The following is a 144179-nucleotide window of genomic DNA, read 5'->3' as shown; positions in this document are numbered from 1 at the left end:
CAGCCTTCCTACTTCCAGGCTGCTGCCCAAGCAACCTAGGGGGCTCTTCATCCTCATCCAAATTTTTCCCGCACTTCACATGCCTCCACCTTAGGATTCCATGAGTCGGCTTTAGTCGCCCTCCAATGCCGGTGGTTTTCCCAACCTCCTTCCCAACCCAGCCACAGAGGCACATGTGGCATCCCCTGTGACCCCATCTGCTTCCTCACTACTCAGTAGGCTTCACAAGGGCAGGGCTGCTGGTGCCCCATCCCAACTAGTTCCTTAAGTCAGGAACAGTATCTTATCCATCTCTGTGTCCCTCTCAGTTCCTGGACTTGCTGGCTGAACATGGCTTCCTCAGGAGAAACCAATAGGAAATGAGAACAAATAAACCAGGCCTGAACCAGGTGGAAGATGCTGAGGCCATGAACACGGAGGCTGCTGGGAGGAGCTGCGGCAGCCAACAGAGCGGGACCATGCAGTGATCTGGTGGAAAAGACTGCAGGGAAGCTCAGTTTTTGCTCTCCCTGGGCCCTGCCCTGCCCCATCACCACCGGCAACAGCCTGCCCCTGTGTTAACCCTTTCACAGGTGCTTCATCAAGGTTTAATGCAAACCACCTTCCCAATAAAAGGAAATTATCCACACCACTTCCTGTCTCGCTGAAAGGACTGCTGTACGTCAGCTGACGTCTGGAGTCTGCCTTCTGGGTACCAGTACCACTTTCCAAAAGAAACATCGAGTGGCCTTGAGTAAGTCCGAGAAAATTTAGGATGTACTCTGAGCTAAGAGGGCTTCCCTGGTGGCTCAGACAGTAAAGAATCTGCTTGCAATGTGGGAGACCCTGGTTTGATCCCGGAGTCAGGAAGATCCCCTGGAGATGGGAATGGCTACCCACTCTAGTATTCTTGTCTGGAGAATTCCATGGACAGAGGGGCCTGGCAGGTTATAGTCAGGGGCTCACAAAGAGTCGGACACACTGAAAGGTGGTAGGTAGGCCCAAATGTTCCCTCAGACATGGTACTGATCTGAGAATGGATCCAAAGTCATGGAAGTTTTGGCATTTGAGTTCAGGCCTATAAAGTGTATAGAAAGTGGAAAATGGGGTATGGGGGTTGGGCCCTATGTGAATATTTAAGGACCACTAACTAGTTTATTTTGGGGGGCTCCAAAATCACTGCAGATGGTGACTGCAGCCATGAAATTAAAAGACGCTTACTCCTTGGAAGGAAAGTTATGACCAACCTAGATAGCATATTCAAAAGCAGAGACATTACTTTGCCAACAAAGGTCTGTCTAGTCAAGGCTATGGTTTTTCCAGTTGTCATGTATGGATGTGAGAGTTGCACTGTGAAGAAAGCTGAGCGCCGAAGAATTGATGCTTTTGAACTGTGGTGTTGGAGAAGACTCTTGAGAGTCCCTTGGACTGCAAGGAGATCCAACCAGTCCATTCTAAAGGAGATCAGCCCTGGGATTTCTTTGGAAGGAATGATGCTAAAGCTGGAACTCCAGTACTTTGTCCACCTCATGCGAAGAGTTGACTCATTGGAAAAGACTCTGATGCTGGGAGGGATTGGGGGCAGGAGGAAGAGGGGACGACAGAGGATGAGATGGCTGGATGGCATCACCGACTCGATGGACATGAGTTTGAGTGAACTCCAGGAGTTGGTGATGGACAGGGAGGCCTGGCATGCTGCAATTCATGGGGTCGCAAAGGGTCGGACATGACTGAGTGACTGAACTGAACTGAACTGAACTAGTTGTTTGGGCTTCCCTGGTGGCTCAGAGGGTAAAGAGTCTGCCTGCAATGCGGGAGACTCGGGTTCAATCCCTGGGTCAGGAAGATCCCCTGGAGAAGGAAATGGCAACCCACTCCAGTACTCTTGCCTAGAAAATCTCATGGACAGAGAAGCCTGGTAGGCTACAGTCCATGGGGTCGCTAGATCTTGAATGAAATTTGAGGCCTCCAGGCTCAGCTTCCTCACCCTCAGTGATGTCGATAACCACTGTCTCCACCTGAGGCCATTGTGAGGGGCAGATAGGAGAAAGGCTGTGGAGGTGATCTGTACAACATTGTGAAAATGTGTGAGCATGTGCCAAGCTCACCCACAATATGCCCTTATAGACTCTTTCAGGCAGGAAGGCCTCAAAGTGCTTTTAACCTTGGCATTCTTAGTCAAGTGATGAAGGATTTCTGTGTATGTGCAGAGCATCTGTAACTTCCATCTGAGGTTCAAAGAGGTCTTTAACTCCCAAAGGGTTAAGAACTTCTGATCATACATTCCCATCATTTTAAGGGATGTAGCAAGCAGGGAAACTGAGGCTTAAAGCCTCAAGCCAAGATCTTCAGATAGCTGATGAGAACTTTGAGTGTTAATGCAGTGCCTCTCCTTTTAATGAGCAAAAGCCCTGAGTCAGAGGAAAGAATTTCAAATGATGGTCTATAAGGCCATAAACTGACTGGGTAGAAAAGGTATTTCTTTGACCTCTCTTTGCTCCCCTGAACTCATGGGGTCCTGAGTCTGGTCCATAACTCAGAATAGTCCAGGCTTCCTTACCTGGAACTCAGTGCAACCCTCCCCTGTCCCCCAAAAAGTTTACTCTAGGGACAGAGCCCAAGTTCATCCCACCCCAGACCTTGATTGTTGCCTTAGTCACAAACCATACAAGCCTTGACCTGCTGTGCTTTCACTTCAAAGACTCAAATAAGTATGTAAAACTGTAGAGAGAAGAAAGAAAAATAACAACTTGACTAATGAAATCAAGATGTAAAGCAAGGGGGCCAGAGTAAGCTATGGACACATTTAAAAGGATGAACTTGTATAGACAAATGTCAGATCCAGAACTGGAGAGCAGAAAATTAACAGCTTAGATAAAGGGCACTGAAAAAAGTGAATTAACATCCACCCTTAGATGTTAGGGCTTTTTAATTGATGGTAACAGAGAAGGAAGGCTGCTCACAAAAGCTAATGTGATTGTAGATTGCATTAATAGAAGTGTTAAGTGTGGAACAAAGGAGTGATTGTCTTCCTCTACACTGCCCTCATCAGTCCATATCAGCAGTGCTGTTCTCAGTTTCACCCTGAACTTGAAGAAAACCAGTGATAAACTGGTCTCCTGAAGGACTTCTGGAGAAGAGTTTGAGGAGGGTGAAGGGATGCAGACACCAGAACATCCTTGCATCCACTGAAGGAACTGCGGATGAGTAGCCAGAAGAAGAGATGTGAAGAATCTGCAAGCACTTTCTTAATATATGTCAAGGGCTAACTTGGGATAAAGAAAGCAGCCTTACTCATGCGGTCTCCAAGGTCCAAACCAGTGTGCAGAAGCTATGGGGTCACATATTTCAGTTCATCACCAAAGACAGCATGTCAGAATCAGAATGGACAAACTTATAAGGTAGTAAGCTCCCCATCACTGAGAGTGTTCAAATAGAAACTGAGCAACTACTTGGTAAGGATGCTGGAGAACAGGGTCCTACACCAGGTAGAGTATTGAGCTGGATGACAGCTGGTGTCCTGTTCATCCCCAAGAGGTTAGGATTCTAAGGCTGGGTGTCAGAGCAATGACATGAGAGCCATCTACCAAGACAATAGTGTCTGCACTCCCAGCAAGTGGCGTTCTGCACTGCCCTCCCAGTGGGTGTTTGCCCATCCCCTTGATATGTGTGAGAGAGAGATCCACTCCCTGGACTAACTTACCAAAGGCAAAGTGTCACTTCTGGTTATGAGCCATGCAGTACTCAGCTTCTATGCTCAGAATGCTTCAAAATGGTACTGTCACCCAAGTATTAAAGATTAAATTAAAGTGCCTATAACCTGGCGAGCCCAGGGCAGCCTCTCAAGTTTCCCCATCTATAAATGAGGGTGTGGGCCAAGGTGCCTTCTGAGGACACATCTAAGACCTCTCTGAGTTTGTACTCCCCAGCTGGGGAGGGGCATCAAACCAGGCCCCGGAAGGGCCCAGGGCCAGGGGAGGTACCTTGTGATTTGGGAGGAGGAAGCACAAGATAATTCCTTATAGGAACAGAGGCACTGTTGTTTAAAACAGACCACACTCAGCTTGACAAATATTGCAAGAATTTGCAGATTTTCCCCTCATAAAAGCCTCCTGTCTGCAGAGCCCACCCCAGCACCACATGCAGTAGGCTCCTACTTGCCAGCACGTGTTGCAGCTGACACTGAGTGCTCCTAAGGACCTCTGGGGAGCCCACTCCAAACCCAGCTGCAGAGCTTCCGGGGAGGGAGGGACTGCAGGAGCAGGGCTGGACACCGGGCAGGCCCTTAGATTTCCAGTAAGGGTGGCCTGCGTCTATGGCAGCCCGAGGCGCTCGGGAGCCCAGCACACAGCAGCCTAATAGCCCACGCTGCCCTGCGCCGCTTGGTAGCCGTGACAAATGCCAGTTAAAGTCCCACAAAGCTACCTTAATTACACCTTCCTCCTCCAAGCAGCCAAACACATTCTAAGTCACTGCAGCGACCAGCCCCTGTCCTTGGAGGGGGCCCAGGCTGGCATCTGCCACGGGTCCGGGGAATTCACTGAGCCCACAGTACACAGAAGGACGGACAGACAGCTCACCTGGGCACTCTGACGTGGTCCCTCCCCAGGAGAAGTGCTCGGACCCAGAGCTCTGGCTCTGGGTCGCCTTAGCAAGAACTGCCTATATGACTCATGGGCAAACACATAATTAGCCTCGAAGCCCTGGGCTTTGTTGGCTGGTGGGTTGGGACTTTGGGGTTTAATACCATCATTCACATTCCCTAAACACGAGCTTCCATGGGAGGAGACGCTTTCTTATTTCAATGCCACGGAGCAAAGATTTTGGAAAGAGCCTCGGAGATGGATGAGCTACCCAGTCTTGACTCTAAGCTGGAGTGTAAGTTTAGGTGAATTCTCCAGACCTCAGTTTCCCCTCCTGTAAAGACTCCCAGGGCCCCTGGGCAGCTCTGATATCCTCCCGCAGACAGAATGGAGATTTGGCCTGAAGCCCCGCCGTTCCCACCGCCCCCTACAGGCTGCATTGACCCACCAGCACAGTCACCTTCTCACTGAGGCTTGAGGACCTCATATCCATCTTTTCAGGCCCACCATGTTTCAGAAGTTTTCCAGGCAGGGCAATCCCGCTTGTTAACTGGTGCATTTTCACATGGCCAATAGCCATTTCATGGATTGGGGAGCTCAGAGGTGGCCTTTGAGAGGCCACCTCCTAGCCCATCTGGGGAAACTGAGCCCCAGACAGGAGATCTCTCTCCCTGGCCTGTGTCCTTCCCCCAGAGAGGCCTCCCAAAACGTGGCTTCGTGTGCACTGAATGGTGCCCCATTCACCAAGGGAGCTGTATTGTCTCTCCCTCACTCAGCCAGTGTCAGCCTCGGTCCAGTTGCTCCTCTGTACATGGTCCACTGGATCTGAAGTCACTAACAGGCTCACTGCATCCTAACCTCCCATCTCACTGATATGAGGTAACCACCCCCCACCCCCATCAGTATACAAACACTGTCTGGAAGTACCTGGGAAGTGTGTTTAACAGAACCAACCTCATGGCATCACATCAATGAGGATTACATGTAAAGCACTTAGACTCACTCTTGGCCCCAAATGAGTACCTACTAAATGTTACTTACAATTATTGTTCATCCACCTGTTGAGTAAAATCGGAATCTCTGGAGGCTCCACCCACAGAGCTCCTGACCCTGAGGTCTGGGATGAGTGGGTGCCCAGGATTCTGCACATTTAACAAATCCCCCAAGTGATCCTGATACAGGGGTCCACAGCCCTTACCACCACTTGAGACCTAGGTCAGCTGGGACCCCACACTCCTGATATATGTTATTTACTGCCAAGCAGTAAAGAGAGACTCAACCCTGGATGGGGGGAGCTAAAGGTCAGGCCACAGACCTGGTCCAGCCCCCTCTGTCGCTATTTCCTTCAGTGGTCCTTTCTCCATCCCTGTCATAAATCTGGGGTCTGAACTGAGTTGAATCCAGCAGTGGAGGCTGTTTCCAGGAGCAGCACTTAGAGGGCAGGGCATCAAAGGTTCCAGCGTCCTCTGAGCCCATCTGATCTAACCATCTGGTCAATGTGTAGAGAGGAAAACAAAGGTACCCAGAGGAATGAGGGGTCTTGCCTAAGGTCACATAATCAATGGAAGACTCCAGACACCCAGATCAGGGCTCTATCTAACCATAATGCTTGGTGACCCCCTGAACCTTAACATGAGGCTTTAGGATCTCATCAACCACATGTCTGGCAGCACCTGGAAGCAGAAAGAGGTGGCTTCTCTCTCTCCATCTTAAAATGATCTCAGGTTTATCTACAGTCCACCCTCTAGCTGCCCAGCATGATTATTCAAGGTCAAGTGCCTCTCCCAACTCCCAGGCTGCATGGTCTGAGAGATGTTCTTCCTCAAGTCTGCCCTGATGCTTATGTTCACTCAGTTTCACCTGAGTGCCCTGGAGGAGTGCAGGGAAGGAACCAGAGGGATTGATCCCATCATCTCAATACATAGCCCCGTTCAGGACTTTACCCCCAAACACATCCTGGAACCCCAAAGGAAGAGTGGCCACATCCTCATCCCCCACCTGGTTCAATCATTGACCCCATCTCTCATGGCCCACCAAAGTCAATATACAGTTCATTTGTTTAAAGAAGAAAATGAGAAAGAAAAAGCCAGTCCTTTCCAGCCACAGGGTTAGGGGAGGTAGGGCTTCCTAAAGAGGCCAGAGCAGGGCTGTAATTAGGTTGGCAGAAGCAGCAGGAGATACTGACAAACTTGCCAGCAGACCAAAGAGATACTCCTACTTGGGGCTTTTATTTTAAAAGCCTTGGGCTACAGCCCCCTTCTCAGGGTAACACCTGGGGGGCCCAACTTTGATAAAATGGATCAGCCCCTCCTCAAAGGATCTTGAAAGAAGTTTCTAAATCCCATGTTCCCAAAGCCCATGGAGGCAGTGAAACCAGAAGCAGGAGTCAGTCTTTGGTGGTCAGGACTCAGCGAAGCAAATTGCCATGTGTGATCACCGCCCCAGGAGCGTGCGCTGGCAGGACAGAGTTAGAACAGTTTCTGCCCCAGCTCTCCTGACTTCTCCCCATCTGGATCTACTTCCACCCACACCCCACACCCCCTTCCATTTGCTGAGCAAGCCAAGTAGTGTCTCCAGCCCTGGGAGAGCCTTCCATGTCCTGACTTTCCGCAGGGTCTGTTCAGAACCCTTCCCCTTGGCCCTGACCTCTCTCACATACTTGTCTCCTCCCCACAGAGCCTGCCTGGCTGACTCAAGACCACAGGCAAATACAACGGTCTGGCCCTGAATGTACCCCAGATGTTCAGTCAAGGCAGAGTGTAAGAAGTGACAGCCATTAGAGAAGTTCTAAATTATGGAGCCAGTGGTGCCCACACTGGTTGAGATACGGTGATATAATCCTAAAGGAGAAGCCAGAGCATTTCAGATGGGCATCTAGCACCTTCAGTCTGAGTGATGTGTCATCCAAGAGAGAGTCCCAGCCCACTCAGAGGTCACGCATTTGGCCCCGGAAGTAGACTGGCACTCTCACACTCAGCATGGCTGGGAAACTCTAGTAAAGTTCTGGTTTTCCACAGTTGGTTCCTTGGCCCCACTTCTGTCTCTGTGTGTGAGAGAGAAGCTGGTAAAGGTACAACAGTCACAGTCTTAAATGCAAACCACCCTCATCACAAATTCATCTTCAGCTCTGACTCTCTCCGCCCAAAGCCATTAGCGGCCAAGGCAAGAGGGGAAAGTGGCCTAAGCCACACACAAACGTAGCATCCGGAAAAACTCTGAATCCGCAGCGGAATTCCAAACTGGAATCCAAACCAGACATCAGAACATCTGCTGAAGCTGCTTTTGTAGCAACTGTGAGTCAGTCTATGAAAAGAGGACAGTTCTTGCTTGGGGAGCCCCCAGCAATCCCTGAGAGACCCAAATTCACCATGGACCACTGGTGGCCACCATACTATGTGCTGAAGAAGAGGACCTGGGTTTGAATCATCTGAAACTTAAAAAAGAGAAAACTCTTCTCCCGATGGAGCTAGTATCCTGAAAGAGGTACACTTGATGGTAAACTGGTGTGATAATTTAGTCAACTTTCCATGTGTCTTGCCAATCTAAAACATCGTCTCAGCATCTCAGGTCGACATCAGGGATGGGTAGGACCAGTGGAGCCAGAGGCGGGTCAGGGATCAGGAGAGGCGGGCTGTGGCCCCAGGCGCCTGGGCAGCAGGGAGGCGCGTTCTGAGAGCTTCCTCAGGCACCGCGCCAGCCCGGCCTCTTCTGGACTCTCTTCCCCGGGGGAGCGGGGTCAGCAGAAAGAGAGGGGGAGGGCAACCGGGTCCTTCCAGTCCGGTAGGAAGGAAGGAGGAGGCAGGAGGCCGACCCGCCTACTTACCAGCAGCTCGGCGCCCGCCCGCCTGCTTGCCGTCGACCAGAGGGAGCCGGAGAGGAGGACGTGGGGCGGCTCAAGTCTGCAGCATGAGTGCGGCTCCCAGGTCCTCCGCGTATTTAAGGGCTGCCTGGCGTGAGTCACCGCCAGGGGCAGTGTCGGCGCGGTGGCAGGGAGGGGCGCGCGCCACTGCAGCGCCCGACGTGCGAGGACAGCCGTGCGGCATCCCCCGGGGAGGCAAGCCTGCGGCGCTCAGGGGAAGGGGTTTCCTTCTGCCAGATTTTGTGCTATTTTTTTGGCCCGGGAGCCCGGGTGGGAAGGGAGCGTTGTTTGTTTTTTGAACACGTTTTCCTCTTGTCTGTTTTTCTCCAGTGTTTCTTTTGGACTCTCAATGGCATTGGCTGCTGCGGTTCTAAGAAAGGGCTGTGGCTCTAGAAAAAGCATCTGTCTTTTCCGTTTAAACCTTGTGTTCAAAAGTAATTTCAAGTTTACAAAACATTTTCAAGAATAATACAAGGAACCCTCTTATTTGCTTAACCCAGTTGACCCTGTGCTAACATTTTGGGAAAATTCTGAGGCAAGTTACCCCCAGGGTGTCACTCTTAAAAACAGTGTTTCAATTCCCTTCTGACATCATCCTCTGTTCCCTCACTGCCCCTTGCAGAAGTGGGTGCACAGGGCAGTCAGCGGACCTGTCAGAGTGAGGGTCTCCCTATGCCCCACATCTCTGCATTGAAGTCATCAACCTGCTGCCCCAGTGGGAGGGTAAGAAACCATTTCTGTGCATAGCATCACCAAGAGGGCCTGGGAAGGGAAGAAAGAAGTCATAGTTGGAGGGGTGGGGAGGCTGTTAAGCCCCAGCTTCTCCAAGGTGGAGCCTCAACAAGGTATGAGCCATGCTGGACTAAGCCACCTGGCCTCTTCGGCTCAAGTTACCCTCGCAGCCAAGTGGGGAGAGTGATATTTACACACAGTGCCTCATGGGATGCTGAGAGTCTTAATTAATGTTTGCACTGTGCTTTGAGATCTATGATGAAAGGAAAACATAAAAGTGCGTAGTGTTATTATTGAAATAGTCATTTGGGTGGCTTGTCATGGTCAAGCCCTTCAACCTGAATCATGCTGCATTCCTCCTCACCATGGCCCCATGATTCAGAGCCAGAAACAAAAAGTCCCCAGTCCATAAGTCATACTGGCCCAAGAGGGGCAGGCAGAACTTGGAGGGGATCCCCACACAGCTCCCAGCTGTCCTCTTCAGCCACCAGCCTCCCTTCCAAATAATAGTCCACGTGGAGAACTCCCCCCAACCCCTTACTCCCCTGGAACCTCCACAGCCCCAAATTTGAGTCTTCAACTGCCTTTCCTTAGAACCTATAAGGATAAGAATATTCCCTCTTTACTTTCTTTCCTCCCTTCCCAGTGCTGACACCCAGCTGCCCTGTGCTAAGCCCCGTCCTGGGAGCTGTTGGACAACACAGGGATGAATCAGAAACATTTCCTGCCATTCAGTGAGCCCCTATTGTGAACCAGAACGCGCACAGGCACCTTATTGCATTTATGCATTACTTTGTCTACACTGGGTTTCACAGCTTCACCACTATTGCCATTTGGGATCAGAGGATTCTTTGTCATGGGAGCTGTCCTATGTATTGTAGGATGCTTAGTCATCCCTGACCTCTACCTGGGGCTTCCTGGGTGGTGCTAGTGGTAAAGAACCTGCCTGCCAATGCAGGAGTTGTTGGAAACTCTGGTTTGATCCCTGGGTCAGGAAGATCCCCTGGAGTAGGGCATGGCCACCCATTCCAGTATTCTTGCCCAGAGAATCCCATGGACAGAGGAACCTGGTGGGTTACAGTCCATTGGGTCTCAAAGAGTCACACATGACTGAAGCAACTTTGCATGCATGCGTGCAAGACCTCTGCCCACTAGATACCAGAAACATCCCTCCCAAGTTGTGACAACCAAAAATGTCTCTACCCAGTGCCAAATGTCCCCTAGGAAGTCAATACAGACATACTCGTGTGCATACACATAGACGTGGCCAAGAACCAATGATTACCAAACAAGCCTGTGAGTGGGAGCAATTGCCCGCATTTTACAGAGAGAAAAACTGAGGCCCTGGGCAGTTAACTAATTTCCCCAAGGCCACCTACTAAGTGGCGAATCTGAAATTCAAACCTTAGATTCTTTGTTGTATGCTATTTCCACCACATTGTATGCTTGGATACACATAATACTATATAGACAGAAGTGTGACTGTGTGGTGATTGGTGCAGAGTAAGGATTCGAAGGGGAGGCCCCTGACAGAAGGTAGAGGCTTCTCTGGGATAAGGTTGGTACCTCTGGGTGCATTTGAAGGGATAGGACTTGAGTTTCATGTAAAAAGTGGCCTAAAAAGATGAGCAAAGGGAATTCCTTGATGGCCCAGTGGTTAGGACTCGGTGCTTTCACTGCTTTGGCCCAGGTTCAATCCCTTCTTGGGGAACTAAGATCCCACAAGCCTCACGGTGGGGCAAAAATAATAGATAAATAATTTTGTAATTAAAAATAGAAAGATGAGTTGTATCTGGAAATGCAGAGACAATTAAGGGAAATCCTGGAATCAGAGCAAGAAGGAGAGAGAGCTCACAGTCAGACACAGCATGAGCCCAAGGTGCGTGACGGCCCCACAGGGAGGCCTGGGGCGCCTTTCCGAGGGGTGAGATGCCCCTCTGCAGGCAGTAGGGAGCCCCCAGGGGTTTCAGAGGAGGGGACTGGCACAGTCCCAGCCACACTGCTAGAGCTGTAGTACAGCAGGGTTCCCAGGTTTCACGGAGGACCCATGGGTGCTCACAGAGAAAGCAGTTTCCAGAGCACTTCTAGCATTTTCTCTGTCCTTATGACCAGCCCTAGGTTTCAGTACAGTAACTGGGCTGTGCAGGGAGGACTGTTTCCCACATTAACAGTGTCTATGGGCAACAGTTGCACACAACCATATATAAAATAGAGAAACATCAAGGGCCTACTGTATAGCACAGGGAACTAAATTCAGTATCTTGTAATAACCTATAATAGAAAAGAATTGAGAAAAAAGAATATGTAAGATCCCCTGGAGAAGAGATAGGCTATCCCCTCCAGTATTCTTGGGCTTCCATGGCGGCTCAGCTGGTAAAGAATCCACCTGCAGTGCGAGAGACCTGGGTTCAATCCCTGGGTTGGGAAGAGCCCCTGGAGAAGGAAACTGCTACCCACTCTAGTATTCTAGCCTGGAGAATTCCACAGACTGTATAATCCATGGGGTTGCAAAGAGTCGGACATGACCGAGCGACTTTCACTTCACATACATATAACCGAATCACTTTGCTATACAATTGAAAGTAACACAATATTGTAAATCAACTATACTTCAATTTTTAAAAAAAAGAGTGATGTGGGGATTTAGCTACAGGACGTCTGGGTTTCTGCTCACTGAGCCCGTCTTTTTCATGGGGAGGCATATTCTCCGCTACAGGGAAAGCCAAATGATCCAAGCCAATCCCCAGAAGTGAGATCTATTACTGGTGAAAGTAAAAGCCTGATTCACTCCCCGCAGGCTCTGTAAACTCCAGAGCTCACTTTCCAGCCCCCTTGGGAGAACCAGAAGGGCCAGGTTGTCTCAGAGTCTCAGGGAACTCTGCACTCCCACTCACACATGTTTCTCTAATTTGGGGAACAAGCACAGAACCCAGGGAACTGGGGGCCATGTGATCTAGCCTCCCCCCTGGGGAGGAAGCCCCTCCACCTCCACCTCAAGAGATGAAGTTATAACTCTGCTTGGTCTGCTTCCAGGGTGGGGAGGTCATTACCACACATTGAAGTCTCCTGGTAGTTGGGCAGAATAAAAAACATGGAGACACTTAGGCATGGGACAGATGTGTGTGGTCTTATGCACTTTTATGGGACTATAAATTGGCAGAGCAGTAGGTACCAAAATTCAAAATGTGTAAATCCATTTACCAGCATCAATCGATGCTACATACACAGATGGGAAAATGTGTGTGTTCAAGATGGGTCCATGCAGCATTGTTGGCAATAATAGATCATTGTAAACAATGCAGATGTCCATCCATAAGACAATGATTCCATGCATCATCAAACCCCTGCTGCTGCTGCTAAGTCACTTCAGTCATGTCCGACTCTGTGCGACCCCATAGATGGCAGCCCACCAGGCTCCCCCGTCCCTGAGATTCTCCAGGCAAGACCACTGGAGTGGGTTGCCATTTCCTTCTCCAATGCATGAAAGTGAAAAGTGAAAGTGAAGTCGCTCAGTTGTACCAAGCAGCTAATTTAAAAGATGGGATTCATCTCTGTTTGCTAAGAAAAATATATATATGATGTTTTCAGCAGACTAATATACAGTGTGTTAGTTGCTCAGTCATGCCTGACTCTTTGCACCCCATGGAATAGCCCTGCCAGGCTATTCTGTCCATGGAATTCTCAGTGGATTCCCTGAGAATTCCAAACTTCAGTGGATGTTCCCAACCCAGGGATAGAACCCGGGTCTCCTGCATTTCAGGCAGATTCTTTAGCATCTGAGCCACCAGGGAAGTTCCTGATTGCACTAATTGGTTTTAGGAAAACACTCTGTTGATCACAATCACTCAAAAAGTCAGATGGTACAAAACTTCAGTTTTTCCACTGCATGGCTCTTCAGTGCCTATGGGGTCAGCCTGGCACGGGCATCCAGGGCCTGTCCCCCTACTTCTGTCCTTTCCCAGGTGGCCCTGTTCAGCCCTCACCTGTTCTTCCCTTCCCAGTGGCCCAGCTGTCTTGGAGGCAGAGAAGGCCATGGCCCCTGAGTTCCAGATGCATGGTTGTGGTTCCAAGCTCATTCCCACAGCCCTGGCTTCTCTCTGAAGGAGGAATTTTAGTTTTTTCCTCAGAGCAGTGAATCCCAAAGACAGGCATCGCTTTTGCTCACCTGGACAGCCTTTCATAACAGGACTGGGATGCAGCCACCACCTGTCTCTGATCACTTACTCCATTTTATAAAAAACCAACACATACAAGGAGAAACAACAGAGGACAGTGCAGGTGAGAGAAAATTTCAACCAGCTATACATCTGTATTTGTGTGTAAATTAATACATATTAATACATACATACATATATATTAATACATATGTTAATACATACTTTGTCTATATCTCATATATAAACACATAGAAAAAGATCTAGAAGGATACATATAAAATTGCTACAGTAGTGGGGAGCAGGGAGCAATAATGGAGGATTTTTTTTATAACTGTGTATTGTTTTATGTTTCTCTTAAGAAAATACACAGATGAACTTAATTCTAAAAGAGAAAGGACTCACGAACACAGAAAACAAACTTATGACTACCAAAGAGGAAAAGGAGGTGAAGGGAGGGATAAATTAGGAGGCTGAGACTAATATATGCACACTAATATGTGTAAAATAGATAACCAACAAGGACCAACTGTAGAGCACAGAGGACTGTACATCAGTACTTAAACAATATTGTAAATCAACTATACTACAATTTTAAATTTTTAAATGAACACACATTCTTGAATTGCATCTAATTGATCATTAGAATGACTATTTTAAAAGATAAAAATAAAATTCTATTTTTTAATGTTTCATTTTATTGCATTGAGACCTATCTCCCTGGGCCCTCTACCAATGGTTCTCTCCCCCTCTTCAGGCCCCATCATGCCCGCTGTCACCCATGGGCCAACCCCTGGGATGCTTGGGGCCCGTGAGCAGGCTCACCCCTTTCCAGAGCCCCCTCCTTTCCTACCCCTTTGGACACATCATACAGTCACTTCCCTCCACCATCCTGGTTGCTCAGCTTGGAGCCCCAGCATTCACTCAGCAAACTGAGTGCTCAGTGAAAAGCAGGTCTGGCCAGGGGCCCGCATACAGAAATGAATTTGTCTGAAAGGGACTCACACACGTGAACAGTCAAGCATAAGGCCTGTGTGAGGTGGGGCCACACAAGGGAGCTGCCCAGCCTGCCTGAGCTGCAGGAGGAAGGCTTCCCCTAGGAGATGACTCTTGGTCTAAGTCTGGTAGGATGGGCAGGCCTTTGGGCACTCTGAGAAGAACAAATAGCATTTGCAAAGGCACGCAGGCACCAAAGACCATGGCGTATCCAAGTTGTAGCAAATAAACCACAGGCAAGGTGTGTGTGAGGGTTCTGTAGCAGCACCGTCTAGGGAAGAAAGCAGAGTGTGCCGTGTGAAGGGTCCCACCAGCTGGACTCATTCTGCAGGCAGTGGAGGGCCATGGAAGGGTTTAGTCAAGGAGAGATTTATCAGCTTGGGGTCAAGCAGTGGTTTTCAACCAAGAGTGATTTTGCCACCCTGCCCTCCCGGGGACATTTGGCAATGACTACAGACATTTTTGGTTGTCACAACTTGGAGAATGCAAGTAGCATCTAGTGAGTACAGGTCAGAGATGTTGCTAAACATCTTCCCAGACATGAGACAGTACCCCTACAACAAAGAATTATCCAGGCTGAGATGTCAAGAGTGCTGAGGTTGAGAATCACTGATACAGAGGATGGACAGTTCTGGCAGCAGTACAGAAGATGGATTGCATGGGAGGAGGGGGTAGGGGTATGGAGACAGGAAAACAATTACAGCAATAGCTCAGATGGGAGACGGTGAAAGCCTGAGCTAAGACAAGGCAAGGACTGAAAGAGAAACCTGAATCAAACATTATATTAGGAGTTAAACTGGTAAAATGTAGTGATGGATTGGTTATGGTGGTTAAGTGAGAGCTGTTACTATATGGATAAGATGACAACAAAGTGAGCCCCAAAAAGCAAGAGTTTAAATGAGTGCTTATTTTCCATCTAGAGCTGGAATGGTGCTGCATCAGGTACTGGGTTCCCATCTATCTGATTGAGATGGAATTCCCATCTCAATCCATGGTTGCCATCTCATATCCAAAATAGCTGCTCCAGCTCCAGCCTTCACGTTCATATTCCAGCCAAAGGAAAAGCAAGGAAAGAGGAAGCGAAGGACTCAGTCCTTTTCTTTACAGAAATGGCCTAGAGGCTATACATACCACTTCTGATCACATTCCATCAGTCAGAACTTAGTTGCGTGGCTGCCGCCATGTATAAAAGCAAAGCTCTTATACCTATGGAAGTAGGGGTGAGCAGCCTCTGAAGAACTCGCAGCAGTCCATGCCACAGGTGATGAAAGAGAAAAAAATCATGAAGGAAAACGGGCAGGTGTTCAGCTTGGGTGACTGAGTGGGTGGTGGGTTCTGTTAAGAGGAGGAAACACAGGGAAGGGCATGTGGGGAGATGGCAGAGTCACTTGGACAGACTGTATTTGAGCCCTATGGGACCACAGTGTAGACTGTCTAGCAGAGTCCAAGATCAGGGTCTGAGCTCAGAGGAAGGGTCTGGGTGGGGATGGAGATGTGAGGAACTATCAATAAGGACACTGTCCAAAAAAGGTGCTGGATGTGGAGTCCAAGAACCCCAGCCATTCAAGCAGGCTCTACACATAGAGGATGAGAGGGAGAGGCCACCTGTGACCCCCTGAGATCGCATGTCGAAGCATGTGCTGTGCAGGAGCACTTTTCTAGGGAGACAGCTTGCAGCTGGCATCAGATTCTCAGGGGTCTGGGTGCAGAGTAAGAAGGTAAGAAGGGGTTCAGAAAGGCAGTCTGGGGCTCCCCAATATTATCGAGGCAGGCAGAGGAAGAGGAGCCCAGCAGAGGGACCAGAAAGCAGTAAGGAAGGTAGTAGTGCTGAGCAGAAGGATGGAGAATTAAGATGGGGATGGCAGTTGACAGGTGGGGCCTATAGACATGGCATTAGTGTACAGGACCAGAACAGATGTAGGAGACGGGGTCCTGGGGGGAAGGATGGGAGAAACGGCCCATCCTGGAGGGGACACGGGGCTTCTGGGATGACAGAGGATTAAATGTGTCAGAGTTGAGTGCAAATGTCCAGCAGAGAGAGTGGGATTGTGAAGAGAGAGAGAGAGGGCAAATTATATCTTCTTCTTGAAACCAGTTCCTGATACCAGCTTCAGGTGTGGTCCACCAGGGACCACAGATGCACTCTTTTCTTGCTGCCACAGAAAAGGGCTCAGACTGCTGGAGTGTCTTCCACCTCTGCCTGTCTTATCTGACTGGGTCCTTGAAAAGTTAGTCGCCTCTCCAAGCCTCCTTGTCTCCGTGTGTGAACTCAGATGAGAAGAAAAATCATGGGTGAAATACCCAGCTCAATCCTGATCACAGAAGGTGCTCAGTGCTTGGGAGGGCCCGTCTCTCCTCCCCATCCTCCCTTTCTTACAGGACAGCTGCTTTTTACTTCTCAGGGAAAGGACAGTCTTGAAGAAAATGACTTTATAATCTTCCTACTTATCCCAAAGTATCAGGATTTGGGCCATTTAAAGGATTGTACACCAGCCTCATAAAGGAAGAATGAAATGCTTAAAATACACAGAGTAGGACAAACAAATTAATGGGACAAACAAACAGAAAGTCACCTTATTTTTCTTCCATCATAGTTTATTACAGGTTCTTGAATATAGTTCCCTGTACTACATAGTAGGTCCTTACTACTACTACTACTAAGTCGCTTCAGTCGTGTCCGACTCTTAGCGACCCCATGGACTGCAGCCTACCAGGCTCCTCCATCCATGGGATTTTCCAGGCAACAGTACTGGAGTGGGGTGCTATTGCCTTCTCCGAGTAGGTCCTTACTGTTTATCTATTCTATATATAGTAATGTGTATCTGTTAATTCCAAACTCCTAGTTTATCTCTCCCCACTCTTTCCTCTTTGGTAACCCTAAATTTGTTTTCTATTTCTGTAAGTCTGATTCTGTTGTGTAAATCCGTTCATTTGTTTCATTTTCTAAGATTCATATGTAAGTTATTCATAGGGTATTTGTCTCTCTGTCTGACTTACTTCACTTAGTATGATAATCTCTAGATCCATTCATGTTGCTGCAAATGGCATATTTCATTCTGTTTTCTGGCTGAGTAATATTCCATTATATATATAACATCTTCTTTATCCATTCCTCTGTTGGTGGACATTTAAGTTGCTCCCACATATTGGCTGTTGTAAAGAATCCAGGTGTGAACTTAGGGGTACATGCATCTTTTCCAATCAGAGTTTTGTCCAGATATATGCCTGTGGGATTTCTGGATCATATGGTAACTCTATTTTTAGTTTTTAAAGGACCCTCCATACTGTTCTCCATAGTGGCTGCACCAATGTACATTCTCACCAACAGTGTAGGAGGGTTCTGAAAGTTACCTTAAAATCCTCGGTGACAACTCCTAGACTCATCTCCTTCCATAACTGGTTATTAGTGGTAGTTCTCCAAGTGTCATGAGATGGTTCTTTATCCTCGCGTTCTGTTCCTGATGATGATGATGTGTTTAGAGTTATGAGTGTCCCAAGGAGGCTGTTTGGTCAGAGGCTGTCAAGCCTGGAAGCAGTGGGTGGAGGAGAGAGGATTTCACATGTGAAAAAGCAATCTTAAAAACAAACAACCCAATTAAAACATAGGCAAAGGACTTGAGTAGATATTTCTCCAGGAAGATACACAACTGGCCAACAAGCACATGAGTAGATGCTCAACATCACTAGTCATCAGAGAATTGCAAACCAAAACCATATGTATCACTTCACACTCATCAGGATGTCTGCTATCCCCAAAATAGAACCTAGTAAATGTTGAAGAGGATGTGGGGAAATTGGAGCCTTTGTGTGTTTCTGGTGGGAATGAAAAATGGTCCAACTGTTGTATATAAAAACATGGTGGCTTCTCAAAAATTGAACAAAGCAAGGCCCTGTACTTAGTACTCTGTAGTAAACAATATAGGAAAAGGATCTGAAAAAGAATAGATATATCTATTTGAATAACTGAATCACTTTGCTGAACACCAGAAACTGATACATTGTAAATCAACTGTACTACAATATAAAATAAAATTAAACACAGCATTATTGTATGACCCAGCAATTTCTCACACACACACACACACACACACACACGTATATGTTGTTGTTTAGTCACTAAGTTGTGTCCTACTCTTTGTGACCCCATGAACTGTAGCCCTCCAGGCTCCTCTGTCCACAGGATTTCTCAAGCAAGAATACTGGAGTAGGCTGCCATTTCCTTCTCCAGGGGGATCTTCCCAACCAGGGATCGGACCCAGGTCTGCTGCATGTCTCCTGTATCACAGGGAGATTCTTTACTGCTAAGCCTGGGAAGCCAAATTTGGAAAACTCAGCAGTGGCCACAGGACTGGAAAAGGTCAGTTATTCTGATCCCAAAAAAAGGAATGCCAAAGAATGCTCAAACTACCGCACAATTGCACTCATCTCACACGCTAGTAAAGTAATGCTCAAAATTCTCCAAGCCAGGATTCAGCAATATGTGAACCGTGAACTTCCTGATGTTCAAGCTGGTTTTAGAAAAGGCAGAGGAACCAGAGATCAAATTGCCAACATCTGCTGGATCATGGAAAAAGCAAGAAAGTTCCAGAAAAACATCTATTTCTGCTTTCTTGACTATGCCAAAGCCTTTGACTGTGTGGATCACAATAAACTGTGGGAAATTCTGAAAGAGCTGGGAATACCAGACCACCTGACCTGCCTCTTGAGAAATCTGTATGCAGGTCAGGAAGCAACAGTTAGAACTGGACATGGAACAACAGACTGGTTCTAAATAGGAAAAGGAGTTCGTCAAGGCTGCATATTGTCATCCTGCTTATTTAACTTCTATGCAGAGTACATCATGAGAAATGCTGGGCTGGATGAAGCACAAGCTGGAATCAAGATTGCTGGGAGAAATATCAATAACCTCAGATATGCAGATGACACCACCCTTATGGCAGAAAGTGAAGAGGAACTAGAAAGCCTCTTGATGAAAGTGAAAATGGAGAGTGAAAAAGTGGGCTTAAAGCTCAACATTCAGAAAACGAAGATCATGGCATCCGGTCCCATCACTTCATGGGAAATAGATGGGGAAACAGTGGAAACAATGGCAGACTTTATTTTTCTGGGCTCCAAAATCACTGCAGATGGTGACTGCAGCCGTGAAATTAAAAGACGCTTACTCCTTGGAAGAAAAGTTATGACCCACCTAAATAGCATATTCAAAAGCAGAGACATTACTTTGCCAACAAAGGTCCGTCTAGTCAAGGCTATGGTTTTTCCAGTGGTCATGTATGGATGTGAGAGTTGGACTGTGAAGAAGGCTGAGCGCCGAAGAATTGATGCTTTTGAACTGTGGTGTTGGAGAAGACTCTTGAGAGTCCCTTGGACTGCAAGGAGATCCAATCAGTCCATTTTGAAGGAGATCAGCCCTGGGTATTCTTTGGAAGGAATGATGCTAAAGCTGAAACTCCAGTACTTTGGCCACCTCATGCGAAGAGTTGACTCATTGGAAAAGACTCTGATGCTGGGAGGGATTGGGAGCAGGAGGAGAAGGGGACGACAGAGGATGAGATGGCTGGATGGCATCACTGACTCGATGGGTGTGAGTCTGAGTGAACTCCGGGAGTTGGTGATGGACAGGGAGGCCTGGCGTGCTGCGATTCATGGGGTCACAAAGAGTCGGACACAACTGAGCGACTGAACTGAACTGAACTGGGAAACCTATATATATTTATCCAAATGACTTGAAAGGTTGGTTCTATGACCTGTCCACATTGGGTGAACCAGGAACCAGATCATTTAGACTGGGTCTCTGTGTTTATCTTTTTCAAAAAGGCCTCGTTTTTAATTGCATAGGAAAACATTTTACCAGTTAAACAAGGATCTTCAACTCTGTCCCACATAATTCGATATGAGAATTGCTTTTTTTGTGTTGTAAAATACATATAACATAAAACTTAGCATTTTAACCATTTTTAGGGGTACAGTTCAGTGGCATTAAGCATATTCATATTATTGTGCAACCATCATCACGATCCATCTCTAAAGTTTTGAATTGCCCCAAACTGAGACTCTGCACCCATGAAGCACTGGCTCCCCATGCCTCCCTCTCTTAACCCCTGGCAACCACCATTCTACTTTCTACCTTAATGAATGTGAATGCTTAGGCACTTCATATAAGCTGTGTCATACAGCATTTGTCCTTTTGGACATTTGGGTTGCTTCTCCCTTTTGGTTATTATGAATAATGCTGCAATTAACATGGGTGTACACTTATCTTTCAAGTCATTTAGAGATACGCATGGCAAAAAGTGAAGAGGAACTTAAGAGCCTCTTGATGAACATGAAAGAGGAGAGTGAAAATGCTGGCTCTTAACTCGGCATTCAAAAAACTAAAATCATGGCATCGCTTCACGGCAAATAGATGGAAAAAAATGAAACAGTGACAGACTTTATTTTCTTGAGCTCCAAAATCAATGAGGATGATGACCTGAGAAATGAAATTAAAAGACTCTTGCTCCTTGAAAGATATCTATAACAGACCTAGACAGCATATTGAAAAGCAGAGACATCATTTTGCTGACAAAGGTCCATCTAGACAAAGGTCCATCTAGTCAAAGCTATGGTTTTTCCAGTAGTCATGTATGGATGTGAGATTTGGGCCATAAAGAAGGCTGAAAGCCAAAGAATTGATGCTTTTGAACCGTGGTATTGGAGAAGACTCTTGAGAGTCCCTTGGACTGCTAGGAGATCCAACCAGTCAATTATAAAGGAAATCAACCCTGAATATTCATTGGAAGGACTGATGCTGAAGCTGAAGCTCCAATACTTTGGCCACCTGATGCAAAGAGCCAACTCATTGGAAAAGCCCCTGATGCTGGGAAAGATTGAAGGCAGAAGGAGAAGGAGACAACAGAGGATAAGATGGTTGGATGGCATCATTGACTCAATGGACACGAGTTTGAACAAGCTCTGGAAGATGGTGAGAGACAGAGAAGCCTGGTGTGCTGCAGTCCATGGGGTTACAAAGAGTCAAACATGACTTAGTGACTGAACAACAACAACTATATATATATATCTCATATATATATAGATATATATATCTCATATGTATATAGATATATATATCTCATATATATATATGAGATACATATATGTATATAATATATATGTGTGAACAATTCTCATACTGAATTATACTGGACAGAATTGAAGATTATTGTTTAACTGGTGAGATATTTTTCTATGCAATTAAAATTAGGCCTTTCTGAAAACATTATCAAAGATAAATATAGAGACTAAGGCAGCTGGTTCCTGGTTCAGATGGACGTGGACAGGTCATAGAACGCACCCTTCTGCTCTGGCCGGAACTCAGCTCACTTCACCCAGCAGACATGTCTGAGCCTTTGAGAGAGACTGGCCTGCCTCTGGGTGACGAGCATATGAGCCATCTTTCCCTCCCCTATAATTTTTTGTCTTCTGTAATTTTTCCACATTTTCTGTAATTGATTTGATGATTTTTACATTGAAGAAAACATTCCTTAAATTCCCCATATTTTAAAGACCCCATCCTCCATGCCTGCCCCTATGATCGAGGGCTCAGTATTTCTCAGGAGGGACCTCCATTGCTCAGGACCAGCCCTCGAGTGAAACTCTCTTTTGCTAAGTGAGTCATGCAGGTAGGACCACAGGGATAGGTTAGGCTCACAGTCCAGATGAACAGGCCTCCCAGCAAACCTTCGTGGCCATCAGCTGAGCTCCTGGTAGGCACTTGTAGAAGACAAACTGTCTGCAGAGACAAACTGGAATGACCTTCAAGGCCGCATCCTGAGAGGTCAGTCTCAGGGGCCTGAGACACATAAACAGCCACCATAAATCATCCCAAACCAAAACAGCTCCTGACCTCATGCAAGCAGAATGTCCGGAAAGGACAGAAGAGGGCAAGGTTCCCCAGCCAAGACTGATCAAGGAAGCCAAGGTGGGGAGGTTGCAGGCTTCAGAGAGTGAATGGGGTTCTGAAAGGGTTTGAGGTGGATGAAGAAGCATTCCAGACAAGGGCCACGGGGTGATCAAAAGCAGGAAAGGGTACTGTTTGAAGGGTGCTGGTTGTCAATCGTGAAGCCCTTGTATGTCCAGCTGAGAGATTTGGGCTTCATTAGCTGACTGCAAACCAGGAGGGTGATTGGTGGTGGCCATGGTTTCATTTACTTTATCAGGAGACTAGCCCACCTGGACCATGAGGCCTCAGAGTCTGTTTTGTTGTCCTGGCAGCCTCAAGTCATGCCAGGAGGACAGTGTGAGCCTAACCAGTAGCTGTCTCAGAATCTACAGACTGACTCCAGCAAGCCTGCCAAATGTCTTTTTAAACATTGCTTTTCAAAGAGCCCCATCCTCCATTTCCCTCAAAGCGATTCAGGGAGTTTTAAAATAGTTAACAGACAGGAGTGGGAAGGGGACAGAGCTAGAAGAAGGGAAAAGTTCTCTTTGGCCTAAAGCAATTTATTTGAGTTACATTTAATTGCACATTTTAATGTGAGACTTCCAAATTTTATGCCATAATAAAACAGAGAAGCCTTTGAAATGATTATACTAGCAAGTTCCTGGTCCTCATGGCTAGAACAGCTTCCAGCGCGTCACCACACCTAATTAAAGGTCAGAGATGAGCGAGGGGAGGGCAGCTGTGTTTTCCTTAATTATGACACGAATGAACAGGTCTGTTTTGAATGCCCTACATGACTGAAGTTTACACAAAAACACAGGGGCACGTGGGCTCTGAGGAGCTCTATTCTTTTCCTGGTTCCCACTTTGAGAAACTTGCCTGGCTCATCACTCCCACTACAAATGCCTCTCTGTGTACAACCCAAAAAGGAGCAAGAAGATGCTTTTAGCTAGACCAACATGTTTAAGACAGTCAGGGACAGCCAGGAGCCCAGAATCTGGACCTTAGTAAGTCCTGTTCCCTTTTGGGTATCAGTTTTCCCATCCATAAAGTGGGGACATTATGTGAGCTAACTATTTATAACAGTCTGTTTTTCTGTGAAAAAATCATAAATTTTCATCCAATTCCATCTGATAAAGGAGAAGAAAGAAAGGAGGGAGGGAGGAGAGAAGGGATAGAAGGAGGTGGGGAATTTTTGTTCATATTTGCATTTGCCTTGACTCCTTTCAGGCTTCCCTAGTGGCCCATATGGTAAAGAATCTGCCTGTAAAATAGGAGATCTGGTTTCAATCCCTGGGTCGGGAAGATCCCCTGGAGAAGGGATTATTGGCTACTCACTGCAGTATTCTTGCCCAGAGAATTTCATGGACAAAGGAGACTGGCAGGCTACAACCCATGGAGTTGCAGAGAGCTGGACATGATTGAGTGGTTAACACCTTAATTTTGACTAATTTCAGACCCTTTTGACTCCATACTGTGCACCACATACATCAGTTCCCAGACTCGACAGCTTCCAGCTTAATTTATTATTGTTGTTGTTTATTATATATAAATGGTAAACAAGATCAGAGAAGGCCTTCTCTCACCACAGGTGCATAGAGGGAACCAGGCTCCTTCTAGACTTGGCTGGGGAAGTGGAGGCTCTTGAAGGATGGGAGTCCGCTGGGCTGGGTCTGGATAAGTCCCAGACCCAGATTTTTTCACAGAATAACAGACTGTCATAAATAGTTAGCTCTTCAGAGGTTTCATCGCACTTGGAGCCTTCAGCGACTCAGTTCCATAGTAGGACCTAAAAAGAGCATTTCAAATTGCAGCCCCTTCAGATGGCTTGCCTGAGCTGAGGCCTCTGTAATTCTGCTCCTGTTTGCTTCAAAAAACTCCCAACTTGTGTTTTTAGGCCATCTATTCAATCCTGTACCTTGAAAGGTCATGACACCTACTGTTCAGAAACAGAGACACTTTCATAGCAAGGTTCCCATTTCTCCTTTTAAGGACTTGTGCAAAAAGGAAATAAATCTATAAACTTTTCCAAATAAAATCAGTATCAGACAGAATTGGGGTTTCTTCTTTCATTCAAACAATTGCTTATACATGTGTTATTCTCCAGAACAATTTCTGTCACTTAAAAGTGGTCAGGGTCCTCACAATACTACCCACCCAAACCATATGCTTTTGGGGAGGTGTTGGGGGGAAGCCAAGATCTGGAAAGGACCCTAGACCTCATCTAGTTTAAATCTACACTCTTCTAGAAAAGGAAACTGAATTCCAGAGAAGTCTTGGTCAGAGATTGAGATTAGAGTCCTGCATTTTCTATTATACAGAGTGAAGTAAGCCAGAAAGAAAAACACCAATACAATATACTAACGCATATATATGGAATTTAGAAAGATGGTAACAATAACCCTGTATATGAGACAGCAAAAGAGACACTGATGTATAGAACAGTCTTTTGGACTCTGTGGGAGAGGGAGAGGGTGGGATGATTTGGGAGAATGGCATTGAAACATGTATAATATCATATATGAAACGAGTCGCCAGTCCAGGTTCGATGCACGATACTGGATGCTTGGGGCTGGTGCAATGGGATGACCCAGAGGGATGGAATGGGGAGGGAGGAGGGAGGAGGGTTCAGGATGGGGAACACATGTATACCTGTGGCAGATTCATTTTCATATATGGCAAAACTAATACAATATTGTAAAGTTAAAAAATAAAATAAAATTAAAAAAAAATCCTCAAATCAAACAAATAATAGAGGGGAAAAAAAAACTGCCTTCTGGTCAGCTTTTGCATAAGAAATAAGGCAAATGAACAAGCTGCTGCTCTTCATTAATGACGCTGTGGTTACTGCTCGGAGGGGAAAACAAGGGTAAATGACGGTAGTGACTGGTTCCATTGTCAGAGCCATCACCCGAGTCCTTGGAATGACAGGCTGTCTTCTCTGGCATCAGTCATTTCCCTGGTGACAAATTAAGGGACATAACTAAGCTTTGCTCCTGACAGCAGAGGATTTTGAAGACAGAAGTGCAGTGCTGGAGCTTATTACAGCTGGAACCTAGAAGGAAGTGGCAAGTGGTTAACAGGCTGAGTGGAGACCCAGGTGACAAGTGACAAGGAGGAGAGAGCTGATGTCAGAGCTGGTGTCAGGACTGAACAAGGATTCCCCCTGGCTTTCTTCTGCTCTGATCATCCATCCCTCCTGGGAAGCCTTTCCTCACGTCTAGGATGGAGTCACGGTCCTCAGGACTAGTGACTTCGGGTGGACCAGCTTCCCAGTCATCTGAGAACTGTGTATTTATCCAGACACTCATTCATCTTTTTGCATATTTACTCTCATCCCTTCCAGTTCCAGAATGGATTTGAGGTAGCTCAAATAAAAGGTCTGTATAGTCATGACGTCCATCTAGTCAAAGCTATGGTTTTTCCAGTAGTCATGTATGGATGTGAGAATTGGACCATAAAGGCTGAGCACCGAAGAATTGATGCTTTCAGACTGTGATGCTGGAGAAGACTTGAGAGTCCATTGGACAGCAAGGAGATCAAACCAGCCAATCCTAAAGGAAATCAACCCTGAATTTTCACTGAATGGACTGATGCTGAAGCTGAAGCTCCAATACTTTGGCCACTAGATGTGATGAGCTGACTCTTTGGAAAAGACCCTGATTCTGGGAAAGATTGAGGGCAGGAGAAGAAGGGGATGACAGAGGATGAGATGGTTGGATGGCATCACTGACTCGATGGACATGAGTTTGAGCAAACTCTGGGAGATGGTGAAGGACAGGGAAGCCTGAGGTGTTGCAATCCACGGGGCCACAGTCAGACATGACTGAGCGACTGAACAACAACAAAATAAAATGTAACAAAACATTTATAAACAAAACCTAAGTTAAAAGGAAGAAGGAAAGAAGGAGGAAAAGCAAAAGTGAAGGACTAAAAGGGATTCTGAAGGAGACTCAAAGTGGACACTTCAAACTTCATTTTGTGATCATTCATCCAGTGGCACACATGTGATTCATGTACTTTTCTGTATGGGTTTATGGGTGGAAATTTAAAAAACCGGTTCGCAGCTCTCTACACTGCTTGCTTGTCTCAGGGACATCTTCTAGGGGGCCTGGGGGAGTGCCTGAACCACTTCCCATGTCTTCTCTTTCCAGCAACTTGCCCTAAACATTGCTCTACTCACCTGAGATTTGAAAGAACATCATGTGGCCATGAGGCTAACTCTGCTGTCTAGGCCAAGTGTCAAAGTACAGGGCTTCTCCCCAGAAATCCAGACCCACCCATGCTGGAGCTGACCTCTTGTAAAATCTAAGTGTTTTTGAAAGGGAGAGTCTTTAAAAGCCCCCAAAAGGACCACCTGGTTAATCTGAGCAGAAGCAGGTATTCCTCAGGAAGAAACAAAGATGTGGGAACTGGTTTTCCACTGGGTGTTTAAGTGACATCCCATAACTCGCTCTATAAGCCACGTCCAAAGGGCAGGGCTCTGATTAAGAGGCTGGCACTGCAGGCCCATCAGACCCGTCAGACTCCTCAGTGCGGGAGGGCTGTGGGGGTATAGCCCAAGCAGGGATCTCCATGGCCCCACTGGCTCCCTCCTCTGCCCAGACCACTCTGGTTCCCTGCTGCCTCAGCCTTGGTGACAACTCAGGCGTCCCAGGGAGGCAGAGAAGAGCCTTGAGTTCACTGAAACTCACTGAGAGCTGGGGCTTGTAGTGGTCTGACATTGACAGCAAATTTCTCAATTTGCAGTTGAGGGGACTGAGATCACAGAGAAGGAGAACTGGCTGAGGGCACTGCAGTGAGGGGCGTGGCCAAGAAGGAGTCCACACGCAGTCTTTGTCTCGTTCTGTCTCTCTGTCTCTGTCTTGCTCTTTCTCTCTTTCCAGGAAGCATCTGACTCAACGTGTCTAAGCCCAGTAGCCCCAGTTGACCTAACATGCCTCCCCCGATGCTACCAATGAGAGCCCAGCCACCGGGAGGCCCTGCCTTACTGTCCCAGTTGACCTCCCAGATGTGGTCATTCCTCACAGAGAACTCTGCTGCTTACAAAACACTTCCTCACCCAGGTCTCACCATGATTGTTCCAAGAACACCTGTGTCCAGCCATCGGTGGGGGGAGAGAGCAGGGCCAGGATCACCCAGAGAACTCTTGCCATTACACTAGGATGAGCGAGATTCCAGGACTGCCAGAGGGTGGCAGGGACGAGGCGGCAGGCAGCTGCTGCAGGACAGGCAGGCTCTATTCCCAGTTAGCAGGGAGCCCTGGGCCCAGCCACAGCGCCAACTGAACCCAGGGCTCAGAGGGGACCTCGCCAGGTGGCCTCCAACCAGGAGTCATGAGAACAACGCTAAAATGTGCTTCTGCAAAGGTGGTAGGAATGCATATGGGGACAGAGACACTTGGACAGACTCAGACTCTGTAGTTGCTTAAGTATTAGGAAGGAGATGAGACACTCAACTATTCAAGGGCAGCCTAGGGTGGGGAGACAAGTGGCAGGGATGTGTCTTTGAAAGGACAGAGGCAGACGGACAAAGGAGGGAAGTGTTTTTTTCAGGGTCTAGACTCTGGGCTCCGGTAGCATCAGAGTGGGAGGGGCCTTCTGATTCAGACCCCTACTTTACCAGTGGGGACACTAAGGCCCAGGGAAGGGAAAGAAGGCATTCACAGTCACACAGCTGGTCAGTATCAGAGTGAGGATCTGATCCCTGGGTGGCAGAGTGGAGGAGCTGGGGGAGTGGGTATCTAGAGGAAGGGCACAGGAAGTGAGGAGAAAAGCAAACACACATTTTGGCCAGGGGCCAGCCCTCAAAGGACTGTGGGAACCTAGGACTGAGCTTTTCCAAAGCAATCTGGAATATAAACCCCTGGGAGGCCCTGCTGGCCAGTGACAGGCCTCCTCCCCGAAAAGAGCAAGCTGCAAAAATCCTGCTATTGGGACAGCAGGCTTTATGTCTGAGGACGGGACTGACCCCAGGGCATTAGGCACCGACACCAACACAGTGTCAGCAAATCGCTCTTCCTTTTTGTTCAAAGCAGCTTAACAAGGCCATGGCCAGTGTCTCCAGAGGCCAGAGTCTGGGCAGTGGGTTACACCCGTATTTGACCAGGTCAACCTGGGGCAAGGTAGAGTAATCACAGGCCATATGAGGGAGAAGGGATCTTAAAGGGCATGATCCAGCCTCACACCTGTCTCCATCAAACACTGGAATTCCTTCCATCTCCGGGTGGCTCAGCTGCAGCTTGAGCAGCTCACAGAGACAGCTCATGCCCCCACATGACGGCCACTCCAATCCTTGGGCCAAACGTCTCCCCCACCACCCACCGTGTGTTCCCTGCCAAGTGGTCCTCCTTCTGTCCCTTGGGACCAGAGGGGAGAGGGAACAAGTCCCTCTCCCTTCCCCATAGCAACCCTGAACTGGTTAAACACAGTGATGTATGTGTGATCAGTGGTGTCCAATTCTTTTCGACCCCATGGACTGTAGCCCGCCAGGCTCCTCTGTCCATGGGATTCTCCAGGCAAGAATACTGGAGTGGGTTGCCGTGCCCTCCTCCAGGGGATCTTCCCGACCCAGGGATCAAACCCCAGTCTCTTGTGTCTCCTACATTGGCAAGTGGATTCTTTACCATGAGTGCCACCCGGGAAGCCCTGAACACAGAGATCAGCCCCCCAAATCCTCTCCTATCCAGACTAAACACCCCTGCTTCTCTCAACCAGTTTCCTTATACCTGGGTTCCAGTCTTTCACCAGCTCCCCCTCCCACCCTTCGCCCTAATCATTTTCTACTACACTGCCTCCACTAGATTAATTACTAATCCTGGTTCCACATAACATTCAAGGTGAAGGCCAACATCTCAAATCACCCTCCTAGAGACCTAAGGAGGCAGCTTATCCACAGGCCCCTTCTCCTTCCTGCCATCTCTCCTCTAAGCTTCAGAGGCACACACACAAAGGCCACAATTTCTCAGAGAACAGTTACGTGAACCTGTGCTCATAATTACATGCGTGGTAAATCCTGATTTTCCAAAACCTTAAAAAGGAAGAATATTTAATTCTTTAAAAGGCAGGACATCTGTGTGGCAGCTGACCTCTGTCAGGTCTGATTCTGGAGTTCAAATTAGGTAAGGAATATTCATTTAGGAGAGCAAGCTCTGAGCACCTATTAGACCCAGGAGCACCATGGTAGAAGGCTACTTAATATATAGCTTTTATTCCAAGAAGCCCAGTTAAGGAGATCCGTACATGTAGAATTACAGTAAACATTGCTAGATGCTGTGATCGAGGCATGGAAATGGGAAAAGCTAGTTTCCTATTGCTGTAATAATGAATGACCACCAACCCAACATGTGTCTCCCTGGTGTAAAATCAAGGTGTCAGCCGGGTTGGGCTCCTTCAGGAGGTACCAGAAGAGGACCCACATCCTTGCCTCTTCCAGCTGCTATCGGCTGCCTGCACTCCTTGCCTCACAGCCCCCGTCTCCATCTTCAAAGCCAATAGCATTGTCGTCGAATCTTCAATTCTTTCTCCAGCTTCTGCCTCCCTTCACTTATGAGAACCCTTGTGATTGGGTTCACCTGGATAATCTTCTCAACTCAAGATCCTAAATCTAATCACTTCTGCAAAACCCCTTTTGCCTTGTAAGGTAAACTATTTATACATGCATAGGTTTGGGGACTAAAACCTGGACATCTTTGGTGGCCATTATTTTGGCCATTATGTTCCACAGGGAATAACTAATTGCTTGTGGGAATAGATTCTTTAAGGCATTGTAGTTGTATGCAGGAGGCTTCCAGGTGGTGCTGGTGGTAAAGAACATGCCTGCCAATGCTGGAGACATGAGGCCAATAACTCATTAGAACACTAGCATTCCCAAAGCTGGGTGGGCTGCAGGGTTTCACTGCAGTCCTCTCCTCTACCTCTGCCCTACAAATTAACTGAAAAGAATTTAAACTGAGGCTGACTTTGACCTTGAGTTTGAAGGGGGCAAAAACACAGAAATACTGACATTTTCTGTTTCTCTTTTGATGTCACTGAGGATCTGAATTGCTAGGGGTTTGGAGCCAGGAAAGAGGCCCAGCTTTCTGCCTTCTGTCAAGGCAGAGACAGCCCCTAGCTCTGTCAACCCCCAGCTCTCCGGGGTTCTACTGGGGTTCAGTCTGGCAGCCCCCGCTATGGTGGTCGAGGGGAATGTGGGTGCTCTGGGCTGCAGGGCCTGTGGAGGGAGGCCAGGACCATGGGAAAGGCTTGTGTCCCTGTTGTCCCTTTGCATCCTCTGCTGTGTTTTTCAATGCTGGGTCTTCTTTGTGTTGAGCAGGACTGTTCTGGGTTATGCTCTGAGATGTGGAGGCCGTGGATGAAAAACCACCCTGCCCTCATGGTGTGCTGTCAACAAGGAGACCATTCCCTGCTGAACAGAACTCTGGTTTACAATGCACTTTTACACCCATGATCATCTTAGACTCGATTTTTTTTTTGGCTACATGCGACATGTGGGATCATAGTTTCCCGACCAGGGATCGAAACTACTCACCCAACAGTGGAGCTTTAACCAGTTGACTTTAACCAGAGTCCCTTTCTTTGACTCTGATAATACCCCCAAAGTCAGTCAGGGAAGTCAGTCAGTGGCATTGCTGAGACCCACAGCTGAGACCAAACCTCTGCCACTCCCACCGCACAACAGTGCCTCCCGTGGGCTCTTGAAGGTGACTGCTGGGTTGAGGCCATCCTTGCAGCCACTGACAGAACTTCCTTTCTCTTGTTTCCTTCTCCTCTCAACTACCTCTCTCCCACTCTTTTTTCTTCCCTATTCCTTTCTCTTTATCTCTCTTCTTTCCTCCTTCTCAGCAACCAAAGCCCCCCAGATAACTCTCAGCTCTCAGGGAGCCCCCAGTAGGCTTAAGGGACTAGAACTCCTAGGTCAGGATGTCTACAACCACAAAAGAATGTCCTCCTGATGCTTGCCTCCCATAATCATCATGTCCTGGGTTGAGCGGGTGACCTGTCCATACCAGGAGAAGCACTGGGGGCTTGGAATAGTCTAGGCCAGAAGCCAGGACACCAGAGCTCACAGACAGCTCTGCCAGTCATAACCTTAGGTACATTACTGCTCCACTCTGGACCTCAGTCTTCTCATCAATAAAGTGGGACAATAACAACTACCTCTCAGGGCAGTTTGAGGGTTAGGAAAATTGGTTTCATGGTATTAAGCATGTATTAGATGTTTAATAAAGCTTGGTTGAATGAGGCAGATGCTGGAACACAGAATCCTCCCAAGCAGTGGACTTGAAAATATCAATATCTGTGCTGGGGTAATAAAAGTCAAGAAGCACCTGGAAGCATCAACAGAGAGGTGGAAGGGGATGGACGAAGAGTGTCATTGGGGAGGGGCTGTTTATTTGTTTCTCCCTGCTGGGGGCATTTCACGCTCCCTGTACTCTGGATCCAGCCACTGAATTCAATTAATGCTTGTCTCTTTATGATGGTGAGGAAATCATGTTGTAACATTCCAGATGCCTAATGAGGGTGTGTGCAACGACTGGGCAGTGAGTCTCGGAATCTCCCTGCCTTCGACACGCCCTGGTAGTAATGGTGATTTTTAAAAGCTGGGAAGCCCAGAGTGACTTCTCCCAAAACAGACTTGGTCAATCCCAATGTCAGTAGAGATTCAAAGTCCAACTTGCAGTCATTCCAGAAAGAGAAGCCAATTACAACACGCTGGGAGGAGAGGGGATTGGAAACTTGGAGAAAAGAAATGGATGGACTTGCAGTTACACATGCAAATTGATTGTCCCCATTTATCTCCTCTCCCTCCAGGGACCCCACTTAGATAGTAGTAAAGGAACTGAAATGATAAACCCACTACATCACAGGGAATGGAAAAAGATTATCAATGGAGTAGAGATTTCAGCACATTTATGGAACTAACAGAGCTCCAGAGAGGTTTGAAAAGTGATTATACTGGGAACAATGCAGGACAGTTTTCAGGCTTCCCTGATAGCTCAGTTGGTAAAGAATTCTCGTGCAATGTGGGAGACCTGGGTTCAAACCTTGGGTTGGGAAGATCCCCTGGAGAAGGGAAAATCTACCCACTCCAGTATTCTGGCCTGGAGATTCCATGGACTACAGTCCATGGGGTCACAAAGAGTCGGATACCACTGAGTGACTTTCACTCATTCAATGCAGGACAGGTGGGTGTGAGATATGGGATTAAAATCCAGGGGGCTGTTTGAAACTATATGGGACAGTTGCCTCTGCTTCCGTCCCTAGGAAAACAAACAAATTAGTTTTTAAAATTACATTGTGCTAGAGAAAACAACCCTCCACAAATATTCTGGCCTGTCGAGATCCCCAGGATAATACTCAGCCTGCTACTCCAGAACCCTTAACATGAAGCTTGCCCATGTGCACAAAGCTCTCAGAGTCGGTGATTTTTATTGCCTCACTTTTCAAATGTGAGCTAATAACCAAGCACTTAAGGGAAGCAAATAACAACAACAAATCCCAGAGAAAATAGATACAGCTCAGAAAGGAAGCCTTTAAAACCTCAAAATTTTGGATAACCAACAAGGACCTACTGTACACGTGGAACTCTGTTCATGTGGCAGCCTGGATGGGAGGGGGAGTTTGGGGGAATGAACACATGTATATGTATGGCTGAGTCGCTTCACCATTTACCTGAATCTATCACAACACTGTTTGTCAATTGGCAATCAGTTCAGCTCAGTTCTGTCGATCAGTCGTGTCCAACTCTTTGCGACCCCATGAATCGCAGCACGCCAGGCCTCCCTGTCCATCACCATCTCCCAGAGTTTACTCAGAGTCACGTCCATCGAGTCAGTGATGCCATCCAGCCATCTCATCCTCTGTCATCCACTTCTCCTCCTGCCCCCAATCCCTCCCAGCATCAGAGACTTTTCCAATGAGTCAACTCTTAGCATGAGGTGGACAAAGTACTGGAGTTTCAGCTTTAGCATCATTCTTTCCAAAGAAATCCCAGGGCTGATCTCCTTCAGAATGGACTGGTTGGATCTCCTTGCAGTCCAAGGGACTCTCAAGAGTCTTCTCCAACACCACAGTTCAAAAGCATCAATTCTTCAGCGCTCAGCTTTCTTCACAGTGCAACTCTCACATCCATACATGACCACTGGAAGAACCATAGCCTTGACTAGACGGACCTTTGTTGGCAAAGTAATGTCTCCGCTTTTCAATATGCTATCTAGGTTGGTAATAACTTTTCTTCCAAGGAGTAAGCGTCTTTTAATTTCATGGCTGCAGTCACCATCTGCAGTGATTCTGGAGCCCAAAACAATAAAGTCTGACACTGTTTCCACTGTTTCCACATCTATTTCCCATGAAGTGATGGGACCAGATGCCATGATCTTCGTTTTCTGAATGTTGAACTTTAAGCCAACTTTTTCACTCTCCACTTTCACTTTCATCAAGAGGCTTTTTAAAAAGTTTAAAAAAAAACTAGGAAATTTTAAATTCTATTATCCTAAGAGAAATCCAAGAGATTGCATCAATAAAACAAAAGTCTATGAGTGCTAAATTGCTTCAGTCCTGGTGGCTCAGTGGTAAAGAATCCACCTGCCAGTGGAGAAGACACAGGTTTGATCCCTGGTCCAGGAAGATCCCACATGCCGTGGATGAACTAAGCCCATGCACCACAACTATTGAATCTGTGCTCTAGAGCCCCGGCTCCACGACAAGAGAAGCCACTGCAATGAGAGAAGCCCGAGCACCATAACAAAAAGTAGCCCCTGATCTCTGCAACTCGGGAAAAGCTCACACAGCGACAAAGACCCGGAACAGCCACATAAATAAGATTATTTTTTAAGAAAGTCAGATAGTGAAAAAAGATACTTGCAAAGAATATAATTTACAGAACATTAGTGTCCAGGATATGTAGAGAGTTCTTACAAATTAGTAATAATGAAAAGACAAAATGTCCCATCGTGAACTGGTTGATGTATATGCACAGATAATTCAAAGAAGGATCAAAACACTCAATAAACATTTAAAAATAAGTTCAAGTTCACTAGTTATCAGGGAAATATAAAATAGCTATGAGATATCATTTCATACTTTTCAGATTGACATAAATCTAAAATTTTGATGTTATCAAGAGTTGGTGAAATTGTAGAGTAATGGGGCATAAAAAGAAAAGAAAAACACTGGGAGTGAATGTCCATCAACAAGAGAACAGATAAGTTGTGGTATATTCATTCACTATTATGTAGCTATTAAAATGAACTCGAGCCAAATACTTCATGTGGATAAATCTCAAAAATGTGAGCCCAGGAAAAAATTTGAATACTACATGCAAAGTAGCATTTATATACAATCTTGAAAATAGGCAAAGGATTCCACTTGCTTAGAGAGTTGTGGGCACAAGTAGTAAGAGTATAAAAAGACACCTAGGGATGTGAAAGATTCAATTTATTAATGTGGTTACCTCTAAGGAAAGGAATGAGAACAGGGGAAAGACGGAGACAGAGCCTTAAAATTTATCTGTTGCATTTTATTTGGTTAAAACAATATTTGAAGCAAATAAAGCAAAGTATAAAGATTTGACACAGCTGGTTAACGTGTCCAAAGACATTCTCCACACGTTTCTGAATGTTTGAAGATAATGACCAGGAATTTGGAGGAGATGTTTTAGTTGAAGGGGACACCAAAATGTAAACATTTTGTTTTATTTGCTATTTTTATTTGCTTCTTTATCCTTCTGCTTAGAAGACTGCCTGGTACAGAGGAGGTAGTCAATAAACAATTGCTGAATAAACACGTGTGCGCAAAGGCATTGAGACGCGATAGAACATGCTGTGTTCTAAGAGAGCAAATCACAGTAATAGCCAACTTCTGCTGCTGCTACTGCTAAGTCGCTTCAGTCGTGTCCGACTCTGTGCGACCCCATAGACGGCATCTCACCAGGCTTCCCCAACCCTGGGATTCTCCAGGCAAGAACATTGGAGTGGGTTGCCATTTCCTTCTCCAGTGCATGAAAGTGAAAAGTGAAAGTGAAGTCGCTCAGTCGTGTCTGACTCTTAGCGACCCCATGGACTGCAGCCCACCAGGCTCCTCTGTCCATGGGATTTTCCAGGCAAGAGTACTGGAGTGGGGTGCCATTGCCTTCTCCGAATAGCCAACTTCTATCAAGCCCCATATGCAGTGGCCTGGATTATTTCATCCTTGCAAGAAAGCATGGCGGTTAGGACTAGAGTCCATAGTCCATCAAAAAAAAAAAGTCTGAGTTTTATGCTGTAGGTAGTTTCAAAGTGTGGAGGAGTGGAAATAAATAAGGAGGCACACACATACACACACTCCCCTAGAGTGCAAGGTGAGCGGGCCAGATGGGGTGGGGAGCATGCCCAATGCCTGACAGCCTGAGAGGGGGCACACAGAAGGGGACACTTTTAGTCTGCCAGGAAGACTTCACCAGGAGGAGACATCTGAACCTGACCTTGAAAATGAAGTGCACCTACAAATGCCAGGAACCCCTAGCTCTTCCTGTTCCATATCCAGTGGTTGTTGTTGGGGGATCTATTTCTCTGGACCCTGAGCACGGAGCCTGACTGCACAGGGCTGAGACCACTCACAAGTGAAGACAGACTAACTTGAATGTAAGCACCCATTCCAGGATGTTTGGTCTCACCTTTAAATACAACAGAGGAAAAAAGAAAAAAAAAAAAAAACAAACTACCAGCTCAAAGCTCTTTTAAAATTATGACAGCAGTAATAATTGCTTGCCCTTTAATAATAAGAGCTACCATTTATTGAGCATTTACTGTATGCAGGGCACTGGGCTAAGTCATCAGAAGCTTGTCTTTAGTTCTTACAACAACTATAAGAGGCAGGTACTATTTATTCCTTTCCAGGGATGAGGAAACCAAGGCTTGGAGATTTCAGGGGTGTTGCCCACAGACCTATGCAGTTAGTAGGTGGAGCTGGGATCCCAACCCACCAGTTTCTGACTCTTCTCCAGCCCATGCTTTAACCACTGCTTCTCCCAAGCAGACACCCAATTAAAGAAAGGAGGGTTTTACTGCCTTCAATTGGAATAAATGAGAACGTGATCCGAGCATAATAAACTAGAACCCAAGCTCATCATTACATTCATGAACACCTGTCACTGTCAGGTGTCCCGTAAATGCTTGTGAAATGAGGTAGCGTTTAGTTCCAGGAAATGAAACCCAGTGTCAAAATGACAGACTTCACCCTTGTGGGACTCCAGTAGGAACTCACAGATCATGTGAACAAGCAGAGCAGGGCTCCTCGGGCACGCAGCAGCCGGGGACAGTCGAGATCAACAGCATCTCCCAGCAGCACACTGAGAGCCCCTGGAACGTCCCACCCTCCCTGATGCCCGCCCTTCTCCAGCTCCTGGGCACTCAGCCCGCACCGCGCTGGGTACCGAGCTCTTAGAGAGAGGGCTGGGTTGTCTCTCTCTCAGCCCATCATCAGTCACACAAGCCTATCCACACTCTTGCGTGGATGGAGTTCAGCGCTTTCCCCCAAATCCGACAGGTCAGACATATGTAAAGTGAGAAAAAACGGGACGAAAAGAACTGTGAAATAGTTCTGCTTTTCAGATAAAGGGAAAGAGAGCAACCCATCTTCTCCCCTAGGAAAAGCCACCATCGCCGGATCCCACGCATTCTATTTATTCATTTCGCAAACATTTGCAGACATCTACCAGGTGCTGGAGGCAGGCCCTGGCCTGGAGCTGGCTGTCTCCTTTGCACCCAACTCTCAGTTCACAGTTCAGAGACCGCTTTCGTCACCCCACCCACCGACCCCTGACTGTGGGCACAGGGAGGAGCCGTCGCAGTCCGCGCTGCCAGGAGCACACTGTGAGTAGGCAGACAGGCACAACAGACAGTCACGGTTTACCACTGTAAATGGTACGGGGGCTCAGAAGGAGAGGGGTCACTGAACGGGGAGGAGAGAAGGAGGGAAGGAGATGGCAGAGGAGGAAGGGAGAGGAAGATAGCGTCAGCGGGTCTGGGCTCTCTCCGGAGCCGCGTCCGCAAATACTCCGGTCACGTTTTAATTAATTGCAAGGTTTTCTCACCGCCTCAAACCAGAGCTCTGTGATTAATTTCCGAAAGAGCCTGCCGAGTTTAATCATCGCAAACACAATGATCCCGGTAATTAGGGCCTGAGCAGCTAAAAGCAGAAAATAAAGACCCCAGAACAGGCTATGGTCCTGACTTTGGCCCTCAGCCACCGGCCGGGTCCACGACTCGGAGCGCGGGCAGCCGAGGTCGCCGGCCTTCAGGGTCCAGAGCAGTCGGCCGGCGTGCGGCCCGGGCCCGTGACACCGCGGGGGCTCGGCTCGACCCACGAGGCCCACGTGCCGCCGCAGCCACGCCAGGAAGGGCCCCAGGCCACAGTCGCAGCGCCAGGGATTGTGTCCCAGCAGGACCCCCGCCAGCCGGGGCAGAGCTTCAAATGCGTCGCCCGGCAGAGTCTCCAGCTGGTTGTGGTCGAGCTGGACCTCCTCCAGGCTGCTGAGGTTGCGGAAGAGAGCGCTGGGTAAGGCGCGCAGCCGATTGCTGCGCAGCGACACGTGGCGCAGCCTGCCGAGGCCGCGGAGCAGGCTGGCGGGGAGGGAGGCCAGGCTTGTGGAGCTCAGGGCGAGCACCTGCAGCTCGCCGAGGCCTCGGAAGGCGTCCTCAGGGAGCGCGCTCAGCCTCGGGCTCAGCGACACCTCCAGGACGCGCAGGCCAGTGAGGTTGCGGAAGGCGGCGGCCGGCAGGGTGCGCAGCTGGGTGCTTTTCAGCCTCAGCTCCCGCAGGCCGCCTATCTCCCCGAAGAGCACCTTGGGGAGTTCCTCCAGCGGGTTCTCAGACAGGGTCAGGAAGGTCAGATTGTGCGAATGAAGAAAGAGGGCGGAGGGCAGGAACTCGAGGCGGTTTTCGGAAAGGGTCAAGGAGCTCAGGCTTCGCAGCCGATCGAAAGCTCCGGGGACGATGGAACGGAGGTGATTGGTGTGGAGCTGCAGCTCCGTCAGGGCGCGCAGGCTGTCCAACAGCCCCGACCCCAGAGAGGCCAGCCGGTTTGAGTGGAGCAGAAGCTTCTGAAGCTTAACCTGGACCCCAAAAAACCCCTCGGGCAGGTGGGTCAAATTGTTTCCCGATAAATCCAACAATTTAAGGTTCCCCAGGTGTGCGAAGAGGCTAGCAGGCAGGAAAGCGAGTTGGTTTTGGTTCAGAAAGAGCTCCTGCAGGTGAACCAGTTTCTGAAACAGGTTTTGGTCAAGGCTCTTTAGTTCATTGCCGTCCAGAAACAACTGTTTCAGGAGCACCAGGTTATCCAACAGTGCGCTTGGGAGATGAGTGATCTTGTTGCGCGATAACCTCAGGGTTTTAAGTTTTATAGTGTCGTTGAACGTGCCCGGGGCAATGGCGGAAACGTGGCTGTCGGACAGCAACAGGCGCTGCAGGACGGTCATGCCACTGAAGCTGTTGTTCTGCAAGGTGCCGCGGCCCATTTGGAAGAGCAAGATGTGCGTGAGGTTGGTGGGCAGGCCGAGCGCGGCGATGCCGGCCACCGTGCCGCGCGAGCACTGCGCGGAGTCGCGGAAGGAGCACCTGCAGGTGGGTGGGCAGGAAAAGGGCTGCGCGCGCAGGAGCCAGAGCGCTGCGCATAGCAGAGCGCTCCTCAGCATGTCTGAAACGGCGTCCGCGGCAGATCTGTGGGCTACAAGCAAAAGGGCAAACGCTCGTAATCCTGCATGATCCTTTCACCCGGATTATCACTGACTTTAAATGTTACCCGGATCCACGCTACGTCTCCCTCTTAGCAGTGCTGATTTTTCCTGGGTGGTGAAAAGACATTCATTTTGCACTCCGAGGTCTCATCCTCTTGTTTCACTGATTTTCCACTCTTCATTCAAATCGGTAAAATTAAAGCATTTGCAAGCTATGGAAAAGGTAATAATACCTTTAAATCTTTACATAGCAAGAACTAAAGTAATCTTTCTCACAATCAAGCTTGGAGGTATCACAGAGCAGTGCCCATTGTGAAAATAACCCTGCTCTTGACTTTATTATTATTAATTTTTTGGATTCACCTTAAAAATTTTCTTTAATTATTTATAATTTAGCCAGGGGTGCCTATGACCTACAGCCCTGAAGGGAACAGCAAAGTCTGTTAAAACAGCAGCAACCACTGCCTGATTCTTTTAATCACTATCACACTGTATCTGCAGTGCCTTCTTACTCCACTAACACAGGAACGGCTCAAAATAATGAATAGTCTCAGCTACACTGAGACAAGTAGGTTAACAGTACTTCATCACGTTATGCCACACACTGGTCTCAGCACTGTATTTAAATTAATGCATTTACTCCTTACAGTAACCCTGTGAAAGTGAAAGTCACTCAGTCATGTCTGACTCTTTGCCACCGTAGCAGGCCAGGCTCCCCTGTGCATGGAATTCTCCCAGCAAGAATACTGGAGTGGATAGCCGGTCCCTTCTCCAGGGGATCTTCCCGACCCAGGGCTCCAACACAGATCTCCCGCATTGCAGGCGGACTCACTGCAGTCTGAGCCATGTGAGTTGGGTTATCCGCAATTAAAGGATGATGCAACTGAAGGCACAGAAAGGGTAAGTAACTTAACCAGGGTCACAGAGCTAGAATTTGAAAGTATTTCTGATTGTGCCATAAATAAGGAACTATTACTTCTAACATGCTAAATTAAAAATTAGTACTCAAGGCACTGAATTATCCGTGAAATACACACAATAATACTAATCTGCCAAAACAATGTTTCCCACGTGTAATTTCAAATAAACTGCATCTTGTACTAAATTTCACTTATTTGCACAGACTAGCCAAGCCGTCCAGTTACCCACACTTAATTTTTAGAATATTTGGCCTTACCTGAAATGGTGCTGCACCCCAAAGCAACTGAATGGTTTAGAGCTTTGCATGTGATTTGGCACTTTCCAAAGGAAGAGAGGAGTATCTTTGCATCCTGAAGATAAAGACTTTCCCAGAACAAAAGTCATGGTAAGAGCCCTATCGCAGAGGGCATATTCTGGTTTTTTAATGACAAATAAATGACAACTATCTTCAAACTTGGAAAGAGACTGTATGTAACCCAAGTCCTGCTGCCAAAGCCGAAAGATGAGCAGGAGGGGTGCAGTTTCTTCATAAATGGCACAGTATGACCTGGTGATGTGTGTCTAGTGTCACACAGAAGAATCATTGCAGCAGCCATATATCCCTGGTTGGTCTACACTTCCTTGGGACGTTCCTTTATCTGCTACTTCACTACAAGTCTACTCAGGTTCCCCTCTGCCCCTTTTAAGAACAATAAGGTTAAGGACACTCTCAAGTGCTCCACTCATTTTTTAAAAGTATTTTCAAGTATGTTCCCTAATGGCCTTGCTGGGTTGAGGGTGTCCACATGTTCAACTGAACATAGGAATGTCCAACTGCTTTGCAAAGTAGTTGTACCAATATATGTTGTCACGTACCATGTATGACAGGTCCTGTACTTCATCTCTGCCAATGCCTTGACATTTTTTTTTTTAACTTTAATTTTTGCCATTCATATGAAAGAGTTGTGTGGTTTTAGTTTTTCATTTTCCTACTGAACAACGAACTTGAGCATTTTTCACATTTTTAAGGGCCAATCTTCTGAGAAATTTGGGTTCTTCTGACCATTTTTCTATATGGAAAGATATGTCTTTTAAAAAGTAAATTGTAGGCATTCTTTATATATTGTGAATATTAATCCTTTGTGGATTATAAGTGTTTGTTGCAGATATCTTCATCTAATATGTGCTTTGCCTTTTCACCTCCTTTATGTCTTTTACTGAACAGAAGCCTTAATATAGGCAGTTATTAATATTTATGATTTGTTTTTTGTGTCTATCAAAATAATTCCTCTTCTCGCAAACCAAAAAACTTCTCCTATAATAACTCACTACACTTTAGAATATTGTCCTTTGCATTTAGGTCTTTATTGCACCTAGAATTGATTTTTGTGTATGATGTAAGAACAATGTTTTTTCCAATAGATGAGTTGTTCTCTATATATATCCTTTCTTCCCTCAGAGCTACAATGTCAGCACTGTCACAGATCACCATGGATGAATGTGTGGTCTGTGTTCTTGGCTACTTGATAATCCCTGTGCCAACACCACACTGAAATATAAAGCCTGAAAATATCCAGCATTTTATCAAGTGTGAAGTAGTAGACATTCTCATACATTGGTGGGAATATAAATAGTAGCAAACTTTGGGAAGGGAAACTTAATTGTATCAGCCAAATTTTAAATATACATATTCTTTGTCCAGTAGTTCCATTACTAAAAATACACACTATGGAAATGCTCATTAAGACATCTACACAAAAATTTATTTGCAGGATTGTAATAGAAAAAAGGAGATCCAACCAATCCATCCTAAAGGAGCTTAGTCCTGGGTTCATTGGAAGGACTGATGCTGAAGCTGAAACTCCAATACTTTGGCCACCTCATGCAAAGAGTTGATTCATTGGAAAAGACCCTGATGCTGGGAGGGATTGGGGGCAGAGGACAACAGAGGATAAGATGGCTGGATGGCATCACCGACTCGATGGACTTGAGTTTGGGTAAACTCCAGGAGTTCGTGATGGACAGGGAGGCCTGGCGATTCATTGGGTCACAAAGAGTCGGACACGACTGAGTGACTGAACTGAACTGAATAGGAAAAAAAAAAAGCCTAAATGGCCATCAATAGGGAAGTAGTCATTTAAATTATAGTACATCCATGCAATAGGATGCCTTGCAGACTTTGAACAGATTTGAGCTGCAACTACTGATATAACTTTCTAAAATACACTGAATGACATAAAACAAGGGCTGTGTAGCATGTAACAATGGGGTTCTACACAAATGTGTAGGATTTTTAAAAACATGAGCATATATATATTTTTTCTAGAATACACCCAAGAAACTTTAGTATTCACCCTTTGAGAGAAACTAGGGAAAAGGCGACTTCCTTACATACCTGTGAGGTTGAAATTTTATCAAATGTGCTTAATGTCACTGTTAAAATTTTTTTAGTGCAAATATAATTTGGAAGGGAAAATGGCATTATTTAAGAAAAAAAGGAAAGAACATAGGTATTTTAAGATACTGGGAAAAGCCAGCGGCTGAAATGCAAAAGAATAAACATTAACTTCTGGAATTATTGACTGGAGTGGTGCTACAGAAATGGTTTTTCTTTTATCCTGGTTGGGAAAAAAAAAAGTCCCCCAAACCGACACTGGCAGGTGTAACAGAAAAGGAACTGAAATCTATTCAGCCTTTGATGTAGCCAAATGCAGGCAAAGCCCATTAAATGCTAAACTGACTGAAATTACCTTCTAAGGCATATAGTCCTAAACCACAGGGAAAGCCACTCCCTATGCCAGGTGTTGTGGGAGGCCTGTCTTCCCACTCAAATCAAGGGAAGCAACTCCAGAGCTCAAACCAGCTCCCCAGCAGGAAGTCTGTCATGCACATACATGGCCATGCCAAGTAAGAGGCCCCTTGCCCATCAAATGCCAGGATCCAGCCCTGGAAGAGGTGCTGTGGATCAAAGTACAGCTTCGAGTCAAACTCAGGAGAAGCTTCCTTGGCCTATTGCCCCAGGAAGATTTCCAAGAATTATCTCCAAGTTTTATTTTGAAGAGAGGACATTACAATCACCCAAGGAGGGAACACGGGGCACAGAAGTTGCAGACAGTAGAGGAACACTGAGTTCATTCAATGGACAAACTGATGAGCTACTGAGAACTTTGAGCACTGAAGTAATGACACCAGTGTTTCCAGTCCTTTGGATTTTGAATCCATGAAACAAGTCAGGAACCTGCTGTCCTAAGTGGCAGCTTCTGGATCAAAGTCACAGAACCCTGGCTTACAGGGTTTGGCCATTCAAAAGCAGGTTATCCACTGGAATGAGATATGCTTTTCTTCCTCCATGGAGGGGAAGATTCCAAGGCCAGGGCACTGCAGGGATCTCTCTGTGCTTGGAGAGTAACCACAACCCCAACTTGGCATGGGGACAATCTCATTCAAACTCCTAGGACTCCCTCTGTCCTCTCCTGCAGTATACACGTGGAATTGATGGAGGGGGAAGAGGATGGAGAGACAAGCACAACTGTACTACCACCAGCAGGCTGTGGTGCAAGGGACAGGATCAACCCACACTGAAGGGAAGGAACTTGGGCTCAAACTAGGTCTTAAACCATATAACCATCCACACAGCTCACAGCAGACACAGAGCTCCTGCAGAACCTATGATACAAGGAAAGCCCTCCCACCCAAACAGAAGGCCAGGTACAGTCTGCCCTCTCTGGGATTCCTATGGTCAGTAGTTAGTTCCAAGTTTTCCCACTCCATGGAGTGCTCTTTTCACATTCATGGGTGCCACTTCACCTCAAGTGTACCATGGCTTACATGGCATTAGCTTTTAGTTTGATCTTCCTAACTATTAATAAATTCTGAGTCCCTAGTCTTCTATTTCACCATTCCCCTCAGATCTCCTGATACTAACATTTGGCTCTACAATGCATCTGACTGATGGGTTACCATGGGCTGGTCACAGACATGTGACATGTAAAGCTGCATTGTTTTCTTGAAAAATTCAAAGTTAAAAAAAAGAAAAAGGAGAAATATTAAGCAGGAAAATAAATCCAGAGTGGGCAGTATTCATGTAACTGAAGAACAAACAGATGTATATAAAGACACAGAAAAAAAGAAATGTTATATCATTCATTTAAATCTTTATTTTGATCAGCTTCAATCAAAAAAAAAATTCATAAGGTTATTTACAGTGCTGAATGTACAATTTGAATGTATGCCTTTTTGACATCAGGGTACCATTCTTGAGCAGCAATACAATTTTAAAAATATAAAGATGCAGTATCATTTCTGATATAAAGTTACTTAAAAAAATCCAAAGTCTTAGGGAATTCACAAATCATAACAGAAAGTAACTATTAATTTAATGTGCACATAATTACCAAATCTTAATGCATTAAAAATATGTGTAAATGCCCACAGACTGTACAAAAATTAACATTTTGTTAAAAGTTCCCAACCACCTCCCACCACAAATATACAAAAGTCTATTTTCAGATATGTCAAAACTGCATGCGTGAAATCTTAGAATGTTTTCTAAAGCTGGAATTCTGCTCTTCTCTGGACACTGCCATTTTGGGAACAGAGTACATAAATGGTGATATAATTTTCCATGCCTTTGAAACTGTGCAGTTACTTTCTTAAACATGGGAAACAAAATAAATAGTAAAAACTGCGACAGTTTTATTTAAATGCAAGTAGAATTTGGAAAGCTTTCCAATGTAGGGATTACAAAACTAATATAAAAAGTTTTTATTTTATTGTTGGCTTAGCCACTTTTTATTCAAGCATTATCTGCAGCATCGCTTTACAGCAGTTGGTGCTAAAAGTTACAAAACATATAGTTACCACTATTTATATTTGAGGGAGGGGAAAAAAAAAACTTTAAACAACCCTGAGGGAGACACACATTAAAAATCTTGTTATTTATTTAAAAAGTTAAAAAGTTACATATTATTTAACAATTACTTTTCTGGACATTTCTGTCCTTTAAGTATATGCATAAATAAAATTTAAATCAGCAATATTTATTAATCTTAATACATCAAAATAATATATGTACAGATTTTAAAATTTAGATCTGTATACACTCAAATAATTTAATGTGAAATTCAGAATCAAAATTACTATGTAATGGTGACCTACAGAGAGAGGAGGACTCTATCTATGGCACTGAGCAGGACCCGCACCTGGACTCACAGACATTCTTCAAATCACATTCTGGAAGCCATCCAATAACCACCTGATCTACCCACCCTGTCTATATTCAAATCTAACCTCCTACAAATGCTTTGTCTACCTACCTAAAAACCTCATTCCTCTGAAAACAATATGGGAAGATGTGATATAAAACCCTTATAAAATCTAAAAGTTAAAAAAGGGGGGAGGGTGTCAAAAATATAGCTCTTTTATGATCATGCTCTTAAGGATGTTAAATACAATCTAATAACTGGATTTTAAGCTGCTACTTAGCAATTAATTATATGCTTCAGTATTTAAATCAAAGGATACACTCATATGTATTGAAAGTGAATTAAATGTGGAAATTATAAAATGATTAAAAGAGTAACTATAGAAAAAAGTGCTAATTCACAGCTCAAGAGGTCTAAGATGCATAGCTTCATAGAATCATTCATGGAACAACTGTTCTTATCATCTAATGTGTATTAACATAGTATCATACTTTTTGATGGAAAACTTCGATTATATTTTTGTAAGAATCATCAGTGGCCATAGCAGTAACAGTGATCCTGAGTGTAACTTACATTTTTCTACAGTTACCAAACATCATCAGGTCTCTGCAGCATAAAAAATGAGAACCATGTGGTTCTACCGTTCTGGGTAACATGTGATCAAATTGGTAAATATGTATCAGGAAGATAATGATCAGCTAGAAGCAGAAAGCACAAGCATGCTACTGGTCAAGGAAGAACAGAGGATAAGATCATACAGTCTTAGTAGTTTAGTAGCTACTTTACAGCAGTATCAGTTTTCCTGTTTATCAGAACTCGGCTTTGCCAAACTACTGGATCTTACCTATAAAGACATTTTTAAATCACCTTAATTTTGTTTAGAATTTAAACGCTAACCAGGAAAAACAGAAAGGTGAAAAACATGTTCCACATTTCTTTTGGCTCAATGAATGTTTTTTTTTTTTTTTAACTTCATTTTTTTTCTCCCAGAAATTTCCACAACCCAATATGTTCATTTGCAAACACTCAATCCAAAATAGGTACGCTCTGACCTGTGGCGCCACCTAATGGCATAAAACAAACTCACCAGGTTCATGCTGGTTTGAAAAAAAGCAGTCATTCAAAGCCGCTCATTTTATAAGCCTCATTATTGACAGGAGAGACCTACATCAAACCTTTAAAATTTTAAGAGGGAAAATTCTAACTCCAAAACTAAAACACAAAAAACCAAAAGACAATTATCCTATGTCTTTAGGTAATAAGAGACGTAAATGAAAATAAAAAGGCATTTAAAATAATATAAAACCTGAGAGGGGGTAAAAAACAGGTATGAAGGGATATTAGAAAGACAGATCTACATCTACTGCCAAAAGAAATAAGCTTTCTTCCTACTGAAAAATATTTAAACATATAACTAAAGCAAATGACACTACTGACACCAGACGTAGCCCAAGATGCACTTAATAGCTTTGAGGGACATCTCAAGAAGGCAGTGAAGCACCTTGCTGATAGGAAAATAAAACCCAGGCAGTCTGTACAGAAAATATACAACCATAAATGGAAATTACCTGAGTTGTTCTATAAGCAACACCCTAAACTCACTCCTAACTCTAGGCTATCAAAGGGAACTGGTGTATGTATACAAAGTTTTCTTTGGGAGAAATACTGAAATCAAATGAAAACAGGCTTTTTACCTATTTTCATTGGAGGCTAATTAACACCCATTTTATTTATCAATCACAAATTTAGGGACTGTATATAAATGATGATTTTTTCTAAAAAGGGGGCTGTGAAAATAAAGGCATAAACTAATAAGTCTTAGAAAATAATATCTAAACACCTTTCAGATACCAACTTTCTTCTCTACCCTATAGAGTATCACTGGAGGGTAACAAGGAAGCAAGTTCTGGAAATATAATATTTAGAGTTACTGAATGAAGGTATAGGACTTTATAGATAATTATTTAGCTGGCAGGCCAATTTCTTTTTGTTTTTGTTTAAAAAAAAAAGCTCTCAATCAGCTACTCTATTGGAAGGGGTACAAACTGAAAGGGTGCCATTCTGACACACAGGATCAGATAAAGTCCTACATTTACACTCTCCTCAATACTGCTACTAGATTACCACTGAGACCGATTCACTGCTAGGTTATGGTGATGATCTGACATGACCCATTGTCCTTTACTAAAGCTTTAGCTTCTGTGGTTGTTTGAGGTTTTGGTGGCCATTCCGGGTCAACCAAGAGCTCCTGAGCCAGATACATGTACTTGGCCTTTGGCATCTTCTTCCTACAGTTCAGGGCCCAAGACAAGCAGCATTTCTCCCACCAATCCAGCGACTCCTAAGAACATAAGCAAAAAAAAGGTACACCCAGTAAATTAAGAGCTGCTGTTTTTAACAATTTTGTTAAAGCATAGTTCATCAGCACAGAAAAATAAGAGGAAATGACTTCTGAGCACAAGAAATCATGAAAAAAAAAAATGCTTCAAAAAGTCAGCTTTCAATTAATTAGGAACATTATTTTTTTTAAGAGTATAGTTTTAAAATTATCTATGTAATTTACTTCATTTTATTTAGTTCTATGTTCCTATCTCCTCTTGTATGCATACACATTTAAAAAATAACTTGTATACCTGGAGGCTATGATTCCATTACATAAAACATCTAATGTATTGAGAATAACTTTAAACTATTCAGAAAGAGAAAAAACTGTTAATATTATATGAAAGCCCCAACTATCTTTTGGTGCTATTGCTTCTAGCAACTTAACCACCTGATCATTTTTGGAAGAAAATGGTGTAAAGATACCACTGCTACTGTTAGTATCAGCTTTCAAAGTATTATTTAAATATTGTTAGGTCAAAATCAGAGCTTAGATCATGTTTAATGTCTATCACTTCTTTTAAAACCACATTCTCATTAACATAAAAAAACAAATTTATTTTATAACGATGGTTTCCCCTTGGTGCTCCACAACTGGAAAGAGAGGTATAAAGCAAGTACTATTTCTTAGTAATATTTCACTATAAAAAGCTCTGCTGTCACAGAAATCCTTCTGATCAATCCTAATGTTTTCACTGAATGTGATCTTAGATAGTTCTTGGAGAACAAGAAAGCAGAGTTCCTGGTTACTGTACAAAAAATGTAAATTCAATACAGGTCCTAAGAATTTGCCTTAACTGAAACTGGAAATAAAACCAAATGACTATACTGAGATCTGTAGTTACTTTCATCTCTGAAGAACAGTCAATCCTTAAATTACTTTGACTGTTTCTTCTACAAAGAAAATTGAAACCCTAGGTTGTTTTGTTTTGCCATCAACATATAACCCAGGCTTCAACCAGGTGTAATCTCAACTGCAGTAAAGATGACCCTTGAGCAACATGGGTTTGAACCTGCACAGGTCCACTTACACGTGGATTTTTTTCAGTAAACAGTACAATACCACATGATCCATGATTGGGTGAATCTGAAGGTACGGAGGGACCCCATTATCTGAGGGTTCTTAATTATAAATTATATAAATCTTGGCAGATTTTTGGCTGCAGGGAGGGTCAGCGATCCTAATCCTTGCCATATTCAAGGATCACCTGTAATCTCACAGAATGGAAACACAACGTAACTGACAAAGACATTCTAATGTTAACTCTCAAAACACCTTCATGATGGAGAAAGACAAATTTGATGTAACACAGATCCTGAAACATAGGTTTCTCACTTGGCCAATGGAGAACAGCAAAAATACTTTAAAATGAAAACCTTTTTAAAATTTCTTCATACTTTTACTCGGTAGGTCTCCAGGACCTACTACTCTCTCTCTCCCTTCAAAACTGGGGATGGGCACGCGGCACAGCGCGTGCAGGAACGTAAGACACCACGAAAGAAGTGAACGCCGCTCAGTTGTGTCTGGCTCTTTGCAACCCCATGAAATGTACAGACACCATAACGACGTGCTTTTAAAGGCCTTCTAGTTTACTCTTGTTGACAAAACACAGTAAGCTGCACCATTACCAAGCGTTTAAAGGCAAAAACTGTGACCTGTCACAAGTAAGCTATACTGAATTAGTGGTGGGGTGGGTGAGTGGGGATACAGATTTGAGGGTTATTTATCTAGTAGCCTCTATATAATAGCTAAAAAGTTATTATCACCTTAAAGGAAATCCACAGGAGAACATCTGCCTTAGAATACAGAAGAGACTAGACAGAGGATTCTTCAGGTGATCAAAGAATAATTCCTTTCCAGTACAGGCACATGCACGACATACCTTAATATTTAATCTAAAATTATGGTTCACCACTTGGACCTATCTTTTCCCCAAGATTTGTTCAAATTCTTCAATCTAACTACAGAAAAAAAAAATCACTGTTCCTAAATCAATGTGAAAGCTGTCACTTTTTACTTTATAGCAAATGACATGGTTAAAGGGCGAATGGTGAAGGAAGGTGACTTTAAAAAAAAGAAGAGAGGGGGACCAGAAACATATAGGCATTGTTGCCCAGATGAGCCAGCTAGGCTGAAAGCAATGCATAACAGGCTGAATTAATAAAGTCACAGTCAGGTGTATTCAAATATAAGATACACACACACACACAAATTAAATTAAATCCATCATTCCCCACCAGTAAAGAAAGGCAAGCAATAACATTTTAAACAAATTCCATTGCAAACAGAATCACAACTGCATAGTATTCTTTTTAAAGTGTATGTTTTTTTAAAAAAATCCCCATGTCCCTATTAAAAGCAGCATACACTTGTTATAATAAATTAAGTCCCATGGAACACTAGGGATCCCCCCTCCCCATTAGATTCATATTTTGTTCTTGAACCTTCACCTCCCCTGAACATTATACACAAAAATACACCATAAGCAAGCACAGACTTGTTAGTTTACAAACACAAGCATACCACAAACATCCTCAAACAATGGAATTCATTGGTAGAGAAAATAAAAGGTGCTACAGGCATGCCAAAATGAGAACTAAATCAAGGGAGAGACGACGGTGGCAAGAGGACAAAGGCAAGCACTGTGCAAGGACAGGGAAGAGCTGCATCACGGGGCTAAGAGTGTGCACCAGGCCCCCCTAAACATCAAGGCCAAGTCCCTGAAGCAGAACACAGGAGCCCCAGTAACAGGATCCTGTGACTTGCTGCTGAAAGGAATGGTTAAATAACCAAGTGTATCCCTGAGAGAAATGGAAAATAGCTACTGCAGCCCAGCAGAGAAACCACAAAGAACTTTCAAAAAGTTAAAATTCTTCTGCTTTTTAGAAGACCAGTCCAAGCTGTTCATTACAGAACCCCAATGGTTACTCCTAGCAGTGTCTTTTAGGAAATGTTTTCAGGGGTAGAAAGTAAAATATAAAGCTATGCTACAGGGAAAATGTTGTAATGGTACTGTGGTATTCATATAAGTCTTTTTTCATACCAATCCTGAATATAAAACAAAGACAATCAGAATTAACATTCTATCTAAATAAGCTTGAATAATATCCTAAGTGGCATAAAGACATCTGGATTTTTTTCCCTCTAAAAGGAAAACAAAATCAGGACAAATTCTCAGGCATATCAAAATACCTGATATTAATGACTTTAGTTTTACATCCAACACTAAGCAGCCTCGGTTTAACAGACACAGGATACACACAAACGCTTCTTTAAAAGAGAACATGCAGCACAGATCTCAAACACAGGGAAAAGTTGCATAGTAAGCCACAGGTGATGGGGTCCTCCACTGAACACTCCTCATTCAGCAGATGAAGGGTGGAGCTCAGGCATTTTGTGAATGTCCTTGCTTGAAAATCACTGCCATTTCAACAATCTTTTTTCCTTTCTCTACTTTTTCTTTTTGGTCAGAGAATAAGTATTAATATCTGGGGCCACTAAAGATCATTGTAGGAAAAAAAATAGTTACATAAAAGTTTTAACTTTGATTATTTACAAATGGTTTATTTAACCATTTGATTCAATTTGATTCAATGGACATTTACTGAGGCCACTGAGCGTTAATAAGAAAAAAACTTATTAATATTTTATTAATAATAAAAAATATGGGAAATAAATGACTATTATATAAAAACATTACCTGTATCTAAATTAGGTTAGCTGCATAAATGTTCAGTGGGCAAAAACAAAACAAAACAAAAAAAAAAAACAACCCATATCTAAGACATCTACTATTAAATAAAATGACACCTAAAAGTTTATTTGGTTTTTCAAGAATTTTCAGGCCTCTGAAGTCTTTCCTGGACCCAGATAAAACTGAATTTGAATTCCAGTTCTAACACCATTTCCTCATCTGTGAAGACAGGGGTATCTTTAATCTCTCTATCCTAATCTCTTAGGTGATTGTAACAATTAGAGAGAATTTATACAAAGTACCTCCCAGTGTCTACCATAAAAAGTAGGTATTGAAACAGCAGCTATTGCTTGTCTCCATTTTGTCACTTGATTGTTATGTTACTTTGCATCTCTATGGCCCCATAAAGCGAGGCAGTGTGGCATACTGGAAAAGACATTCCTCTTGAAATTGGAAACCCTGGCTTCAACTCCCAGCTCTGCCACTCTCATAAACTGCATAACCATGGCATGCTGACTGAATGCTCTTTATGTATTAACCGAAGTTAGAAATACCTTAAGATTGGAAGGGGGTGTGTGTGTGTGTGTGTGTGTGTGTGTGTGTGTTTGTGTGTGGCGGGGGGTGTAATTATTCCTGACTGAATCTTACAGTAATCTGACTAACTGATCGGTCTCCAAGGGTCACAAATACGAACGGTGAGAGTCAACTACAAACGGAAGTGTTAGAAGATGAAAGCACAGCATTCTGTGCTAAGAGTTTCTAAGAACTCTCTTTACTAAAGCCAGTACTTTTAAAAATGCTTCCTTAAATCATGACCATAGATAATGAAGACCAAAATCCTTGTCTACTCAGTGATGCTCAGAACTGGTAAACATGTGGGCCTGGTGGAGCTGCCTGCTCTAGACCACTCTTCTGCCTTCACTATCCCCCACAGCACTTCAGAGGTACAGCTTCACATGAGAGGCACAGACTCCTAAAAACAATGAGGACACATACGTACTTATAAACTTTTAGAAAACAGATATAACAAATGATAGAATTTTCTGCCACTTAATTTTGATTGAAAAGTGAGGAGGGCTTTCCAATTCAAATGGTTTAAAGGAGCTTTATGATACCCACTTTTGACTTAATCAGGGTATAGTTCCTCTTCAGAATCTGCATTTCCTGTTTAGATTAATTGTCAGAGATCTCTTTGGAAAAACTAAAAACTCAACAGAAATGTTTTCCTGGGCCAAGGCTTTGACAGTACAGACATTTTATTTGAGGACTGATGGTATGACCCAGACTTAACCCTCTGAAGTAATGCAGTGAGGTAACCAGGACAGAGGAGGTCTTGCTCAGGACTTGAGTCTCTAATACAGCTCTGGTCACACTACTGGGGACAACTGAGTACTACACTGCATTGAGAAAAAGAAGTGAAAGCAGATTCCAGAATTATCACTTCATTACAAAACTATCCCTACTCATCATCGAGCATGAGAAGAGGAAATGGTGCTCTATAGGACCTCTTATAAACTGATCCTGTGATACTATGCTAGGCATCAAGCCTAATGAATTACTACAGCAAAGCTCAGAACACAGCTGCTCAGGTAAAAGAAGGCTAAAAATAAGTGAGTGACCCACGCCAGGGAATCCTCTTGAATTCGGAAAGCGTCTGTGTGGCTTGGGATGAGAGAAAGGTTTAGAACTCATGTGTATAAACTGTACCTAAAAATAGCAATGGGCAAAATGAGGGAGTGAGGCTTTATGTTGTCAAGTTCTCTGCACTCAGTAAGCTGGCTCAGTGCTGTGATTCAATGGTACTGGTTTAAAAAATAAGACTAACCTATATTTTCTGTCAAGAATTTCAACATCCTAATACCAAAAAAAAAATTGGTTCTATTCTGTTTCTCTTTCCTTTTTACCACAAAAACAGTAAAAAGTCCTAAACCATGGTTTGCATAAAAATGAGCACTCTCTCTGAAAATTTTTCTGAATGATGAGAGATTGGGGAAACCCAAAATTAAGATATAGTAACTAACAAAGAATCAGAAATAATTCCTCAAAATTTTGACTTCTGAACACTGATCCATGAAGAAACAATCTCCATTTCATAACTTTATTTACATCCATCTCATTTAGCTTCTAATGGGACTCTCTATAAAAACCAGAAACAAAATTAAAGCCAGACAGAAATGAGAAAATTAATTCTTACCAGTGAGGACAAGACCTTCGCATACTGACATGAAAGAGATCGGAATGGAAAAGAGATTTTGAAATTTCTGAAGTCCTAAAACATCTGTAACAACTGCTTGCCATGAATTTTCTAGGATGTCTTTACAAAAAAATGAAATACCAGGCACAGAGGGAAAGGTTGAGCAACACACAACAGAATACCATCCTACACATCCTACACAATGCAGAGTACACAAGTGATGTGAAGAATTGAGTAAGGCTGATTTCCAACCTGTGGTGGCTGTGTGGTGGTGAAGCGATATTCTCCTTGTTTGTCTCGACTGAACACAACTTTCCAAAGGACCATGTCAAGGAAGAAATTCTGAGAGACAGTCCAGTGAGTTAAGCATTAAAAACAACTACATCATTCTTTATTAATGCACACGTTTAAAAAAGCTCTCACAATGCAGAAACATTAGTGAAAAACATGATTTGGTTTTCACACAGAATTTCAGTTAATATTGAAAAAGGATAAAGAATACAACAGGACTTTTGTAACAAATATAAATCATAACAAAATTCTTGGTAAAATGGGGTCTCTAAATTTTCCACAAAATATGGCTTTTATATGAATCCTCAGGCCCTTCTCATATTAAAATAATGCTCTGTAATATGAATTATTTTTTGTAACAATGAATTATTTATATTTAAATATACCTATGTGAGCATGATGAAAAGTAATTCTTTTGATAGTGAGCAAGAATAAATCAATGGAGATTAGAAAGGATTCCCCAGAAATCTGTTTTTTTTAAATATTTTATCTTAAATAACATTAACATGAAAAGATAAACTATAGAAAAAGGAAAGCTTTTAATATACATTATCTTAGATGTGCTTTCCATAAAATAGCAAAAATACATTAAATTGGGCAACCTAAAAAGATTAGTACCATATTACCAGGCCACCACTATGGCCCCAATTTTAATACAAAGTCATTTTTTGGAAAGATAACAAATTAAACATAATTTCTAAGTCTAGAACTATTATCTCTAAAGTATACATATTTTCCACAAATACCTAATTTTAATTCAAAAGCTTACTCTATGAAACCCTTAACTTAAAAAAATCACAACTGGAACTTCCCTGGTGGTCCAGTGGTTAAGAATCTGTCTGCCAATGCAGAGGACACAAGTTCAGTCCCCGGTCTGAGAAGACGTAACCCATGCGCCTCAACTACTGAAGACTGCAAGTTCTAGAACCTGTGCTCTGGAGCAAGAGAAGCCATCACAATCAGAAGCAAATGCAGCACGACCAGAGAAAGCCCATGTGCAACGATAAAGACCCAGCAGAGCCACAAATAAATTTTTTTAAAAAATCACAACGGTATCTCCTTCTTCATTTGATATACTTCTACTCTAAGAGTGAATTATAACAGTAGTTCTGAGAAGAGACCAAATTTTATTAATAAGCATCAAATGAGAACTTACTATCTCCTTTTAGAAAAGCTGACCTAAAGGCAATCCTAGAGAATAACCAGATGGTATACAATGGATCAAAGAGTACTTAAGACCTCTTTCTTCTAGGGAAACTTAAAAGTAAATACCAAGGGAGAAGTTCCAGCAATTGAGTAAGTTTATAACAGTCATTATTTTATATTTTCAGTAAACTCTCTTACTATTCATGTTTACTATACTTCATGGAGACAGGCCTGTCTGTCCCTCTCCTCCCTTGAATGTGAGGCTTTACTGTACATCACAGGACTCGGGTGGTACTCTTAGCTCATGGCCTCGGTTTACCAGTTTATGGGCCACCAGAGCACCAATCTTCTCTCAATCACTAATTTTTTATTTTTAACTGCTTATTTATGATGGTACCTAAGTCATATCTCTCTTTTTTGGGGGCCACACTGCATGGCTTGCAGGATCCTAGTTCCTCGACTAGGGATCAAACCTGTGTCCTCCACAGTAAAGGCATGGAGTCCTAATCACTGGACCACTAGGGAATTCCCTCGTATCTCTTAATATGACTATTATTAGCTCATAGAAAAAGTGAGAAGGGAAGGCTAAATGAATTTAACTAGAGTGAAACAAACTCTCTGTGGATCTGCATAATGTTACCTATCCTTTTCCTGCATTACCATTAAATCACCAAAAATCACAAAGCAGCAAGGTAGCCATTTGATTATGTGAAGTGATTACTTACCTCTACTGCGATTGAAACAACGGCATTGACAAGAACGATGATGAGCATAGTTATACGCCACTGATACGGTACACACACTATCTGTAAGACAAAAGTTAATATAGTAATGTAGCTGATATAATAACATTATATCATAATTTCCAAATTTATTTAATACCTCTTATATACCAAACACTTTCACGTATACTATCTACTCAATCCTCAACAACGCCACAAGGCAGATACTACATCCACTTTTCAGATGATAAAATGTAAAGTGCAGTAACTAAATGTTTAAAATATGCATTAAACAGCTGAACTTAAAGAGACAATTCCTATTCAAATTCAAAAGCCCATACTGTACTAGATTATGAATTCTAACATGTCCCTCGTTTTTAAAAAAATCCTATCTTTAAACAATGAAGTAGACACTGATCTAACAATGAGGTAATACTCAAACTCTATACTGTTTAAAGCAAATTCATAAAAAAGAACTACCAGTTCAGTTCAGTCGCTCAGTCATGTTTGACTGTGACCCCACGGATTGCAGTACACCAGGCTTCCCTGTCCATCACCAACTCTAGGAGCTTGCTCAAACTCATGCCCACTGACTCGCTGATGCCATCCAACCATCTCACCCTCTGTCATCCCCTTCTCCTCCTGCCTTCAATCCTTCCTACCATCAGGGTCTTTTCTAAGGAGTCAGTTCTTCACATCAAGTGGCCAAAATATTGGAGCTTCAGTTTCAGTCCTTCCAATGAACATTCAGGACTGATTTGCTTTAGGATCGACTGATTCGATCTCCTTCCTGTCCTAGGGACTCTCAAGAGTCTTCTCCAACACCACAGTTCAAAAGCATCAATTCTTCAGCACTCAGCTCTCTTTATGATCCAACTCTGACATCCATACATGACTACTGGAAAAACCATAGCTTTAGACAGACCTTTCTCGGTAACCAAGTAGTATCTCTGCTTTTTAACATGCTGTCTAGGTTTGTCATAGCTTTTCTTCCAAGAAGCAAGTGTCTTTTAATTTCATGGCTGCAGTCACCATCTGCACTGACTTTGGAGCCCAAGAAAATAAAATCTCTCACTGTTTCCATCGTTTCCCTATCTATTTGCCAGGAAGTGATGGGACCAAATGCCATGATCTTCGGTTTTTGAATGCTGAGTTTTAAGCCAGCTTTTTCACTCTCCTCTTTCACTTTCATCAAGAGGCTCTTTAGTTCCTCTTCGCTTTCTCACATAAGGGTGGTGTCATCTGCATACCTGAGGTTATTGATATTTCTCCCTGCAATCTTGATTCCGGCTTGTGCTTCATCCAGCCTGGCATTTCAAATGATGTACTCTGCATGTAAGTTAAAGAAGCAGGGTGACAATATACAGCCTTGACATATTCCTTTCCTGATTGGAACCAGTCTGTTGTTCCATGTCTGGTTCTAACTGTTGCTTCTTGACCTGCATACAGATTTCTCAGCAGACAGGTAAGGTGTTATGGTATTCCCATCTCTTTAAGAATTTTCCACAGTTTGTTGTGATCCACAGTCTAAGGCTTTGGTGTTGTCAATAAAGCACAAGTAGATGTTTTTCTGGAATTCTCTTGCTTTTTCTATGCTCCAACAGAATTTGGCAATTTGACCTCTGGTTCCTCTGCCTTTTCTAAATCCAGCTTGAACATCTGGAAGTTCTTGTTTCATGTACTGTTGAAGCCTGGCTTGGAGAATTTTGAGCATTACTTTACTGGCATGTGAGATGAATGCAATTATGCGGTAGTTTGAACATTCTTTGGCATTGCCTTTCTTTGGGACTGGAATGAAAATTGATCTTTTCCAGTCCTGTGGCCACTGCTGAGTTTTCCAAATTTGCTGGCATATTGACTGCAGCACTTTCACAGTATCATCTTTTAAGGTCTGAAATAGCTCAACTGGAATTCCATCACCTCCACTAGCTTTGTTTATAGTGATACTTCCTGAGACCCACCTGACATCACATTCCAGGATGTTGGTTGTAGGTGAATGATCACACCATTGTGGTTATCTTGGTCATCAAGATCTTTTTTGTATAGTTCTTCTGTGTGTTCTTGCCACCTCTTCTTAATCTCTTCTGCTTCTGTTAGGTCCATACCATTTCTGTCCTTTATTAGCCCATCTTTGCATGAAATGTTCCCTGGGTATCTCTAATTTTCTTGAAGAGATCTCTAGTCTTTTCCATTCTATTGCTTTCCTCTGTTTCTTTGCATGGATTGATGAGGAAGGCTTCCTTATCTCTCCTTGCTATTGTTTGGAATTCTGCATTCAGATAGACTTATCTTTCCTTTTGTCTTTTGCCTTTCACTTCTCTTCTTTTCTCAGCTATTTGTAAGGCCTTCAGACAACTGTTTTGCCTTTTTGCATTTCTTTTTCTTGGGGATGGTTTTGACCACTGCCTCCTGTACAGTGGCACGAAGTTTTTCAGGCAGTCTATCAGATCTAATCCCTTGAATCTATTTGTCACTTCCACTGTATAATTGTAAGGAATTTGATTTAGGTCATACCTGAATGATCTAGTGGTTTTCCCTACTTTCTTCAATTTAGGTTTGAATTTGGCAATAAGGAGTTCATGACCTGAACCGCAGTCAGCTCCCCCGTCTTGTTTTTGCTGACTGTATAGAGCTTCTCCATCTTTGGCTGCAAAGAATATACTCAATCTGATTTTTGGTATTGATGTCCATGTGTAGAGTTGTCGCTTGTGTTGTTGGAAGAGGGTATCTGCAATGACCAGTCTGTTCTCTTGGCAAAACTCTGTTAGCCTCTGCCCTACTTCATTTTGTACTCCAAGGCCAAACTTATCTGTTACTCCAGGTATCTCTTGACTTCCTTCTTTTGCATTCCAGTCCCCTATGATGAAAAGGACATCTTTTTTTGGTGTTAGTTCTAGAAGGTCTTGTATGTCTTCAAAGAACCATTTAACTTCAGTTTCTTCAGCATTGGCGGTTGGGGCATGGACTTGGATTATTCTGATACTAAATGGTTTGCCTTGGAAACGAACAGAGATCATTCTGTCACTTTCGAGATTGCACTAAGTACTGAATTTTGGACTCTTCTGTTGACTATGAAGGCTACTCTAGTTCTTCTAAGGGATTCTTGCCCACAGTAGTAGATATAATGGTCAAATGAATTAAATTCACCCATTCCGGTCCATTTTAGTTCACTGATTCCTAAAATGTCGATGTTCACTCTTGCCATCTCCTGTTTAACCACTTCCAATTTACCTTGATTCATGGACCTAACATTCCAGGTTCCTGTGCAATATTGCTCCTTTATAGCATAGGACTTTACTTCCATCACCAGTCACATCCACAACTGGACGTTGTTTTTGCCTTGGCTCCGTCTCTTCATTCTTTCTGGAGCTATTTCTCTACTCTTCTCCAGTAGCATACTGGGCACCTACTGACCTGGGGAGTTCATCTTTCAGTATCATATCTTTTTGCCTTTTCATACTGTTCATGGGGTTCTCAAGGCAAGAATACCAAAGTGTTTTGCCATTCCCTCTCCAGTGGAGCACAGTTTGTCAGTAAGACTATAAACTGCCAAATTCTCCCGAGTCCAGTAATACAATGTTTATAAAAATTCAGATTCTAGATATCCTTGCCATCCTTTGACCAAGAAATTCTACTACTGACGTTAACTTCTAAATATGTCTTTCTTAATGAAGTATGCAAGAATCTGCAAATACAGCACTGTTTATAATAGCAAAACAATGGAGACAACCTAAATATCCATTAAAGGAATTAGTTAAAATATAGAAAAGTTAATGAAATAAAGCTCATCCATAAAGTTCATATAAGTTTTATATCCAAACCTGTCACTAACATCAAGAAAAGAAAACTAAGTCTGATTTCACTCATGCAACCAAAAGCAAAAATTTCGAAGAAAATCTTAATAAACTAAATTGAGCAGATATAAAAAAGAATGCATCATGACCCAATTGGTGTTATTCTACAAATGCAGTACTGGTTCAACATCTGAATATCAGTCAACTGTAATTCACCACATTCTCCTGGGAGAAACACTATGTGATCATTTCAACAGCTGTAGAACAAGCATTAGATAAAATTAAATATTTATGTCACCAACACCATAGAAGTAAGCTTCCTCAACCTGGTAAAATGTATACCAGAAACCTACAGCCCTTAATATATCCAATGGTGAAATACTAGAAACGCTCCCCATAGAGATAAGGACATTACTATCACACCAACATTCATGTTGTTAACAGACATGAAAAATACACAGAAGACATAAGGATTAAAATGTGATAAAAAAAAAAAAAAAGAGTCACTATTTATAGATGATAAGTGTCTAAAACAAAATCCAAGAGAATCTAAAAATCCAAGAATAAAGTCTGACAAAGCTGATAGATGTGAGATGAATGTCCAAATAAATGCACTGATTCACCAGCATAAAAGGATCACACAATGTAATTTTAAACAGATACGTATCAGAGGAACAAACCTCGTTAATACTACAGGAATAAATCTAATAAAAACTTGTATAAAAACCTTTAGAGAAAAAGATATTCTGAAGAAGTAAGAGAGAGCCTCCCCCTCAATTTTTGATAAACCCAGTGTAATTCTAATAAAAAATCCAAAAGGGCTTTTCCTGGTACTTGACAAACACACTTAAAATTTATATGGAGGAGAAAAAGCTCAGGAATAGCCAAAAAGATCACCATAAACAACAACGTGAGGTGAGGATACGGCTCCTACCCATCCATGTATCAAAATTACTTATAAAGTCACATGACATTTTTGTACCCATTAGACAAATGTTGGCAATGATGTGGAACAAAAGCTCTCATACAGTGGTACAAACACTTTGGAAAACAACTGGGACTTTAGAAACGTAAAGAGGGCATGCTCAAAATTATACTAGAATACACTAGAAGAAAGAAACACAGTCAGTTTAGTCTCTTCCCCCAGTAACATAAGAGCAATGGAGGGGGATAAACCTTAAGCCCTAGCAATCACCCAGCACTCTCATCTGTGTAAAAATAATGTGTCATCTTCCCCTACTATCTTATTAACCACTGCAATCCCAGATCCTATCATTTTTCAGACAACCAGTAATAACTGATGTGCTTAAGCCTTACCTGAAGAACCTGGTCAATAGAGTCAACTGGATGCAACATGATGAATAATATGAAAGCATACAACATAATCACAGATACAACAAAAAAATCTGGAAAAGAAAGGAAAACAATTAAATTAGGGAGTTCAAGTAAAAAGGCATATATTAACAACTGGTATAGTGTCAATCCTAAATTTGATTTGAATACTTCTACTTAGGTGGATGAAGTATATAAAATGTGTGCTATATGATCTTTCCTAGAATATGATAGATCATACAGGCCCAAAGGATTTATTTATGTAATGTGAAAATAATCAGCATTTATAAAAAAAATAAGGGATGGACCTTTATGGACATGTATTTGTACTTATCACAGATAGCCACTTTATAAGATAATCAAGCCAATCTATAATTCACAAACAGGAGACCAGACTGTTTACGGCAAAATGAGATTATCATTTAAAACTATATGCAAAGACAATTATTGTTGATTGTAAAAATGCTGATAGCATTTATCATCAGTATTAGTTATAATCCTAAATAGAGGCATTCTAAGTTGAATGTAAGTATATTTCTATATCTATACTTACATTTCTATACTCAATATACTTAAGTGAATCCCACTTTTTCATTAATCTCCTCCATGAAACTATTTCCACAGAAAACACTAGCCAAAACCTAGGAATTGCTTGATCTGCTACTTTAAGGGTGGGCTAATCCTGTGGCTTGCTGTTGTAGGAAGAGACGGTAAATTCCATCCATCAGCACTCTGTATCACTTTCCTAACTCAAAAACAAAAAACTCTCTGCTCATGACGCTTTTGTTAACTGTACATACATACTTTCACATGCACATAAAAGCACACCCTTATATAACAAGCTATGAGGGGGGCTCAGAGATAATCTCAGTTATATTGATAGATTCCAACTTTTTCCTCCGTTTTTCCTTGGTCTGGAATATTTATTTCTAAGTTCCTATTTGAAGTCAGCTTCAAACTCAAACTTTACTATGACCACATATAATCAAAACCTTATTGTGAAGCCTTCAGATTGAGTAAAGAAGTTTAATATCCTATTTACAGACTGTAAATGGGGGGGAGGGGTTCAATATTTCTAAATGTGGGAGACATTTGTAAATATGAAATTTGTTACTATGTCAGTTGAAAACTATAGGCCAACTGTTATTATTCTATAGAAACAATACTGTTTTATATATATATTTGTTGCTGTATATATATTAATATACATTTATTGTTCTAGCAGCTTAGGCTGAAAGTTGTGTTACCAATCATGCCATAAGTGAGGAATCATTTCACTACAAGCCTCTGACCAACAGGGTGAAAAATTTGGAACCCATTTAAGATAAAAGAAGGGGCACATAGGCAAAACACTCTCTGACATACATCACAGCAGGATCCTCTATGACCCACTTCCCAGAATATTGGAAATAAAAGCAAAAATAAACAAATGGGACCTAATTAACCTTAAAAGCTTCTGCACATCAAAGGAAACTATTAGCAAGGTGAAAAGACAGCCTTCAGAATGGGAGAAGATAATAGCAAATGAAGCAACTGACAAACAACTAATCCCGAGAATATACAAGCAACTCCTACAGCTCAACTCCAGAAAAATAAATGACCCAATCAAAAAATGGGCCAAAGAACTAAACAGACATTTCTCCAAAGAAGACATAAAGATGGCTAACAAACACATGAAAAGATGCTCAACATCACTCATTATCAGAGAAATGCAAATCAAAACCACTATGAGGTACCATTTCACACCAGTCAGAATGGCTGCGATCCAAAAGTCTACAAGCAATAAATGCTGGAGAGGGTGTGGAGAAAAGGGAACCCTCTTACACTGTTGGTGGGAATGCAAACTAGTACAGCCACTATGGAGAACAGTGTGGAGATTCCTTAAAAAACTGGAAATAGAACTGCTTTATGATCCAGCAATCCCACTGCTGGGCATACACACTGAGGAAACCAGAAGGGAAAGAGACACGTGTACCCCAATGTTCATCGCAGCACTGTTTCTAATAGCCAGGACATGGAAGCAACCTAGATGTCCATCAGCAGATGAATGGATAAGAAAGCTATGGTACATACACAATGGAGTATTACTCAGCCATTAAAAAGAATACATTTGAATCATTTCTAATGAGGTGGATGAAACTGGAGCCTATTATACAGAGTGAAGTAAGCCAGAAAGAAAAACACCAATACAGTATACTAACGCATATATATGGAATTTAGAAAGATGGTAACAGTAACCCTGTGTACAAGACAGCAAAAGAGACACTGATGTATATAACAGTCTTATGGACTCTGTGGGAGAGGGAGAAGGTGGGAAGATTTGGGAGAATGGCATTGAAACATGTAAAATATCATGTATGAAACGAGTCGCCAGTCCAGGTTCGATGCACGATACTGGATGCTTGGGGCTGGTGCACTGGGACGACCCAGAGGGATGGTATGGGGAGGGAGGAGGGAGGAGGGTTCAGGATGGGGAACACATGTATACCTGTGGCAGATTCATTTTGATATTTGGCAAAACTAATACAATTATGTAAAGTTTAAAAATAAAATTAAAAAAATAATCCAAAAAAAATTAAATTAAATTAAATTTAAATAAATAAATAAATAAAAGAAGGAATTTTTTCTAGATTTTTTTTTTTTTTTTTTTTTACCAAACTTCTACTAAATTGCAAACAGGAAATTCAACATTCTATTCAATAAATGTAGCAACAAAAGTAATACATGTTACACAGCCATTCAAATATTTATATAGTTAATTAAAGAAAAAGTGTTTGGAAAGTTGCGAGCTGGGAGTACATGAACATACACAAAAACACACAAAGACTAAATCAGAAAGAGGACGGGGGGGGGGGGGGGGAGTCCAAATATAAATGCCATAGAGAGACACAGACAGAAAATGTTTTGTTTCAATGAAGTAACAACCTATACTGAATGTTTTCCAAATCCTACTGCATTTTTACAATGATAAGCAAAAACAGATTTTCAATCTAGTTCTCACACATTACCAGGAGAAAAAACAATTTTTTTTTACTCAAGCTGAAAAACTTCTTACATCTACCTCAACAATATTCTCAAATTCTCATCTGTCTTTCTCCTATAACCACTACCTTTGATCACACCTCTAAAAATCTGCCAAGATTTCCATCTGAAGGAGAAAATAAATAATTGAATCCTTCCTTTGTTTAGCCAGGGGAGAAAAAGAGGTCCCAGCCTTGGCGTCACAGAATTGTTCTTAATACCAGTTCCTTTTTTTGGAATATGGCATCAAAATAAGGCACCATAAAGGATTTCCTTCATATTTACCTTAGTAAGTAACTCAAAAACAAAAACCTATCTAGAGTAAATAGATCCAAAATACTTGTCTATGGCTCTGACATATACCTCTTGCTCCTTCTTCAAAAATACCAACCAGGATTGTCTGACTTATAACCACAAACTTCAAGTCTTTTTATTCCTAATCCTTCCTTCCTTACCCAGTTACTTGTCTTTACAAGGTCACCTTATCCTTCAGAGCCTCTAGGTATCTGCTCCAAGCAATTCAGGCAAGGAAAAACCACACAGGCCTGAACAGGAGAGACACTGGCAAGTCAGTAATAATGCCTTCAAAAACTGAAAAAGAACCTGGATTTCACAAACAGTAAATTATAGGGATCCAATTTTTTAAAGTGTAGCAAAAATTGAAGCCAGATCCCAAGAAATCACATCTAGTTAAGAGAGAGTGTTAGAACTACATCCGTGTCATCACGGTCCTTGAAATGACAGCATAGTCAAGCACGAAAATATAACTAGGCTGAACTAACATCAAAAATAGGTAACCAGACTGAAATTAGGTTTTACTTAGAATCAAACTGAACCACTAGAAGTGAGCAAAAAACTCTATAAAGCCTTACATGCCTAATATTGAGGTTAATTCTTGAAAAAAAAACCACCTCAAGATAGACTGAATATATTATACTGTTTAGATATCTAGAACAGCAAGTAGCAGACCCCAGTGAAGACCGGTTTTCTGTATTCTAGAAAAGGAAAGGCGAATGTCCACTCTAGGAAAGCCTTAACCTTTCCCCTACTCTTCTCCATCCATATTTACACTTTACATTGTATATCACTTTATAGAGTAATACTTTATTTCTGTCATTTCTTACTTTCTTCTCTACTTTTCTTTCTTTACTTACCAGTATCAACTACATTCCAAGATCAGGGGACTTCAATCACAGACAGACAGACAAGATGTGAAAATCAGCAGAGTATGTATTAATATATATTGACTTTCCTGTTTCTATTATATTTTCCAGGAGGCATGTTTTATGACAGTATGCACTTCCATGACTACTGACAGAAACGCACAAGCTGGTAACAGTAAGGACAAAGGTTTTGTGTCTGTATTTCTACTAAAATATCATTTTTAACATACATTTAAAAAAAAAGTATGGCCATCAACAATTGAGTTTATTTAAATCAATTTGAAGTTAAATGGAAATACAAAAATATTTAAGCCTTTAATTTTTTTTGAAATTTCCCATAATAATATAAAAGATGCATTTGAAAACAGGCATCTAATATCTAATAGGGTGGACTTACTTAGATCTCTAAAATGAACTTTCCTGGTGTGACTGTCTTGCTTATTACCAACTAGTTTTGCTCTTTGATAGATGTTTTAGCTGCCCTTGGGCATGCTCAGTATTTCCTTGAAATTTTAAGATCAGATCAGATCAGATCAGTCGCTCAGTCGTATCCAACTCTGTGCGACCCCATGAATCGCAGCACGCCAGGCCTCCCTGTCCATCACCAACTCCCGGAGTTCACTCAGACTCACACCCATCGAGTCAGTGATGCCATCCAGCCATCTCATCCTCTGTCGTCCCCTTCTCCTCCTGCCCCCAATCCCTCCCAGCATCAGAGTCTTTTCCAATGAGTCAACTCTTTGCATGAGGTGGCCAAAGTACTGGAGTTTCAGCTTTAGCATCATTCCTTCCAAAGAAATCCCAGGGCTGATCTCCTTCAGAATGGACTGGTTGGATCTCCTTGCAGTCCAGGGGACTCTCAAGAGTCTTCTCCAATACCACAGTTCAAAGGCATCAGTTCTTCGGCGCTCAGCCTTCTTCACAGTCCAACTCTCACATCCATACATGATCACAGGAAAAACCATAGCCTTGACTAGACAGACCGTTGTTGGCAAAGTAATGTCTCTGCTTTCGAATATGCTATCTAGGTTGGTCATAACTTTCCTTCCAAGGAGTAAGCGTCTTTTAATTTCATGGCTGCAGTCACCATCTGCAGTGATTTTGGAGCCCAGAAAAATAAAGTCTGACACTGTTTCCACTGTTTCCCATCTATTTCCCATGAAGTGATAGGACCGGATGCCATGATCTTCATTTTCTGAATGTTGAGCTTTAAGCCAACTTTTTCACTCTCCACTTTCACTTTCATCAAGAGGCTTTTTTAGTTCCTCTTCACTTTCTGCCATAATTTTAAGATACCCAACTAAATATAAAATGTATCAACCTTAAGTTTGACAAATTCATCTTATAACAACGTAACTTTAGTTATGAAGTTCTCTTAAAAAGTACAACCTTCTATGCAAGGCCTTTTGTCCCCAGTGGTTTTAATATGATTTTCAGTAATACAGTCTTCATTTGCTAGATAAGAAATATAAGGTCATTTTTTAAGGAAAAAAGTAAAAACAAATTTCAATTATTATTGGCATTTAAATTTTTGAACAGTCTTACCTGCTTAAAATATAAAGTAATAAACCTGCCCTAAGAACCAGAGGGAAGAAGTAAAAACTAAATAAGAAAACATATGTGAATATGCTTTGTAAACGCTACATGAGATGGAGATGTGCACAGTAATCCCTCCTATGAGACACCAAAAGCTGCGACCCAACACTGAGCCAACCAGAACACTGGGACTTCCTTACAGCAAGAGAATAATCACTATTCACCCCAAGATACTGCAAAAGTCTAAAGTCCTATACGAAAAAAAAAAAAAATTAACGTTGTTTGATATATTAATTACTGCAGTTTCAATTTCTTAAAACCAGCGACTTACATAAGGTGAATAATTTTTTTCCCCCCAAAACCCTAACTGTGATCAATCAAAATGCTGTCTTTTACAGCCACAGGCAAACAAGTTTTCATAGGCACAAGCCTCCATTCTACTGGCCCCTTCTGCGGCAGATGCAAAGGTGACAGAAATGGAGAACTCCAGGTGAATACTGGCTGAAACGGTGTCAAAAATGAGAAAAGAGCTGGTACTGTGCAGACCACCCAGATGGAAAGTATAATATCCACTGTTCCAAGTGAGGAGCCTCTGTTCTTGCTTCTAATTCTAACTTTCCAATGGGCTGTAAAAATAAAAGTTGGAGCCAGAGGAATAGGATGTGAAAACCAGGAATGTTTAGAACTGCTGACTTTAATTTTAAACCTAGGGTGGCAGCTATCACGAGAATAAAACTAAGACCGTAAACATCTAAATCACTAGGTTCATTCTATTTGTGAAGATCTACTTATTTTGAAAGGACAGCTTTAACTCTACTCCTGCATTACTTTTGAAGAAGGGAAGCAAGATGGAAATCACAGTAAATGCCAGACTTACAATTCTTGTAGCAAGGTTGCCTGAAGGGTTTTCCTTTTGAAAAGGCAATTGCCACTATGAGGTACTGAAAACTGGAGATAAAAAATACTGTGGTATTTTCATAATTTTCTATGTTATGTTTATCAGGATTGGTTTCATCATTCACATGTGAAGAATTCCCATCTAGGCTTCCTGTTGTATTAAAAGCACTACAACACACAAAAAAACCCTTGTATTAGTAAACACAGTATCTACGTCCCAAAGGAAACCAATTTTTCTTTCTAGTCACATTCCAGTCAATTTAAAAAAATTAGAAGAAACTTCATTAATTAATAAGCCCCTCTTATTTTTAATAAACCCTTTCCCCACTCTTTTAATTTGCGGAGTACTTCTAGCACGGGGCTTCCCCAGTGGCACTAGTGGTGAAGAATCCAGCAGCCAATGCAGAAGCAGGTTTGATCCCTGGGTTAGGAAGATCCTCTTGAGGATCAAGTGGCAACCCACTCCAATATTCTTGCCTGGAGAATTTATGGACAGAGAGCTTGGCAGGCTACAGTCCACAGGGTCCCAAAGAGTTGGACACAACTGAGTGACTGACCATGCACTTTCAGCATAGTAAAGGTAAAGAGACTTTATGTTTATCTATGTGTAATTAATTTTAAAAATGTTATAATTTGTGAACTGGAAAACATTCAGCTCATAAACAAATAAAAGATCCCCTTAATACTTTTACTCAAATTTTTTAAGTTTCAAAATGTCATTTCCCAAAGTGAGGACAGAGAAGTTAGACACATAAATACTCTGAGTTTAGAAGAGACCCTAGTAATTAATTTCACTTTTCTCATTTTACACATAAGGAAAGCAAGGCTCAGTAGCAACTTAAGAAACTGGTCCATCTGGGTCATGATTATTAGGACCTGGCCTGACCACCTTCCTACAGATAAAGTCAAATGCAATTCAAATTATTTAAATGTGTAATCAAGCTGCATGCAATTTTTACATAAATCTAAACATATTTTTACATGCATATACATTGCTGTTGTTGTTCAGTCGTTCTAAGTCATGTCTGACTCTTTGCAACCCCATACACTCTACACATTTTTTTTTAATGGATTGACCAACTTACTATGAATATGGATGTGATTCTTTATACCAAGTCTGTTGCTTGACCCAAAAGAAACCCAAAGACTGAAATCCAATGGAAATGATAATCTGAGACAAAACGGAGAAGAGAAGGGCTCCAGATATAAGACCTGAAGGTGGTCTTTGTGCCACAAGTTCCTTCCAGGCTGGATTTAAACTCACTACATTGAGAAGAAAGAGAGGAAAGGTTTGTATCTAAATTAATTTGTCATTATAAAATACATAATCAGATTCATTTAGGAACTTAGAAAAACTATTTTTCTCTAACAAATCTTTAACATGAAAAATCTCCAAAAACCAAGCCAGATGCCATACATGTTTAAGTAATCTGTAAAAGTGAACAATTTAAGCTTTTTTAAGAAATGGCTCAGGAGTACTTTTTACTCTACTAAAATTCAAAGGAAACACTAGTACAAGTAAAAAGCATACTAAATAGAAGCACATATCATCACCACCCTTATATGTTTAACTAAGAATTTATTTCTGAATCTTTAATTGTAAAGCTACAGTTAAAATAATACATATTTCTTCCTCTTAAGGAGACATTAACAAAGGTTTGGAACTATATAAACATAACAATAACATTAAAAAAAGACTTTGATCACTTATTAAGGTGGTGGCTGCCAAGTTTCTCCACCGTAATATTTCTATTTTTCTCTTTGCAATTAATAAGTAATTTGTAGAAAGATGCTAAGACTGTGTAAAAAATCCTGTTACTTATTGACTTCCATTCACTAGTTTCAGCATTCACTAAAGACTGTCAAATTCAGTGGTTCACAACCAAAGTAAGTATGACCCCTAGAGAACATTTCACAATGTCTGGAGATATTTTTGGATGTCACAAATGGGAGAGTGCTACTGGCATCGAGTGAGTAGAGGTCAGAGATACTGGTAAGCAACCTGAAACACAAAACAGTACCCCCACAACAAAAAATTATTCTAAAATGTCAATAAGACCAGGGTCTTTCCACTGTATAAGCCAATCATTCCTTCTATATTGTTAGTTAGCATTTTACTATAAGGAAGAGCTTTCCCTTCTCTCACAATTACTTATTTATTTCCAGTAATATGGACTTGTGAATTTTCATACCATTAAACAGATCATATCTCATTACCATCATTATTTATTTTGATGTTAACATCACCAATACTGAAACAAACCAACACCTTGTCTCCTTATATGATGTACTCAGGAGGACACAGCATCACTTCTTTGATATTCCTGCCAAGAATGCATAGCCTGAGTCTAATAAGAATACATCAGACAAACCCATATAACTGATTATCTTCTTTCAAAAATGTCAACATCAAGAAGTCCCCCCCCACCAAAAGGCTGAACGTAGTATTCTGAATTAAAGATGATAAAATAGATATGATAACTAAATGAAGTTTGTGAGCTTGGACTAGATCCTGGGCCAAGAGACTAGGGGGAAAAATGGGTATAAGGGTTATTTTTGGGACACATGACAAGACTTGAACACAGGTATGAATTAGGTAATACTGTATCAATGTTAAATTTCTCGGTATTTATAACTGTGTTTAGCTGGATAAGAGAATGAGTTTGGGGCAATATATACTAACGCATTCAGTGGCAAAAGGGCAGGATAATGTGAACATATTCTCAAATATTTCAGAAAAAAATGGAGAAAGAATAAAAAAAAAAATGTGGCAAAATATAAACAATCAGAAATAAAAGAACCTTACATAGAAAACAGAAAGATGTGCACTGTGTTATAATTGTTCATGTAAATTTACCAAAGTTTAATAAGCCACATCAGAATTTCCTATGCTTTAAAAACAGTAATAAAACAAAATACTTACTTGTAAATACTACTACCAAAATGATTGCCAGATCAATGAAGAGAAACTGGAAGTCTCCCAGGTTACTTAAGATCTACAGAAGGGATTTTTTTTTTAAATAGTTAGCGTTCAGGAACTATTCTTATAGTACCATTTTTATACTATTTTCCCCCTGATTTTATTAGCTTTTTCCTCCTTGGTTTTAATTTTTCTCCCCAATAATGACAACTTCAAAATAACACTTGGCCTGCTTAAAAATTAAACAAATTTGCTTTTAAATTAGTGAAACAGAAGATATTTACAATTTAATATATTAGTATAAAAGGTAGCTTCTAAAAATCCATTCAATAAAAACCTTTAAAAAGTTTTTTGGCAAAAAGAAAGCACAGACTTCTACCCATTCAACATTCTTGAAAACTAGTATCTTGAAGCTTTCTTAATATCCAACACCATCCCTCTTGATATTTTCCACATATGGTAAAAAGGGATAGTTTCACAAAGACTCCTTGGCATCTCACCAATGTTCACTCAGAGAAAAATCTAGTGAGATCACTTCAACCACAAAATCCATGGCATACCTAGGGACATCACTTGTTTACACAAGTCCTAAAAGTACAGCTGAAACATCTTCTCTCATTCTGGCCTTTTCTTATAAATGTATAGCAAAGTTAACTGCAATTCTAAAATATGTCACAGCTTGACATTTTGAAGAGTTCTGAAAAAAAAAATGTCCAATCTGTGCTAAAGGCAAAAAAAGAATATAGGTATCTTTTATTCACAAGGCTGAAGCCACAGCTGCTGGCCTTAAAGAAAATGTTGTTCCAGATTAACGAGATTTTCAATTTGCTACTCAAAATTCAGTAAACTATAGGAAAATTTATAGGTGCTAAGTTATTTAAGTTTCACAATTAATGAATATATTCAAACTGAAACATATATGCCCAATATTTTTAATTTAAATGTCTTAACACTAAGTACCATCTCTGTTGGCAATGTCAGTACTCACAGAATACAGCAGAGTAACACTGAAGTACTGTATAATGCTGTACAAAGCCATAAATTTAAACACACAGAAGGAAGTCATTAAAGCTGCACGGCCTTCCCTGTGAAAACAAATGTTGGCATGTGAATAGAAGTATTCTAAATGCCTCCTCCAAACCACAATTATATCTTGAGAGATAAATCAACATTCAAGTTACAACAATGCACTTTTTGCAAAAAAGAACTAAGCCAAAGCAGAACTAGAAGAAATGAGGAGTTAGCAATCAATCTGTTGCTAAAGCATTACAGATCAAGTACACTAACACACCATTAAAAGAAATTCATATTACTTTCTATGACCTTTTTTTCTGTATTAATAGAGCAAGATTTCTAATGTATACTACCTGATAAGGTTTGGCACACAGGAAATACTAGGAGTTTTGGAGGTAAAGGGAGATGCCACTGAAGCCTCGAGCTCTGATAAGGAAATGCCTCCATGTGCCCTCTTCAGAGCCTAATGGATTAAAGAAGAAAATTCTTTTGAGTCCTGGGTACTTGACTTAGCCAGAGAAAGAACTGTAAATCACAAAGTCTATACTTACACCACAATCATTTGCACCGTCACCGCACATCCCAACATAGTAACTAAGAAACAAAAATTATGTTAAGATTTTTATTAATTTCTTAAAATACACAACTTTTAATTTCAGATTTCCTCCAGTATGGTACTAGGAAGAGTTAACAAACTAAGATTCCCCTAGTGCTAACTAATGAATCATTTTCATTATAATGACCACAGGCATGTTACTCTGCAAATAGCACCAGCCTACAACTCAAATGACTTGGGTCACTGTTCTACTTCTATCACATGGACATCTCAATTGCCTAATCTTTAGCACAAAGGACTCAGACCAGCCTAGTCTTTAGTACTTACTTTTAAGGCTATCAGTAAAGATTTCTCCTTTGAAAACTTGAAAACATCATTACTTACTAAAACTGCAACATTACTTCTATCAAGCTGAGTAAATGAACTCTACCTCATGGATATCACCTAGAAGAGGAATGGTAGATAGGTACTTTAAATAAATAAGCACTTGTTGGTTGCTTAGTCACTAAGTCATGTCCAACTCTTCTGGGACCCCATGGACTATAGCCCACCAGGCTCCTCTGTCCATGGAATTGTCCAAGCAAGAATACTAGAGTGGGTTGCCATTTCCTCCTCCAGGGGATCTTCCCGACCCAGGGAGAGAACCTCGGTCTTCTGCTTTGGAGGCAGATTCTTTACCACTGAGCCACCAGGAAGTCTCTTTTAAAGAGGTTTACCTGTCTTAGAGTTGACACATTTATATACATGAAATATTAGTTACTTTTCTAGTTTTGAAAACAAAACTACAATTCATAAATATTAAAAAACAAAAACAGGAAAATCCCTGGAAGTTCTGTGATTAGGTTTCAGAGCTTCCACTGCAGGGAACACGGGTTGGATCCCCAGTCGGGGAACTAAGATCTTGCATGCCGTGCAGTGTGGCCAACAAAACAGAACAAAAACAAGACCCACCAATACTTACTCTACATTTTGCAATGCTTCTATTAACTGGGTCTTCTGATCAGGTGCCATACGAGCAAACACAGTGCCATGCAGCATCAACTGGAAAAAACATGAATTTCTTTAACATACTGTTTGCCATATATTCATATGAAAACATACATACCCAAATCACTAACCTTAGGAACAAGGTCTTGAAAATGCTCCAGAATCACTGAAAATGATTTTCCATTCATTGCAAAGTGATAACGAGTCACCTGAAGATCCTCTAAGTTATCATGGACCAATTTAATTGGAATAGCCTGTGTATAAGATATCCAGAACAGTATTTAGGCAGCCAGATCAAGTAAAAGAATCCTATTTTGAATATATTTGACCCAAAACTAAATTTTTGCATTTGATGTTTTATATAAAATGCTGTGTTAAACATTTATTGAATGTTAAAGAAAATTCAATTTTAAGATAATCCATCTATATTGTTTATTGTTTATTTAAAGAATAACACTTAAGGAAGTCTAAATATCAGCTTCAATTTGAAATGATCCATGAGCCAAATATTATGGACCATCTGCACCATTTACTACTACTTTTAAAATAAAATAAATACTTGAGATTCTTATAGTATAAAACTGTGCTTCTCAACTTTGGCTAAAAACATCAAAACTTAAACACTGAGATACTCCATCTGGCCCCATTCTAGTGAATCCAAGTCTCTGAGGAGAGGGCTCAGGCTTCTGTTTTTGTTAATTTTTTGTTTTGTTGAGTTTTAATGTGCCACTTTTTATTATTTCAGAATAAATTAAAACAAGCTAGCTTCAAAAAAGAAAACTCTACTTGACATTACCTCCGGGTCAATTGCTGATGAATCATTACTCTGTGTTATGGTGTCTGCATAATGCCAATTTATCTTGGCAACTTTCCCATCCTTTGGAGGTAATGCTTCAGCAATAATAACTTTATCCTGAGGTAGTATCATTCCACAGTCTCTGGCTACAGAGACGGCAGTCAACATGTTGTCACCTAATTTTCAAAACATTGAAAATACATTAACGTTAAAATGAAAATATAAATGTATTAAACAACAAGTATTTACTGAGAATCTACTACAGTCCCTATAAGTGGGCTGGGCAAAATGAAGTTAATGTATAGTCCTTACTCTTGGAATTTAAAAGTTATCTTGGAGTTAAAAGTTAATCAGGACATACATATATCAAAGGAAGCCTCAAATCAAAAGAAGATAGATACTAAATAGTCAGAACATTCTCACCCACAACTGTTAAAGTCAAATACATTCTCAACCTTTGTGAGTCATGCACTAGGGGTACCCATTCAGTGCTTGGCACAGTGCTCAATAAATATTGTTGAAATAACCAAGGAGTGACTGGTAATCTATACAAGAATATGAGCACGACATAAAGAAAAAAGTGAATTACAAAGGCAAGATTACACACACACATACACACACAAAAACAACAAAAACAAAAAAAAGCAAAGTAACAAGTATACAATCTTTATAAAACATAAAGAGAAGCAAGACAGACAACTTCTCAGTCATGAGAGGAAAGTATTAAAGACACTGGTAAAGATAAGATCAAGGGGGAAAATACAAATGTACAGGAGAAGCAGGCAAAGGTTTGGGGAGCCCACTGCTACCAGAACAGAGGTACTATTGTGTCCTCTTCCCTTAATCCCACCCACTGTTTCCAAGCATGTCTTCCTGTGACCTGACAGATCCTCTTGGGACACACCATATTCTGTCATGGCAAGACAACAAGGACAAGCGATACAGACAGAGAGAGCTTTGAAGCAAAGTCACTAGAACCAAGAATTGCTGGGACGCTAATAAATTTGGTTACTTAAGCTATCTGGTATCAGATGGACCTCAGAGTTTCTAAACATAAAAACATACACAAATCTTCTCTATAAGTCTCTTACTGAACACATAAACTTATAAAGTGAATGCCTTAAATCTGATTCTTTGCTAAGAAAGAAAACTTCAGAGCTGCCACAATTTCATACAGCTAAGAAATGGTAATTATCTAATATTATCAACAGTGTTAACACCAAGAGAATCCTTTGAATGCAGTAGTCAAGAAAGAAACCAAAAAATGGCTCTTTTCACTATTACACATTCAAACAATAATACATGTACTATTCTATATATAAAAATATAATTCTAACCAATCATTTCCCATGTATCTGGTGGCACAGTTCTAAAAATTATAGACAATCCCAAAATAAGTCAATCATATTCTTAATCCTCAAAAATCTTATATTCTAGTAGAGAAAACAAATCTACAAATAACTAACACAAGCAAAGGAAAATAACTGCTATAAGAAACATGATTAAAGAGAGATAACAAAAAAGAGCACAGCTAAATATTTATAGTATGTCCTTCACTAGTTTATTATACTTATTATAAACACATCTAAAGGATTTCCAAAGTGTATTGTGAAGTTGTCCTCTATCTTAGAAAAGTATTCAGAGCTGAAACAGGGCAACATAGGATGAAGCTACTCTATGATAAATCTAATTACTTGACTTATAAGATAATAATGCAGTATTAGATGGAATTATGTAGTAGCAAGGAGGCTTTTATAATGCACTGATCATTCCTTAATATTGGATAACGTGAACTCTAAGTATCACACTCAATTTTTTTGTGTGTCCTTTTATAAAGTCTAACCTGTGACCATGACAGTGCGAATGTTGGCTTTATGCAAATCTTGAAGTACTGCAGGGGTTTCTCGCTTTAATTTGTTCTGCATTATTATTAATCCCATAAAATCCATGTTGTTCTCAATGGCATCTCTGCAGAAAAAGAAATTTTAACGTAATGATTTAGTCAAGAGAACAAGCATTTGTTCACTTTGTTGACAATGCAATTTAAAATAGCCATCACTTATAAATTAAAAACATTTTATATGCTGAATAAATGTATAAGTTTGTGAGTTCAACCTCAAAAAATTTAAATCTGAAAAAGTAATTCCCAAGAAATACATTCTGAAATTAAATTTTGCCCTTTGAAACATGGGTATATAAAGATTCTTAGGAAATGTGTATCTTTGTAATAAGACACAGAACTCTTCCAGTACTAAGGAATATTCATCTTGTATCCTACCTACAAAATGAATGAACATAAAATATATCTATTCCTTACTGTCCTCCCACACAACATACCTTAATTTAAATGTTAAGAGAAAAGGAAAAAACTGTACCACAGGCACATTCAACAGTTATACTGAATTCACTATCAAGTCTTTGGGGAATTTTATAAAACTCTTGATCAAAATCTTAATCTTGGAAGTACGATGCAAAAACTATTAGCAGTCCAACAATGAGATCTATTCAGAACCCAGAGATGGGTCTTCTACAATGTTAATTTTCAGTAGTTATCAAGATGCTGTTCCTTCAAAGAGGTGATTATCTACTATGCACCAAGTACTACACAAGTCACTGGAAAGTCAAAGATGAAAAGCCATGATCTCTACTCTCAACTTCCCTGTAGCTCACACAGTAAAGAATCCTCCTGCAATGTAGACCTGGGTTCAATCCCTGGGTTGGGAGGATCCTCTAGAGAAGGCAATGACAACCCACTCCAGTATTCTTGCTTGGAGAATCCCCTGGACAAAGGAGCCTGGCAGGCTACAGTCCATGGGGTCACAAGGAGACAGACAGAACTGAGTGACTAACACTATTACTCTTCCTCCTCTCAAGACCCTTTTGTGGGGAAACAGACATGCAAGCAAAGAGATCACACAAAAATAATATGTGCTTCAGTACTCTAATGGAGAAGTCTGTTCAGCGATAGCAGCATTCTTAAACTAAACCTATCGAAATCCTATTACAGAAATACTCTCTTCAATGGAGAAAGCAGGGCTTGAAATTAGGGACCAAAATTTCAGACTTGGATTAACCAAGTGATTTTTCTACACAAAATTAAACTATAAGGGTGCTTAAGTAAACAGCAACTAAGTCTAAACACCTTTAAAATTATATAATTTATACAATGGGTGGTAAAGATATTAGAGAATAATTAGAAAACTTTATACAAATGATACTGCTGGAGGTAACAGGAGAAATAAGTCTTGAAACTTGAAAATGCATTTCAAAGCACAAAGCTGTGCCAATGTGAAACTACTGGGTCAAAGCTCTGTAACCATTTTCCGGTACTGGTTTCTGCCTGCAGTCGGTTTCCCAACTCTTCTATGAATGATACCAGTCATAGAAATCTTGCCCTCTAATTAATGAAGAGTACAATAATCAATTCAAGATACACAGGTTCAAGCTATAAGAAAAATGCCAAAACCTGTTCCCACAGGTAGAATGGAAACACAGAGAAGATCTTGATTGAAAGATGAGGAAGGGAAGCAGAGAGAGAGAAGAGTTGATAGGGAGGGTAGGGTATCCTGGGCAGATGGAATAGTTGGTCCAAGGCTGGAAGGTTGTCTGAAAGACAGGCTCAAGAACTAGAGGCAACTCAATTCTCAGTCTTTAAGGTCTGGGAGGAGGAGTGGCAAAAGGCAAAGCTATAAAGAAAGGCAACTCTAATGTACCCTTCGTAGGAATTAGGATACAGTATTTTACATGTGTGGCTCCTAATCACAAATATGCCTCAAACCATTTGATTACTGCTGCTTTTGTCATGCCCCTTCTTAGGCCAAATCCCCCCCAATATTCTGTTTTAATGGGTAGAATTCCTAAAGTTGCTTTTCCTTTCAGTTATTATTTAGCTATCCACTCTACTCCCTTAATTTTCATCCAGAAAAATGGAATTGCACTATAAACACTGCACTTCGCTTTTCATTTAATGAGCTCAGAATAATTAAAAGAAGTATTAATGCTTCATAATTTAACCATTATCATATTTATGATATTTACACTATTTTAACTTGAATCTTATCTAACATAGACATATTTCTTTCGGCTGAATTCCTTGGACTGTACATGCTGGGTCAAACTGCATAAGTAAATTTAGATTTTAATAGGTATTATGCAAGTTCTTTATGAATTTACAATAGTTCAGCAGCAGTATTTTTGTTAAAATTTTCTCAAGCCTTTGCTAACACTTGATATCATCAATCTTTTGAATTTTGTAAACTTTAAGAAAAAACTCTGGTTGTGGTTTAATTCTGTAGTTCCCCCAAAACTGAAGTGTCTCATCATTTTCATGTGTTCAGTGGCCACTTATATGCCCTTTTCTGATAATTATCTGAATCATTTACCCTTTTTTAAAAATTAAGTATGTGTTTCGTTGTTTCTTTCCTGATTTATATTCTTGATCAAGAACTCCTCTGAAAGGTGATGGGGAGCCATTTATTATAAGAATTCCAGGTAGAAGACTGATATTAGATTTGAATATTAAAGACCTCTCGGTGGACAGAGTGTGGTACACAGATTAGACAAAAGAAAAAGTGGAGAAAAGAGCTAAGTCCCTGAATTAGAGACAATGACAGTGGGGATGTGAAAAGAAAAGTCTATTTGATAGGCAGAATTAGCAGGAGAGCCAATAAATCTTTCCTTCTGCTTTGAAATGCTAGGTACAGCATGAAATATTCCTAACCAAAAGTGTTATTTTCAAAAGATCAGACTAGATCAGTTTTACTCTAACAGGACAATCCTTGAATGTGAAACACAGCTGTAACTGGAGGTAAATGTGATGTTGGTAATGGCCATCTGACCTTTGGCGGTGAGGGTGGAAGGTGTATTTATTGTGACTCATGATACTCTGGTCAAATGAGCACTTGGTTTCAACTACTAGGCAAAAGCAAGTACGGGTGACCCTTGAATAACATGAGTTTGAACTGTGTGGGTCCACTTACACATGGATTTTTTTTCAATAAATACTATTAGTACAAGATCCACAGTTGAATCTGCATGGCAGGTCCAGGACCCAATCCCCTATAGATACCAAGGAATAACTGTAGATCATTGGAAAATAAACTTCTGTAGAAGTATGTTTACCAAAAACATAATTATATTCCTCGAACATGCCCAACACATAGCAGGCACTCAATAAACATTTAAAAAGTAAATTAAAAATAGTTCCAGGGAGTTATACTTTTATCTCAATTGCCTAAAACATTGAATTATGCTATATATTTGCACATATCCAATAATCATTTACTTAATAAATAATAAATTGAATATAAATGATTGCACAAGACTTTCATAAACATAAATGATGCCTTACTGGAAAAACTGTAGGCAAAACCATTCATCAACGTTTACCTGCCAACATTCTGCACTTTGTGCCATGTCAGTTTTGACTCCAATTTTCTGTGTGCAAGAGCAATCACACGGAAGCCCTGTTTGGTATAATCTTCCAAAACTTTTTCAAAATCAACAGGAACTTTTAAAAAAGAGAAAATGGAGGTCATTGTTAGAACTGTGATTACCAGCTTACACAAATATCAGAATTTCACTCAAAGCCTTGTGCTTCCTTACCTGTTTCAGGCTTACAAAGACCAGCAATGACTTCTGGTGCCCCTTTCATGTAGGCATCCATCTTTCTGTCCCCGAGCACCCTGGCCACCACACACATTCGTTGCAAAGCAGAGGAGAATGGGAACTGGCGAACAATTCCTATCTCATAAACAGCCTACGGAATTTCAAAAGATGCACAAACCATTCATTATTTTTCAAAGAATTAAAATAGATATACCAGTATATTGACTATACCTCAATTAAAAAAAATTTTTTTTAAGATATACTTAGGTAATGAGTAAACATTCTTCACTTACTGGAAGTTCAAACAGCTCCTAAAAAAAAAAACAAGACAAAAAGAATAAAGTAAAAGTACAGATTAAGTCAATTAACACACTCAAGTGAAAAAAAAATTTAACTGCGTATCCTCAAAAAATTATTTGGAAAACAACACAGAATTTTTAATATTTCAAAGTCAGGTTTTAAGATTGCTTCTCTACTAGCTCCCATTTCTTAAAAAAGAAAAGTTTATTCTTGAGTATTTTAAAACACTCTGCTATTCTAGGAATATTAACGTATTAAGTTCTTAAATGAACTAAGAGGTATATATTCAAAAACTAACCTAAAAATAAAGGCTTCCACGTATTCTTTTTATTAAATCCTAGGAATACAGATGCAAACTAAAAGTCTTAACCACCATGTATCTAAATCACAAGGCTCTAAGCTGTTTGGTAAGTAGGAATGCAAGAACAGCACTGAGAATTAAATCTCAATGTTTTACATGGAATGCCTCCAACACGCCAGGCGTAGTTTCTGATAAATGCAGTAAAGATATTCATATCTGCATTAGAGTTTTAAAAAGGACATGTGATTCCATCTTCCAGCAGTATTGTAAAACGAGGAGAAAATGTGAGCACCGGAAGTATTATCAAGCAGTTCCATACCATTTCTTGGCTTCCTGCAGTTGCAGATTCAGGAAGCAGCTGTTTTGGAGGACGAACCACAGTTGGCATAATTCGATTATGAAGTGCTGTTTCCTCTTCAGTTGCTTCTTCCAGAATCTGAAAGGAAAACAATCAACACATTGATTCATGAAACTCATAAATTCAACTCACTGGTTCCATTTTAAAATAAAACATTATGGCTATCTTCAGTTAAGGTTTTTTGGGTTTTTTTTTTTTTTAAGTAAAACAAAATATAAATAAAGCTAGTTTTAAAGTCCTAGTAACCTGTGGGAGAGGGGAGGCAGAGGTTAGTAAAGAAATAGAGAAAAACTTCTAATATTGTTCCTATAACCAATTAAGTCTAGAGACTAGTTCTGTAAAATACAGAAGATCCCTGCAGTTTCAAAACTTTTTAGTCTATCATCCAGAGATTCCTTGCTAACAGAAGAGGATTCAATATATGCAGAGCTCAGATATGTTTAGTAGAACCACTGGGTCAGGACCTCACTGAGGTAGGAATCATAAATTTAGATTTCCAGCTTGTTGTTATTGTTTAGTCACTAAGTCATGTCCAACTCTTTTGCAACCTGATGGACTGTAGGCCCGCCAGGCTCCTGTCATGGGATTTCCCAGGCAAGAATACAGGAGTGGGTTGCCATTTCCTTCTCCAGGGGACCTTCCTGACCCAGAGATTGAACCTGCGTCTCCTGCATTGGCAGGTGGGTTCTTTATCACTGAGCCACCAGGGAAGCCCAGTTTTCCCAGTCTGAACACATCTAATTAAAGCACAATTATCCTAGCTCCTTGAAATTTAATATTAAACTATTTTTGGTGGAAAATTCAATAAAAAAACATATATTGCATACACATATATGAATAAGAAACTAATTTCACTCTGTAAGTGAAGGAATCATGAGTGGGAAAATGATGGGGAAGAGAGCTATGCTGAATTAGCCAATTTTACACAATTCTTAAGAAACATTTTAACACCTCTGAAATTATGCATCTTACATGGTATTAATCACTTTAAATAACAGCAGTGCCTAGTTATGTAAAAACATTCCATAGATACTCTGTGGTAAGATCAGCTATCAAAGCATCTCAGAGTCAAAAAAGCATGCTATTTACTATACAAACTGACTTACTAAGCCCACTTTTTAAGGGTCACATACAGAGCAATAAATCTACCAAAATCAGCTGGAGAAAAGCTTTAGAAAACATCAAGATGAATCAACTATACTTTGTTTTACTCTTTATAAAAGAAGTGGGCCTCTTTTAAGGAATTAAAGTTGATGAGTATTTACTGTGGGCTTTCAGAAGATGGCAGAGAACTTTGTCACTCATCCCCCCTACCCCCACCTGTCAAAATATTAACCAAACACACAGGAAAAGAAATAACACTGTAAAAGTAAACAGAGTAGAACTGAAATACAATGATGGACACAGCAATAAGGAAACAGTAGCCCAGGATAAACATAAAGGACATAGAGGAGAGGTGGGATCAAACTTATTAGTCAGAATAGCTTATCAAAGCAAAAGAAAAAAAAAAGTCACAGAGGTCATACCTATAGAGAGATAAACTACATCCCTGAGAGGAGGAAGGGCTGCTAAAATGAGGGGCAGTATTCCAGGGTACTGCTTGTGCAAGCACTGTGGGAGAGAGTGGGAAAGCAACCAAAAGACTACTACTTCTCTCCTGAACTCAAGGCCTGCTGATGGGGCCCCAATACAACAGGCTCCCCCAGGCAGCCTTCCCATTCAGGGAAGACCCTTCCCAGGAAACCAACATACCAACATACTTCTCAGGACCAACATACACATGGAAAAGGATAAAAACCTTGCTGCAGCACCTACCCAGAGCATCAAATCAAACCTTCACTCTCAAATATGAAAGTAGGATGAAGAAATATACTGAAAATCAACAAGAAGATGTCCATGACACCTCAATTTTTTTAAAAAGTATAAAGGAGAAGATTAAGTATAGGAAGGGGGAAAAAACTGAACCTAGAGAATATGAAAAATTCAGAAGCAAGAAGGAACTTTAAATACAAACTAATACCTGTAAAACAAGAACTGGATGCTGGAAAATACTAACAACCAGAGCAAGCACTCAGAAATTAAAATAATCAATGACAAAACAAAGAAGTGAACAAACAGAAACCTCTGTGAGCATGTGTGTGTAGACATGTGTGTGTTGAGAAAGAGAGAGAAAGGACACAGGAAGTAGAATGTGGGGACTGAAGACACATGACCACTCTATACTTTTTCCCTATGGCCAACAAACTGAGTCACTTAGATCACCTTACTGCTTAGACCTACTGCCTCAAGATACTGATCCCGCGTTCTCCTGTAAACATAAAATAGGGCCCTGAGCAGGTCCTCTATTAAAGGTCTTCCTCTATTAAAGGTTGTTTGAATGAGTCAATTAAACTAAAACAGAATTTCTACACAACTGTAAATATCTCTCCGGTGACACACCTTTAGAAATTACATAGTTCCTTATATGAGACAGACCAAAATCAAAACAAATTAAAGAAATAATTCTTCTGCAAGTTAATTTTTACTATTTTCCTGAAGTTAACTGTACTTTAAAACACTGAACTTACCCATCCGATGGCTTCAAACATTTTCAAATCAAGTGGATCTCCAGAAAGCACTCCTTCAATTTTTGTAAGTGAATGACAAGTAGCCATACAAGCAACAAACTGAGACTTTACCAACATCTCACTGCAAACCTTTTCTTCTGGCAAAAGAAAACTATACAGAAAATGCACTGAATTAGATTCATAAACCCCAAGACTGAAGAGAGTAGTTTAACAGAACTTTTCAGGTTTTATTATTTTAAAAGTAGAAATAAAATGTTTGCATTTATGTACATATTGCATGTATTCATTTCATTATAGATTTTGACATTCAAAAACATTTTCTTCCATGAAAATTATTATACATGAGTAAAATATAGTATTATCTTAGATTCTAAATAACTAGACCAGACATACCAGTACAGAAAATACTACATACTAAATAATAATTAAAACTCTTGCTTATGGACAAATGGGAAATTAGAACACACAAAAACTCTTTTGCAAAAACATAAAATGACTGTGTAACACACTACCTTTCAAATATAAAACTGAGCTTGTAAGAAAGAAAGGTAAAATTTTAAGTGCCAAAAACAGCGAAAGGACAACCAAAAGGGTGTGACCTTAAACAGATGCTGTGACTACGGGGGAGAAGGAAGAAGGGAGGGGAGCCTTAAGTACCCTTAAGGCCTTGGGTTTTAATAACCACACAAGAACAAGAGACAAAGCCCTGGCCACATACAAAGTAGGAAGTTGGAACTGAGGGAATCCCTCTCACCAAGACGCTCTTGAAGAACTACAACCTTGGAAAAAGAAAAGATTCACCCATAGATTCAAATACGTAAGAATAAGCTTATCTCTTTCCCCTCACCCAAAGTTCAAGAAAATAATTAATATTTATGTAATATTTACTATGTACTGGGCACTATTCAAAGAACTTTAAATCTATTTGCCTCATCTCATCCTATACCACAGAAAGGTGTTTATTATCACCATTTTATAGATGAGGAAACTGAAGCAGAAGGGTTTAAGCCACTTGCCAAGCCACAGCACACAGGTGGCAAAGCAAGGGTTCAAACACAAGAGGTCTGGTGTCAGGGCCTGAACTCTAAACCATTAAGCTGCTCAGGATGGGATCTGGGTTTGAATATATATGCTACTGTCCAGTCCAGAAATCCCCAAGTTATAAAAGTAACATTAACGTTTGCCTGGTACCACTGACACTACTTTTGGCCAAGAAAGGTCAAAACTCTCAGGAGAGGCACTCCCACAACACAGCTACAAAGGAGTCTCACAAAAAAATTCCGCTAAGGATGCATCCATAATTTAAAAATGAACCAGGAAATAATTCTCACGACTCAACAGACACAACAAAGACAGAATTAGAATCCCATAAACTGGAGATAATAGAATGGTGATCTGAAAGAATGCAAAGAAGGCATTTTAAAATTATAGACTTCGGAAAAGAACAAGACACCATGGTGGGGAAAGGAGAAAGCCAGATTTGGAAAAAACCAAATGAAATTTATTATCCAGGATATGGTTAGGATTCCCAGATGGAGAGAAAGAATGGGGAGAAAGCCACAATGGGAATAAAAAGAAGCTGCACACTTTCCAGAATTTATGAAAAGAATGAATCTTTGGAATCAAGAAGCAAAATTAGTCCCACACAAACAAACAAAAAGATCATGGTGAAACTGCAGAAATCAAGCATAGAGAAGTATTTTTTAAACAACAAAGGAGAAAAAAAATTACTAAAGAAGACTAAGACATCTACAAACATGGCAATTTAATCCACAGGAATGGGATATAAGAAACAATGGTTACCAAAGCCATCCATCAACCTAGGTACATCTTAGCATGTAGACTGTATACAAAACCAAAATCATAAAAATCATAAAATGCTATACAACAAATGCATACAAAAAGGGAGGTAAAAGTAGTCTACAGTCCATAGGTTTTATGGAGTTAGAAACTAATAAAGACACCCATAGGGTCTTCCCTGGCGGTCCAGGCTTAAGATTTCATTTTTCAATGCAGGAGGTATAGGTTCGATCCCTGTTCAGGAAGCTAAGAGCCAACATGCCTTGTGGCCAAAAAACTAAAACTTAGAACAGAAGCAATAAAATCTTAAAAAAAAAACAAAAACCTTCATAGACTTTAGACTCTAAATATGAATATTAGTAACTTACGGGCAAGTAATAAAGATTAGGATGTATAAATTCTGAAAAAATGAGAGAAATATGAAAACTGTGTGGGAACTGGGGTAAGAGAGTCAGTGGTAGAAATAATTTCAAATATATCTGAAATCACAATAAATGTGAACACAATGGCAGAGAAAGAGTGAAAAGAGATGGAAAAAAAAGATACATAGGTATATATTAGGCAAGAGCAAACTGGTATGTAAGCACACAAATATTCGATGAAACAGAATTAAAAGCAACAGGCCCCTCCATTCCAATTGTAATTTCTTTCTCTTTTCTACTCACAGTGCTTCTGCTACCTTAACTATAATGTTAATTTGTAGTGGAGAGAGTAGATACCCTTGTGATTTTAGCATATAAACACTGCTAGTGTTTCCCCAGTTAAGTGCTGGATTTGGGGAGATGTATATAAATACATATACATACATATACAAATATAAATACATATACATACACATAATTATGTTAAGGGGGAAACCATATATTTCTCTTCTGCTGAATTCCTTTAATAAAGAATGGGTATTGAATTGTGTCACATGGTTCTCTGGGATCTCTGAAAATGATGATATAATTTTTCTCCTTAGATTCACAATGTTAGATTATATTAATGATTTGAATGATATTGAATTAACTCTACATATGATTGGAATAAACTCTACATAATCATGGAAAAAAAAAAAAAAAGCAACAGGCCTCATTAGGGATAAGTAAGTTCACAATGTGATATGCTATTTACCAAGATGTGCCAACTCTGACAATACATGAACCAAACAACAGTCTCTCAAACTGTATAAACCAAAATCCCATACTTTCAAGAGAGGAAAAAAAAAACCAGCAAAAACACAACTATAGTAGTAAAACTTCTAAGCATCAAAAGATAGCAATAAAGTAAAAAAAAATATGAGACAGGAGAAATATTTTCATAACGCATAGTACTGAAAAAGATTATCACCCAGAAAATACAAAGGACTTCTAGTAAATGAATAAGATAAAGACAAACAACATCATTAAAAAAAAAAAAATCAGGATATAAACTGACAATACACAGAATGCCAAATAATCCTCCTTCCAAAAATTTGAAAAAATGTTCAGCTTTATAAGTAATGAAGAAACTCCGAACAAAGCCACAATGAAATAACATTTCATAGCTATTCATTTGGGAAAATTAGAAGTCTGGCAAAACCAAGTTTGGCAAGGATGCAGGGCAACAGGATCACCCATACACTGAGGGAGAGTGAGTTTGCACCATCACTTAGAGAGTAAGCAGAAGGTACCTACTAGAGCTGTGGCCATACATGTGCTGTATGATCCAGTACTGAAACTGTGAAGAAACTGGTTTACTCAAACTCAACCACATACTCACAGGAGTTGTAACCCTAAGAATTTTAATTGCAACACGGTTTATGAGTATGGAAGAAAAAATGGAAAAAAACTGAAACTGCCCTTGGGCTGAAGAACAAATATTACGGTTTAGTCACACAATGGCATACTAAACAATAGTTAAGATTAATAATTTGGATCTATACATATCAACATGCAGGAATCTTGGAAACAATGTTATGAGGCCAAAAGGCGGCAAAAACACATACAGTACATATCAGTCGTATATACTTATTTATGGACAGATCTTGTTTATGGGTAGATACACAGGAAGTAAACTATGCAAGGATAACAACACAACTTCAAAACAATAGCAAGGATAGACAAAGGGATAGGTAAGACTTCAGCAGTATCTGTAATGTTTTAAATCTTTTTAAATCTTTTTGCTTCAGAGATCTGAAACAAACATGGCAAAATGTCAACTGTTTAATCTCAGCAGTGGGTACAGAGCTGTCTGTCGTATTACTTTCTATAAGTCTGAATGTTTCATATATTAATATATTTATTAGAAATAAACTAATAAAAGACCCTGATGCTGGGAAAGATTGAGGGGAGGAGGAAACGGGGACAACAGAGGATGAAATAGTTGGATGGCATCATTAACTCAACGCACAAGAGTTTGAGCAAACTCCGGGAGACAGTGAAGGACAGGGGAGCCTGGCATGCTGCAGTTCATGGGGTCAAAAAAAGTCAGACATGACTGAGTGACTCAGCAACAACAACAATAAATGGTCAAGTCTAGCCAATAATTACCGTGCATTTTCCACTCGTTGAATCCCCCAAAGATCTAAACCATCTTCAGTAAGGGTTCCAGTCTTAAAAAAAAAAAAAAAAAGCAACATTTACAAAATCATGAAAAACTATGCTATGTCTACGTAATAGAGTGCTATACAGACATAAAAGGGGGAAGGAGATGAGTAAGATCTGTGTGTGTGTGCTAACAGAGAATAACTTTCAGGACAAAATTGAGGAAAAGGGTGCAGAACACTCCCTTGGTACAGTTCCTCTATGTGGGTGGGGTGGAGGGAGATATGTACAGAAATGTATACTCATGTGCTTTTGTTATTAAACAGTCAAACAATGCACCACTCAACCTATCACAATAGATGCCAACACAGGAGGGAGAGATTAGGGTACATGGAGCCAAAACAGGGAAGAAGAACAAAGTTAAATGACATCAAGAAGTGTAATCAGCCAAATTCAGGAAATAAATAACCTGGGTTCTCCAATAAGATGACTGGAAAAGAAGGGCAAGAAAAACGATGATTACGGATTAACTGCAATCGTTGCGATCTGTATTTGGATTACAACTGAAAACACAGACTGTAAAGCAGGGAAACCTGAATATGTACTGGATATTAGGTAATACAGAGGCTGTTAATTCTGTTAAGTGTAGCAGTAAGCAGTGATAATGGTATTGTGTTTTTAAAACATTGTTTTATCTTCTAGAGCTACATACTGAAGTATATGGATAAAGCAATATAATGTCTAATGCTGCCACCTTCAAAATGAGGGGACAATAAAGTTAAGACTGACAAAATGCTGGTTAACTGTTTAAGTAGGATAATGGGTAAATGAGGGTTTATTTCACTTGCATCTTTTTTTCCACTTCTGGGTCTGCTTAAAAACTTTTTAAACATTTCCAAAAAAGATCAAACATAAAAAAAATTTTCTGAACAGACTAATTTAATATGAAACAGTCATTAAGTCACGACCTTCTTTTTTTCTTAACAAAATACACCTCACTTTTTTTTTCTTGATAATAAAGATGATACACAAAAATCAAATGTGTATCATATCAGTTACCCAGAAGAACCTGGTCAAGATTTAGTTCTCTGAACTTTCAGAAAAACTGATCCCACGTGAGGAAAGGAGAACCCTCTGTATTTCAAACAAGTAAAAAAATCTGTCATTTTCACATGAAATTATATAATCAGTGTCCTTTGTAATTTTATAACACATTCAATAAAATCATAGAGCAAACACTAAATGTATATACTTCATAGCAATAACATTCCAGAAAACATTATCTATATGAAGTCTATTCTGTTAAAAACATGAAAGAGCAAATAAATTTAACTACTACTACAAGGTATAATTCTAGAAGAAATGGTTAATTGCAGATTTGGGCAAATAAGCAATATCCAGAGTAATAAAAATTTTTAAAAATGAAAAAATAATATAAAAATGATACAGGTGCCAAATAAATTTTAAAAAAGGAAAATAGAAAAACATTTCTTTTAAAATGTGTGCAAATTAGTTGATAAAGAACACAGAAACCATTAATCTAAATACTTTAGCTTTACAAAACTACAAAGTGACCTTTAAGAATGATGAAACTGAACCAACCTTGTCAAAGCAAACAAGATTCAGCTGTCCACAGATGTTGATCCTTTGGGGACTGATACAGAAAATACCCACTTTCTTCAGTCTTCTTTGGGCATACACAATGCCAGCGGTCATTGCAGCAGGAAGTGCAGGCGGCACAGTAATTGTAATGATATCAAGAGACTCGATAATTATATCCCCAACTTCAACCTACAGTTAACATAAAAATAAATGTCAGACCCCCTAATATTAAAATTTATTAATCCAATCAGTATTTCTTTAATTTTATATATTTTTTAAGCACATATATATTCATCTATTAATTATTTATAATTTTTTTTCCCCTTTAGAGATGCTGCAAAATAGAAAGCTCAATGAATCATCAGCGGGCTGTAAAATGAGAGCTATTATTTTTTTTAATTCCTACTTTAATAGTCCCATATACTTCATACACTACATACTTCAAAGTAAACATTTTTAGATATTGACTCTTACTACTATCAGCGTCTTTACAAGGGATAGAAAAAGAAATCTGACAAGGTCCCTTAGAAATATCTTCAATTCAGTAATCACCAATAATTTTAATGCTGTATATACCAGAGGTTAAAAAAAGAAAAAAGAATAAAGCTTTTGGTGAGTATGTGATCACTCCTCCCTTAAGTCACAAGAAAGCAAATAAAAGACCATCTAAACCTGATAAAAACTTTCTGCTATGATGGTGATGTTCTACATCTGTACTTTCTAACATAATAGCTACAAGTCTCATATGGCTCTACGTTAAATTAATTTAAATTAGGATTTCAATTTTCCAGTCTCGCTAGACACATCTCAAATCCTCAATAGCCACGTGATAATTAAAAATCAAACTCTATTAAGGGTTTCCCACGTACATACCTCATTTAAAATGTTATTGATAATAGTGTAGATAAACCCAATTGCAGCCACACCCACTAGACACAGTAGAAATAAGTAGGCATCTCTGTAGAGTTTAAAATCAGTTGGTTTGGGATACAATATGGAGCGAACAAGCTGTCCTTTGGAAGTACTAAATCCTTTTTTTAAAAAAAAAGTAAAGAAGAAAATGATTCTATAGTAACTCTATATGAAAATGATAATTATCTTTCAAAATAGAATCTCTTTTTAAATATGCAATAAGCATCAAATGTGCTAAACCATGCAAGAAAAGATTATTTTCTACCTGTTCTAACTACTATGGCTTTGACAAGTTCTCCAGTGTAGAAACGAGTCTGAATAACAGTTGTCCCACAAAACAAAGTATGTCGTCTATGTGTTTCTGGACTATATACTTCATCTCTCGTTCCTTTCATGTCCACTGAAGGATTTGGCAAATTAGTTTTTGTCACTGGAACACTTTCTCCTTTTAAAAAAAAATTCATAAATTAAAGCATAGAAATCAGTATCAAACATACAAGTTTTGAGTTGTTACATTTACTAAATGTTAAATACTGTTGACAACAGTTATTAAAAGTTCTCAAATGTGAATAATACAGCTTAATCAATCAGCCTTTTGTCTTCCAATTTCCTTACCCAGAAATAGCAAATCTTGTCTTCCACAGTATTTCTCGAAAGTCATCTGTGACTCAAAGGTAATGACTTGGAAATAATTACATCAAGTTTCATAAGAAGACAAGGTTGTTGTCATCACCACAGCACCTGTTCTGTGATCACCACAGCACCCCTGAGAACTAACTTGGGAAGCACTCTGCAACCCCAAGAACACACAACATGTGAAGATCCAGTCCTATCCGCCCTCACCTCCAAACTACCCCCCAACACACACACACACACACACACACACACACACACACACACACACACACGAAGAGAACAGACATCTGAGCAAAGAGGAGTACGGTAATCCTCTAATAGTAACAAACAGACAAATCATTTTACTGCTACAATGTTATGCTCTGTAGCATCCACGCTTCTTGTGTCAAGGGCAACAAGTGTGCAGGGATGTTTATGTGCATGAGTGTGTTTTAAGACAGACTCTTAATAGTTAAAAAATGTATTATATAAGAATCACTTTCTTGCCAGATTGACTATGACAGTTTAAAAAGTCATATGATAAAAAGGTATAAAGCTCTACCTCTAGATTCTGAATTTCCAAAGGGAAGTTATTTTGAAGTCTATTTCTCCCCAATTTAACAAAAATATCAACTCTTTTATTCCTACATTTTGCACATCAAAGTGAACAGCAATAAATATGCTGTGGGTAAAGAACTTTTTTCCTAGTCCCTTCCTATAAAGCATTTCCTCCTGTCAGAAGAATTAACAGAAGCTGCACAAGAGATGTAAGCACCAGCATTATACTTTAGTATTACAGCTGAGTATAATGCAGGATTTGGTTCCCTCAAAAAAAAAAAAAAAAAAAAGAAAACTTCAATATCTATTACATGACATCTGTGAGTAAAGGATACAAACTGCATAGTTAATGCTGATACAAGCTTAATCAGTAACTACTTAGTCCTAATATCATTATAAGCAACTCAGCTGGTTTTTACTCATTTAATTTAGTTTACCTGTTAACATGCTTTCATTTACAATACAAGTACCATTAATAAGCACTGCATCACAAGGCATGACCATCCCATTTAATGGAATGACCATGACATCTCCCGGCACAAGGTCTGTAGAGAAGATCTCTTCTATTTCTGAATTTAAGAAAAGAAAAACAAATAAAGGTCTGAAAAGAGTATTCTTTAACTTGTAATAAAAATACAACAAACTAAAGATCTATCCAAAGGTCACCTGATCTCAGTAAGACATTAAAAATATACTGGAGTTAAATAAAATTCCAATAGATGAAGAGTACTGACAGACAAAATTATTATTCCTTAAGCTAACAGAGCACAGCGTCTATAATGTGTCAGCTAGTGTGTCCCAGGATAGTACACCAAGCGCACACAGGTAATGCCAAGTCCCCTCTAAGCTAAGAGATGGGGGATTTCAACACTCATTTCAACAGTGGATGGTCAATCTTAGCTATCAGCCCTGTGAGCTAAACGGGCAGTAAGTCCACCCAGGACACCCCCCTGCAACAGGTACATAACCTCAGATTTCTATAATCCCTTGGAAACAGAGAAAAGCACTGAAATTTTAGCACTTTCTTTTCTAACAGCACTCTTTTCCTTATGGCTACTATTTATAATCCATATTGTTTCATGGTCTTCTCAATATTCCTAAAATAGTTCCAAAATATCTTAGACATTATTTCAAATAAATGTATAAAATAAAACTATCATATATAGTTCATTATTTCCTTAGAAATTTATGTATTATATTCAAGTTAGTTAAACACTTCTTTCAAGATCTTCACAAGTAAAAGGTGGCCTTATATTTGGGCATTCTTTCTTCCCCTACCCCTAGATTTTATTAAACTATGCTTAGAAGAGACTTACACTACTAGTTTTTAAGCAAAGATGGATGAGGAGAAAACTACTGTTTGTGATGTTGGCCCTTAGGACAAATATTCTTTTCTTTCTTAAAAAAAAAAAAAAAAAAAAAAGGTATAAGTAGTTTACTAAGCTAAGAGCAAAGAATTCTAAAGTTATTTAGCATGTATTAAGTATAATACTCTTCATTTCTTAATATGATCCTTTATTTTAAAAACTTGACTCAATACCCTCATGCCACTTGAAATTCTAACCCTTAGGTATATGGGGAAACTAAGTATCAATAATCTGTTGGACTACTGAGGGGGTAAGGAAGAAATACATTGAGAGATGCCCAGCATCTTTGGCAGTGGCAGAGTGGGAAGGGGAGAACACCAATAAACCATACATCTTAAGACTGCAGCTAGGAAAGGTGATATTATCAGCTAAAGCAGCAAGTGACCAAGAAGCACAAAGAAGAAAACAACTTGCTAGGCTAACTTGGGTTCACACTTGGATGTGGGATACCAAGTTGAAGAGAATGCACACTGATTTGGTTTTCCTGATAAATCAAAGAGGCTGCGGTCTCCGAGACCCATGATGCTGAGTTGCCTCCCCTGTATCCTTAACCTCTTCCATATCTCACTGGACAAACCAATGTGTCCAAAACATTATCCTTCCCTACAATTCTGCTTCTCCTCCAGTGTTCCCTATTTAATTAAATGACACCAATAACCATCCCCCGCCAGCCTGACACCACTCTATCAACAAATCTTGTTCAATGCCCACATTTAAGTATCTTTCAAAGCCATCTCTCCACCCTCCATCTCCACAACCCTCACGCTGATTCATTTCATGCCTTCAATATTACTTCCTTCTAAGTAAGTCTGAACATGGCAATCGGAAGAATTTTTTCAAATAGGCAAATATGATCATATCACTTTCCTGCTTAAAACCCTTGAATGTCTTTCCACTGCCTTTTGGGAGAGTCCAAATTCCTTCACAAGCCTTAAAAGACTGTCTACCCTCTAAATGCTGCATCTGCCACACTGAATTTCTTTCAGTTATTGCAATGAACAAACTCTCTTTAATTTCCAGGCCTTTGGGCACTAGAATCCTCTTATTTCCCTCTCTCAGTGCAGTTCAGTTGCTCAGTCGTGTCTGACTCTTTGCAACCCCAGGAATCAGAGCACGCCAGGCCTCCCTGTCCATCACCAACTCCCAGAGTTCATTCAAACTCATGTCCATTGAGTCGGTGATGCCATCCAGCCATCTCATCCTCTGTCGTCCCCTTCTCCTCCTGCCCCCAATCCCTCCTAGCATCAGAGTCTTTTCCAATGAGTCAACTCTTCGCATCAGGTGGCCAAAGTACTGGAGTTTCAGCTTTAGCATCATTCCTTCCAAAGAATACCCAGGACCGATCTCCTTTAGAATGGACTGGTTGGATCTCCTTACAGTCCAAAGGACTCTCAAGAGTCTTCTCCAACACCACAGTTCAAAAGCATCAATTCTTCGGCACTCAGCTTTCTTCACAGTCCAACTCTCACATCAACCCTGCCTTATCACTTTCTCACCTATACTTTATCTGGCTAATTCAATCACTTACGACCCAGAGGGATGGTACAGGGAGGGGGGAGGGAGGAGGGAAGAGGGAGGAGGGAGGAGGGTTCAGGATGGGGAACACGTGTATACCTGTGGCAGATTCATGTTGATATATGGCAAAACCAATACAATATTGTAAAGTTAAAAAATAAAACAAAATTAAAAAATAAAAAATAAATAAAATAAAAAAATATATATATATACCTGTTCAAAGCAGCCATCCTATATTAGAAGGATGTCTATATAGAGGACACCTATATTAAATGAGCTCTAATATATAAGTTCCCTGAACTCTATCATTTATCACACTTCATTGTTCTGTTTTTCATCTGTCTTTCCAACTAGACTGAAGTTCAATGATGCAAGGACTATGCCTATCCTGAGAGCCTAGTATAGTGGCTGTCACATTACAGAAAAAAAAATTTCACATAAATGAATGAACCTGATACAGACACATGACTATAAATCCAAACACACGTTTTTGTTTCTTATGGAACTACGTGTATATGCATAATATACTGGGCTTGCTTCACACATTAGTGCACAGTGGATATTTTTTTCTATTTACTTTTCTAAGAGTAAACTGAAGTACTTACCTTCATTTACTCTGCAAACTGAAACTCTCACAGTACTGTGAGCCGCCACCATGTCATGTAACATAATATATTGCTGAATCAGAGGAAAAAAATTTTGAATTCATTAATATAAACTCACTCTTCAATGTATTAGAAAGCAAGGGTAATATAAAATAAGCTAAGCTAATATATAGTGGTAAAGAACCCGCCTGCAATGCAGGAGATGCAGGACTCGGGTTCGATACCTGGGTCAGGAACATCCCTTGGAGGAGGAAATGGCAACCCACTCCAGTATACTTGCCTAGATGATCCCATGGACAGAAGTCTGGTGGGCTACTGTCCATGGGGCACAAAGAGTCAGACATGACTGAAGTGACTTAGCACACAAGCTAATATAATAAACACATATTACTCTACCTTTAAAAAGGTCAAGACCAAAAGATTCAAAGATCATTCAATGTGTCAGCCCCAAACAAAAGAAGAAGCACTTTAACAAGACAGCCCTAAAAACAGGAGATTCAGCCCTCCAGTATTCCAGTCTAAGATAAGCAACTAGAGACCCCTACAGTCCCAAAGCAATCAAGTGATACTCTGACTTTAAAAAGCATCTGCCTTCCCCCACTTCAAAAAGAGGGCAAAGGAGTACATATTCACATAACTAAAAGAAAAACTGTATCAAGAACGTGCTTTATACCAAATATCATTCCGCACATCTTATGTGTTATTACAAAGTACAAATACAGTTGTGAAAACCATAATAAATTGGACTCACCTTTCTAATGGCATACAGGGAGCTTATAATTGATACTACAGACATAATCACAATGGCTATAGCATAGTAATAGTATTCATCTGTGCTCCAGAGTATAACACTAAACAACTGGAAAATGTAAAATGGGTTGAGAACCTAAAAAACAAAATTTTTAAGTCAAATTGAATGAGATATTTAAAACCATACAGATTTAAGAAATAACTAACACGATATTAATAGGATAAGCTCTATAGTACCCTAGGGCAACATGTAACTAACTACCCAAAGAGTAGAGCAAGATACTACCTTTTTAGAAAAGAATCATTAAACTACTAGAATTTGACTAAATAAGCTTAACTGAAATTGGGAGCATCCAGTTAGATTAATACCAAATCCAAATACAGATTCAGCTAGTAACAGCTAAAATGTGTGAATTTAGCTGTTCTTCACTTTGCCTTAGGAACAAAGCACATTTACTTTCAATAATTACTGTGCTGCAAAAGAGTACAAAACGTTTAACCAAATGGAACAAACATTTACTTATTATGAACCTGAAACACTAGGTAGAAGTCAAAAGTTCACTGAAGTCCAAAGAGAAGACAAATATGAGCTAAGTTACACTGCTTTGCTTTCTCTGAAGAAATAAGGATTAAAACCTGAATGGGAAAAAAAAAAGATAAGGTGTCCTGCTAAACACAAGAAGCAGAAAAGACCTACAAAAATAAAACCCAAAACAATTAGTGACAGAATCACCCATAGTGATAATTACCTTAAATATAAATGGATTAAATGCACCAACCAAAAAACATAGGCTGGCTGGGTGGATGAAAACATGTGCATGTGTGCACTTCCACACTTATTATTTTAGTGACTTAAAAAAAAAAATTTGAATGAGGTTTGAAATTTCTAATCCAATTCTGAGACTATAAAGAAATATTAAAAAAAAAAAACCCAGGAAATTAACATGTGATACAGTATTATTAACAAAAGCACAGATTTTGTTCAAATTTCACAAAATTTTATGCTACTGTCCATTCTTTTGTTTTCATACCTTATTCAAGACTCCACATTGTATTCAGTTGCATTGAGCAGCTTCAGTTGCATGCAACAAATTCTGATAAATTCTCTTTTCATTTTTATTCTATTACAAATATTTTCTAATTTTCCTTGTTATGGCTTCTTACACACACCCATCATTTAAACATGGATATTCAATTTCCAAATACATGAGACCTTTAAAGTATCTTTGATATTAATTTCTCATTTAAATCCTTTCTTCTCTGCAATCACCTTCTGAATTTTTTCAGTCTTTTGACTTTATTGAGGCTTTTAATGGCTTAGTCAAAGATCTCTAATGGTAAATATCACATAGCACTTGAAAGTATGTGTGTTATTTTCAAGTATATTTTGATATTGATTTCTAACATAATTCCACAGTGATAAAGAGAACAGACTGTGTGATTTCAATACCTTTAGACCATGAAATTTTTCCACCTTGTTTTATGTCCCTGGATATGTTCCAGTGTCTTCTGGTTTATAGTCTATGGGAACTTGTATAGAATTTGTATCCTGCTGTTATGTGAAAATTATATAAATCTTAATTATTACTATGTTGAATTGGTTCATACTGCTTTTTAGGTCTACTACATCCTTCTACTTTTCTGTCTATTTATTCTATTAATTTTTGAGAGTTTGATATTAAAACTCCAATTAAAAACCTTAGTTTACTTAAAAAAATCATTGTAATGTATAGTGGAACTACATGTAACTTTCTTCTGCATTTTCCAAGTCTCCTGTAAATGTGTTATCATACTTTCATAATCTAAAAAAAATTTTAAAGATGTTTGCATCTGATTTGGCCAATAAAAAACCAATTGGCAGGTTTACTTCAAAAAAAAAAAAAAAAAAAAAAAAAGGAGTCCTGCTAAAGGACTTTGACTACCCAAATTTTATAGTATTTTTATCAATTTCATTAATAATCTCCAATATCTTAAAACTGATGTTTCTGTACTTTTCAAAGCACTTTTACATACATAATCCTATTTTACTTCAAAATCAAATGAGGCCATTAAAGGATTTACTACAATTTTACCAATACAAGAGCAGCAGGGAGAAAGGTCTTCTAATGATCAGAGCTAGTTACTGATGGAGTCATGTTACAATCCAGTCTTTCTAATTCCAACTCCTTACATGTTGCTGTGCTCTAAAGCTCCATTACACAGCTACTCTCAAGAAATGATGGAAGGCAACCTAACTTCTACTCAAAGTATTGACCCAGTACAGCTAATTCTGATCTTTAGCCCAAAATCAGAAAGAAGACTGGAGAGCCTAACTCTCCTAGGCAAAGCCACTTACTCTCTTTCTTTACATGCCACAACCCTTTACTTACACCTCCTCTGTGGCTCTTAGAGACTGAAGTCACTACAGTAACTACCGACATGCATTCCCCCTAGGCTAAAGTGCAAGTTCCTCACTGTCACTCATCATGTTATGTTTTTATTCCAAACATCTGGCATGATGCCTAGTCACTAAGAGTGTACCACATGAAGAAAACATGATAAATTATTTTTAAAATTGGGGGGTGGGGGGGGGGGAGACAGAGGTACACATCTGCAAAATAGGGCACGGTTTAGATGCACAACTTCCTGAGAATAAGAAAAAAATCTACAGACAAGAAAAAGTAATCATGCCCCCAAATGACTGATCTACTAGAGAAAGATCTTTCTGACCTTCCAAGTAAAAAAATAAGCAAAGAGAAGTTAGGAAACGAAAAAACAAGAATATCTTCTTATTACTTAAATCCTGGCTCTTTTCAATTGACAAACCTATTGATCACAAATGTTAAGACAGGTACAATTGTCTTACCTCCTTAACCAGGAGCTTAAAAACTGAAGGCACTTTCACAGCAATTTCATTTACTCCATAAAGCAATTTTCTATAACAGGAAAATATAATAACAATAATATTACATTATACTGTATTATAACAGTACAATTTACGGAAGGCACTGCATTAGATAAGGCTCAAAACACCAACTGCTCCTAAATTCTGGAACTTAGACATTCGTTTTTCTAAACAGTTGTCTTCTACAATTTAAATTCTCTATCTACAGTATTTAAATCAACATAGTCAATATTGGATAACTACACTGTTATTATTTTATCCTTTTTGTGACAAGTACCTCTCCCACTAATCTACAATAAACCATATCAGCAAAAGATCTTCTTTTCCACCCATAAACACAATACAGCTCAACAATTCTGAACTGCAATTAATTTTTTCAAGAGACTACATAAGTAATTTGAGGTGTCCTATACTATTTTTCTAATAAGAATACTGCCCTAAAAACGTTTATTTCAAAACAGCATACATTTGGAGCCTTTTTTTTAATGCTTAAGAAAAGTTGCTTAAAACCTTCCACTTAAATTCCTTATAATAGTACTTTCTAGATGATAAAATTCTCATGTTTTATGAAGCAGAAGTCTGAATGAATTAATTTATATTGCAACCCTACAGGAGTACAAGAAAATTCCTAATTTAATTTGAAAACGGCATTGTATTTACAATACATAATACACTGGTATACTTTTATACCTTAGCAAAGAATAACACTATAAAAAAGATATTGTCTCCCAATTTACAAATTTTCATTTTAGTGAATCTGAGCTCATGCTTACAATTCCCAATATTTCAGTAAATCGAAGATGCTATCAATTGTAAGACATTCCATGATTTTATGTACTATCAAGAAAGATTAAAATGCTGTCAAGTAAAGGGTGACACTTCACCCACTATATGACACACTCTCCTTTTTGAGATGTTAAAATATAGGAAAGTGTGCACCTTAGAAATGATGAAATACAGTATATTTTCAGGGATATTCACTTCAAAATCGGCTTCAACACTTTTATAATTCTTAAACTGAAGAGTCTCACCCAAATAAAATATCAATAAGCTGTCAATTACTATGTTATAATATTTAAATAATTGTTAACATTACAACTATATGGTAAAAGGGTAAACTATATATACTACTTTATTTCGGAATTTTGATAATAGATCTAACTTTAGTTGGATAAAGATTACCTGTAGGCATGCATCCCCTTTGTCAGTCCTGCACTATGCTTTTCATAAATTGACGTACAAGAAACACCTTCATCCAGTCCCCTAAATAAATCCAAAGTTTTTACTTTAAACAAAGTTTAAAATATCCAAATTTCTTAATGCCTCATTTTTCTATATTTCTGATTTTAAAGTGTGATTTCCTTACAAATAGAAACCCCTAACAAAAACTGAGACAACGGATGAGAATTTTTAAATTTCTACTTCCTAAGATAAACAGTAATAAAAGGCCTAAATCTCAATTGTGGCAACTTTCTAATTGATACATTGTGGCTACACAATGTATCTATCATGGGATAGGATTATATAACAATATTATTATCCTTTAAGTCTGTGCCAAAGCTGTAACAGTTAATAACCAAAAAAATTAAAGGTCAAGCATGACTAATTCAAATGTTTCAAACTTTACTTTTTATCAAGTTTCCCTTCTTAAATAAGTTGAAGCTTCACACTAGTAAGTCCTACTCAGTTATTTTTCTTTCTACAAAAAGCATAAATCTGAATTCTCCTCTCATCTAAGGAGAAGTGCAGAATCCGTCTAAGTCACAGGCAATGTCTAAAATCTGTAATGATTAAAACTGGGATTCGACTAACATACATGCTTTCCTCTCAAGGCTTATTTTAACAGATACTATTCCCAAAAACTCTATAGAGAAGCTAACGCATCATTTAACTCTAATCTTATTCTACTTTTTCCAAAAGAAAAAACTAAGCTCCCTAATTAACTGCTATCATTGGAGTAAGTTTAAATCCTACAAGTTGCTATGGTTGGCAAAGGCTACACAGCAAACATGTTTGCTATTTTCCCCCAGGGCACTCCAAGTCAAAAATTTTTTAAGAACAAAATGACAGCTCACTGGGAGTATTCTCTAAAAAATAAGCAATGGTTCTTAAGTAGGAATGGTCTTCACAACTAGGCAGGTGGAACTCCCCTGCTCCATTCCATAATATTCCAATTCTTCAGGAATATTAGCAATATCCTTTAGGAATTATCTAATTCTTTAGGAAATGTCTAAGGGAAAAAGTCCAAGCATGAATATTTTAAACATTCATAAGGTGATTCTCTTTTTACTGCTAATACTAAGAATTCCTTTGCCACTCTCAAGCAAGGATACTTAATGGGTATTTACGATAATCACTTTAACAGCAATAAAAATAAAATCCTAAAGGAGTTCCCTGGTTTCCTAGTGGTTAGAGTTTTGGGCTTTCACTGCAGTGGCCCAGGTTCAATCCTTGGTGAGGGAAGTGAGACCCCACAAGTTGTGTGGTGCAACCAAAAATAAATAAATAAAATCCTAGTAAATTCAGTCCTGATGTAACTTGAAGTCTCCATAAAAATCAAATTTTAAGGAATTATTCCAATTTGTCCTACCCAAGGCTTAACACATTTGACCATGTCCCATCTTTATCCACATATGAAAGTTAAATTTAATGTTTGTCTATTACTCCATCCCTCAAGTACTGAATACAAATGGATGAAACCATCAGCAAATTGAGAGGTGATAATTCAGATACTCTGGCAGGCTAAAAGGTATACTCAAAATTTACTCTGAGATGAATCCTCAAAAAGAAAAGGACTCAGACTGGATTTTGGGAGCATGGTGCTTTTAACTTTTGTGTCAATTTTGCCAGGATACAACTTGCAGATGGGGTTTATTCTAAACTGGTTACTGAGTTATTACTGAGTATTCAAACACCACCAGGGAGTTATTAAAATTAAGTGAAGGGAAATCTTCCATCTTATATAACACTAAAATGAATTATTATCTATCTAAAACATAATCAAGACACTCATACAATCCAAACAAAAGAAGAATACTTACTTTAAGAAATCAAAATTGTGAAGGGTATCATTCCAGAAGTATTTCATACTATGGTGGGTGAAATAGCGAATCTGTAGAACATATAAAAAGGTTACATCAAAAAGCATTATCATCACTTGTTAATAATTAAGTTTACTAACACAAATTTAGCATATAACAACTATTAAAATTAAAGCAATCACATGTGACATAATCCATTTCTTCTAGTAAATATTTAAAATGTTTACATATAGTGATAAACAGGTATTTTATATGCATATAGTTTTATCTTAAAAATAAGTACAAAATTATAGACTATCTACAGTAGCATAAAATGTAACAATTCCAGTTTTTAAAGAAACATTGACAGTAAGATCACAATACCTGTTGTGACTGAGGCTGTGAGTATTTATTCATCTCAAGCCTATTCTCTTCAGCCAGATTTTCAGTTAAGTGAACTGCATGGCCATTTGAAACTTTATTAACCAGAGATTTTGAACTTGAAAATGGGGGAGTTTCTAGAGAAAGGAAGCGAATTTTTGCACAAAACCATGTTCTGAATTCATCCTTCAAAGAGAAAGGAATAACGGTAAAGAGTCAATTATATATTATATAATCATATATACAGTTTCCATTCTTTACATGATATATTATTTATTAATACTAATCTCTAAATGAGAAAGTGTCACTTTCTACTCACTAAATGTTAAACTATTTCATGAAGATGCACAAATTCAAACATAAAGTGTTCTTGATCGCTTACCATTTTATATACATCATTCTTTACTGATAAAGGATCTCATAAAAGATTATGTGTAATTTCTTGATTTAATCCACCTACATATTGAGACTAGGTATTAAAGCCTCTTATAAAATGCTTCCAAGTAGGATTACAAAACAAAACCTGGGGAGCAGCAGCACTGCACAGTAGAAGAGGTCTGGGATACAGCCCTTTCGGGTAACCTGGACAGACCAGCTATCTATCTAATCTCTCAGTGCATCAAGAGCTATAAAAGAAGGGTAGATTTGAGTGGCTCAGACAGTAAAGAATCCACCTGCAATGCTGGAGAGCTGGGTTCCATTCCTGGGTCGGGAAGATCTCTTGGAAAAGGGAATGGCTACCCACCCAGTATTCTTGCCTGAAGAAGTCCATGGACAAAGGAGAGCCTAGTGGGCTACAGTTCATGGGTTCACGAGGGGTCAGACATGACTGAGTGACTAACACTTTCACTTTTTTTTTCACTTTCAAGATTCCTTTAAACTCAAATCACTGGGATATTAGTCACTTGGAACACAGATGCTTTAGAAATACCAGGATTAGTATTTCTTATTGTATCCTAGCAATGATGTTCTCATCATATTTTATTTTGAACAGAATACACATAAACACATCATTTTACCCCACAAATAATTCACTACAAGTAATCCTGTGGACTTACAGTAGTCCTCAGCAGCACCACTTCACAGTCTTTGATTGCAGCTCTCACACAGGTCACCTTCACCCGCCACTCAGGCATCCAATAAAGGAGTAGGAGAAGAAAGCCGCCGGTACACACCACTCCAAGAGAAACAATGGCAAGCTTCCAGCGACACAAATTATAGCCGTAAATCTCCTGCATGGACACAGTGATTAATAATCACGTATCAAATGTTATGAGAGTTCCAACATAACAACCCTATCTTTCCCCTACATACACCACCAAGAAAGAGTTGAGTTTTACCAAGCTGATTCTAAACTTTCTTATAAAGGAAAAATTAGAAATTTTGCATTTAGGACTATATATAAGCATTAGCTAACATAACTTCTTAAGTTATATCAAATGAAAAAACATTTTCCTCTGAGTTTTAACAGTTCACAAGTGAAATAGGAAGCACACCAGAACCATACAAGAACATACTAATACCAGAGGTATTACATAATCCCAATTCAAAAACACAGCCAGAAGGGGAAAAAAAAATCACACTGACTTAGCTGCTGTTTTATTGTATTTTATTTTAGTGTTTTTTTAAATGTACTTTTCTACTTCCCTAGAAAAATAAACTCACACTTCACAAGTAAATTGTAAAAGCTGGTTACCATTTCATCTTCCTGACCCTGGTTGATAATCTTTCTTTCTTCTTTGTCCATATCTACAGTGGTTGGAAAGGTCGTGTGCTTCAGAACAATTGAAGATAACTGAGGGAAAGAGGAACAAACATCTTAGTAGATTATAGTATCTTACAGTAACTGCATACTATCAGACTTCTTGTTTGGATAAAAGTTTAACTGATATTTAAGTGATCACTAAAGTGCTAACTGATTCTCTTAACATTTTCAATGGTGTGCCAATTCTTGAAACTGAATGACTTACTACTATCATAAAACTTGATATATTTCACTAATTAATTTATACTAGCACTAGCCCTGCTGCTAAGTCATTTAAATTCTAAGAGAAATTACAGTATTTTCCTTTTTCACTCTCCATACTCATCTACTGAGCACCTATCACATGTATGGCAATCCCTGGCCAATGGTCAATCTCTAATGCACATGGACCCCTACTGGAGACCACCCTGATTCCAAGTCCACTGAGTAATCTTATTGTTCCTGACTACCCATGATGCTCATTTCTAGGAGAAACTTTATTGAGCTCATTGGCAAAAAAAATCTCCTGTACTAAAAAACAGATTAAATTCAAATATTAAAGAGAGCTGCAAAATGTAAAACAATGCAGGTTTTCTTGCCTTTTTTTTTTGGATTCTGGAAAATATATATATTTATTTGGGAAAATGTACTTATCTATTACTGCTTCAGTAAGTTAATATTCTTAAAGATCTATATGGCAATAACAGATATAACCCATATAAACAAAATCTTCTTAGAGTTCACAATAGTTTTCAAGAATGTAAAAAGGTCTGAGCCCTGAGGTGGATGAGTTTGAGAGCCACTGCTTTAGACATGGCTGACCTCTGCAGAACACAGTGCAAATGTTACCTCCCTCATTCCAGATGCCATGCCTCCACTCATTTACCTGGTGGATAGCACAATCCTGACACGTGGCTGGTACTCAAGAAATACTTCCTGAGTGACCTAATAAAGAATTTAGCTATATAATGTTTATCTGATATGAATTAATAGCAAAGTAAACCAACTGCAGAATTTCAACTTAATCCCCCATATCAGACTACTGAAATCTCCTGATTTATGTCATCAAGAAAATGACCAATAAAAAACACTGATGTGTCCTGAATGGGCACTCAAAGTTTCTCTACCTTGTGGTAGCCCTGAAGACAGGGCCAGAGGTTAAGTAGAGTCAGGGCTTTCCACGGGAATAAAATGCAAGAATTTGATGACAAACACACACACATACACACACACAATATACATTGGACTTGGTGCCATCTTAGAAAAGAAGCCTCAGAGTTATCCTGTTTTTCAGAGGAAAGCAAGTCACATTATCATCCAAAACCTTTTAGGTAACTTAGTGACAATTTCTTCTCACACTAGGGTGTGTTGCAGCCTGAAAAAAGTACAATACTAGAGTCATCCCACCAACGTAAGCTTGTCCCGTCAAATCAATATGACCTGAGGTAGCAGTTGTTCTCAAGGGCTATACACCTGATGCCATAGATTACATGCAGAATGAGCAAATCCAACCTCTTTCCGTGCAGAAAACGTCAGCTGTTGCTGCCTGAGCCTGTAAGGTTTAGTCCAATCCTGCAAGGTTTCAAATGTACACATGCCTACCTTCAAAGCATAAGGCAAAGGAACTCTCTGCTCTGACACTGTCCCCACTAAAGAATCCAATCTGGGGTTCTTACCCTTTCATCTGTGCTCCTTCCTTAAATCCTGGCCTGAATCTCAGGATCATCACTCAGGATTTCCCAGAGTCATTTTTAACAACCAAAACATATAATTCTGACGCCCATTTCCCATCACCACCTAAAATATGCTTCTTGAGGGGAAGAACTTATTCAAATACTTAAATGGAAGAGAGTTCTGCTTCCAACCAAGATGTAAAGACACAGACCAGACTAGCCATCCTAACTACTGGGTTGGCCAGAAAGTTCATTTGGGTTTTTCCGTAAGATATTATGGAAAACCCAAATGAACTTTTTTGCCAACCCAATAAAATAACAAAATTAATAAAATATCTAAAACTATATAGTTTTCAAGGAATTGGACGTCAACCAAAGTTGTTGTTGTTTAGGCATTCAGTCACGTCCAAGTCTCTGTGAACCCATGAACTGCAGCATGCCAGACTTCCCTGTCCTTCACCATCTCCTGGACCTTGCTCAAACTCATGTCCATCGAATCAGTGATACCATCCAACCATCTCATCCTCTGTCGTTTCCTTCTCCTCCTGCCTTCAATCTTTCCCAGCATCAGGGTCTTTTCAAATAAGTCAGCTCTTTTCATCAGGTGGCCAAAGTACTGGAGCTTCAGTTTCAGCATCAGTCCTTCCAATGAATACTCAGGGTTGATTTCCTTTAGGATTGACTGGTTGGATCTCCTTGCAGTCCAAGGGACTCTCAAGAGTCTTCTCCAACACCACAGTACAAAAGCATCAATTCTTCGGAGTTCAGCTTTCTTCATGGTCCAACTCTCACATCCATACATGACTATTGGAAAAACCATAGCTTTGACTAGATGGACCTTTGTCAGCAAAGTAATGTCTCTGCTTTTTAATACACTGTCTAGGTTTGTCATAGCTTTTCTTCCAAGGAGCAAACGTCTTTTATTTCATGGCTGCAGTCACTGTCTGCAGTGATTTTTGATCCAAGAAAAAAACGCTGTCACTTTCAACTGTGTCACCATTTCTTTCAACTGTTGACAACTGTTTCACTCAATGGAAGAAACTGATATAAAAATGGGAAGTATCTAGGTGAGCTCTATAATTGTCCCAGTTTACAAACTGAGTAATTACAGGATGCCACACAAAAAAAAGGTAGGACAGGGAACCTAGGGGGAGCCCAGCAATCAACCGAGTTGAAGAGATGAAGCTGTGAGTCTGAGGAAGTGCCAAAGTGACTGGGTTTGCAAGGCAGATTACCAGAGAAGAGGTGTGTACAGAGAATGAACACTAAAAATTTGCAACATGGGGACTCTTCTCAAGTCTTCAACTGAATACTGATCAGCATTTCTGTGTGAGAAAACTACCAAGACCAGGAGAAAGCCATTCAAAAGGTTTTAGGAGAAGAATGCATCAGGTTCACACGGGGGAGAGTACCTGTTCTCACCAACCACAGTGGAAAACCTCATTAGTTGTGTGGAATCAGGGGGACCCAGAGGATTTTGCTTCAGTGGGTTTCCCTGGTAGCTCAGTTGGTAAAGAATCCGCCTGCAACGTGGGAGACCTGGCTGGGAAGATCCCCTGGAGAACAGAAAGGCTACCCATTCCAGTTTTCTCGCCTGGAGAATTCCATGGGATCACAAAGAGTCAGATTGAGAGTCTGACTTTTCTCAAAAAGTCGTGACTGAGCGACTTTCACCTTGCTTCAGTAGTAGGTTCAAATTAGCCCCAAACTAAAAGCTACTCTGGTCCTGCCAAACAAAACTTCTAGGACTTGAAAGAATAAAATTGTTTCCAAGTAAATGCTTCACAGAACACAGTCCAAGGAGATTTACAGGAATGCAAACTATCTAGTTACCATGTCTGCTATCCAATTGAAACTTAACAGTCTTACAAAGAACCAAAAAGAGACATACCATAATGAGAAAAATCAAGGGACAAAAGAGGACCTAGAACTGACAGAGGTAACAGAATTGGTAGACAAGGCCATTAAAACAACTGCTGTAACTGCAGTCCACATGTTCAAAAAACAAGAGGAAAGACTAATCATGTGAAGCAGACACATGAAAGATATAAAAAATAACCAAACTGAACACAAAATAAAAAGTATAATGTCTGAGATGAAAAATATACTAGATGGAATTAACAGCAAATTAGATATGACAGGGAAAAAAATCAATGAACTTGAAGACAAAGTAACAGAAATATTGAAAATTAAAAAGTGAGAGGAAAAAATAGACTAAGGAGGGGGGGAAAAGCTAGCATAACAGCATCAGTAAGCTGTGAAACAACCTCAAGTACTCTGATATACACATAAGGTAGAAAGGAAAAAAAAAATATATAATTCTATAATGGCCCCAAAATTTCCAGATTATATGAAAAGCTATAAACCCATAGATCCAAGAAGTTCAACCAACACTAAGCAAAAACATTAAGAAATTACATCAAGGCATATCACCATCAAACTGCTCAAAATTGTAATGAAAATAAATTTAAAATGACATTAAATTTTTTGCTAAAAACAATGCAGGTAAAAAGACAGAGCAAGATCTTTCAAGTATTAAGAAAAAGAAACTATGATGAGAATTCTATACCCAGCAAAAAAATATCTTCCAAAATCAAAGTTGAACTAAGTCTTTCTCAGATATAAAAGCTGGTAAAAATTCACCAACAGCAAACCTACACTATAAAAAGTTAAAGGAAGTCCTCAGACACAGGGGGTAAAAAAGATAACTGATGGTAATACAGATCTCTACAAAGGACTGAAAAACACCAGAAATGATAACTATGTGGGTAATTATATACAACAACAGCACAGAGAACACTGAGAAATGAAAGGACTCTCTCATAAGGTTCTTAAGAAAGCAGGAAAAGAACGGCAAGAATACCCAGTGTAAGCAATTAAGAGAAAGACTAAAATTTAGAGAATAAATAAATGAAATTAAAGAAAAAAAGCTGGTTCTTTGACGTCAATAAAATTATCATTTCTAATTGCACGTGGGGGTGGGGGGTACAAATTATCAATATTAGGACTATGGCAGGAGACATTGCTTTAGATTATGCAGACATCAGAAGGAGAATCAAGGAACCAACAAGCAACTTTATACAAACATACCAACTTTTCTGCAGGTCTGAACTTACTTTCAAAAAAATTTTTTTTCTTTTAAATTATTATGGACCAGGGAATGGCCATGAGTTGGTAACTACTAAAGCTCACTTAAAAGCTGAGTGATGGTCCATTAGAGTTCATTATACTAATTATTCTACTCTTTAATAATGATACTATTCTATTCTTTCTACTTTTTAATATGTATAAAAGATGGATTGGGAGTTTGGGATTAGAAGATACAAACTATTATATATACAATGGATAAACAACAGAGACCTACTGTATAACACAGGGAACCATATTCAATATCTTGTGATAAACCATAATGGAAAAGAATGTGAAAAAGAATATATATGTGTGTGTGTGTGTGTGTGTGAATAACTGAATCACTTTGCTATACAGCAGAAATTAACACAACACTGTAAATCAACCATACTTGAATAAAATAATTTTTTTTAAAAAGCCACCCATCTGAGGTGAAAATAGAAGAAAATTTTCAGAGAACAGTCATTCCTGGCACCAAGGGATAAGATCCTGAGGACTCTGCCTCTGAGTCCCAAATCTACTGACTCAATGTATTATGTATCAGGTATTATCCATAAACTCTTACTCCTGGGTTTTGAATCTAATCCTTCTTCACTCTCGTCTTTTATCCATTACCTACAAATACAGATGCACTTCCTCACTTACATAAGTTCTAATTTTTCAACACAGAATACATTTGTAGATAAATAAGCATGCTTTTATAATTTTAGAAAAAGAATTACCATTAAAAATCAATGTTTTCATTAATTTCATATACTCATAACTATTTAAAATATCTCGAGAGAATACACATTAGTCCAAGATAACTACATTTTCATCTCATATGACCACAGCAAAAATACTTAAATGAGCTATTACATGATGCACTGCTTAGAACAATCTGAATTCCCACTTGTTTAAACATAATTCTTGACCATATTACCTCATTACTCATCTTACAGGTGTTATTTTTCTGAAATTTAACTTACTTTTTAAGGCAAAATTCTTAAGTCTTACCAAGTTTTACCAAAGTTGAAATAGTAAAAATAATTTAAGTAATTCAAATTAAAAGTTTCTCTAAAAGTCACCAATTACTATTCTCTTTAGACATACTATACTTCAAAGGCAATTACCAAGATTTCACTTTTCACATAAACTTTTAGTAAAACCCAGTGAGACAGCTGCAACAGCTTACATTTGAACATAAACATGCTGAAAATATATATTTAAATTTTAAAAAATGTACATAAATAGAAATCCCTTATCATTTCTATGACATATCTATGAAGATAAAAATCTACATAAGCATTTCAAAATATATTACTTATAAAGGTGAAAATACATGTTAAACACTAGTCTACTAATTATCTAATTAAATATTTAAAGCTTTAATATCAAACTTCTAAAATCCACTGACTTACAGAAGTATAACTTCTGGTGGTTTGAGTGCATGTGTTTTTTAATCAAGTCAATTTCTAGATCATAAAAAACAAAGAAATTTTTCTTACCAATAGCACTATATCATCATTCCTTCCAACTGTGATATTAGCAGAACTTTCAAAAGCCAGCTCTTAACAATAACAAAATAAAACTACACATAAAAATTGATTCAAGTGAGAATTTTCTGCCACGTACTTGTTTGAGTTCTTTTTGAACTGTTTTCAAAATGACTAAGACACTAAAATTCAGAATTTTTTTAATGCACCAATTTTAAGTGGATTTTCAAAAGATATACCTTCTGCCATCTGACTGCCACTGAAGAGCTCCTAATATTTGAATAACTCGCATCTAGCTAGTGTACTGAAGTCCCAATTCCACAGTGCATGACGAGCCTTGATGTTATCTAAACAGCAAGCAGCTTATAGGCTATTGTGCTTAACCAAACCCTTCCTTGCATTTACAATGAACCTGATGTTTTTGTGTTGAGTAAGAACAGCAGCACAGGACAAAATGAAGCTATCAGGAATAAAACTCACTAAATCTAATTTTTGTGAAAGTTAACTTTTTTCTACTAATGTATAGTATTAAATCTAGAATAAGAGTCAGATCTCATTTCCTAAAACAGGATGAGTTGGCCTCAACAAGAACAGAAATCCCAAAACTTAAGGTATCTTTGCTTCAAACCTGAGTTTCACACGAGCTGTAACAATATTATAAGAGTATGTGTGGAGGATTTTCTTTGAGGATATGTATGTGCCTAGAGGATATGTATGTAACAATATTATAACAGTATGTGTGGCGGGTTTTCTTTGAGGATATGTACCTGCCTAAAATTCCAAAGTAGATAATTTTACAAGGTGATTTCATTAATGATCTGCCACTCAAGTAAAACCTCAAGCAAACTATATTCTGAATAAATATTTTTAATTTTTTACTTCAGGTGGTATTTGCCAACTTCAGGGAGACTGGAGTTAAAAGAAATAAAAACATACTATTTAATGTTCACAAAATTAAGAGTTAAAAAGTTCTCAAATGATACGTTTCATAAGTTTGTAAACATGTACTTTTGAAGTCTTAAAACTGCACTAAACTTTTGGGCTACCTTGTATTGTTGAAAAAACAAAATGAATCATCCTACTTTATTCTGTAGTTCTAGATTCTTTTTCCGGAGAATTAAACATACCTACTCATGTTAAATAAAGATTTGATAAATACATCTTTCAAGACCACAAAGCAAAAGATATCATAAAAATCCTAAACAATAAACGGCACAGCCAGCATTCTGAGTATTATTTCATTGTCAAATGTGTAGCATCCTCAGCAATTAAGATGACCTTCTACAATTCAAGAACAGTTCTACTGAAATAAAATGTGCAGTAGTCAACTGAAATAAAATGTGCCCTAACAAACATGAAATCTTTACTCACTGTACAACCTTAATTTTAATATCTATACAAATATTTCTGTAAAAAGAATAAAAAAATCTCAATCTCCCAACTGCAGTAACAAAATTGTGAAAAGGGTAAAACTTAACACTCAAGTCAGCTCCTAACAATAAGAATGACATAATATAATTTAGTGAATACATGGAAATTTTACAAGGATACCAGCTAAATTTTAACAAAGCTCTACTCAATACCCATTTTATCACTTCCCATCTTGAACTTTCTCTTATAATACATGCTTTTGTTTCTGTGTTTAGGCTTAAGGAAGACCATTGTATCCAATATACACCAAACCAAAACTGTATTTACATTTGCAAAGTGCAGTCTTTGTATAATTTATTTTTTGTGAGTTACAAAACAATGTGATAGCTTAACAAAATAAGTTATAATTAGGAAAGGTAATGCAATTTTCTGTCTTAGGGTCAATTTAAGAACATTAAGAGCTCTAACTTAACCTGCACTATAGCATATATGCATACATTTTAATAATTTTTTATTATATACACTATTTAAAGAAAGAAAAAAACCCATTTATTCAGAGAAACTCCATGTGGTAAGACTATCATTACACAACATAATGGCTTTGAGTATTACAGTCAACTGTATAGCATTTAATCAGTACAAACTGGGAGAAGGCACCTTTGAACTGACAAATGGCATCTATGCTTTATTTTCATTATTTTAATTTAAAAAGGAAATGACTAAAATTAATCATTTACATACATCATAACTAAGTTTGCATAATTAAATAATTAAGTTTGTTTACTTAATATGAGATTTTTTTCATTTATTCAAGTTACTCTGATCTTAACACTTTTATACTTCCCCTTAAATCTTCCTCATGTATTCAACTTTCTAAAACTCTCTACTCAAGGAGAGTTTTGAAAGTACTGTAATTGCTAGATTTATTTCAAAACCTTACTAGTAGACAGGCTCACTGTGGTTAAGACCAGTCCTAAAGAGTGAATATTCAAAACTGGCAGAACCAAAAAGGCCTCAAAAGAAAACTGGCACCCACCCCTAAAACAAAAGGCTGAACAGATCTGTAAACTGGTGACATAGCTAGTGTGTCAGGATGGGAAGGGAGGCGACTTCAGTACTCTTTGAATGCTCCTACCATCTATGTGCAATAATATTTTTAAATAGATAAGGAGAGAAAGAAGAAAGACTGAGCATGTGTACAGAATTCTAATTCTACCACACACGGCCACCTGTGGGCCTGAACCTATGGGAACCTCCAATGGTCTCTATTAAAGCATTCCACTCTGTGCCTGCACAGCACTCTCTCACTGTTATTTTACCCCAGACACAGTAAAGTAGCCATCTGAAGGCTCCCTTAACAAATATATTCCAAGAAAGCTACAGTTGGCTCATTTTATTTTTTTATTATTTTATTTTTCTATTTCCTCCATATTTTGGCTCCACTGAGGAAAAGTACTAACCAGAGATACAGCATAAGCAACAGCAAATTCTAAATTATTTTATCAAACTAATTCGTCTATAAACCTTAAGTGACCATATATGCCACGTTCATTACTATATTAGGAACAGCAAGAGATATACAACATTATCCCAAAATACAAAAAAAAAAAAACAAAAAAAAACCCCAGAAAGAAGAGTACAGAACTCAAGAGTCAGCTTTACCTTGTTCTTAAATGTCAACTAACTCCACATGAACTATTTTGCAAGTTCCTTCACCCATCTTGGTTTCAATTTCTCCACTAAAATGAGATGGTTGTAATAAATCACCATTCATTCCAACCATGAAAGTTTTTGACCTCCTGAAGTATTGCCTGTGTATATAGCCCGCTGTTGCACTCTTTCACCATTAGGTGGTGCTCCAACACTGGTAAGAAAGACTGACAGGTTTCACAACTTTGACAAGGCAATCACTGATTTAAGTATGATTAAAGGTAAGAAATTTTATACACTTTTTTTAGTACCAATGCAAATACTAATATGACAAAGCAGGAGCTTATCATAATAGAACTTCTGTTTCATGTGTCTCAATGGAAAATAAGACATCACAATAAACATAAAACACATGATAATGGGGAGAGGAAGGCAGATATTATTCCCTTCATACAGACTCCCCAAATCACACTCATCTGAAACTAGAATTTAGGGTACAATGTTGTAGAACCAGGGAGGAGGGAAAACAGTAACAGTTAAAGAGCTCATGATCCTACTGGAGAACAAGATAAGGTAAAGTATGAAGTTATGTGATAAAATTACTTATCTATTAAACTGGCAACAATAACAAAAAAAGCACCTTTATACATTGCTGCTAAGAGTGAATCTGTACTAGCTTTTTGGGAAATCAACTGACTATATACAAAAACTTAAACCTCCTACATACTCTGACCCAACAATCCCAATAAGAAATCACACATGTACCTATACGTGTATGTTACCACAAACCCTTTCTTCAAATTCCTCTCTGCACTGTTAGACTTCTGAAACAGAATATAAAAGTTTTGCACTTTTTTTTTTCCTTTGGGAGTGAGAATGGGTACTTACAAACAAAAAACCTAGTTGAAACAAATGAGAGTATTTTAAACACTCACAGAAGAAACTGTATAGCATGGGCATTTGATACAACAGAAACTGACAAATCAAGAGTTCTAATAACTATGTAAATAAATCAAATTGTTTGAGCCTAATTCCCAAACTAAAAGTTAGACTTTTAGGGTTAAGGGTTTAAATGGTACAAACTATTATGTATAGAGTGAGTTACAAGGATATATTGTACAAAATAGGGAATACAACCAATATTTTATGATAACTATAAATGAAGCCTAATCTTTAAAAATGTGAATCACTATTATTTTACACGTGTAACTTACATAATATTGTACATCAACTATACTTCAGTTTTAAAAAGTTACTTTATAGAGGTGCAGTAAAGGTTTTCATTAAGCCATATATACATGAATGCTTCTTCTATTTTAATGCAAATTAATAACTATTTCTTCTAAACTGTAATGCTGTTAGTCCAAATCCCTAATAGCTTGTTTGACATTTCAATCGGCAATTTAAAAGGTGGTCTTTGAAATCTAGACACATTAATTCTAAGGCTCATCTTTCACATTTGAGCACAGTTACAACTGGGATACAGCTTAGGTGTCACTGTTGCAGTTGACAGTTAACCCCAGCGATGCAGCCATCAGTGCATGCTCCTAGGACAGTGTTTATAGCTTTGTCATTTCAGCTGAGTGAAGTGCACTATTGCACTACAATGCTCAGTTTAAGTTGATGATTAAAAGTATTCCAAAAGACTACATTGTAGTTGAATATTAAAACATAAAGTGATCATTTGTGCAGAAAAGTATCAAAATAGAGAAGCAGGGTGGAAAGGAAGGACTAGGATTAGAAAGGGGCGGGGGCAGAGAAGAGTAGAGAGAGGAAAAAAAAAAGAGGGGTGAACAGGAGAACTTTCCAGAGAATTATACTTCTAAATCTTCAGTACGTTAAAGAGTCACACATGGACTACAGATTTGTTCATTTTTCTTATAACAACAAACTCTAAATAATTTTTCTTCATTAACTCAGCAGTTCACTTCAGGATTACTGTATTATGCTTGTAAGAATATAAAATTTACTCATGATCTATACTACAGTATGGCTCACATTTCATTCTTCCAAACATTATAAAGACTCAACCACAAAGAAGCACAAAATCACCAGGAAACCATCCTGTACAAAGAGTCCAATCCTGCAAATTTACAACTACAACTGACAGGCACTTGGATCAGCTTTTTTCAATTATGTGAATGTGGGAAACCCCACTTTACTCTTTTTTCTCCAATTTGAAATCTACCCAGGTTGACTCAGCACGGAAAGCAAGTATAAAGCCCTTATATCTGCATTCAACGAATACTTCAATAATATGGAACTTTAAGTTTCTGTTGGAGAGGATAACGGCCTTACTCAAGGCACAACTATCACAGAAATCTGAACTTCCTTATTTCCTGTGGTCATTCTGTAATCCACTATTCAGGATTAAAGAAAAAAATCAATGTGTTTGGGTTCTACTGACTGACATTTGTAGAAGGATTTTTAGTTTACAAAATATTTTAACTAGCATTATCTACTTTCAGTTTTCAATCAATATTGTCTTTTAAAAACTGAAGGAAAATAATCTTCACTTAACTAAGATTAGCATTTTGCACTTTCCCTAGAAGGCCAAGCATGGAATGACTTTATATAGAAAAGCCTTACCAACAAATTAAGGGATGTCATGTAGATAGCACCATCCATTTTCCGAAAATTCATCTGAAAGCAACACATACTTGAAATGCATGCTTTCATATGGAAAACAGTGACTAAGTTCCCAAGACAGAGCACAAATGACCTTTCTACCTACCACAATGCAGCTGAATTCTACTTCCTATCATACTAGCCTGGGTCACGGGGCAGGCAGCCAGGTGACCAAGCCTCTACTTCCTCTGCCCACTTCTTAATTATTAATATTCCCCAAGCCTCCACTTCCTCTGCCCACTTCTTAGCCATTAATATTCTCTATGCTTCTGTCAGGGGCAAAGGGTGATACCACTGTCCCATCAACCATGGCAACCACCGATCAGTATTGTCAGCACTGCTCTCTCCCAGACCCACAGAGTCAAACATCTACTGACCACATTTTGCTAACACCAAAAAAGGCTTGTTTCATGTTCCAAAAACCTGCTCTCCCACTTGCTGCCACCACTACTGGCTCCCCTCTACCCCTTTAACAGATAAGATAGCCCTTGCCTCAAAAGCCATGCCAGGAATTTGGAAGTCACCCTAGACGCCTACCTATCCCACACCTTCTATATCCATCTGGGCTCTGTCTTATCATCTCTGCTTTTCTCATACCCACCTCCCCTATCTGCACAGGCATGCCTCAGCTCGGGTCCAGAGCCTTCTCCAGTCTCCCTCATTCAAATCAATAGAAGAACCAGATAGGATCATTTCTCTTTGTTTAAAATTTCCAGAGCTTCCTATTGTCTGCAGCAGCATATCCCAATTGATAAAAGTCCCTCCAAAATTTTAAAGGCATTGCCTGCTCATATAAATTGAAGAAAAGTACTGAATTAAACAAAGTGCAGCAGCCTTTTTACTAGCAAGTCTTTGGAAAGTTTACAACACAGTACTACTATGCTTGCCCTCCATGGGAAACTGGGGCAGAAGAGGCCCGACAGGGCTCCAAGACAAAGTCACAACTAATTGGAAGACAAAATCCTTCGGAACCTGGCCCTGCCTAGCTGTCAACATCCTCCTCCAGTCAACAATGGTTATTATTCACCTCCTACAAACCTTAATCCAGTCTATACAGAACACAGCTTGCAGTTCCTCTAAGAGCCCTACTGATTCCTCATTCCATTCCTTTATATAAGTTGTTCCTTCTGCAAAAAATGCCCTCCCCTACCTAACTTAGTCTGGCTGAAGACCTCCTGCTAGTCCTTCCAGACCATGGTCAACTACCTTCTCTAGGAAGCTCTGATGAATCTCTAAGAAATGAAATTTTTCTTTTTTAAAGTATGGAGCGGGCATTGTGGTTCTAGCACGCAGAGAGGCTGGCTCACGTAAGAGTCGAGAGTACATCTCACTGAGTTTCCCTGAAGGGTCTCCCCATCGTCATTTCACCCACTCCCGCCCAGGAGCAGCAGGGGTGCTGCCGGCAGCGGTAGATGGAGCTGGCGCTGTGGCAACCCCATGGATCACCCATTCTTCTTGGACTGAAAAGCTTTGTTTCTGTTTTAGAGACAATTTTTCATTATTATGGACAGAAAGTCTCCCAACATGTTCATCAATGAACTTAAAACAGCGCCTTTATCTTAACCAAGTATTAGTATCTTGAAATCTAACCCCAGACCAATTGTTTGATTTAGGGAAAGGCAAATTGAAAACACCAAGATTTTGCCAAAGTACTCTAATATTTCAAAATAAATCTAATAATATTACATTAGCATTCCAGCAAGAATCATTATGGTTGATCACTACTTCTTATTTCATAAAAAATCATTTGTTGGAATGTCATGTCCACACATGCCAAGTACGTGCTACATTCTGGAGATTACAAAGATTACATTTCTAACCTCAAGAAGCCAAATCTAGGTTAGACAAGTAAGTAAGCAAACATATCACACAAAGCGGTTGCATACCGCAGTGAAGTATGCATCACGGGAGCACTGAGAGAAGGGAGGGGCACAGGGAGGGAGGACAAGGCGTGAAGGGGACAGAGAAGTCTGCAGAGAAGAGCTAGCTCTCCCTTGATCTAAGACCTGATGCCCTGAGCGGTGAAGTTCATCAGGCAAACAAGCCATACAAAGACGGAAAACGAGAGAGGGATGGAATCCAAGTAGAGGAATTACCACATGCAGAAGTGCTAAGGTAAGAAATCTGAGAAAATGTCAGGGAATACACGTTGCCTGAACTAGCTGGAGCAGAGGATGGCCTCTGAGGAATGGTTGGAAATGGAGCTTTAAAAGATGGCACAGAATCAAATTATGATGAAAGACCTTGTTTGATAAAGTTATGGATTAACTTGTATGTAATGAAGCTTCTGAACTTTTCTCAACTGAAAGAGACCCAAGGCCATGAGGAGGGGCCCACATTCCCAAAGAATACAATGTGAATGGGGTGCAGTACAGCAGTTCTGAGTTCCCTTGCTAGACTGTGTACCTCTAAGAAGGCAGAACTCACTTATCAGTGTATACCCAACATTCAGTCCTGTGCTGGGCACCGACAGGATCTAACAAAGTATCCAATAGTTAGATATGCTAACACAAACTCAGAGCTCAACTAAGAAGCCCTAACCCAGCCTCCTTCCTTACTGCCTATAAAATCACAACTCTTATACACTACAGTAAGTGGTAATTGCCACAACTTTTAAAAGAACATACAGAAAGGTCACTTACTATGGGATGCAGAGAAAGGATCTGGGGAAAAAACACATTAAGATGCTTTTGAACCTGACAAAATTAAGCAGTTTTTCTATTCTTCTCACTAAAAACTGAACAGAAAATACCTGTGGATTATAACAAGTATATTTTCACATCAAAAGAACTCAGATAAAAATAGATTAAATAAATAAAATAAAAATAAGTAAATAACAAATAAATAAAAATAAGTAAATAACAAATAAATAAAAATAAGTAAATAACAAATAGATAAAATAAAAATCTATTTTAACTAAGAATTTGCTAGATTAGTCTTTCAAGTACTTAAGTGCTACTTAAGCCACCTGCCTGTAGTACTTTACATTTTACTTAGTAAACTGAATTATATTATGATAATTAGCAGTCAAGTAAGAACTCTGGTGCTTGGGGATATAATAAAAATAGTAAGGAAAAAATATTTGGTCCAAGAAGAACCAGTGACTCACATTTTAACGAAATCAATCCAAAGGCCACAGAAGTGAAACAAATGTCAAGCCCTCTTTTTAAAGAAAAGATGAAGACATACTTCACTAATCAGAATTTCTAAATAAGGGAACATAAAATCCTATTAAGAAAACATAATTAAACATATTTTTAAATTTTATAATGTAGCCAGGGAGAGGAAAAAGAAGGTAACAGTAATACAGAGGATAGGGGGGTGAAGAGTCTGAAGACATACCCAGGAACATCAAGATAAAAATATACATCAAATGTATAAGAGACACATGAAATTAACACTTTTTAGGATGTTGCTACCAAAGACACAAAATCATGGTATTTTTCCTATGAAAAGCCTGAATTAAACAGTGTGTCATTATGGCCTGCTACTCTAGTTGGAAAAAGCAATCCTCAATCACAATCCACACACTCTCTCATCACACACACACACACACACACACACACACACACACACGGCAGCTTGTTTTGACTATGTTAAATATTATTAAACTAACAATAGTAATTTAGCAATTACTGGGCCTCTTACCCTCAGAACTCTCTAGGTTTTATTATCTCCATTCAGCAAATGGAGAAACTAAAAACTACTTAACTACAGAGGTAGTTAAGCGATGAGGCTGGAATTCAAAATCTCTTATATGTATAAGGTTCTGAGATCACATTTTAACCAATATACCATGCCCTCTACTGGGGCATATGACTGTTAAATCTTTAGAGACCATGACATTTCTTTAAAGAATGGGGTCTTCTTACTGTGCTACCCCCAGAGTGATATTAAGTTCAAATACTTTAAGCTTCATGGAAAATATTACCAACTTACAGTTGTTTCAAGATAATGCAAATCTTGCTCCCAGTAAGGTGACATTCACTCTTAAAAACACTGAAAGTAGCTGAATATCCACCTAAAATTACAAAAAGTACCAACAGTGCCCCAATAATCCCAACTTTATTCCTTAGCCCTTAATTATGCTAGTGTGTGGTATAAAACACCCAGTATAACCCTAGGGAAATAGATTTTCTTAAACCCCTAATTTCTTTCTCTATTATTCACACGGTAGAATCACATCACATGTGGATTTAATTACATCAATCCAATTATCTGTGCTGCAAGAAAAAAGAAAAACACTCTAAATAACGGTGGTAGGATGCTTGCCCTCACATCCTGGTCCCAGAGTGCGCAGGCAATGGAGACTAACTCTGCTGTTCCTCAGTCGATCCAAAGTCCAGTCACCCGTCGAGATTACGACTCCAGAAAAAAAGTCATCTGTACTAACAGCTGGGGAAAACACTAGCTTTGAGAACTGAAAAACAGTACGTCGGTTAACCAGTTTTCAAACTGGTGCCTTCCTAAACCACTTTTTCATGGGTAATTTTGACTACACAGGATTTTACCTTAAATGAGAATTTAAGTCCAAAGCCCCTACATAAAACTGGATTTCACTTTACTCAGGTCTTCAGATCAGAAAGAATTAGGATCCAAAACACTTGTCTTTTATATAGCAGAGTAAGCTACTAACGTATTTTTCACCCTACTTCACAAGTGGGAAAAAGAGAGCAATAGGATGCTGTAAAGAAGCCACACTAAACACATGTGAGAGCTGTTCCATGACTTACTTTAAAATAAGCTAAAAATGTAATAGAAGTCTGTCAAATGATCAAAAGCAATACTTTAAAGCTGGTTCTCAACGGAGAAAAAAAACAAACCCACAAACATCCACCAAGCTTTGAGGTGTACCATTACTACACAGTTCAAACTAAAGACAGGGTGAAAAGAATACCCAAACAGAAAGCTTCTCCTTTACCAACATGCGGTCACTTACCTCTCCAGACATCAGTTTCCTTTTCTATAAAAAGAAGGGACTAATCTAAATAACCTTTGACTGTTCAACATTATTATTTTCCCATCTCATACCTCCTTATTTCAATGTCCAACTCATAAATCTTTTGTGAAAAAAATAAGAAAAACTAAGTAAGAGTCAATTAATCAAGTGTGCTAAGGTAGAACAGTTCTTCACTTCGCTATCAACAACAGTCAGAAATATTTTTATTTAAAATTTTTGAGAAAGATTATATAGACATCAGCAAGTTTCACATCATGTACTCAGGAAATTCTACTCTAACTCACTGTTCCTGGAAATTTTATTTCTAATCTAACTAGTATCTGACTGTCAAATGGCTTTTTTTTTTCAGGGGGAGGTGGGGGGTTGTGGAGGGCGTGGCTTGTGGGATCTTAGTCCCCCAACCAGGGACTGAACCCAGGCCCCTGGCAGTGGAAGCAGAGTCCTAACCACTGGAATGCCAGGCAATTCCCTCAACAGATTATTTAAAAGCAAGATCCATAGCAAGTAAGTGAAAGGGTTAACTAGACAGAAATTTTGATTAAGAGATTGATTACAACTGACTTCACACATCTCAGGTCACACGCAAAAAAGAGACTTCAAACAGAGTACTACTCCTTCCTGCATTCTCAGCTCATCCTAGTTTTAGTGGCCTTTGGTGACAGAAGGGGTGAAAGATGCATTTTCATCTGTAACTTCAAAGACACATGCCTCTGGGCAGCTCCATTCTCATAAATCTGCAAGAACTCTTCCCTTGGGGAGACATCTTATGGTACATTAAGTCCTTTTTAAATTTGGACAGTCTCTAAGTTTGTTATTTGAGTTAATGACTTACCATCTCACCTAGCAAAGGCCCCAATACAAGCCTTTGGGTTTAAGTATCATGAGGTCTGGTGTTAGGAAAGTTCTCTCTGGAGAGTTGGTCTATGGAAACTCTTCAGCATTCCACATCCTTGACTTTCCTCACTCTCAGACATTTGACACCTGGCCAACTCTCCTTTTCCTTCAATCCACTTTTTTCCTTTCTTACTGAAGATCAAAAAGTAATTTCAACTCACCATTTTAACAGTGATCGTTTCTTCCAATTACCATTTATTCATGACATTTCACATTATCTCTCTGTTTAATCTTACTAATACAAATGTTTTTATCTCAATTTTATAATTACTAGTTACCATTAATTTCCCTTGTGGCTTCCCTTGTGGCTCAGCTGGTAAAGAATCTGCCTGCAATGTGGGAGACCTGGGTTCAATCCCTGGGTTGGGAAGACCCCCTGGAGAAGGGAAAGGCTACTCACTGCAGTATTCTGGCCTAGAGAATTCCATGGACTGTATAGTCCATGGGGTTGCAAAGAGTCGGACATGACTGAATGACTTTCACTTCACCATTAATTCAACATATTCTACCCTATAAATGATACTGACTTTTCTCCAGATTAAAAAGCTTAGAACCTTTTATTTTTTAACCTGAATGTTAAAATATGTGGCCCAATTCTGATCCTCTCTTATTCCTCTACTCTCAACAAATGAAGATTAAAGACACTATCACACACACACAAAAAAGACGCTATCATTTCCTTGCACATTACCTGGACTAGTTAAATGGGTCAATTAGAATACAGTTTGATAACTACAGATTTACTCTCTCCAACAAACCAGTGCTCTTCATTTCACACAGAAAAACTATGTTCCAAAACCAAAGACTAAATCTCATCAGCTAACTCTTAGATCCAGATTGAACCAGATGAGCTATCTAGCACATTCAGAACACATTCCATCACTGGAACAAACCTGAATATGTATCAAGTAGATCTCAGACATCAGACTGTGTTCCTTTAGCATACCACTGACAGTTGTTTTAAGAATGTTGTTTTCAGTAAGTGATAAGCTGCTAACTCCTATTCAATTTAAGATCCATTCACAAGGTCATCCGCTTAGATTACCCCATATACCAGTGAACAGAAACCAGCTTTAAATGAACCAAGTAATCAATATCATTACGAAATTCTATTTCTGTCTCCTAAGATTTTAGAAATTACAACCCTCATTGTCATTCACAGGCATGAAGTTCCCATTTCCACCATCACCTAGACCAGTGGGAAAAGTTACAAAAGAAAGACAGAATTTCACAGGATGCCCCATATCACTCATCACTGCCCATTTCCTAGGACTGCCATCAATTTTAGCAATAAAGTATATTCACATCTTGAAACTTTATATTCACAGTGGTTACAAAACCACCATACTAAACAAGCACAGCCAGATTCAGTATATAGAATGGAAGGGGCAAAAAAACTATTTACTACGTGCCAGAAGAGTGCTCTTTCCTTTACATATGCTCTCAGCAGGTCCTCAAAACTGTGATGTAAGTACTAGTATTCTCCTTTGTTAATAAAACAAGAAAGAAAAAGAAGAACAGGGAAGTTAAGCAAAGGAACAGTATGATAATTTTAATAACCAGAACTACCCCAAATAAAGCTTCCTGGACAAAGAACTTAGCCCTCTTACTACATAATTTGAACACGGAGTCAAAGTAACGACTGTCAACTTTATTTTCAAAAGAAATTGCTACTTAATATTTTTATTATAACTACACTACTTAGGATTTAAAGCAACCAGGATCAACATTTTTCCTACTCAATTCTCTGATCAAAAACAGGCTTTGTTGTTCTAATGTTCAAAAATCTCACTTAGCTGTCTCACCCTCACCTGATCTAATGGTGGGTAATGCAAAAACAAGGACAGTAGCAAAAGTAAACTTGCATGACAGTGATTAATAATAGGCCCACTATTTCAAGCAACTGCCTTTAAAAGGGGTTGCTAAACCATAATGGGATGCTCACAAACTTTTATTTTGGCAACTATAGCCTATTCTGCAAAGCAACAATCCTAAGAATACCACATATATTCCAGTGAAACAAAATTAATATGTGTGCTGAATTCTAAGCAAAGGCAGAGCATTTTTAACTAGGTAATCACTCTTCAAAAGACAATCAAATCAGATTAGCAGCAGTCTTCAGAAAAGTGTTCATTTTGCAATAATCTTAAATGTTCCTGCATTTCTCAAAGATTTAAAAAAATTCTAACTTCCTGACTCAGAGATCCAAACTAGCCATTACATACACAAATGTTCTACTCATTTAGTTTGGAATCATGTGCAGGAAACCTAGGTTTGTGTTTCTAGGTTTACAACCCCATACCCATTCATTTTGCACTAATATAACCACTAAATATAGCTCTAAAACACTGATGATTAAAAGTAGTTAATTATGTGAGTGATTCATACCTCCTATGTCCAGACACCAAGATCCAAGGATGTTTTTGTCAGATCTATAGGAAAAGGAATGATAAACACCTGTTACAAAAGCTTTCCAAATTCGGAAGGTCTGAATTTTTGTCAATCCCCAATCACTGGTGGTGCTGGAGAAGACTCTTCAAAGTCCCTTGGACAGCAAGGAGATCAAACCAGTCAATCCTAAAAGAAATCAACCCTGAATACTCATTGGAAGGACCGATGCTGAAGAAGCTCCAATAGTTTGGTCACCTGATGCGAAGAGCCGACTCATTGGGAAAGATTCTGACGCTGGGATAGAAGGCAGAAGAAGAGGGCGACAGAGGATGAGATGGTTGGATGGCATCACCCGTTCAATGGACATGAATTTGGGCAAATTTCGAGACGGTGAGGGACACGGAGGCCTGGAATGCCGCAGTCCATGGGGTCGCAAAGAATCGGACACGACTTGATGACCGAACAACAACAAAATCAGATTCCCTCGGCTCCCCACGCCCGCAAAAGAAAAAGAAAAAAACCAGGTCACACATCCATCAGAACCTAACTTTTCGGAAGACGTGGGGAGAAGGAAAAGCTATAAAGAGAGCGGTCACGTAACTACTGGAGGAAAGGGCCCTTAGGTGTTTCTAGAGTCAAAGTGAGAGGCCCTTGGCAAGTTGTTAAGTCACTTTTCCCCTCTGGGCCTCACTCGGCTTAATGCGGTGACTGGCAAGGCTATTACTCCGTGATTCCTCAGTAAGCACCCAAGCAAACCCATCAAGCTCCCTGCCAATACTGCTACCTTCGATCTCACCATCTCCATGACTTTCTAAAAGCGCTGGACCACCTCGCCATCTCACTCTCAAACCCCAACACACCTGCCTCCCCAACTAGCGGCGTGTCCTATCCAGGCCTTCACACCCACAACGTGGAGCCCTTCTTCTCGCCGCACCTGTCCCAGACAATCAGCAGTCTCAGCGCTCCCCTCCTCACTCTACACACACCTTCCCCGAAAAATGATGCCCAATTCCGGCCCGAGGAGGCCGACCTGGTGCCCGCCACCCCCAACAATACCACTCACCTCTTCCAACCTCCCACATCACCACCACCACCCGCTCCACGCCCCGTTCACCCTGCCCTCCGCCGTCACGGGGAAGCTGGAGCCACTCACCTGGCGCCTCGGCGCCGTCTCCCGGGCGGCCTCCCGTCCGGAGCTGCCAAAGGGCCGTGTGGGGCCGGAGCCGGGCTCGCAGCTGTAGCCGCCGCCGCCGCCGCCGCTTCACCTCAGCCCAGCCCCATCGCCCTCGGCCGGCGCGGGCGGCCGCGGGTCGCTCGAGCTCGAGGAGCCGCCGCCGCCGCGCGCTGCGGCTCCGGGTGAGGGGAGGGAGGCGCCGCGGCGGGGCCCGGGCCGAGCCGGGCGCTGGGGCGTCCGCGCTCTCCTCCTCTGCGCCCGCGGCGGCTGCGTGCAGCCGGAGCAGGGCGAGAACAAGGGCGGGCGACAGGGGGAGGTAGGCAGGGGAGGGGGGCGTTCTGCACTCCGAAACTGCCTCTCGCAGCCAGCGACGAAGCGAACCCCCCTCCCCTCAGCGGTGGCGCCTGGATCACGCTGCGGGGAGAGCCAGCGAGCGGACAGGGGAGCGCGCGCTGCTAGCTCGGGACTCCCGCGCCGGATGTGAGGTCACGTGCTTGCCTCATCCAGCGCGAAGGGCGGAGGGGCGCAGAGGGTACGCTGGGAGGGGCGGGGCCGGAGTGGGCGGGGGCGATGGCCAGGCCCCGCCCACATCTTCCCCTTTAGTCCCCCTTCCCGAGACCGGAGCAGAAAAGAAAGAGGGAGGAAGAACGCTGCTGAGGAGCTGTGTGTTGGGTAGGTTACTAACGCAGGACGGCATTTTTTTTTTTTTTTTTTTGGCGGGAGGAGGTGATATTTGCCATCTTGGCCGCCGTGCAAAGACCAGATTACAGTCCAAATCCTCATTTTATGAACAGGGAAACCGAGTTGTAGTGAGGGGCCTAGCCTGACTTGCCCAGAGTCAAGGTCACAGAGGTAGCTTGTACAAGAATGATGGAGAGGAGGTCAGATCCTGGCTCGGCTCGCAGTTCCTTAACATTACACTCCCCCTTGCAGAAACCAAAAACTATAGACCGCATTTAACAACCGACTCAGCGGTGCCCAGCCTTGGGAGGAGGACTAGAAGGCGTACCCAAGAGAAAGCTCCCACGCGCCCACTACACCTCCTCCAGTGATAGGGATTTTCTTCCGACAGCGCTGGATGCAAATTAAATACTTCCCCTAGCAGAAGATTTATCTCGGGGCACAGAGATGAACAAATCTTCCGGCCGGGTGTGCAAATCGCAAGTTCGATTTTCGTGGCGTCCCTTGGGCGACCCGCACAAGGAGCGCACTCAGCCACCTGCTGCCTCAGGCTCCGGCCATCTTTTCGCCCTGAGACTCTTGCCCGCGCCCTTTAGGCCCTGCCATCACTGTTAGTGTCATTCACCTCGCGGCCAACAGAACTCCCATCTGCAGGGGTGGAAGTACGGAAGAGACTCCCGACCTCTGGTGCACCGCCCTTGGGAGCTATCAGGCTCTGGCTCCTGGCACATGATCCTGCAAGTCGGGGGTTGCTACCCTTGATCCACAACACGTGGTGACACCTCATCTGAGACAGCACATACCCATGACATCGATGTCACCTCACCAGGAGCCAGGAACACGCTGCTCCTGGGCCTCTACGTCACGTGAAGCGGGACAGTTTACGCGCACTTTCTCGTACCGCGTGGTGTGGCGCACACTGTACCCAGATGGATCTATAGCCCTCTCTCTAGCCCATGGGATCAGTCTCACCGTCTGTTTCCTCCCTCAAATGAATAAATGAGATAAGGAGTGTGGTAGTTGTTGGGCAAACTATAAGAAGCTGTCTTGGTGGGGTTGAGCCCATAAAGCTTCCTTCCTCACCTCTCACTGCTCCTTGGATCCTTGCTCTTTTCCCTCGGCCATTAAACAAGCTTAGCTCCTAAAAACAAAACTATGGCGCCCAACCTCCGCTCCAAGTGCCCTCTCCAGTTAGCCTCCAAGGGCTCCACTCCCTCTCATGACCTCTTAAACAGTGGTCTCTCTGCTGTCTCCACTTCCTCATTTCTCCGCACTGGGCATTCCAGCTTCCCCTCTTCTCCCCAACACACACCCTTCCTCATCCTGCTTGGGTAAGAGAACCCCTGAGTTTCATTCTCCCAAATCTTAGTAGGTATTCTGCAGACATTCTCTTTCTGGGTCTCTCTGCTACATTTGACAATTCAGATGACCCCCACCTTCCGGAATCTCAACATTCTCTTGGTTTGCGGAAGAGTATACTCTTCCAGTTCTCACATCTCAGTAAATAAGGCCTCTGCCTCCTTGGGCGGCATCCTTAAGTGCCACTAATTGTGAGTCTCCACCTTATATGCAAGACTCCAAACCCACAGTTCTTCTCATTCTACTCTTAGGAGATCACCTCCAAATTCACGTTGCAATTACCCAATCAGCAATTGCAGCCCAGACCTCTTCCACAAGAGTTAGACCCAAATATCCAACTGCCTGCCAGGAAGCTCTAACTAGATATCATAGGGGTGCCTCAAACTCAGCTTGTCCAAAACTAAACTTGCCCTCTGCCTTCAAAGCAGCCCTTCCCTCAGCTGTTGGCACCAGCATCCACAGCCATCAGAATTAGAAATTTGAGAATGAATGTGTTTTTATTTTATTTTGGCCTTGCAGCAGGGCATGCGGCCTGACCAGGGATGGAACCTGGCCACCCATCCTGCTTCTTCCCCCTGCAGTGGAAAGCAAAGTCTTACCCACTGAACTATTAGAAAAGTCCAAGTGTGAGTCATTATTGATTCAGCCCCTTGTCTTATCCAATCATCTAGTCATTTTTATTTCACCTCCTTAATAAGCCTCAAATCTCTACCTGCATTTCCACTGGCAAACATTCCAGTCATCCTTTCCAACCTGAACTATTACAGTAGCCTCCTAACAATCTCTTCAGACAAATTCATCCTCCACTCAGCCTCCAGAGTGAACTATCTAAAACACAAACGTATCTAAAAGTCAAGTGGGCCTTAGAAAGCATCACTGCGAACAAAGCTAGTGGAGGTGATGGAATTCCAGTTGAGCTATTTCAAATCCTGAAAGATGATGCTGTGAAAGTGCTGCACTCTATATGCCAGCAAATTTGGAAAACTCAGCAGTGGCCACAGGACTGGAAAAGGTCAGTTTTCATTCCAATCCCAAAGAAAGGCAACGCCAAAGAATGCTCAAACTACCACACAATTGCACTCATCTCACATGCTAGTAAAGTAATGCTTAAAATTCTCCAAGCCAGGCTTCAGCAATATGTGAACCGTGAACTTCCTGATGTTCAAGCTGGTTTTAGAAAAGGCAGAGGAACCAGAGATCAAATGGCCAACATCCGCTGGATCATGGAAAAAGCAAGAGAGTTCCGGAAAAACATCTATTTCTGCTTTATTGACTATGCCAAAGCCTTTGACTGTGTGGATCACAATAAACTGTGGAAAATTCTGAAAGAGATGGGAATACCAGACCACCTGACCTGGCTCTTGAGAAATCTGTATGCAGGTCAGGAAGCAACAGTTAGAACTGGACATGTAACAACAGACTGGTTCCAAATAGGAAAAGGAGTATGTCAAGGCTGTATATTTTCACCCTGCTTATTTAACTTATATGCAGAGTACATCATGAGAAATACTGGACTGGAAGAAACACAAGCTGGAATCAAGATTGCCGGGAGAAATATCAATAACCTCAGATATGCAGATGACACCACCCTTATGGCAGAAAGTGAAGAGGAACTCAAAAGCCTCTTGATGAAAGTGAAAATGGAGAGTGAAAAAGTTGGCTTAAAGCTCAACATTCAGAAAACGAAGATCATGGCATCTGGTCCCATCACTTCATGGGAAATAGATGGGGAAACAGTGGAAACAGTGTCAGACTTTATTTTCTGGGGCTCCAAAATCACTGCAGATGGTGACTGCAGCCATGAAATTAAAAGATGCTTACTCCTTGGAAGGAAAGTTATGACCAACCTAGATAGCATATTGAAAAGCAGAGACATTACTTTGCCAACAAAGGTCCGTCTAGTCAAGGCTATGGTTTTTCCTGTGGTCATGTATGGATGTGAGAGTTGGGCCATGAAGGAGGCTGAGCACCGAAGAATTGATGCTTTTGAACTGTGGTGTTGGAGAAGACTCTTGAGAGTCCCTTGGACTGCAGGGAGATCCAACCAGTCCATTCTGGAGGAGATCAGCCCTGGGATTTCTTTGGAAGGAATGATGCTAAAGCTGAAACTCCAGTACTTTGGCCACCTCATGCAAAGAGTTGACTCATTGGAAAAGACTCTGATGCTGGGAGGGATTGGGGGCAGGAGGAGAAGGGGACGACAGAAGATGAGATGGCTGGATGGCATCACTGAGTCGATGGACGTGAGTCTGAGTGAACTCTGGGAGTTGGTGATGGACAGGGAGGCCTGGTGTGCTGCGATTCATGGGGTCGCAAAGAGTTGGACACGACTGAGCAACTGAACTGAACTGAACTGATCTAATCTAAAATCCTGCAGGAGTTCCCCCTGGTGTCTTGCTGTTACATGTATCTCCAAGGAACCCAACAGGAACTTGTCAATGCACTCTTGCCTTTAAAAGACCACAGAGAGGTCCAAACTTCAAGAAACAGCCAACATCCCCAAAGTAAGGCAACACATAGCCAAACAAGAAAAAGCTATAGGAAGAAAAAGGGCAATTGAATATTTCAAACAGTTTTCTGTTACAGATGTTCTGGGTAGGAAAGAAGAGAATTTGGACACTGATGGGAGGAGCTCCTGAGTCACTGGGAAAAGCTTGAGCATGTTTATAGGTTAAGGGGAAAGATAAGCTAGAAAAGGAGAAGCCAAAGATGAAGAGAAAGGGAGTGGAGTGAAGCTTGAAAAGTTCTGGAAGGCTGGCTGGTTCTTGGCCCAAGATAATTCTGGGCCTGCACTTCTGTTCCTGCTGAGCCCAGCCCTTCCCTCCTCTAATCCTACTCATTCCTTGAGACCCAACCTCCAATCACAACTCCAAATAAGTAACAGTTCTCCATGTGTGCATGTGCTTAATCACTCAGTCATTTGGTAAGCTCTCACTTCACTTTCCACTCTTATTCTCCATTGTCTTCCCCTCTTACATCATCTTACCTTTCTAGTTCATTGAAAAGAAAAAAAAATTGTAGACCATCAAGAGGGAACACCCACAAATCTATGCATTCACCCACACCGGCATGGAGTATCTCCTTCACTCACCTTTTTGCAGAGGGGCAGACAGTGCCTCCTTCCAAGAGCTCTAACCCTTTGTAAGTATAGTCCTGGGCCTCCCAAAGGTCACTGCTATTGCCAACTCCAGTGGATACTTTTCAGTCTTTATCTCTCAGCCCTCTCAGCAACTTTATCTCCCATTCTTGAAACACTTTAATCTCGATGTCTCTTTGCTATTTCCTCATCCCTCTTTGTGTGTATCATTTCAGACTCTTGTGGCTACTGCCTCTGTCTCACCTCTAAATGGTGTTGCTCCCCAAGGCTCAATCCAGGGCCTGTTTTTCTGTTTGTACAGTCTGTTTGGATGTGTTGTTGGATTTTGGTCTTTGTTTTGGTTTGCTTTGGTTTTGTCATCTATGGACCTTTACAAAACTTGTGGATGGGCTTTGGGAGGTCTATAAATTCCTTAAACTTGAATGAAAACAAATACTTTTAAAGGAAGAAGTAGAGCTTCTATCAGCTTTTCAAAGTCATCTGGAACCCCCCAGAAGGATAAGAGCACTTATCTATATTTGCTCCCCCAAATGATATAAATCACCATGGTGATAGCTATCATCTGTATGTACATTTATAACATAATGATATATATATGTATCTGTAGCCCAGGTCTCACTTCAGAATCCCTGGGCCATATGTCCATGAGCCATATGTCACATAATGTCTCAGTAGTACCTCATCAATTCACTCATCCAAAACTCAACTCTTGCCCTTCTTCCCCAAACCAGACATTCACCTAGGCTTTCTGGTCTGGTGGCACTGTTACCTAACCAGCTCCACAAACCAGAAACCTAGGGGTCATTCTTTCCAATTCATTATCAAATCCACTACAAATCCTTTCATATCTCACCATCTCTACTTCCACTAGAATAATTCAAGCCACCTGCATCTCTCACCTGGAACTACTGCCTTACCCTCCAACTGATTTTTCGAATTTCATCCTTGTTGTTGTTCAGTTGCCAAGTTGTGTCTCTTTGTGATTCCATGGACTGCAGCATGCCAAGCTTCCTTGTCTTCCACTATCTCCCACAGTTTGCTCAAATTTATGTCCCTGAGGTCCATGATGCTATCTAACCATCTCATCTTCTGCCATCCTCTTCTCCTTCCGCCTTTTGTTTTTCCCAGTGTCAGGGTCTTTTCCAATGAGTTGGCTCTTCACATCAGGAAGGCCTGCCCTCCCAGAAACCATTTCATTCTTACCCATTTCCAATCCCATTCTTACACAACAGCAAAGTGAATTACTATGTGTGACTTGGAGCATAGCTTCTGATAAACATTTTCAATTGCTCCTTATTTCACTGAAAATAAAATGTGAACGTCTTTGACCTACAAAGTCCAGTGTTGGATGTGGCCTGCCCAACATTACACCTTTCCTGGCACTCCTGTCTTTCACCTTCCTCCCAGCCTAGATCTTTCCCCACTTCACCTCATTCTAATCACAAGCCTTCTTTCAGTTCTTCAAACAGATTGCACTTTCCTGCCCTCAGGGGCTTTGCACAACCATTTGTTTCTCTCTTTCCCTTGTTTCCTTGCTTGGCTAACCCTCGCAAATTCAGCTCTTGGCTTAAATGTGTGTACATCAGTTCTTGATAAAGGCCTTCCCTAACTATTCGTTCTTTCCTTTATTTTCTGATGCCCTCCATTTATTTTCTTTATAACCATCATCCCAATTTTAATTACCTGTGAGTTTATGTATGTATTTAACACTATCTCCCCCACCAGATTTCAACTCTGTAAAGATGAGGACTTATTACGGTGCCAGAATTTTTCTAGAAGGGGCTTAAAAGTAGTAGTCTTTTTGAGAGAGGAAATGGTTTGTCTTGAGGCTATGTTTGCATGGCACTTTACTTAAGACTGAAAAAGTTATCAGTTTTCCATGTTTATAAAGGGCAAAGGAGTTTAGGAATTAAGGGGAAGGGACACAGAAAGCATTTCCCCTGCCCTCCCAAGAAGCCATCTCTTTGTGCTGCTGAGTTGGTTTGGTTTATCACTACAGATCTAGCACTAGATGAAGCCTTGCGTGGCCTTCCCAGGTGGCACTCATGCTGCTGCTAAGTCGCTTCAGTGGTGTCTGACTTTGGCGACCCTATGGACCATAGCCCGCCAGGCTCCTCTGTCCATGGGATTCTCCAGACAAGAATACTAGAGTGGGTTTCCATGCCCTCCTCCAGGGGATCTTCCCAACCCAGGGATTGATTACCACCTGGTACTAGTGGTAAAGAACCTGTCTGCCAATGCCAGAGACATAAGAGACAGGTTCAATCCCTGAGTTGGGAAGATCCCCTGGAGGAGGCCATGGCAACCCACTCTGGTATTCTTGCCTGGAGAATCCATGGACAGAGGTGTCTGGTGGGCTATGGTCCATAGGGTTGCAGAGAGTCGAACATGACTGAAGCGACTGAGCACACACTCGTGAAGCCTGACATATGGTAGACTGTCAAATGTTTGTTGTCAAATGTGAATGAATGAATTTACAGTCTCAAACACCATCTCTGTTAAATGCCTTTCCTGACTCTCAGGCTAAGGATACCTATTCTGTTCATCTTTTCCACTGCATTTACAATCTTGAATAAGTACCTTGTTTGGTGTCTGTCTTCCATTAGTCTATGTTGCATTTATGTTTTTGCTTTTACAATTCTAACTACTTTCATATGGTATTTGATCATTACAGCAATACCAACACTAAAAGCTGTAGCTACTAATATCTATATTTTTTATAGATGAATAAATGGAGGTAGCTTTATATGTATCATTTCATTTAATCATTGGAATAATTCAGAAAGTAGGTACTATCATCATCTCAATGTTTACAGATGAAACTGAGGAAAGCTTAAAATTTCATTTTACAGAGTAGGAAAAGATACTATTAATAAATAACTCTCTTAAAGTCACAGAACTAATAAACAACACACAGCCTGCATTCAACATAGGAAGCTTGGCTCCAGGGTCAAACTCTTGATCAGTACAACCAAATGAAGCTGTAGGGATCCAGCCTCTGGGATCCAAACCCTTTGGATTATCTGTTTAAGCACCCAGATCCTGACTTTTCATGAGCAGGTACCCAACTCATCCATCCTTAGCACCTAGATCAGATCACATCAGTCGCTCAGTCGTGTCCGACACTTTGTGACCCCATGAATTGCAGCACACCAGGCCTCCCTGTCCATCACCAACTCCCGGAGTTCACTCAGACTCACATCCATCGAGTCAGTGATGCCATCCAGCCATCTCATCTTTTGTCGTCCCCTTCTCCTCCTGCCCCCAATCCCTCCCAGCATCAGAGTCTTTTCCAATGAGTCAACTCTTTGCATGAGGTGGCCAAAGTACTGGAGTTTCAGCTTTAGCATCATTCCTTCCAAAGAAATCCCAGGGCTGATCTCCTTCAGAATGGACTGATTGGATCTCCCTGCAGTCCAAGGGACTCTCAAGAGTCTTCTCCAACACCACAGTTCAAAAGCATCAATTCTTCGGTGCTCAGCCTCCTTCACGGCCCAACTCTCACATCCATACATGACCACAGGAAAAAACCATAGCCTTGACTAGACGGACCTTTGTTGGCAAAGGAATGTCTCTGCTTTTCAATATGCTATCTAGGTTGGTCATAACTTTCCTTCCAAGGAGTAAGCGTCTTTTAATTTCATGGCTGCAGTCACCATCTGCAGTGATTTTGGAGCCCCAGAAAATAAAGTCTGACACTGTTTCCACTGTTTCCCCATCTATTTCCCATGAAGTGATGGGACCGGATGCCATGATCTTCGTTTTCTGAATGTTGAGCTTTAAGCCAACTTTTTCACTCTCCACTTTCACTTTCATCAAGAGGCTTTTGAGTTCCTCTTCACTGTCTGCCATAAGGGTGGTGTCATCTGCATATCTGAGGTTATTGATATTTCTCCCGGCAATCTTGATTCCAGCTTGTATTTCTTCCAGTCCAGTATTTCTCATGATGTACTCTGCATATAAGTTAAATAAACAGGGTGACAATATACAGCCTTGACATACTCCTTTTCCTATTTGGAACCAGTCTGTTGTTCCATGTCCAGTTCTAACTGTTGCTTCCTGACCTGCATACAGATTTCTCAAGAGGCAGATCAGGTGGTCTGGTATTCCCATCTCTTTCAGAATTTTCCACAGTTTATTGTGATCCACACAGTCAAAGGCTTTGGCATAGTCAATAAAGCAGAAATAGATGTTTTTCCGGAACTCTCTTGCTTTTTCCATGATCCAGCGGATGTTGGCCATTTGATCTCTGGTTCCTCTGCCTTTTCTAAAACCAGCTTGAACATCAGGAAGTTCACGGTTCACATATTGCTGAAGCCTGGCTTGGAGAATTTTAAGCATTACTTTACTAGCATGTGAGATGAGTGCAATTGTGCGGTAGTTTGATCATTCTTTGGCATTGCGTTTCTTTGGGATTGGATTGAAAACTGACCTTTTCCAGTCCTGTGGCCACTGCTGAGTTTTCCAAATTTGCTGGCATATTGAGTGCAGCACTTTCACAGCATCATCTTTCAGGATTTGGAATAGCTCAACTGGAATTCCATCACCTCCACTAGCTTTGTTCGTAGTGATGCTTTCTAAGGCCCACTTGACTTCACATTCCAGGATGTCTGTAAGGTCAGTGATCACACCATCGTGATTATCTGGGTCATGAAGATCTTTTTTGTACAGTTCTTCTGTGTATTCTTGCCATCTCTTCTTAATATCTTCTGCTTCTGTTAGGTCCATACCATTTCTGTCCTTTATCGAGCCCATCTTTGCCTGAAATGTTCCTTTGGTATCTCTGATTTTCTTGAAGAGATCTCTAGTCTTTCCCATTCTGTTGTTTTCCTCTATTTCTTTGCATTGATCGCTGAGGAAGGCTTTCTTATCTCTTCTTGCTATTCTTTGGAACTCTGTATTCAGATGCTTATATCTTTCCTTTTCTCCTTTGCTTTTCGCTTCTCTTCTTTTCACAACTATTTGTAAGCTATTAGCACCTATGTAGGACCCAGTTCATGATGGTACTCAGTAATAAATATACTAAGTAAATGAATAACAAATTTTCAATGATTTTCACAATCACAATGCAAACTAACAATGAAATGACTAAGCTTCCCAGCTTTATAGAGAAGAAAAGTGTGGTTCACAAGTTCATAAGAGGAAGCGATTTGGCTTACTGGCCTTCTGGCTAATTCCAGCCTCTTTGGGATTTCTTCTGCTGCTTCCACAAAAGGCTAGAGGATGATTTTGAGGAAGGGCTACACCTTAGGAAAAACTAAAAAAGAAAAAACAATTGCAAAAATGCCATAGCACTCACTGCCTTTCCTATGAAAACTGACCATTAAAGTACTTTATGGTGTTCACCTAACAAGCTGTCTATTTCCTTTAGTTCCTCCTAAGTCGTTTTGTCCCTATTTAGCTTGAACCACACATGCCTCTGTGTTTGTGTGTGTGTGTGTGTATTGGAACAAGAAGAGGAGGAGAGCTGTGAGTCAGATGTCTAAAAATCAGGGTCCAGAGGCCACCACAGACTTGTTTCTGTTGCTAAGCAAAGCATGTAATCTTTTCTGTCTCTGCCACAAGACAGAAAGCCAGGGATCTGCATTCTTCTCAGGCCACGGTGCCCTAGGATATGGTGGGTCACGTGCCACTGAATGTAGTTTACAAACTCACTGTTCACACCATAGGACCCATACTTGGAGGAGTGCTCACTGCTGGCATGTAGCCCATCACATGCTAGTGAACCAGTACCCCTGGAGGAAAAAAGCCCTGATTTGTGGCACCTGCCAATTTCGTGGTGTCAGTATTCCCACCACAGCCATATTCCAGCTATCAACAGTAAACACAGCTCACAAAATTCCTGAAAATGTAGCAATCTGCTCTAATGAGCCAACACAAATCAGTGCCAGCACACTACTGCTTATAGTACCTCCTTGCATGGATAGGGAGAGGAGAAATACAAGCTAAGCTGTTCCTGGGAATTTCCCTGTGGTGGGATATAATGATTTCACCTCTGATGACAAAAAAGAGCAATTGTACTGGAGATGGGAAAACTAGGTTCTAATCTTAACCTTCTTAGAAGTAACATATTTATTTCTTAAAATTTAAATTTTAATAGGAATATTATTACCTACTTCACAGGATGGTTGGTTATCTAACAAACACTTATAAAGCACTTGGTTATCTAATGAACACTTATAAAGCACTTACTATCAGCTAAGCACTATTTAATCCCTTACACATTAACTTATTTCATCTTCATAACAACAGTTTATAATCCAAGCTATGGTCTTTTCAGTAGTCATGTATGGATGTGAGAATTGGACCATAAAGAAGGCTGAGCACTGAAGAACTGATGCTTTCACACTGTGGTGCTGGAGAAAGACTCTTGAGAGTCCCTTGGACAGCAAGGAGATCAATCAATCCTAAAGGAAATCAACCCTGAATATTCATTGAAAGGACTGATATTGAAGCTGAAGGTCCAATACTTTGGCCACTTGTTACAAAGAGCTGACTCATTGGAAAAGACCCTGAAGCTGGGAAAGATAGAAGACAAAAGAAAAGAAGAGGGCAACAGAAGATAAGATGATTAGATAGCACCACCAACTCAGTGGACATGAATTTGAGCAAACTCTGGGAGATAGTGAAGGACAGGAAAGCCTGGCCTGCTGCAGTTCACAAAGAGGTGAACACAACTTAGCGACGGAACAAAAACACCTATTATCAACGGAGAGATGTGAAAGACCAAGGCACAGAGAAGTTAACTAAGTTCTCTAAGGTCACACAACTAGCAGTAGTGCCAGGATTTGAACCTGGCTCCAAAGTCTGTGCTCTTACACTTTAGGGCCCCAAATCAAAGCAGCTGCCTGATTTTATAAACAGAGTTTTATTGGACCACAACCATGTCTGTTTATTTACATAAATAAACATGTTTGTTTATGTAAATTTTACATAAATAAACATAAATCTGCTTTTGTGCTACAACAGCAGAATTGAGTAGTTGTGACAGAGACCATATGACCACAAAGCCCAAAATATTTATAATATCTGGCCCTTTACTGAAAAGGTTGGCTGATCCCTGCTCTATGGTATCCTGCCTATTTATATGGGGAGAGACAATGATTTTCATTAAGAACCTAGTAACTCCTAAGATCAAACTGGTTCTGAAATTGTTTTCTGAGCCAGTAAGACGAGTGAAAAATAATGTCAGGTTTGTCATTGTACCTGTTATTTGCACCATAACAGTAAGGTGTAAACTTTAGTAACAAATGAGCCATGGTAACAATTATTAGTAGAAACATATACCTGATGTCATGGGATCCCAACCTCACAGAACTGGAATTAATTCAGAAATTGTTCATCGCAACCTTGACTCTCCACCTTGAACTATCATATTGGGTTTCTGAAGTTAATGCCGTAAATCCTCCATGATCATCCTTCAAGTCCTACATGATGATTCCCAATATGTGTACAACAGAGCAAAGTCACCTCCTTTATGGGGCTCAGGTGCCAGGCTCACACCTGTCATTCTGTCCCCAAGGCAGCTCCTCCACGTGGCTGTTTCAGATGCCAAGCAGAGAAACTCCTGAACGCCTGTCATTCACTGGCCTCTTGGACAGTCGTTAAAAACTTCCCCTGCCTTTGCAACTACTTCCTGTGAGCCTCTCAGGGACTACTAGTCACTCGTGACCTATTTTCAGAGCTGATAGTTCTGGCTTCCAAAGCAAACGAGGAACAAGTGCAGCTACAGGTGATTGTTTCCTTTACGCTCCAGGCAGCAGAAAAGAATTGCTCAGTGAAGGTGAAAGGACCAGCATAGGTCAGCTGGGTGGGAATGATTGCCTCACTCAAGTCAATAGATTTTCATCCTGCTATAAACTATGGGTTCATAACTCAAGATCACTAGAAGGCTGTTTATTATCGTCTGTTTGCTGAAGACAGTTGCTTCTTTATAGTTATAAAGAAAAAGAACCCTTTTTGTTTTGTTTGCTTTTCTTGTTTTTCTTCTTTTCTCAAAAGAAAAAATACCTCTACCAAACTGGCAAATTAAGACAATACTGTACTGATTGAGCTACTGTATGGAAGTCCCATTACCAAAGAATTTCTTTCAGGAACATTTCAAAAGTAAGTTGATCCAAAAGACAACTCCACCATGAGGTTACCTGGAGCCTAATCCAGGCTAGAAAGCAGAGTCCAAACAGCTCAAGGTTTTGCAAATTCCACAGCAGCTGCAGGCACAAAATGAAATAAAACAAGGCGTTAAGGTGGAAAACATCAGAAACATCTCACTATTTCCTTATTGTTTTTGACACTGGACTCTTTAAATATAAATTGTTTACATTGCCCACAAAGAACACCAAAGTGAAACCTCTTGGAGTTTTACTAACAATTCCGTTTATAATTTTTTAACCTTATATGATTTCTTTAGGATACCTTTAAATACATTTATGAACTTAGTTTCATTTTTAAAATATAAATGAAGTCTCGGGACCTTAAAGATCTCAAATATTCCTTCAAGGGAATATTCCTTTGGGTGTCTGAAACACTTGATTTTATCTCTCCATTAGAAATTGTGTGTTCCTACAATTAAAATTCATGCTCAGTCTCACTCTCCTTCATACCAATTCAAATATTCACAGACTTATTGCAAGCTCCAAAAGAGAAGGTACAGTCATATTCACCTTTTTAATCCCCCACATGTGACTATAGTAGCAGGTAGTAAATATTGTTATTGTTGCTATGTAACCTTCATGAAGACAAACTTTCTCTATTTTGTTCATTCCTATAACCCCAGCAACTAGAACAATAAACGCTGGGTCGTAGCCTCTCAATAGAGTTTGAATAGATTAGCCTACAGCCTTAATAAATGTAGTAGAAGGAGTTTTAGAATTTTTAACTTTTTAAAAGTTTTATTAAATCCGGCCTTCCTTATAAAAGTCAATGATCAATCAGAGAAGTAGAATCAGTAGAAGATATCTGTTAAGAGATTTACTGCAAAGAATTGGCCTACACGATCATGGGGACTGACTAGACAAGGCTGATATCCGTAGGGCAGATCATCAGTAAAGGTAGGCTGGAACACTCAGGTGGATTTCTTCTTCTCTAGACAAGAGTCAGCCCTGCTCTTAGAACCTTTCAACTGATTCAACCAGTTGATCATCTTAGATAACCTCCCTACTGAAAGTCAACAAAGGACTTTAATCATATCTACAAAATACCTTTGTAGCAATACCTTGATCTATGCTTGACTGAGTATCTGGGGACTCTAGTCAAATTGACACATTAAAAAAGACCATCATATCCATCAAATTCCTATTTTGGAACTTTGAAAGTGACTCCTTCCATTTATGTGTTTATTTCTTTATCTTATTTTGTGTAAGAAGGAATAATCCTATATGTATCAAGTTTCTTTAGAAATGTTCACATCATCTGCTCAAGATGTTTCAATAATAGAAACCTAATAACAAATTAGCTGGGTAAATTAAAGGACCAGCGTGCCCTTGCAAAGACATTTCTCCTCTATTAACTCATATAAGAATTTGAAACAGAGAAAATGCTTACATAGAGATGGTCACTCAGATATCATTCATAATGGAGAAAAATGGTGGAAGAGAAAACCTAAAGATAGTAAAATTGGAATGTAATTTATAGCACATCCACATGATGGAATATTATGTAAACATTTAATAGTATATTTACAAAATAAAATAATAAAGATTAAAATGACAATAAATTGAATAGAGAATAAGAAATCATTACAGAAAACTGATGTCCCAAAACTTAATTCTTGGAAAAACTTGACAACATTGACAAATCTTTATCTAGATAATTAAGAATATTTTTAAATATTTTGATAATTTGAGAATCAAGAATATCAAGAATTACCAAAATCAAGAATAAAAAAGAGAATATCATCACCTATATTATAAAAACCAAAAGATTTATAAAGGAATACTATGAATAATTATAGTATTCAACAAATTAGATACCTAAACAAAATGGGTTCATTTCTAGAAAGATGCAAACTATCAAAACTGACTCAAGCAGAAATGAAAATGAGTAGACCTGTAACAAAGAGATTGAATTAGTTATTTTTTAAAGTTTCCACAAAGAAAAGCCTAGGACCAGATGACCTCACCAACAAAGTATATAAACATTTAAATAAAGAAAATATCAATTCTTCACATACTGTTCCAAAAAATAAAATAGAAGCAAACATTTCCTAACTCAGTCTATGAGGCCAGCATTAACCTAATAAGCAAAGCCAGACAGAGACATTGCAAGAAACTACAGACCAACATTCCTTATAAATATAGACACAAGTGTCTTTGAACTACTAGAAAAACAAGTCCAAAAATATGTAAAAAGGATTTTATACCATCACCAACTAATATTTATCCCAGGAATATAGAGGTTGATCATACACATGAAAATCAATAAATATAATACACCATGTTGAAGGCAAAAGGAGAAAGGGGCAGCAGAGGATCAGAAGGTTAAACAGCATCACAGACTCAATATGGACATGAATTTAAGCAAACTCTGGGAGATAGTAGAGGATAGAGGAGGCTGGTATTCTAGGCTAGGGCAGTTCATGGGGTCACGTAGTTGGCCACGACTTAGTCACTAAATAACAACAACAGCAATACACCATGTTAGATATAAAGAACAAAAACCACATGATCTTCCCAACGGATGCAGAAATTTTTGACAAAGTTCAGTACCCTTTCATAATAAAAATTTGCCAAAGTTCATAGCATCATTCATAACAATCATAAAGTGGAAACAATCCAAATGCCCATCAATTGATGAATGAGCGTTCCATAAGATGGAATATCGTTTGGCAATAAAAAGATTGAATAAGCAAATCCACAGAGACAGGAATGTAGACTAATGTTTTTCAGGGGTGACAGAGATTCACGGGTATGAAGAGGTAACTGCTAATGAGTACAGGGTTTCCTTTTGGAGTAATGAAGATATTCTGAAGTTAGATGATGAGGACAGTTATAGAGTTCTATGAATATGTCACAAGCCACTGACTTGCATGCTTTAAAGCAGTGATTTTTATGGTATGTGAAAAATATCTCAATAAAGATATTTTTTTAAACAGTATATTTACAAAAAGTTTTTAAAAAGATAATAAGGGCTCCAGGCCATGGTTCAGTTGTGCCTTTACTTAGACCTTATATCCCTCCAGGTATCATAATCTAATTCAGTAATCATATTAGACCAACAGAAGGCTTCAAATGGAATGATATTAATCCAGTGCCTCTCAGAATTACCCTGAAGGCATTTCATCTGAATATTTTCTGCATAGCTTTTATCTAAGTTCCTGTTATAAATAGCCATATGGAACTAACTTTTGCATTTTTTGCATGAATACTGAAAACATTACCCTTCGCATTATCAGGTCATTTATTGCTACCATATTATAAAATACTTTATGAAAATAACATTTTACAATTTATATTAGGAAAAGCAATGTCCTTTAGGAATTATTCTTTTGAATTACCAAAATTATACTATATTATATTATATTTCTTATTCATAATTTGCTATGTTATGGCATGGAATTTAAGTTACTTCAGATCCCAATATTTGAAGTGCAGGTGCAGGACTCTGGACTAAGTTTCAATATTTAATTGTACCTTACATTAAATCAGGATTTCTCTGTATTGATACTATTGCTATTCTGAGCAAGATAATTCTTTGGTGAGGGGAGGCTGTCCCGTGCATTGGAGTATATTCAACAGCATCTTGGCCTCCACCCAAGGGATGCCAGTAACAAGTCTTCAGTTAGACAACCAAAAATGTATTCAGACATTGCCAAATGTCCCCTGGAGGGCAAAATTGCCCATGATGAAGAATCACTATCTTAAATCATCATTGAAAAACTGACGCCCATTACTCTTTCCAGTCAGTCTTAAGGTGACAAAAATTCATTACTCTAGATGGATAGGTAGGTAGGTAGATAATAGATAGACAGATGGTTTCATACTTTGCTCACTTATTTGAGATTAATCAAGGATGTCTCTGAACTGGATGTCAGTCCCTGAAGCAGAGCTACTTCCACACAGATCTTTAAAAAAGAATTTTCTAATCTTTCATTTGAACCCAACAATCCATTAAAAAGAAAATTAAATCTTAGATGAGGAAACAGATAAAGGGATATGATCAATTGCAGGGCTAAATTCCAAATTCAGTGCTGCTCCTCTTACTGCCAGGAAAACCTTCCTCTCTGTCTACATATAGCATCCCTCCCCAGGTGGTCAAGGATGGGAGTGAAGTCCTATGAGGCTAAAGATAATATTCTAAAGTGATCTTCTAAGTATTCCAGTCAATACCTAGAAAATGGACTACCTCTTCCCAGAGTACACTGTATTCCAATCTAACTGAAACTCACAAATTTCCATTAGCTCTAACTTCCTGTTTACAGGGAATGAAAGGGACAGAAGAATGAGTTAGATACTAGTAGGAAACAATCAATCAGATCCTAAAGTAGGGGCATTCCATAAGACAACTGGTCTGAACTATTCCAAAATGTCAGTTATCTTGAAAATAAACAATCAGAAAACAAAATCATGGATAAACTATTTTGGAATAAAGTAGACCAGCCATCATAGTAATTAAATGCAATATGTGGACCTAGATTTGAATCCTGGTAGTGTCTAAAAGGATTCTTAAAGAGAATTTTGAATTTAGATTTCATCAGTCTTATTTTTCTTATATGTGATAATGGTGGTGTGGTATAATAGGAGATTGTTCTAATTCTTAAGAGATACTTGGGGAAACTATTTTGGGATAAAGTGCCATGATATCTGCAACTTTCTAATTGGTCGACAACAATAAAACAACAAAGATAGATAGACACATATAGTAAAATATTAACATTTTTTGAAGTTTAAATGGAAGATGTGAAGTTTGGTGTACTATTCTTTCAGTTTCTCAAAACATATGGAATATTTTCATATTTCATAGAAAGTTCAGGGGAAATTAACAACCCTCCTTAAATGCACTGATTCTTAAAGAGTAATCCACAGGTCACTTTTGGTTGAGGAAGGTCCATGGTTATGCTTCAAGGACCCCACAAACTCCTTAGAGTTGTGAGCAGATGCAACTCTACCTTTCTCTATAGTTCTCATTCAAATGTTCAAGGGGGGTCCTGTGCCTTCAGAAGGGCTGAGGCCTATAGGCTTGTCTGAAGATTTTAGGTCTGATGCCTGCCAATGTGAGAGATTTTTGAGTTGCAATTCAATTGCAATTGCTGTTCCAATAACATGCAGGTCACAGGACCTTAGAACTGAAAGGAAGGAAAGTTAGGAATGATTTAATTAATGTCTTTAATTCTAAAGACAGCAGCTCTGAAATAGACCTTGTCCAGGATCAGGCAATTAGGTCAGTGGTAGACTTAAATTGGAGAAAGTAGGGAAAACCACTAGACCATTCAGGTATGACCTAAACAAATCCCTTATGATTATACAGTGGAAGTGAGAAATAGATTTAAGGGCCTAGATCTGATAGATAGAGTGCCTGATGAACTATGGACGGGAGGTTCGTGACATTGTACAGGAGACAGGGATCAAGACCATCCCCATGGAAAAGAAATGCAAAAAAGCAAAATGGCTGTCTGGGGAGGCCTTACAAATAGCTGTGAAAAGAAGTGAAAAGCAAAGGAGAAAAGGAAAGATATAAGCATCTGAATGCAGAGTTCCAAAGAATAGCAAGAAAAGATAAGAAAGCCTTCTTCAGCAATCAATGCAAAGAAACAGAGGAAAACAACAGAATGGCAAAGACTAGAGAGCTCTTCAAGAAAATCAGAGATACTAAAGAAACATTTCATGCAAAGATGGGCTCGATAAAGGACAGATGGTATGGACCTAACAGAAGTAGAAGATATTAAGAAGAGATGGCAAGAATACACAGAAGAACTGTACAAAAAAGATCTTCATGACCCAGATAATCACGATGGTGTGATCACTGACCTAGAGCCAGACATCCTGGAATGTGAAGTCAAGTGGGCCTTAGAAAGCATCACTACGAACAAAGCTAGTGGAGGTGATGGAATTCCAGTTGAGCTATTCCACATCCTGAAAGATGATGCTGTGAAAGTGCTGCACTCAATATGCCAGCAAATTTGGAAAACTCAGCAGTGGCCACAGGACTGGAAAAGGTCAGTTTTCATTCCAATCCCAAAGAAAGGCAATGCCAAAGAATGTTCAAACTACCACACAATTGCACTCATCTCACATGCCAGTAAAGTAATGCTCAAAATTCTCCAAGCCAGGATTCAGCAATATGTGAGCCGTGAACTTCCTGATGTTCAAGCTGGTTTTAGAAAAGGCAGAGGAACCAGAGATCAAATTGCCAACATCTGCTGGATCATGGAAAAAGCAAGAGAGTTCCAGAAAAACATCTATTTCTGCTTTATTGACTATACCAAAGCCTTTGACTGTGTGGATCCCAAAGAACTGTGGAAAATTCTTCAAGAGATGGGAATACCAGACCACTTGACCTGCCTCTTGAGAAATCTGTATGCAGGTCAGGAAGCAACAGTTAGAACTGGACATGGAACAACAGACTGGTTCCAATAGGAAAAGGAGTTCATCAAGGCTGTATATTGTCACCCTGTTTATTTAACTTATATGCAGAGTACATCATGAGAAACACTGGACTGGAAGAAACACAAGCTGGAATCAAGATTGCCGGGAGAAATATCAATAACCTCAGATATGCAGATGACACCACCCTTATGGCAGACAGTGAAGAGGAACTCAAAAGCCTCTTGATGAAAGTGAAAGTGGAGAGTGAAAAAGTTGGCTTAAAGCTCAACATTCA

At 40.1% G+C, this 144179-nt stretch overlaps 3 protein-coding genes and 1 long non-coding RNA gene across 14 annotated transcripts in view; 1 reads left to right on the top strand and 3 right to left on the bottom strand.

The window, feature by feature from the left end:
* Positions 1-4636, bottom strand: part of LRRC15 (leucine rich repeat containing 15) — an 8267-nt gene extending 3631 nt beyond the window's left edge. Inside the window, exon 1 of one of the 2 annotated variants that reach the window (XM_055568667.1) lies at positions 4560-4636. Coding sequence is in view for 1 of the 2 variants with exons in the window: in XM_055568666.1 (XP_055424641.1) it covers positions 1-57 (57 nt within the window). In the remaining variant the exon portion in view is untranslated. Of the gene's footprint in view, positions 512-4559 lie in introns of those variants that run through there. The other variant, XM_055568666.1, reaches the window with a different exon arrangement.
* A 32127-nt stretch (positions 4637-36763) lies between these two features.
* Positions 36764-38895, bottom strand: GP5 (glycoprotein V platelet). Its single transcript, XM_055570300.1, has one exon. It carries the CDS (start codon positions 38893-38895, stop codon positions 37276-37278), a length of 1620 nt encoding a protein of 539 aa, XP_055426275.1. The 3' UTR covers positions 36764-37275.
* Positions 38896-43971: 5076 nt separating this feature from the next.
* ATP13A3 (ATPase 13A3) lies at positions 43972-124713 on the bottom strand. Of its 10 annotated transcripts, XM_055568658.1 has the most exons (34): positions 124205-124713; positions 123049-123092; positions 102833-102931; positions 102195-102368; positions 101140-101322; positions 100777-100847; positions 98918-98998; positions 97697-97766; positions 94853-94987; positions 94102-94174; positions 91052-91183; positions 89707-89886; positions 89403-89560; positions 88530-88718; positions 86934-86995; positions 82621-82771; positions 80015-80131; positions 79388-79405; positions 79092-79245; positions 78876-78996; positions 75331-75455; positions 73488-73663; positions 72823-72945; positions 72666-72745; positions 71700-71742; positions 71502-71611; positions 71123-71219; positions 70138-70210; positions 68300-68477; positions 67195-67382; positions 60583-60671; positions 55475-55555; positions 53565-53654; positions 43972-47382 (listed from the first exon to the last, which is right to left on the bottom strand). In XM_055568658.1, the coding sequence occupies exons 3-34, from the start codon at positions 102881-102883 to the stop codon at positions 47185-47187; spliced, it is 3771 nt and encodes a 1256-aa protein (XP_055424633.1). In that variant the 5' UTR covers positions 102884-102931; positions 123049-123092; positions 124205-124713; the 3' UTR covers positions 43972-47184. The 10 variants fall into 10 exon arrangements, with proteins under 10 accessions (XP_055424633.1, XP_055424634.1, XP_055424631.1 ...); XM_055568659.1 differs by lacking the exon at positions 123049-123092; XM_055568656.1 differs by lacking the exons at positions 123049-123092; positions 124205-124713 and adding an exon at positions 120599-122177.
* A 95-nt stretch (positions 124714-124808) lies between these two features.
* On the top strand, positions 124809-126220 carry LOC129643708 (uncharacterized). The gene is made up of 2 exons (XR_008710445.1): positions 124809-124897; positions 125159-126220. It is a non-coding gene; the product is annotated as an uncharacterized LOC129643708 (long non-coding RNA).
* The last annotated feature ends 17959 nt before the right edge of the window (positions 126221-144179 follow it).

The sequence above is a fragment of the Bubalus kerabau genome, chromosome 2 (genome assembly GCF_029407905.1).
Source record: "Bubalus kerabau isolate K-KA32 ecotype Philippines breed swamp buffalo chromosome 2, PCC_UOA_SB_1v2, whole genome shotgun sequence".
Classification (NCBI taxonomy): domain Eukaryota; kingdom Metazoa; phylum Chordata; class Mammalia; order Artiodactyla; family Bovidae; genus Bubalus; species Bubalus kerabau.
This window is presented reverse-complemented; position numbering and strand designations above follow the sequence as displayed.

Excerpts from the sequence above, each read along its gene's own strand:
- GP5 (XM_055570300.1), bottom strand. The coding sequence starts at position 38,895 with ATGCTGAGGAGCGCTCTGCTATGCGCAGCGCTCTGGCTCCTGCGCGCG.
- ATP13A3 (XM_055568654.1), bottom strand. The coding sequence starts at position 118,790 with ATGTCACCTTACTGGGAGCAAGATTTGCATTATCTTGAAACAACT. Across the intron at positions 94,175-94,852 it reads CCCTGTATGCCATTAGAAAG|CAATATATTATGTTACATGA; the intron begins GTGAGTCCAATT and ends CCTCTGATTCAG. Across the intron at positions 91,184-94,101 it reads AGTTTGCAGAGTAAATGAAG|AAATAGAAGAGATCTTCTCT; the intron begins GTAAGTACTTCA and ends TCTTAAATTCAG.